A 142,604-nucleotide genomic window follows, 5' to 3' on the forward strand; every position below is an offset into this window, starting at 1 on the left:
ACCCACAAATCTATGTGGTCCCAGATGATATAGAGCAATGGTTAGGTGAGGTTTTCGAAGACCCATCTGCGAGGCCAGTGAAGAATAATAGTAGTGACAGACCATTGAGTCTGATACTGGAGGGGCCAAGCAGAACAGGTAAGACTGCTTGGGCCAGATCATTAGGCGTTCATAATTATATTACTGGTCATTTAGATTTTAATGCAAAATCTTATTCCAATAATGTAACTTATAACGTCATTGATGACATATCCCTAATAAGAGTGAGGTCTCCGAATCAGAGCTAGTTAAGCCCATTGGTATCTTGTACAGAAGAATATATATCACGGAAGGCAGGTAGTGTTCCATTGGGCTTCTGGTTCACTACCATGGCCCAAAACACTCTATAGCTACGGGGGGTCATAGATGCTGCAGTATCTAGTTCCCCCCAAAATCGAAAAAAAATGGACTCAATTAAGTCCACATCATAATCACGCTGATTCTGGGCCAGGCCCAGAGTAAGCCCATTTAATAAATTCACAGACCCCGTATTGGTTATAGGCCCAAGGTATTGGAGCCATAGGTTGCATTAATGCAACCACCCCCCCATGATGTATAATGTGACAAACATGCCCAGCATGTTCTAGGAAAATCACGGCAAGCATGACTTTCTAATCCGGATACATTTAATTTTAAATTTGAATATGCAATGATTACATTCCGACAACATTCAATCATCTACAGTGAATAGTAGAGACATGTGGGCCCCACTTTTAAAAATGCGCGTCCATCCGGTAATATTATAACGGATGGACGCCACGTGTGTGAACTGGATCAATAAGGCTATTAAGGTTCTAGTATATATGGTACTCCAGTATCCAATTCATTTCACCAAGTTGAAGGGAGCTCTGATTCGAAGACCTCACTCTTATTACAAATATGCTACCGTCTAAAAAATTTAGAATTCAAGCCAAGAATTATTTCTTGACTTATCCCCACTGTTCTCTTACAAAAGATGAAGCTCTTACACAGTTACAAAATATTTCTACCCCAGTAAATAAATTATTTATTAGGGTTTCCAGAGAATTACACGAAGGTGGGGAACCTCATCTCCATGTGCTCAAGGAGGTTGCCAATCTGACAATGATTCATACGCAAAGGCCATTAATTCAGGATCCACCATTAATGCCCTTAAAATATTAATGGAGGAACAACCCAGAGATTATATTAGAGATTTAGATAAATTAAGGGCTAATTTAGATAGATATTTCTGCCCTCCTAAACAACTATTTATTTCAAAATGGGACCCACAAAGCTATGTGGTCCCAGATGATATAGAGCAATGGTTAGGTGAGGTTTTCGAAGACCCATCTGCGAGGCCAGTGAAGAATAATAGTAGTGACAGACCATTGAGTCTGATACTGGAGGGGCCAAGCAGAACAGGTAAGACTGCTTGGGCCAGATCATTAGGCGTTCATAATTATATTACTGGTCATTTAGATTTTAATGCAAAATCTTATTCCAATAATGTAACTTATAACGTCATTGATGACATATGCCTAATAAGAGTGAGGTCTCCGAATCAGAGCTAGTTAAGCCCATTGGTATCTTGTACAGAAGAATATATATCACGGAAGGCAGGTAGTGTTCCATTGGGCTTCTGGTTCACTACCATGGCCCAAAACACTCTATAGCTATGGCGGGTCATAGATGCTGCAGTATCTAGCTCCCCCCAAAATCGAAAAAAAATGGACTCAATTAAGTCCACATCAGACTCACGCTGATTTTGGGCCAGGCCCAGAGTAAGCTCATTTAATAAATTCACAGACCCAGCATTGGTTATAGGCCCAAGGTATTGAAGCCATTGGTTGCATTAATGCAACCACCTCCCCATGATATATAATGTGACAAATATGCCCAGCAAGTTCTAGGAATGTCACGGCAAGCATGACTTTCTAATCCGGATACATTTAATTTGAAATTTGAATATGCAATGATTACATTCCGACAACATTCAATAATCTACAGTGAATAGTATAGACATGTAGGGCCCACTTTTAAAAATGCGCGTCCATCCGGTAATATTATAACGGATGGACGCCACGTGTGTCAACTGGATCAATAAGGCTATTAAGGGTTCTAGTATATATGGTACTCCAGTATCCAATTCATTTCACCAAGTTGAAGGGAGATCTGATTCGGATACCTCACTCTTATTACAAATATGCTACCGTCTAAAAAATTTAGAATTCAAGCCAAGAATTATTTCTTGACTTATCCCCACTGTTCTCATACAAAAGACGAAGCTCTTACACAGTTACAAAATATTTCTACCCCAGTAAATAAATTATTTATTAGGGTTTCCAGAGAATTACACGAAGGTGGGGAACCCCATCTCCATGTGCTCAAGGAGGTTGCCAATCTGCCAACGATTCATACGCAAAGGCCATTAACTCAGGATCCACCATTAATGCCCTTAAAATATTAATGGAGGAACAACCCAGAGATTATATTAGAGATTTAGATAAATTAAGGGCTAATTTAGATAGACATTTCTGCCCTCCTAAATAACTATTTATTTTAAAATGGGACCCACAAATCTATGTGGTCCCAGATGATATAGAGCAATGGTTAGGTGAGGTTTTCGAAGACCCATCTGCGAGGCCAGTGAAGAATAATAGTAGTGACAGACCATTGAGTCTGATACTGGAGGGGCCAAGCAGAACAGGTAAGACTGCTTGGGCCAGATCATTAGGCGTTCATAATTATATTAGTGGTCATTTAGATTTTAATGCAAAATCTTATTCCAATAATGTAACTTATAACGTTATTGATGACATATCACTAATAAGAGTGAGCTCTCCGAATAAGAGCTAGTTAAGCCCAGTGGTATCTTGTACAGAAGAATATATATCACGGAAGGCAGGTAGTGTTCCATTGGGCTCCTGGTCCACTACCACGGTCCAAAACACTCTATAGCTACGGGGGGTCATAGATGCTGCAGTATCTAGTTCCCCCCAAAATCGAAAAAAAATGGACTCAATTAAGTCCATATCAGAATCACGCTGATTCTGGGCCAGGCCCAGAGTAAGCCCATTTAATAAATTCACAGACCCCGCATTGGTTATAGGCCCAAGGTATTGGAGCCATAGGTTGCATTAATGCAACCACCCCCCTATGATATATAATGTGACAAACATGCCCAGCAAGTTCTAGGAAAGTCACGGCAAGCATGACTTTCTAATTCGGATACATTTAATTTTAAATTTGAATATGCAATGATTACATTCCGACAACATTCAATCATCTACAGTGAATAGAACAGACATGTGGGCCCCACTTTTAAAAATCAGCGTCCATCCGGTAATATTATAACGGATGGACGCCACGTGTGTGAACTGGATCAATAAGGCTATTAAGGGTTCTAGTATATATGGTACTCCAGTATCCAATTCATTTCACCAAGTTGAAGGGAGCTCTGATTCGGAGACCTCACTCTTATTACAAATATGCCATCGTTTAAAAAATTTGTAATTCAAGCCAAGAATTATTTCTTGACTTATCCCCACTGTTCTCTTACAAAAGATGAAGCTCTTACACAGTTACGATATATTTCTACCCCAGTAAATAAATTATTTATTAGGGTTTCCAGAGAATTACACGAAGGAGGGGAACCTTATCTCCATGTGCTCAAGGAGGTTGCCAATCTGCCAACGATTCATACGCAAAGGCTATTAATTTAGGATCCACCATTAATGCCCTTAAAATATTCTTGGAGGAACAGCCTAGAGATTATATTAGAGATTTAGATAAATTAAGGGCTAATTTAGATAGACATTTCTGCCCTCCTAAACAACTATTTATTTCAAAATGGGACCCACAAAGCTATGTGGTCCCAGATGATATAGAGAAATAATTAGATGAGGTTTTCGAAGACCCATCTGCGAGGCCAGTGTAGAATAATAGTAGTGACAGACCATTGAGTCTGATACTAGAGGGGCCAAGCAGAACATGTAAGATTGCTTGGGCCAGATCATTAGGCGTTCATAATTATATTAGTGGTCATTTAGATTTTAATGCAAAATCTTATTCCAATAATGTAATTTATAACGTCATTCATGACATATCCCTAATAAGAGTGAGGTCTCCGAATAAGAGCTAGTTAAGCCCACTGATATCTTATACAGAAGAAAATATATCACGGAAGGCAGGTAGTGTTCCATTGGGCTCCTGGTCCACTACCACGGCCCAAAACACTCTATAGCTACGGGGGGTCATAGATGCTGCAGTATCTAGTTCCCCCCAAAATCGAAAAAAAAATGGACTCAATTAAGTCCGCATCAGACTCACGCTGATTCTGGGCCAGGCCCAGAGTAAGCCCATTTAATAAATTCACAGACCCAGCATTGTTATAGGCCCAAGATATTGAAGCCATTGGTTGCATTAATGCAACCCCCCCCCCCACCATGATATATAATGTGACAAACATGCCCAGCAAGTTCTAGAAATGTCACGGCAAGCATGACTTTCTAATCCGGATACATTTAATTTGAAATTTGAATATGCAATGATTATATTCCGACAACATTCAATCATCTACAGTGAATAGTATATACATGTGGGACCCACTTTTAAAAATGCACGTCCATCCGGTAATATTATAACGGATGGACGCCACGTGTGTGAACTGGATCAATAAGGCTATTAAGGGTTCTAGTATATATGGTACTCCAGTCTCCAATTCATTTCACCAAGTTGAAGGGAGCTCTGATTTGGAGACCTCACTCTTATTACAAATATGCTACCGTCTAAAAAATTTAGAATTCAAGCCAAGAATTATTTCTTGACTTATCCCCACTGTTCTCTTACAAAAGACGAAGCTCTTCCACAGTTACAAAATATTTCTACCGCAGTAAATAAATTATTTATTAGGGTTTCCAGAGAATTACACGAAGGAGGGGAACCTTATCTCCATGTGCTCAAGGAGGTTGCCAATCTGCCAACGATTCATACGCAAAGGCCATTAATTCAGGATCCACCATTAATGTCCTTAAAATATTAATGGAGGAATAGCCCAGAGATTATATTAGAGATTTAGATAAATTAAGGGCTAATTTAGATAGACATTTCTGCCCTCCTAAACAACTATTTATTTCAAAATGGGACCCACAAAGCTATGCGGTCCCAGATGATATAGAGCAATGGTTAGGTGAGGTTTTCGAAGACCCATCTGCGAGGCCAGTGAAGAATAATAGTAGTGACAGACCATTGAGTCTGATACTGGAGGGGCCAAGCAGAACATGTAAGACTGCTTGGGCCAGATCATTAGGCGTTCATAATTATATTAGTGGTTATTTAGATTTTAATGCTAAATCTTATTCCAATAATGTAACTTATAACGTCATTGATGACATATCCCTAATAAGAGTGAGGTCTCCGAATCAGAGCTAGTTAAGCCCAGTGATATCTTGTACAGAAGAAAATTTATCACGGAAGGCAGGTAGTGTTCCATTAGGCTCCTGGTCCACTACCACGGCCCAAAACACTCTATAGCTACGGGGGGTCATAGATGCTGCAGTATCTAGTTCCCCCCAAAATCGAAAAAAATGGACTCAATTAAATCCGCATCAGACTCACGCTGATTCTGGGCCAGGCCCAGAGTAAGCCCATTTAATAAATTCACAGACCCAATATTGGTTATAGGCCCAAGGTATTGAAGCCATTGGTTGCATTAATGAAACCCCCCCATGATATATAATGTGACAAACATGCCCAGCAAGTTCTAGGAAAGTCACGGCAATCATGACTTTCTAATCCGGATACATTTAATTTGAAATTTGAATATGCAATGATTACATTCCGACAACATTCAATCATCTACAGTGAATAGTACAGTCATGTGGGGCCCACTTTTAAAAATGCGCGTCCATCCGGTAATATTATAACAGATGGACGCCACGTGTGTGAACTGGATCAATAGGGCTATTAAGGGTTCTAGTATATATGGTACTCCAGTCTCCAATTCATTTCACCAAGTTGAAGGGAGCTCTGATTCGGAGACCTCACTCTTTTACAAATATGCCACCGTCTAAAAAATTTAGAATTCAAGCCAAGAATTATTTCTTGACTTATCCCCACTGTTCTCTTACAAAAGACGAAGCTCTTACACTGTTACAAAATATTTCTACCCTAGTAAATAAATTATTTATTAGGGTTTCCAGAGAATTACACGAAGATGGGAAACCTCATCTCCATGTGCTCATCCAATTCGAAGTCAAGTATGTATGCACCAACAATAGAGCATTCGATCTCACTTCCCCAACCAGGTCAGCACATTTCCATCCGAATATTCACGGAGCTAAGTCCTCCTCCGATGTTAAAACATACGTGGAGAAAGATGGAGACTTCATTGATTTTGGAGTTTTCCAAATCGATGGAAGATCAAGTAGAGGAGGTTGCCAATATGCCAATGATTCATACGCAAAGGCCATTAATTAAGGATCTACCATTAATGCCCTTAAAATATAAATGGAGGAACAGCCCAGAGATTATATTAGAGATTTAGATAAATTAAGGGATAATTTAGATAGATATTTCTGCCCTCCTAAACAACTATTTATTTCAAAATGGGACCCACAAAGCTATGAGGTCCCAGATGATATAGAGCAATGGTTAGGTGAGGTTTTCGAAGACCTCTCTGCGAGGCCGTCACATATGACGAAGCCTTGACGTTTCACCTGAAAATGTCTATGCTTATCATCAGGGATATAGTTAAGCCCAGTGATATCTTGTACAGAAGAAAATATATCACGGAAGGCAGGTAGTGTTCCATTGGGCTCCTGGTCCACCACCATGGCCCAAAACACTCTATAGCTACGGGGGGTCATAGATGGTGCAGTATCTAGTTCCCCCCAAAATCGAAAAAACATGGACTCAATTAAGTCCACATTTGACTCATGCTGATTATGGGCCAGCCGAGAGTAAGCCTATTTAATAAATTCACAGACCCAGCATTGGTTATAGGCCCAAAGACAGTACTGGTCAAGTTCTAGGAAAGACACGGCAAGCATGGCTTTCTAATCCGGATATATTTAATTTGAAATTTGAATATGCAATGATTACATTTTGACAATATTCAATCATCTACAGTGAATAGTACAGACATGTGGGGCCCACTTTTAAAAATGCGCGTCCATCCTGTAATATTATAACGGATGGACGCCACGTGTGTGAACTGGATCAATAAGGCTATTAAGGGTTCTAGTATATATGGTACTCCAGTCTCCAATTCATTTCATTAAGTTGAAGGGAGCTCTGATTCGGAGACCTCACTCTTACAAAAGACGAAGCTCTTACACAGTTACAAAATATTTCTACCCCAGTAAATAAATTATTTATTAGGGTTTCCAGAGAATTACACGAAGATGGGGAACCTCATCTCCATGTGCTCATCCAATTCGAAGGCAAGTATGTCTGCACCAACAATAGAGCATTCGACCTCACTTCCCCAACCAGGTCAGCACATTTCCATCCGAACATTCAGGGAGCTATGTCCTCCTCTGATGTTAAAACATTCGTGGAGAAAGACGGAGACTTCATTGATTTTGGAGTTTTCCAAATCGATGGCAGATCAAGTAGAGGAGTTTCCAATCTGCCAACGATTCATACGCAAAGGCCATTAATTCAGGATCCACCATTAATGCCCTTAAAATATTAATGGAGGAACAACCCATTGATTATATTAGAGATTTAGATAAATTAAGGGCTAATTTAGATAGACATTTCTGCCCTCCTAAACAACCATTTATTTCAAAATGGGACCCAAAAAGCTATGTGGTCCCAGATGATATAGAGCAATGGTTAGGTGAGGTTTTCGAAGACCCATCTGCGAGGCCAGTGAAGAATAATAGTAGTGAAAGACCATTGAGTCTGATACTGGAGGGGCCAAGCAGAACATGTAAGACTGCTTGGGCCAGATCATTAGGCGTTCATAATTATATTAGTGGTTATTTAGATTTTAATGCTAAATCTTATTCCAATAATGTAACTTATATTGTCATTGATGACATATCCCTGATAAGAGTGAGGTCTCCGAATCAGAGCTAGTTAAGCCTAGTGGTATCTTGTACAGAAGAAAATATATCACGGAAGGCAGGTAGTGTTCCATTGGGCTCTTGGTCCACTACCACGGCCCAAAACACTCTATAGCTACGGGGGGTCATAGATGTTGCAGTATCTAGTTACCCCCAAAATCGAAAAAACAAGGACTCAATTAAGTCCACATCAGACTCACGCTGATTCTGGGCCAGGCCCAGAGTAAGACCATTTAATAAATTCACAGACCCAGCATTGGTTATAGGCCCAACGTATTGAAGCCATTGGTTGCATTAATGCAACCCCCCCCCCCCCATGATATATAATGTGACAAACATGCCCAGCAAATTCTAGGAAAGTCACGGCAAGCTTGACTTTCTAATCCGGATACATTTAATTTGAAATTTGAATATGCAATGATTACATTCCGACAACATTCAATCATCTACAGTGAATAGTACAGACATGTGGGGCCCACTTTTAAAAATGCGCGTCCATCCGGTAATATTATAACGGATGGACGCCAGGTGTGTGAACTGGATCAATAAGGCTATTAAGGGTTCTAGTATATATGGTACTTCAGTCTCCATTTCATTTCACCAAGTTGAAGGGAGCTCTGATTCGGAGACCTCACTCTTATTACAAATATGCCACCATCTAAAAAATTTAGAATTCAAGCCAAGAATTATTTCTTGACTTATCCCCACTGTTCTCTTACAAAAGACGAACTCTTACACAGTTACAAAATATTTTTACCCCAGTAAATAAATTATTTATTAGGGTTTCCAGAGAATTACACGAAGATGGGGAACCTCATCTCCATGTGCTCATCCAATTCGAAGGCAAGTATGTCTGCACCAACAATAGAGCATTCGACCTCACTTCCCCAACCAGGTCAGCACATTTCCATCCGAACATTCAGGGAGCTAAGTCCTCCTCCGATGTTAAAACATACGTGGAGAAAGACGGAGACTTCATTGATTTTGGAGTTTTCCAAATCGGTGGCAGATCAAGTAGGGGAGGTTGCCAATCTGCCAACGATTCATACGCAAAGGCCATTAATTCAGGATCCACCATTAATGCCCTTAAAATATTAATGGAGGAACAGCCCAGAGATTATATTAGAGATTTAGATAAATTAAGGGCTAATTTAGATAGACATTTCTGCCCTCCTAAACAACTAATATTTCTAAATGGGACACACAAAGCTATGTGGTCCCAGATGATATTGAGCAATGGTTAGGTGAGGTTTTCGAAGACCCCTCTGCGAGTCTGTCACACATGACGAAGCCTTGACGTTTCACCTGAAAACGTCTATGCTTATCATCAGGGATATAGTTAAGCCCAGTGATATCTTGAACAGAAGAAAATATATCACGAAAGGCAGGTAGTGTTCCATTGGGCTCCTGGTCCACTACCACGGCCCAAAACACTCTATAGCAATGGGGGGTCATAGATAGTGCAGTATCTAGTTCCCCCAAAAATCGAAAAAACATGGACTCAATTAAGTCCACATCAGACTCACGCTGATTCTGGGCCAGGCCCAGAGTAAGCCCATTTAATAAATTCACAGACCCAGCATTGGTTATAGGCCCAAAGACAGTACTGGTCAAGTTATAGGAAAGTCACGGCAAGCATGACTTTCTAATACGGATACATTTAATTTGAAATTTGAATATGCAATGATTACATTCCGACAACATTCAATCATCTACAGTGAATAATACAGACATGTGGGGCCCACTTTTAAAAATGCACGTCCATCCAGTAATATTATAACGGATGGACGCCACGTGTGTGAACTGGATCAATAAGGCTATTAAGGGTTCTAGTATATATGGTAATCCAGTCTCCAATTCATTTCACCAAGTTGAAGGGAGCTCTGATTCGGAGACCTCACTCTTATTACAAATATGCCACCGTCTAAAATATTTAGAATTCAAGCCAAGAATTATTTCTTGACTTATCCCCACTGTTCTCTTACAAAAGACGAACTCTGACACAGTTACAGAATATTTCTACCCCAGTAAATAAATTATTTATTAGGGTTTCCAGAGAATTACACGAAGATGGGGAACCTCATCTCCATGTGCTCATCCAATTCGAAGGCAAGTGTGTCTGCACCAACAATAGAGCATTCGACCTCATTTCCCCAACCAGGTCAGCACATTTCCATCCGAACATTCAGGGAGCTAAGTCCTCCTCCGATGTTAAAACATACGTGGAGAAAGACGGAGACTTCATTGATTTTGGAGTTTTCCAAATCGATGGCAGATCAAGTAGGGGAGGTTGACAATCTGCCAACGATTCATACGCAAAGGCCATTAATTCAGGATCCACCATTAATGCCCTTTAAATATTAATGGAGGAACAGCCCAGAGATTATATTAGAATTTTAGATAAATTAAGGGCTAATTTAGATAGACATTTCTGCCCTCCTAAACAACTATTTATTTCTAAGTGGGACACACAAAGCTATGTGGTCCCAGATGATATAGAGCAATGGTTAGGTGAGGTTTTCGAAGACCCCTCTGCGAGTCTGTCACACATGACGAAGCCTTGACGTTTCACCTGAAAACGTCTATGCTTATCATCAGGGATATAGTTAAGCCCAGTGATATCTTGAACAGAAGAAAATATATCACGAAAGGCAGGTAGTGTTCCATTGGGCTCCTGGTCCACTACCACGGCCCAAAACACTCTATAGCTACGGGGGGTCATAGATAGTGCAGTATCTAGTTCCCCCAAAAATCGAAAAAACATGGACTCAATTAAGTCCACATCAGACTCACGCTGATTCTGGGCCAGGCCCAGAGTAAGCCCATTTAATAAATTCACAGACCCAGCATTGGTTATAGGCCCAAAGACAGTACTGGTCAAGTTATAGGAAAGTCACGGCAAGCATGACTTTCTAATACGGATACATTTAATTTGAAATTTGAATATGCAATGATTACATTCCGACAACATTCAATCATCTACAGTGAATAATACAGACATGTGGGGCCCACTTTTAAAAATGCGCGTCCATCCGGTAATATTATAATGGATGGACGCCACGTGTGTGAACTGGATCAATAAGGCTATTAAGGGTTCTAGTATATATGGTACTCCAGTCTCCAATTCATTTCACCAAGTTGAAGGGAGCTCTGATTCGGAGACCTCACTCTTATTACAAATATGCCACCGTCTAAAATATTTAGAATTCAAGCCAAGAATTATTTCTTGACTTATCCCCACTGTTCTCTTACAAAAGACGAACTCTTACACAGTTAAAGAATATTTCTACCCCAGTAAATAAATTATTTATTAGGGTTTCCAGAGAATTACACGAAGATGGGGAACCTCATCTCCATGTGCTCATCCAATTCGAAGGCAAGTGTGTCTGCACCAACAATAGAGCATTCGACCTCACTTTCCCAACCAGGTCAGCACATTTCCATCCGAACATTCAGGGAGCTAAGTCCTCCTCCGATGTTAAAACATACGTGGAGAAAGACGGAGACTTCATTGATTTTGGAGTTTTCCAAATCGATGGCAGATCAAGTAGGGGAGGTTGACAATCTGCCAACGATTCATACGCAAAGGCCATTAATTCAGGATCCACCATTAATGCCCTTTAAATATTAATGGAGGAACAGCCTAGAGATTATATTAGAATTTTAGATAAATTAAGGGCTAATTTAGATAGACATTTCTGCCCTCCTAAACAACTATTTATTTCTAAATGGGACACACAAAGCTATGTGGTCCCAGATGATATAGAGCAATGGTTAGGTGAGGTTTTCGAAGACCCCTCTACGAGTCTGTCACACATGACGAAGCCTTGACGTTTCACCTGAAAACGTCTATGCTTATCATCAGGGATATAGTTAAGCCCAGTGATATCTTGAACAGAAGAAAATATATCACGAAAGGCAGGTAGTGTTCCATTGGGCTCCTGGTCCACTACCACGGCCCAAAACACTCTATAGCTACGGGGGGTCATAGATAGTGCAGTATCTAGTTCCCCCAAAAATCGAAAAAACATGGACTCAATTAAGTCCACATCAGACTCACGCTGATTCTGGGCCAGGCCCAGAGTAAGCCCATTTAATAAATTCACAGACCCAGCATTGGTTATAGGCCCAAAGACAGTACTGGTCAAGTTATAGGAAAGTCACGGCAAGCATGACTTTCTAATACGGATACATTTAATTTGAAATTTGAATATGCAATGATTACATTCCGACAACATTCAATCATCTACAGTGAATAGTACATACATGTGGGGCCCACTTTTAAAAATGTGCGTCCATCCGGTAATATTATAACGGATGGACGCCACGTGTGTGAACTGGATCAATAAGGCTATTAAGGGTTCTAGTATATATGGTATGCCAGTCTCCAATTCATTTCACCAAGTTGAAGGGAGCTCTGATTCAGAGACCTCACTCTTATTACAAATACGCCACAATCTAAAAAATTTAGAATTCAAGCCAAGAATTATTTCTTGACTTATCCCCACCGTTCTCTTACAAAAGACGAACTCTTACACAGTTACAAAATATTTTTACCCCAGTAAATAAATTATTTATTAGGGTTTCCAGAGAATTACACGAAGATGGGGAACCTCATCTCCATGTGCTCATCCAATTCGAAGGCAAGTGTGTCTGCACCAACAATAGAGCATTCGACCTCACTTCCCCAACCAGGTCAGCACATTTCCATCCGAACATTCAGGGAGCTAAGTCCTCCTCCAATGTTAAAACATACGTGGAGAAAGACGGAGACTTCATTGATTTTGGAGTTTTCCAAATCGATGGCAGATCAAGTAGGGGAGGTTGCCAATCTGCCAACGATTCATACGCAAAGGTCATTAATTCAGGATCCACCATTAATGCCCTTAAAATATTAATGGAGGAACAACCCAGAGATTATATTAGAGATTTAGATAAATTAAGGGCTAATTTAGATAGACATTTCTACCCTCCTAAACAACTATTTATTTCTAAATGGGACACACAAAGCTATGTGGTCCCAGATGATATAGAGCAATGGTTAGGTGAGGTTTTCGAAGACCCCTCTGCGAGTCTGTCACACATGATGAAGCCTTGACGTTTCACCTGAAAACGTCTATGCTTATCATCAGGGATATAGTTAAGCCCAGTGATATCTTGAACAGAAGAAAATATATCGCGAAAGGTAGGTAGTGTTCCATTGGGCTCCTGGTCCACTACCACGGCCCAAAACACTCTATAGCTATGGGGGGTCATAGATAGTGCAGTATCTAGTTCCCCCAAAAATCGAAAAAATATGGACTCAATTAAGTCCACATCAGACTCACGCTGATTCTGGGCCAGGCCCAGAGTAAGCCCATTTAATAAATTCACAGACCCAGCATTGGTTATAGGCCCAAAGACAGTACTGGTCAAGTTATAGGAAAGTCACGGCAAGTATGACTTTCTAATACGGATACATTTAATTTGAAATTTGAATATGCAATGATTACATTCCGACAACATTCAATCATCTACAGTGAATAGTACAGACATGTGGGGCCCACTTTTAAAAATGTGCGTCCATCCTGTAATATTATAACGGATGGACGCCACGTGTGTGAACTGGATCAATAAGGCTATTAAGGCTTCTAGTATATATGGTATGCCAGTCTCCAATTCATTTCACCAAGTTGAAGGGAGCTCTAATTCAGAGACCTCACTCTTATTACAAATACGCCACAGTCTAAAAAATTTAGAATTCAAGCCAAGAATTATTTCTTGACTTATCCCCACTGTTCTCTTACAAAAGACGAACTCTTACACAGTTACAAAATATTTCTACCCCAGTAAATAAATTATTTATTAGGGTTTCCAGAGAATTACACGAAGATGGGGAACCTCATCTCCATGTGCTCATCCAATTCGAAGGCAAGTGTGTCTGCACCAACAATAGAGCATTCGACCTCACTTCCCCAACCAGGTCAGCACATTTCCATCCGAACATTCAGGGAGCTAAGTCCTCCTCCAATGTTAAAACATACGTGGAGAAAGACGGAGACTTCATTGATTTTGGAGTTTTCCAAATCGATGGCAGATCAAGTAGGGGAGGTTGCCAATCCGCCAACGATTCATACGCAAAGGCCATTAATTCAGGATCCACCATTAATGCCCTTAAAATATTAATGGAGGAACAGCCCAGAGATTATATTAGAGATTTAGATAAATTAAGGGCTAATTTAGATAGACATTTCTGCCCTCCTAAACAACTATTTATTTCTAAATGGGACACACAAAGCTATGTGGTCCCAGATGATATAGAGCAATAGTTAGGGGAGGTTTTCGAAGACCCCTCTGCGAGTCCGTCACACATGACGAAGCCTTGACATTTCACCTGAAAACGTCTATGCTTATCATCAGGGATATAGTTAAGCCCAGTGATATCTTGAACAGAAGAAAATATATCACGAAAGGCAGGTAGTGTTCCATTGGGCTCCTGGTCCACTACCACGGCCCAAAACACTCTATAGCTACGGGGGGTCATAGATAGTGCAGTATCTAGTTCCCCCAAAAATCGAAAAAACATGGACTCAATTAAGTCCACATCAGACTCACGCTGATTCTGGGCCAGGCCCAGAGTAAGCCCATTTAATAAATTCACAGACCCAGCATTGGTTATAGGCCCAAAGGCAGTATTGGTCAAGTTATAGGAAAGTCACGGCAAGCATGACTTTCTAATACGGATACATTTAATTTGAAATTTGAATATGCAATGATTACATTCCGACAACATTCAATCATCTACAGTGAATAGTACAGACATGTGGGGCCCACTTTTAAAAATGTGCGTCTATCCGGAAATATTATAACGGATGGACGCCACGTGTGTGAACTGGATCAATAAGGCTATTAAGGGTTCTAGTATATATGGTATGCCAGTCTCCAATTTATTTCACCAAGTTGAAGGGAGCTCTGATTCAGAGACCTCACTCTTATTACAAATATGCCACAGTCTAAAAAATTTAGAATTCAAGCCAAGAATTATTTCTTGACTTATCCCCACTGTTCTCTTACAAAAGACAAACTCTTACATAGTTACAAAATATTTCTACCCCAGTAAATAAATTATTTATTAGGGTTTCCAGAGAATTACACGAAGATGGGGAACCTCATCTCCATGTTCTCATCCAATTCGAAGGCAAGTATGTCTGCACCAACAATAGAGCATTCGACCTCACTTCCCCAACGAGGTCAGCACATTTCCCTCCGAACATTCAGGGAGCTAAGTCGTCCTCCGATGTTAACACATACGTGGAGAAAGACGGAGAATTCATTGATTTTGGAGTTTTCCAAATCGATGGAAGATCAAGTTGAGGAGGTTGCCAATCTGCCAACGATTCATACGCAAAGGCCATTAATTCAGGATCCACCATTAATGCCCTTAAAATATTAATGGAGGAACAGCCCAGAGCTTATATTAGAGATTTAGATAAATTAAGGGCTAATTTAGATAGACATTTCTGCCCTCCTAAATAACTATTTATTTCAAAATGGGACCCACAAAGCTATGTGGTCCCAGATGATATAGAGCAATGGTTAGGTGAGGTTTTCGAAGACCCCTCTGCGAGGCCGTCACATATGACGAAGCCTTGACGTTTCACCTGAAAATGTCTATGCTTATCATCAGGGATATAGTTAAGCCCAGTGATATCTTGTACAGAAGAAAATATATCACAGAAGGCAGGTAGTGTTCCATTGGGGTCCTGGTCCACTACCACGGCCCAAAACACTTTATAGCTACGGGGGGTCATAGATGCTGCAGTATATAGTTCCCCCCAAAATCGAAAAAAATGGACTTAATTAAGTCCATATCAGCCTCACGATGATTCTGGGCCAGGCCCAGAGTAAGCCCATTTAATAATTTCACAGATCCAGCATTGGTTATAGGCCCAAGGTATTGAAGCCATTGGTTGCATTAATGCAACCCCCCCCCCCCCAATGATATATAATGTGTCAAACTTGCCCAGCAAGTTCTAGGAAAGTCACGACAAGCATGGCTTTCTAATCCAGATACATTTAATTTGAAATTTGAATATGCGATGATTACATTCCGACAACATTCAATCATCTATAGTGAATAGTATAGACATGTGGGGCCCACTTTTAAAAATGTGCGTCCATCCGGTAATATTATAACGGATGGACGCCACGTGTGTGAACTGGATCAATAAGGCTATTAAGGGTTCTAGTATATATGGTACTCCAGTCTCCAATTCATTTCACCAAGTTGAAGGGAGTTCTGATTCGGAGACCTCACTCTTATTACAAATATGCCACCGTCTAAAAAATTTATAATTCAAGCCAAGAATTATTTCTTGACTTATCCCCACTGTTCTCTTACAAAAGACGAAGCTCTTACACAGTTACCAAATATTTCTACCCAGTAAATAAATTATTTATTAGGGTTTCCAGAGAATTACACGAAGATGGGGAACCTCATCTCCATGTGCTCATCTAATTCGAAGGCAAGTATGTCTGCACCAACAATAGAGCATTCGACCTCACTTCCCCAACCAGGTCAGCATATTTCCATCCGAATATTCAGGGAGCTAAGTCCTCCTCCGATGTTAAAACATACGTTGAGAAAGACGGAGACTTCATTGATTTTGGAGTTTTCCAAATCGATGGCAGATCAAGTAGAGGAGGTTGCCAATCTGCCAACGATTCATACGCAAAGGCCATTAATTCAGGATCCACCATTAATGCCCTTAAAATATTAATGGAGGAACAACCCAGAGATTATATTAGAGATTTAGATAAATTAAGGGCTAATTTAGATAGACATTTCTGCCCTCCTAAACAATTATTTATTTCAAAATGGGACCCACAAAGCTATGTGGTCCCAGATGATATAGAGCAATGGTTAGGTGAGGTTTTCGAAGACCCATCTGCGAGGCCAGTGAAGAATAATAGTAGTGACAGACCATTGAGTCTGATACTGGAGGGGCCAAGCAAAACAGGTAAGACTGCTTGGGCCAGATCATTAGACGTTCATAATTATATTAGTGGCCATTTAGATTTTAAGGCAAAATCTTATTCCAATAATGTAACTTATAACGTCATTGATGACATAACCCTAATAAGAGTGAGGTCTCCGAATCAGAGCTAGTTAAGCCCAGTGATATCTTGTACATAAGAAAATATATCACGGAAGGCAGGTAGTGTTCCATTGGGCTCCTGGTCCACTACCACGGCCCAAAACACTCTATAGCTACGGGGGTCATAGATGCTGCAGTATCTAGTTCCCCCCAAAATCGAAAAAAGATGGACTCAATTAAGTCCACATCAGACTGACGCTGATTCTGGGCCAGGCCTAGAGTAAGCCCATTTAATAAATTCACAGACCCAACATTGGTTATAGGCCCAAGGTATTGAAGCCATTGGTTGCATTAATGCAACCACCTCCCCCCTATGATATATAATGTGACAAGCTTGCCCAGCAAGTTCTAGGAAAGTCACGGCAATCATGACTTTCTAATCCAGATACATTTAATTTGAAATTTGAATATGCAATGATTACATTCCGACAACATTCAATCATCTACAGTGAATAGTACAGATATGTGGGGCCCACTTTTAAAAATGCACGTCCATCCGGTAATATTATAACGGATGGATGCCACGTGTGTGAACTAGATCAATAAGGCTATTAAGGGTTCTAGTACATATGGTACTCCAGTCTCCAATTCATTTCACCAAGTTGAAGGGAGCTCTGATTCGGAGACCTCACTCTTATTACAAATATGCCAACGTCTAAAAAATTTAGAATTCAAGCCAAGAATTATTTCTTGACTTATCCCTACTGTTCTCTTACAAAAGACGAAGCTCTTACACAGTTACAAAATATTTCTACCCCAGTAAATAAATTATTTATTAGGGTTTCCAGAGAATTACACGAAGATGGGGAACCTCATCTCCATGTGCTCATCCAATTCGAAGGCAAGTATGTCTGCACCAACAATAGAGCATTCGACCTTACTTCCCCAGCCAGGTTAGCACATTTCCATCCGAACATTCAGGGAGCTAAGTCCTCCTCCGATGTTAAAACATACGTGGAGAAAGATGGAAACTTCATTGATTTTGGAGTTTTCCAAATCGATGGCAGATCAAGTAGGGGAGGTTGCCAATCTGCCAACGATTCATACGCAAAGGCCATTAATTCAGGATCCACCATTAATGCCCTTAAAATATTAATGGAGGAACAACCTATAGATTATATTAGAGATTTAGATAAATTAAGGGCTAATTTAGATAGACATTTCTGCCCTCCTAAACAACTATTTATTTTAAAATGGGACCCACAAAGCTATGTGGTCCCAGATGATATAGAGCAATGGTTAGGTGAGGTTTTCGAAGACCCATCTGCGAGGCCAGTGAAGAATAATAGTAGTGACAGACCATTGAGTCTGATACTGGAGGGGCCAAGCAAAACAGGTAAGACTTCTTGGGCCAGATCATTAGGCGTTCATAATTATATTAGTGGCCATTTAGATTTTAAGGCAAAATCTTATTCCAATAATGTAACTTATAACGTCATTGATGACATACCCCTAATAAGAGTGAGGTCTCCGAATCAGAGCTAGTTAAGCCCAGTGATATCTTGTACAGAAGAAAATATATCACGGTAGGCAGATAGTGTTCCATTGGGCTCCTGGTCCACTACCACGACCCAAAACACTCTATAGCTACGGGGGGTCATAGATGCTGCAGTATCTAATTCCCCCCAAAATCGAAAAAAAATGGAGTCAATTATGTCCACATCAGACTCACGCTGATTCTGGGCCAGGCCCAGAGTAAGCCCATTTAATAAATTCAGAGACCCAGCATTGGTTATAGGCCCAACGTATTGAAGCCATTGGTTGCATTAATGAAACCCCCCCATGATATATAATGTGACAAACATGCCCAGCAAGTTCTAGGAAAGTCACGGCAATCATGACTTTCTAATCCGGATACATTTAATTTGAAATTTGAATATGCCATGATTACATTCCGACAACATTCAATCATCTACAGTGAATAGTACAGACATGTGGGGCCCACTTTTAAAAATGCACGTCCATCCGGTAATATTATAACGGATGGATGCCACGTGTGTGAACTGGATCAATAAGGCTATTAAGGGTTCTAGTATATATGGTACTCCAGTCTCCAATTCATTTCACCAAGTTGAAGGGAGCTCTGATTCGGAGACCTCACTCTTATTACAAATATGCCAACGTCTAAAAAATTTAGAATTCAAGCCAAGAATTATTTCTTGACTTATCCCTACTGTTCTCTTACAAAAGACAAAGCTCTTACACAGTTACAAAATATTTCTACCCCAGTAAATAAATTATTTATTAGGGTTTCCAGAGAATTACACGAAGATGGGGAACCTCATCTCCATGTGCTCATCCAATTCGAAGGCAAGTATGTCTGCACCAACAATAGAGCATTCGACCTTACTTCCCCAGCCAGGTTAGCACATTTCCATCCGAACATTCAGGGAGCTAAGTCCTCCTCCGATGTTAAAACATACGTGGAGAAAGACGGAAACTTCATTGATTTTGGAGTTTTCCAAATCGATGGCAGATCAAGTAGGGGAGGTTGCCAATCTGCCAACGATTCATACGCAAAGGCCATTAATTCAGGATCCACCATTAATGCCCTTAAAATATTAATGGAGGAACAGCCTATAGATTATATTAGAGATTTAGATAAATTAAGGGCTAATTTAGATAGACATTTCTGCCCTCCTAAACAACTATTTATTTTAAAATGGGACCCACAAAGCTATGTGGTCCCAGATGATATAGAGCAATGGTTAGGTGAGGTTTTCGAAGACCCATCTGCGAGGCCAGTGAAGAATAATAGTAGTGACAGACCATTGAGTCTGATACTGGAGGGGCCAAGCAAAACAGGTAAGACTGCTTGGGCCAGATCATTAGGCGTTCATAATTATATTAGTGGCCATTTAGATTTTAAGGCAAAATCTTATTCCAATAATGTAACTTATAACGTCATTGATGACATACCCCTAATAAGAGTGAGGTCTCCGAATCAGAGCTAGTTAAGCCCAGTGATATCTTGTACAGAAGAAAATATATCACGGTAGGCAGATAGTGTTCCATTGGGCTCCTGGTCCACTACCACGACCCAAAACACTCTATAGCTACGGGGGGTCATAGATGCTGCAGTATCTAATTCCCCCCAAAATCGAAAAAAAATGGAGTCAATTATGTCCACATCAGACTCACGCTGATTCTGGGCCAGGCCCAGAGTAAGCCCATTTAATAAATTCAGAGACCCAGCATTGGTTATAGGCCCAACGTATTGAAGCCATTGGTTGCATTAATGAAACCCCCCCATGATATATAATGTGACAAACATGCCCAGCAAGTTCTAGGAAAGTCACGGCAATCATGACTTTCTAATCCGGATACATTTAATTTGAAATTTGAATATGCAATGATTACATTCCGACAACATTCAATCATCTACAGTGAATAGTACAGACATGTGGGGCCCACTTTTAAAAATGCACGTCCATCCGGTAATATTATAACGGATGGATGCCACGTGTGTGAACTGGATCAATAAGGCTATTAAGGGTTCTAGTATATATGGTACTCCAGTCTCCAATTCATTTCACCAAGTTGAAGGGAGCTCTGATTCGGAGACCTCACTCTTATTACAAATATGCCAACGTCTAAAAAATTTAGAATTCAAGCCAAGAATTATTTCTTGACTTATCCCTACTGTTCTCTTACAAAAGACAAAGCTCTTACACAGTTACAAAATATTTCTACCCCAGTAAATAAATTATTTATTAGGGTTTCCAGAGAATTACACGAAGATGGGGAACCTCATCTCCATGTGCTCATCCAATTCGAAGGCAAGTATGTCTGCACCAACAATAGAGCATTCGACCTTACTTCCCCAGCCAGGTTAGCACATTTCCATCCGAACATTCAGGGAGCTAAGTCCTCCTCCGATGTTAAAACATACGTCGAGAAAGACGGAAACTTCATTGATTTTGGAGTTTTCCAAATCGATGGCAGATCAAGTAGGGGAGGTTGCCAATCTGCCAACGATTCATACGCAAAGGCCATTAATTCAGGATCCACCATTAATGCCCTTAAAATATTAATGGAGGAACAGCCTATAGATTATATTAGAGATTTAGATAAATTAAGGGCTAATTTAGATAGACATTTCTGCCCTCCTAAACAACTATTTATTTTAAAATGGGACCCACAAAGCTATGTGGTCCCAGATGATATAGAGCAATGGTTAGGTGAGGTTTTCGAAGACCCATCTGCGAGGCCAGTGAAGAATAATAGTAGTGACAGACCATTGAGTCTGATACTGGAGGGGCCAAGCAGAACACGTAAGACTGCTTGGGCCAGATCATTAGGCGGTCATAATTATATTAGTGGTCATTTAGATTTTAATGCAAAATCTTATTCCAATAATGTAACTTATAATGTCATTGATGACATATCCCTAATAAGAGTGAGGTCTCCGAATCAGAGCTAGTTAAGCCCAGTGATATCTTGTACATAAGAAAATATATCACGGAAGGCAGGTAGTGTTCCATTGGGCTCCTGGTCCACTACCACGGCCCAAAACACTCTATAGCTACGGGGGTCATAGATGCTGCAGTATCTAGTTCCCCCCAAAAATCGAAAAAAGATGGACTCAATTAAGTCCACATCAGACTGACGCTGATTCTGGGCCAGGCCTAGAGTAAGCCCATTTAATAAATTCACAGACCCAACATTGGTTATAGGCCCAAGGTATTGAAGCCACCGTTTAAAATATTTTGAATTCAAGCCAAGAATTATTTCTTGATTTATCCCCACTGTTCTCTTACAAAAGACGAACTCTTACACAGTTACAAAATATTTCTACCCCAGTAAATAAATTATTTATTAGGGTTTCCAGAGATTTACACGAAGTTGGGGAACCTCATCTCCATGTGCTCATCCAATTCGACGGCAAGTATGTCTGCACCAACAATAGAGCATTCGACCTTACTTCCCCAGCCAGGTTAGCACATTTCCATCCGAACATTCAGGGAGCTAATTCCTCCTCCGATGTTAAAACATACGTCGAGAAAGACGGAAACTTCATTGATTTTGGAGTTTTCCAAATCGATGGCAGATCAAGTAGGGGAGGTTGCCAATCTGCCAACGATTCATACGCAAAGGCCATTAATTCAGGATCCACCATTAATGCCCTTAAAATATTAATGGAGGAACAGCCTATAGATTATATTAGAGATTTAGATAAATTAAGGGCTAATTTATATAGACATTTCTGCCCTCCTAAACAACTATTTATTTCAAAATGGGACCCACAAAGCTATGTGGTCCCATATGATATAGAGCAATGGTTAGGTGAGGTTTTCGAAGACCCATCTGCGAGGCCAGTGAAGAATAATAGTAGTGACAGACCATTGAGTCTGATACTGGAGGGGCCAAGCAGAACACGTAAGACTGCTTGGGCCAGATCATTAGGCGGTCATAATTATATTAGTGGTTATTTAGATTTTAATGCAAAATCTTATTCCAATAATGTAACTTATAATGTCATTGATGACATATCCCTAATAAGAGTGAGGTCTCCGAATCAGAGCTAGTTAAGCCCAGTGATATCTTGTACATAAGAAAATATATCACGGAAGGCAGGTAGTGTTCCATTGGGCTCCTGGTCCACTACCACGGCCCAAAACACTCTATAGCTACGGGGGTCATAGATGCTGCAGTATCTAGTTCCCCCCAAAATCGAAAAAAGATGGACTCAATTAAGTCCACATCAGACTCACGCTGATTCTGGGCCAGGCCTAGAGTAAGCCCATTTAATAAATTCACAGACCCAACATTGGTTATAGGCCCAAGGTATTGAAGCCATTGGTTGCATTAATGCAACCACCTCCCCCCTATGATATATAATGTGACAAGCTTGCCCAGCAAGTTCTAGGAAAGTCACGGCAAGCATGACTTTCTAATCCGGATACATTTAATTTGAAATTTGAAGATGCAATGATTACATTCCGACAACATTCAATCATCTACAGTGAATAGTACAGACATGTGGGGCCCACTTTTAAAAATGAGCGTCCATCCGGTAATATTATAACGGAAGGACGCCAGGTGTGTGAACTGGATCGATAAGGCTATTAAGGGTTCTAGTATATATGGTACTCCAGTCTCCAATTCATTTCACCAAGTTGAAGGGAGCTCTAATTCGGAGACCTCACTCTTATTACAAATATGCCACCGTTTAAAATATTTTGAATTCAAGCCAAGAATTATTTCTTGATTTATCCCCACTGTTCTCTTACAAAAGACGAACTCTTACACAGTTACAAAATATTTCTACCCCAGTAAATAAATTATTTATTAGGGTTTCCAGAGAATTACACGAAGTTGGGGAACCTCATCTCCATGTGCTCATCCAATTCGACGGCAAGTATGTCTGCACCAACAATAGAGCATTCGACCTCACTTTCCCAACCAGGTCAGCACATTTCCATCCGAACATTCAGGGAGCTAATTCCTCCTCCGATGTTAAAACATACGTGGAGAAAGATGGAGACTTCATTGATTTTGGAGTTTTCCAAATCGATGGCAGATCAAGTAGAGGAGGTTGCCAATCTGCCAACGATTCATACGCAAAGGCCATTAATTCAGGATCCACCATTAATGCCCTTAAAATATTAATGGAAGAACAACCTATAGATTATATTAGTGATTTAGATAAATTAAGGGCTAATTTATATAGACATTTCTGCCCTCCTAAACAACTATTTATTTCAAAATGGGACCCACAAAGCTATGTGGTCCCATATGATATAGAGCAATGGTTAGGTGAGGTTTTCGAAGACCCATCTGCGAGGCCAGTGAAGAATAATAGTAGTGATAGACCATTGAGTCTGATACTGGAGGGGCCAAGCAGAACAGGTAAGACTGCTTGGGCCAGATCATTAGGCGTTCATAATTATATTAGTGGTCATTTAGATTTTAATGCAAAATCTTATTCCAATAATGTAACTTATAACTTCATTGATGACATATCCCTAATAAGAGTGAGGTCTCCGAATCAGAGCTAGTTAAGCCCAGTGATATCTTGTACAGAAGAAAATATATCACGGAAGGCAGGTAGTGTTCCATTGGGCTCCTGGTCCACTACCACGGCCCAAAACACTCTATAGCTACAGGGGGTCATAGATGCTGCAGTATCTAGTTCCCCCCAAAATCGAAAAAAATGGACTCAATTAAGTCCACATCAGACTCACGCTGATTCTGGGCCAGGCCCAGAGTAAGCCCATTTAATAAATTCACAGACCCAACATTGGTTATAGGCCCAAGGTATTGAAGCCATTGGTTGCATTAATGCAACCACCTCCCCCATATGATATATAATGTGACAAGCTTGCCCAGCAAGTTCTAGGAAAATCACGGCAAGCATGACTTTCTAATCCGGATACATTTAATTTGAAATTTGAATATGCAATGATTACATTCCGACAACATTCAATCATCTACAGTGAGTAGAATAGACATGTGGGGTCCACTTTCAAAAATGCGCGTCCATCGGGTAATTTTATAACGGATGGACGCAACTTGTGTGAACTGGATCGATAAGGCTATTAAGGGTTCTAGTATATATGGTACTCCAGTCTCCAATTCATTTCACCAAGTTGAAGGGAGCTCTGATTCGGAGACCTCACTCTTATTACAAATATACCACCGTCTAAAAAATTTAGAATTCAAGCCAAGAATTATTTCTTGACTTATCCCCACCGTTCTCTTACAAAAGACGAAGCTCTTACACAGTTACAAAATATTTCTACCCCAGTAAATAAATTATTTATTAGGGTTTCCAGAGAATTACACGAAGATGGGGAACCTCATCTCCATGTGCTCAAGGAGGTTGCCAATCTGCCAACGATTCATACGCAAAGGCCATTAATTCAGGATCCACCATTAATGCCCTTAAAATATTAATGGAGGAATAGCCCAAAGATTATATTAGAGATTTAGATAAATTAAGGGCTAATTTAGATAGATATTTCTGCCCTCCTAAACAACTATTTATTTCAAAATAGGACCCACAAAGCTATGTGGTCCCAGATGATATAGAGCAATGTTTAGGTGAGGTTTTCGAAGACCCATCTGCGAGGCCAGTGAAGAATAATAGTAGTGACTGACCATTGAGTCTGATACTGGAGGGGCCAAGCAGAACATGTAAGACTGCTTGGGCCAGATCATTAGGCGTTCATAATTATATTAGTGGTCATTTAGAATTTAATGCAAAATCTTATTCCAATAATGTAAATTATAACGTCATTGATGACATATCCCTAATAAGAGTGAGCTCTCCGAATCAGAGCTAGTTAAGCCCAGTGATATCTTGTACAGAAGAAAATATATCACGGAAGGCAGGTAGTGTTCCATTGGGCTCCTGGTCCAATACCACGGCCCAAAACACTCTATAGCTACGGGGGGTCATAGATGCTGCAGTATCTAGTTCCCCCGAAAATCAAAAAAACATGGATTCAATTAAATCCACATCAGACTCACGCTGATTCTTGGCTATTCCCAGAGTAAGCCCATTTAATAAATTCAGAGAACCAGCATTGGTTATAGGCCCAAGGTATTGAAGCCATTGGTTACATTAATGCAACCACCCCCCCATGAAATATAATGTGACAAACATGCCCAGCAAGTTCTAGGAAAGTCACGGCAAGCATGACTTTCTAATCCGGATACATTTAATTTGAAATTTGAATATGCAATGATTACATTCCGACAACATTCAATCATCTACAGTTAATAGTACAGACATGTGGGGCCCACTTTTAAAAATGCGCGTCCATCCGGTAATATTATAACGGATGGACGCAACTTGTGTGAACTGGATCGATAAGGCTATTAAGGGTTCTAGTATATATGGTACTCCAGTCTCCAATTCATTTCACCAAGTTGAAAGGAGCTCTGATTCGGAGACCTCACTCTTATTACAAATATGCCACCGTCTAAAAAATTTAGAATTCAAGACAAGAATTATTTCTTGACTTATCCCCACCGTTCTCTTACAAAAGACGAAGCTCTTACACAGTTACAAAATATTTCTACCCCAGTAAATAAATTATTTATTAGGGTTTCCAGAGAATTACACGAAGATGGGGAACATCATCTCCACGTGCTCAAGGAGGTTGCCAATCTGCCAACGATTCGTACGCAAAGGCCATTAATTCAAGATCCACCATTAATGCCCTTTAAATATTAATGGAGGAACAGCCCAGAGATTATATTAGTGATTTAGATAAATTAAGGGCTAATTTATATAGACATTTCTGCCCTCCTAAATAACTATTTATTTCAAAATGGGACCCACAAAGCTATGTGGTCCCATATGATATAGAGCAATGGTTAGGTGAGGTTTTCGAAGACCCATCTGCGAGGCCAGTGAAGAATAATAGTAGTGACAGACCATTGAGCCCGATACTGGAGGGGCCAAGCAGAACAAGTAAGACTGCTTGGGCCAGATCATTAGGCGTTCATAATTATATTAGTGGTCATTTAGATTTTAATGCAAAATCTTATTCCAATAATGTAACTTATAACTTCATTGATGACATATCCCTAATAAGAGTGAGGTCTCCGAATCAGAGCTAGTTAAGCCCAGTGATATCTTGTACAGAAGAAAATATATCACAGAAGGCAGGTAGTGTTCCATTGGGCTCCTAGTCCACTACCACGGCCCAAAACACTCTATAGCTACGGGGGGTCATAGATGCTGCAGTATCTAGTTCCCCCCAAAATCGAAAAAAAATGGACTCAATTAAGTCCACATCAGACTCACGCTGATTCTGGGCCAGGCCCAGAGTAAGCCAATTTAATAAATTCACAGACCCAGCATTGGGTATAGGCCCAAGGTATTGAAGCCATTGGTTGCATTAATGCAACCACCTCCCCCCTATGATATATAATGTGACAAGCTTGCCCAGCAAGTTCTAGGAAAGTCACGGCAAGCATGACTTTCTAATCCGGATACATTTAATTTGAAATTTGAATATGCAATGATTACATTCCGACAACATTCAATCATCTACAGTGAATAGTACAGACATGTGGGGTCCACTTTTAAAAATGCGCGTCCATCGGGTAATATTATAATGGATGGACTCCACGTGTGTGAACTGGATCAATAAGGCTATTAAGGGTTCTAGAATATATGGTACTCCAGTCTCCAATTCATTTCACCAAGTTGAAAGGAGCTCTGATTCGGAGACCTCACTCTTATTACAAATATGCCACCGTCTAAAAAATTTAGAATTCAAGACAAGAATTATTTCTTGACTTATCCCCACCGTTCTCTTACAAAAGATGAAGCTCTTACACAGTTACAAAATATTTCTACCCCAGTAAATAAATTATTTATTAGGGTTTCCAGAGAATTACACGAAGATGGGGAACCTTATCTCCATGTGCTCAAGAAGGTTGCCAATCTGCCAACGATTCATACGCAAAGGCCATTAATTCATGATCCACCATTAATGCCCTTAAAATATTAATGGAGGAACAGCCCAGAGATTATATTAGAGATTTAGATAAATTAAGGGCTAATTTAGATAGACATTTCTGCCCTCCTAAACAACTATTTATTTGAAAATGGGACCCACAAAGCTATGTGGTCCCAGATGATATAGAGCAATGGTTAGGTGAGGTTTTCGAAGACCCATCTGCGAGGCCAGTGAAGAATAATAGTAGTGACAGACCATTAGGTCTGATACTGGAGGGGCCAAGCAGAACAGGTAAGGCTGCTTGGGCCAGATCATTAGGCGTTCATAATTATATTAGTGGTCATTTAGATTTTAATGCAAAATCTTATTCCAATAATGTAACTTATAACGTCATTGATGACATATCCCTAATAAGAGTGAGGTCTCCGAATCAGAGCTAGTTAAGCCCAGTGATATCTTGTACATAAGAAAATATATCACGGAAGGCAGGTAGTGTTCCATTGGGCTCCTGGTCCACTACCACGGCCCAAAACACTCTATAGCTACGGGGGGTCATAGATGCTGCAGTATCTAGTTCCCCCCAAAATAAAAAAAAAAGGGACTCAATTAAGTCCACCTCAGACTCACGCTGATTCTGGGCCAGGCCCAGAGTAAGCCCATTTAATAAATTCACAGACCCAGCATTGGTTATAGGCACAAAGTATTGAAGCCATTGGTTGCATTAATGCAACCACCCCCCTATGATATATAATGTGACAAACATGCCCAGCAAGTTCTAGGAAAGTCACGGCAAGCATGACTTTCTAATCCGGATACATTTAATTTGAAATTTGAATATGCAATGATTACATTCCGACAACATTCAATCATCTACAGTGAATAGTACAGACATGTTGGGCCCACTTTTAAAAATGCGCGTCCATCCGGTAATATTATAACAGATGGACGCCACGTGTGTGAACTGGATCAATAAGGCTATTAAGGGTTCTAGTATATATGGTACTCCAGTCTCCAATTCATTTCACCAAGTTGAAGGGAGCTCTTATTCGGAGACCTCACTCTTATTACAAATATGCCACCGTCTAAAAAATTTAAAATTCAAGCCAAGAATTATTTCTTGACTTATCCCCACCGTTCTCTTACAAAAGACGAAGTTCTTACACAGTAACAAAATATTTCTACCCAAGTAAATAAATTATTTATTAGGGTTTCTTGAGAATTACACGAAAATGGGGAACCTCATCTCCATGTGCTCAAGGAGGTCGCCAATCTGCCAATGATTCATACGCAAAGGCCATTAATTCAGGATCCACCATTAATGCCGTTAAAATATTAATGGAGGAACAGCCCAGAGATTATATTAGAGATTTAGATAAATTAAGGGCTAATTTAGATAGACATTTCTGCCCTCCTAAACAACTACTTATTTCAAAATGGGACCCACAAAGTTATGTGGTCCCAGATGATATAGAGCAATGGTTAGGTGAGGTTTTCGAAGACCCATCTGCGAGGCCAGTGAAGAATAATAGTAGTGACAGACCATTGAGTCTTATACTGGAGGGGCCAAGCAGAACAGGTAAGACTGCTTGGGCCAGATCATTAGGCGTTCATAATTATATTAGTGGTCATTTAGATTTTAATGCTAAATCTTATTCCAATAATGTAACTTATAACGTCATTGATGACATATCCCTAATAAGAGTGAGGTCTCCGAATCAGAGCTAGTTAAGCCCAGTGATATCTTATACAGAAGAAAATATATCACGGAAGATAGGTAGTGTTCCATTGGGCTCCTGGTCCACTACCACGGCCCAAAACACTCTATAGCTACGGGGGGTCATAGATGCTACAGTCTCTAGTTCCCCCCAAAATTGGAAAAAAATGGACTCAATTAAGTCCACATCAGACTCACGCTGATTCTGGGCCAGGCCCAGAGTAAGCCCATTTAATAAATTCACAGACTCAGCATTGGTTATAGGCCCAAGTTATTGAAGCCATTGGTTGCATTAATGCAACCCCCCCCCCCATGATATATAATGTAACAAACATGCCCAGCTAGTTCTAGGAAAGTCACGACAAGCATGACTTTCTAATCCGGTTACATTTAATTTGAAATTTGAATATGCAATGATTACATTCCGACAACATTCAATCATCTACAGTGAATAGTACAGACATGTAGGGCCAACTTTTAAAAATGCGCGTCCATCCGGTAATATTATAACGGATGGACGCCACGTGTGTGAACTGGATCAATAAGGCTATTAAGGGTTCTAGTATGTATGGTACTCCAGTCTCCAATTCATTTCACCAAGTTGAAGGGAGCTCTGATTCGGAGACCTCACTCTTATTACAAATATGCTACCGTCTAAAAAATTTAGAATTCAAGCCAAGAATTATTTCTTGACTTATCACCACTGTTCTCTTACAAAAGACGAAGCTCTTACACAGTTACAAAATATTTCTACCGCAGTAAATAAATTATTTATTAGGGTTTCCAGAGAATTACACGAAGGAGGGGAACCTTATCTCCATGTGCTCAAGGAGGTTGCCAATCTGCCAACGATTCATACGCAACGGCCATTAATTCAGGATCCACCATTAATGCCCTTAAAATATTAATGGAGGAACAGCCCAGAGATTATATTAGAGATTTAGATAAATTAAGGGCTAATTTAGATAGACATTTCTGCCCTCCTAAACAACTATTTATTTCAAAATGGGACCCACAAAGCTATGTGGTCCCAGATGATATAGAGCAATGGTTAGGTGAGGTTTTCGAAGACCCATCTGCGAGGCCAGTGAAGAATAATAGTAGTGACAGACCATTGAGTCTGATACTGGAGGGGCCAAGTAGAACAGATAAGACTGCTTGGGCCAGATCATTAGGCGTTCATAATTATATTTGTTGTCATTTAGATATTAATGCAAAATCTTATTCCAATAATGTAACTTATAACGTCATTGATGACATATCCCTAATAAGAGTGAGGTCTCCGAATCAGAGCTAGTTAAGCCCAGTGATATCTTGTACAAAAAAAATATATCACGGAAGGCATGTAGTGTTCCATTGGGCTCCTGGTCCACTACCACGGCCCAAAACACTCTATAGCTACGGGGGGTCATAGATACTGCAGTATCTAGTTCCCCCCAAAATCAAAAAATATGGACTCAATTAAGTCCACATCAGACTCACGCTGATTCTGGGCCAGGCCCAGAGTAAGCCCATTTAATAAATTCACAGACCCAGCATTGGTTATTGGCCCAAGGTATTGAAGCCATTGGTTGCATTAATGCAACCCCCCCCCCCTCCCATGATATATAATGTGACAAACATACTCAGCAAGTTCTAGGAAAGTCACGGCAAGCATGACTTTCTAATCCGGATACATTTAATTTAAAATTTGAATATGCAATGATTACATTCCGACAACATTCAATCATCTACAGTGAATAGTATAGACATGTGGGGCCCACTTTTAAAAATGCGCGTCCGTCCGGTAATATTATAACAGATGGACGCCACGTGTGTGAACTGGATCAATAAGGCTATTAAGGGGTGTAGTATATATTGTACTACAGTCTCCAATTCATTTCACCAAGTTGAAGGGAGCTCTGATTCGGAGACCTCACTCTTATTACAATTATGCCACCGTCTAAAAAATTAAGAATTCAAGCCAAGAATTATTTCTTGACTTATCCCCACTGTTCTCTTACAAAAGACGAAGCTCTTACACAGTTACAGAATATTTCTACCCCAATAAATAAATTATTTTTTAGGGTTCCCAGAGAATTACACGAATATGGGGAACCTCATCTCCATGTGCTCAAGGAGGTTGCCAATCTGCCAACGATTCATACGCAAAGGCCATTAATTCAGGATCCACCATTAATGCCCTTAAAATATTAATGGAGGAACAGCCCAGAGATTATATTAGAGATTTAGATAAATTAAGGGCTAATTTAGATAGACATTTCTGCCCTTCTAAAAAACTATTTATTTCAAAATGGGACCCACAAAGCTATGTGGTCCCAGATGATATAGAGCAATGATTAGGTGAGGCTTTCGAAGACCCATCTGCGAGGCCAGTGAAGAATAATAGTAGTGACAGACCATTGAGTCTGATACTGGAGGGGCCAAGCAGAACAGGTAAGACTGCTTCGGCCAGATCATTAGGCGTTCATAATTATATTAGTGGTCATTTAGATTTTAATGCAAAATCTTATTCCAATAATGTAACTTATAACGTCATTGATGACATATCCCTAATAAGAGTGAGGTCTCCGAATCAGAGCTAGTTAAGCCCAGTGATATCTTGTACAGAAGAAAATATATCACGGAAGGCAGGTAGTGTTCCATTGGGCTCCTGGTCCACTACCACGGCCCAAAACACTCTATAGCTACGGGGGTCATAGATGCTGCAGTATCTAGTTCCCCCCAAAATCGAAAAAACATGGACTCAATTAAGTCCACATCAGACTCACGCAGATTTTGGGCCAGGCCCAGAGTAAGCCCATTTAATAAATTCACAGACCCAGCATTGGTTATAGGCCCAAGGTATTGAAGCCATTGGTTGCATTAATGCAACCACCCCCCCATAATATATAATGTGACAAACATGCCCAGCAAGTTCTAGGAAAGTCACGGCAAGCATGACTTTCTAATCCGGATACATTTAATTTGAAATTTGAATATGCAATGATTACATTCCGACAACATTCAATCATCTACAGTGAATAGTACAGACATGTGGGGCCCACCTTTAAAAACGCGTCCATCCGGTAATATTATAACGGATGGACACCACGTGTGTGAATTGGATCAATAAGGCTATTAAGGGTTCTAGTATATATGGTACTCCAGTCTCCAATTCATTTCATCAAGTTGAAGGGAGCTCTGATTTGGAGACCTCACTCTTATTAAAAATATGCCACCGTCTAAAAAATTTAGAATTCAAGCCAAGAATTATTTCTTGACTTATCCCCACTGTTCGCTTACAAAAGACGAAGCTCTTACACAGTTACAAAATATTTCTACCCCAGTAAATAAATTATTTATTAGGGTTTCGAGGGAATTACACGAAGATGGGGAACCTCATCTCCATGTGCTCATCCAATTCGAAGGCAAGTATGTCTGCATCAACAATAGAGCATTCGACCTCACTTCCCTAACCAGGTCAGCACATTTCCATCCGAACATTCAGGGAGCTAAGTCCTCCTCCGATGTTAAAACATACATGGAGAAAGACGGAGACTTCATTGATTTTGGAGTTTTCCAAATCGATGGCAGATCAAGTACAGGAGGTTGCCAATCTGCCAACGATTCATACGCAAAGGCCATTAATTCAGGATCCACCATTAATGCCCTTAAAATATTAATGGAGGAACAGCCCAGAGATTATATTAGAGATTTAGATAAATTAAGGGCTAATTTAGATAGACATTTCTGCCCTCCTAAACAACTATTTATTTCAAAATGGGACCCACAAAGCTATGTGGTCCCAGATGATATAGAGCAATGGTTAGGTGAGGCTTTCGAAGACCCATCTGCGAGGCCAGTGAAGAATAATAGTAGTGATAGACCATTGAGTCTGATACTGGAGGGGCCAAGCAGAACAGGTAAGACTGCTTGGGCCAGATCATTAGGCGTTCATAATTATATTAGTGGTCATTTATATTTTAATGCAAAATCTTATTCCAATAATGTAACTTATAACGTCATTGATGACATATCCCTAATAAGAGTGAGGTCTCCGAATCAGAGCAAGTTAAGCCCAGTGATATCTTGTACACAAGAAAATATATCACGGAAGGCAGGTAGTGTTCCATTGGGCTCCTGGTCCACTACCAGGGCCCAAAACACTCTATAGCTACGGGGGGTCATAGATGCTGCAGTATCTAGTTCCCCCCAAAATCGAAAACAAATGGACTCAATTAAGTCCACATCAGACTCACGCTGATTCTGGGCCAGGCCCAGAGTAAGCCCATTTAATAAATTCACAGACCCAGCATTGGTTATAGGCCCAAGATATTGAAGCCATTGGTTGCATTAATGCATCTACCCCCCCATGATATATAATGTGACAAATATGCCCAGCAAGTTCTAGGAAAGTCACGGCAAGCATGGCTTTCTAATCCGGATACATTTAATTTGAAATTTGAATATGCAATGATTACATTCCGACAACATTCAATCATCTACAGTGAGTAGTACAGACATGTGGGGCCCACTTTTAAAAATGCACGTCCATCCGGTAATATTATAACGGATGGACGCCACGTGTGTGAACTGGATCAATAAGGCTATTAAGGGTTCTAGTATATATGGTACTCCAGTCTCCAATTCATTTCACCAAGTTGAAGGGAGCTCTGATTCGGAGACCTCACTCTTATTACAAATATGCCACCGTCTAAAAAATTTAGAATTCAAGCCAAGAATTATTTCTTGACTTATCCCCACCGTTCTCTTACAAAAGACGAAGATCTTGCACAGTTACAAAAAATTTCTACCCCAGTAAATAAATTATTTATTAGGCTTTCCAGAGAATTACACGAAGATGGGGAATCTCATCTCCATGTGCTCATCCAATTCGAAGGCAAGTATGTCTGCATCAACAATAGAGCATTCGACCTCACTTCCCTAACCAGGTCAGCACATTTCCATCCGAACATTCAGGGAGCTAAGTCCTCCTCCGATGTTAAAACATACATGGAGAAAGACGGAGACTTCATTGATTTTGGAGTTTTCCAAATCGATGGCAGATCAAGTACAGGAGGTTGCCAATCTGCCAACGATTCATACGCAAAGGCCATTAATTCAGGATCAACCATTAATGCCCTTAAAATATTAATGGAGGAATAGCCCAGAGATTATATTAGAGATTTAGATAAATTAAGGGCTAATTTAGATAGACATTTCTGCCCTCCTAAACAACTATTTATTTCAAAATGGGACCCACAAAGCTATGTGGTCCCAGATGATATAGAACAATGGTTAGGTGAGGTTTTCGAAGACCCATCTGTGAGGCCAGTGAAGAATAATAGTAGTAACAGACCATTGAGTCTGATACTGGAGGGGCCAAACAGAACAGGTAAGACTGCTTGGGCCAGATCATTAGGCGTTCATAATTATATTAGTGGTCATTAGATTTTAATGCAAAATCTTATTCCAATAATGTAACTTATAACGTCATTCATGACATATCCCTAATAAGAGTGAGGTCTCCGAATCAGAGCTAGTTAAGCCTAGTGATATCTTGTACAGAAGAAAATATATCACGGAAGGCAGGTAGTGTTCCATTGGGCTCCTAGTCCACTACCACGGCCCAAAATACTCTATAGCTACGGGGGGTCATAGATGCTGCAGTATCTAGTTCCCCCCAAAATTGAAAAAACATGGACTCAATTAAGTCCACATCAGACTCACGTTGATTCTGGGTCAGGCCCAGAGTAAGCCCATTTAATAAATTCACAGACCCAGCATTGGTTATAGGCCCAAGGTGTTGAAGCCATTGGTTGCATTAATGCAACCACCCACCCCCCCATGATATATAATGTGACAAACTTGCCCAGCAAGTTCTAGGAAAGTCACGGCAAGCATGACTTTCTAATCCGGATACATTTATTTTGAAATTTGAATATGCAATGATTACATTCCGACAACATTCAATCATCTACAGTGAATAGTATAGACATGTGGGGCCCACAATTAAAAATGCGCGTCCATCCAGTAATATTATAACGGATGGACGCCACGTGTGTGAACTGGATCAATAAGGCTATTAAGGGTTCTAGTATATATGGTACTCCAGTCGCCAATTCATTTAACCAAGTTGAAGGGAGCTCTGATTCGGAGACCTCACTCTCATAACAAATATGCCACCGTCTAAAAAATTTAGAATTCAAGCCAAGAATTATTTCTTGACTTATCCCCACCGTTCTCTTACAAAAGACGAAGCTCTTACACAGTTACAAAATATTTCTACCCTAGTAAATAAATTATTTATTAGGGTTTCCAGAGAATTACACGAAGATGGGGAACCTCTTCTCCATGTGCTCATCCAATTCGAAGGCAAGTATGTCTGCACCAACAATAGAGCATTCGACCTCACTTCCTCAACCAGGTCAGCACATTTCCATCCGAACATTCAGGGAGCTAAGTCCTTCTCCGACATGTTAAAACATACGTGGAGAAAGACGGAGACTTCATTGATTTTGGAGTTTTCCAAATCGATGGCAGATCAAGTAGAGGAGGTTGCCAATCTGCCAACGATTCATACGCAAAGGCCATTAATTCAGGATCCACCATGAATGCCCTTAAAATATTAGTGGAGGAGCAGCCCAGAGATTATACTAGAGATTTAGATAAATTAAGGGCTAATTTAGATAGACATTTCTGCCCTCCTAAACAACTATTTATTTCAAAATGGGACCCACAAAGCTATGTGGTCCCATATGATATAGAGCAATGGTTAGGTGAGGTTTTCGAAGACCCATCTGCGAGGCCAGTGAAGAATAATAGTAGTGACAGACCATTGAGTCTGATACTGGAGGGGCCAAGCAGAACAGGTAAGACTGCTTGGGCCAGATCATTAGGCGTTCATAATTATATTAGTGGTCATTTAGATTTTAATGCAAAATCTTATTCCAATAATGTAACTTATAACGTCATTGATGACATATCCCTAATAAGAGTGAGGTCTCCGAATCAGAGCTAGTTAAGCCCAGTGATATCTTGTACAGAAGAAAATATATCACGGAAGGCAGGTAGTGTTCCATTGGGCTCCTGGTCCACTACCACGGCCCAAAACACTCTATAGCTACGGGGGGTCATAGATGCTGCAGTATCTAGTTCCCCCCAAAATCGAAAAAACATGGACTCAATTAAGTCCACATCAGACTCACGCTGATTCTGGGCCAGGCCCAGAGTAAGCCGATTTAATAAATTCACAGACCCAGCATTGGTTATAGGCCCAAGGTATTGAAGCTATTGGTTGCATTAATGCAGCAACCCCGCCTATGATATATAATGTGACAAACTTGCCTAGCAAGTTCTAGGAAAGTCACGGCAAGCATGACTTTCTAATCCGGATACATTTAATTTGAAATTTGAATATGCAATGATTACATTCCGACAACATTCAATCATCTACAGTGAATAGTACAGACATGTGTGGCCCACTTTTAAAAATGCGCATCCATCCGGTAATATTATAACGGATGGACGCCACGTGTGTGAACTGGATCAATAAGGATATTAAGGGTTCTAGTATATATGGTACTCCAGTCTCCAATTCATTTTACCAAGTTGAAGGGAGCTCTGATTCGGAGACCTCACTCTTATTACAAATATGCCACCGTCTAAAAAATTTAGAATTCAAGCCAAGAATTATTTCTTGACTTATCCTCACTGTTCTCTTACAAAAGACGAAGCTCTTACACAGTTACAAAATATTTCTACCCCAGTAAATAAATTATTTATTAGGGTTTCGAGAGAATTACACGAAGATGGGGAACCTCATCTCCATATGCTCAAGGAGGTTGCCAATCTACCAACGATTCATACACAAAGGCCATTAATTCAGGATCCACCATTAATGCCCTTAAAATATTAATGGAGGAACAGCCCAGAGATTATATTAGAGATTTAGATAAATTAAGGGCTAATTTAGATAGACATTTCTGCCCTCCTAAACAACTATTTATTTCAAAATGGGACCCACAAAGCTATGTGGTCCCAGATGATATAGAGCAATGGTTAGGTGATGTTTTCGAAGACCCATCTGCAAGGCCAGTGAAGAATAATAGTAGTGACAGACCATTGAGTCTGATACTGGAGGGGCCAAGCAGAACAGGTAAGACTGCTTGGGCCAGATCATTAGGCGTTCATAATTATATTAGTGGTCATTTAGATTTTAATGCAAAATCTTATTCCAATAATGTAACTTATAACGTCATTGATGACATATCCCTAATAAGAGTGAGGTCTCCGAATCAGAGCTAGTTAAGCCCAGTGATATCTTGTACAGAAGAAAATATATCACGGAAGGCAGGTAGTGTTCCATTGGGCTCCTGGTCCACTACCACGGCCCAAAACACTCTACAGCTACGGGGGGTCATAGATGCTGCAGTATCTAGTTCCCCCCAAAATCGAAAAAACATGGACTCAATTAAGTCCACACCAGACTCACGCTGATTCTGGGCCAGGCCCAGAGTAAGCCCATTTAATAAATTCACAGACCCAGCATTGGTTATAGGCCCAAGGTATTGAAGCTATTGGTTGCATTAATGCAGTAAACCCCCTATGATATATAATGTGACAAACTTGCCCAGCAAGTTCTAGGAAAGTCACGGCAAGCATGACTTTCTAATCCGGATACATTTAATTTGAAATTTGAATATGCAATGATTACATTCCGACAACATTCAATCATCTACAGTGAATAGTAAAGACATGTGGGGCCCACTTTTAAAAATGCGCGTCCATCCGGTAATATTATAACGGATGGACGCCACGTGTGTAAACTGGATCAATAAGGATATTAAGGGTTCTAGTATATATGGTACTCCACCAATTCATTTTACCAAGTTGAAGGGAGCTCTGATTCGGAGACCTCACTCTTATTACAAATATGCCACCGTCTAAAACATTTAGAATTCAAGCCAAGAATTATTTCTTGACTTATCCCCACTGTTCTCTTACAAAAGGCGAAGCTCTTACACAGTTACAAAATATTTCTACCCCAGTAAATAAATTATTTATTAGGGTTTCTAGAGAATTACACGAAGATGGGGAACCTCATCTCCATGTGCTCAAGGAGGTTGCCAATCTGCCAACGATTCATGCGCAAAGGCCATTAATTCAGGATCCACCATTAATGCCCTTAAATTATTAATGGAGGAACAGCCCAGAGATTATATTAGAGATTTAGATAAATTAAGGGCTAATTTAGATAGACATTTCTGCCCTCCTAAACAACTATTTATTTCAAAATGGGATCCACAAAGCTATAAGGTTCCAGATGATATAGAGCAATGGTTAGGTGAGGTTTTCGAAGACCCATCTGCGAGGCCAGTGAAGAATAATAGTAGTGACAGACCATTGAGTCTGATACTGGAGGGGCCAAGCAGAACAGGTAAGACTGCTTGGGTCAGATCATTAGGCGTTCATAATTATATTAGTGGTCATTTAGCTTTTAATGCAAAATCTTATTCCAATAATGTAACTTATAACGTCATTGATGACATATCCCTAATAAGAGTGAGGTCTCCGAATTAGAGCTAGTTAAGCCCAGTGATATCTTGTACAGAAGAAAATATATCACGGAAGGCAGGTAGTGTTCCATTGGGCTCCTGGTCCACTACCACGGCCCAAAACACTCTTTAGCTACGGGGGGTCATATAGATGCTTCAGTATATAGTTCCCCCCAAAATCGAAAAAAAATGGACTCAATTAAGTCCACATCAGACTCATGCTGATTCTGGGCGAGGCCCAGAGTAAGCCCATTTAATAAATTCACAGACCCAGCATTGGTTATATGCCCAAGGTATTGAAGCCATTGGTTGCATTAATGCAACTACCCCCTATGATATATAATGTGACAAACATGCCCAGCAAGTTCTAGGAAAGTCACGGCAAGCATGACTTTCTAATCCGGATACATTTAATTTGAAATTTGAATATGCAATGATTACATTCCGACAACATTCAATCATCTACAGTGAATAGTACAGCTTTGTGGGGCCCACTTTTAAAAAGGCGCGTCCATCCGATAATATTATAACGGATGGACGCCAAGTGTATGAACTGGATCAATAAGGCTATTAAGGGTTCTAGTATATATGGTACTCCAGTCTCCAATTCATTTCACCAAGTTGAAGGGAGCTCTGATTCGGAGACCTCACTCTTATTACAAATATGCCATCGTCTAAAAAATTTATAATTCAAGCCAAGATTTATTTCTTGACTTATCCCCACTGTTCTTTTACAAAAGACGAAGCTCTTACACAGTTATAAAATATTTTTACCCCAGTAAATTAATTATTTATTAGGGTTTCCAGAGAATTACACGAAGATGGGGAACCTCATCTCTATGTGCTCAAGGAGGTTGCCAATCTGCCAACGATTCATGCGCAAAGGCCATTAATTCAGGATCCACCATTAATGCCCCTAAATTATTAATGGAGGAACAGCCCAGAGATTATATTAGAGATTTAGATAAATTAAGGGCTAATTTAGATAGACATTTCTGCCCTCCTAAACAACTATTTATTTCAAAATGAGATCCACAAAGCTATAAGGTTCCAGATGATATAGAGCAATGGTTAGGTGAGGTTTTTGAAGACCCATCTGCGAGGCCAGTGAAGAATAATAGTAGTGACAGACCATTGAGTCTGATACTGGAGGGGCCAAGCAGAACAGGTAAGACTGCTTGGGCCAGATCATTAGGCGTTCATAATTATATTAGTGGTCATTTAGATTTTAATGCAAAATCTTATTCCAATAATGTAACTTATAACGTCATTGATGACATATCCCTAATAAGAGTGAGGTCTCTGAATCAGAGCTAGTTAAGCCCAGTGATATCTTGTACAGAAGAAAATATATCACGGAAGGCAGGTAGTGTTCCATTGGGCTCCTGGTCCACTACCACGGCCCAAAACACTGTATAGCTACGGGGGGTCATAGATGCTGCAGTATCTAGTTCCCCCAAAAATCGAAAAAACATGGACTCAATTAAGTCCACATCAGACTCACGCTGATTCTGGGCCAGGACCAGAGTAAGCCCATTTAATAAATTCACAGACCCAGCATTGGTTATAGGCCCAAGGTATTGAAGCCATTGGTTGCATTAATGCAACCCCCCCCCCCATGATTTATAATGTGACAAACTTGCCCAGCAAGTTCTAGGAAAGTCACGGCAAGCATGACTTTCTAATCCGGTTACATTTAATTTGAAATTTGAATATGCAATGATTACATTCCGACAACATTCAATCATCTATAGTGAATAGTACAGACATGTGGGGCCCACTTTTAAAAATGCGCGTCCGTCCGATAATATTATAACGGATGGACGCCACGTGTGTGAACTGGATCAATAAGGCTATTAAGGGTTCTAGTATATATGGTACTCCAGTCTCCAATTCATTTCACCAAGTTGAAGGGAGCTCTGATTCGGAGACCTCACTATTATTACAAATATGCCACCGTCTAAAAAATTTAGAATTCAAGCCAAGAATTATTTCTTGACTTATCCCCACCGTTCTCTTACAAAAAACGAAGCTCTTACATAGTTACAAAATATTTCTACCCCAGTAAAAAAAATTATTTATTAGGGTTTCCAGAGAATTACACGAAGATGGGGAACCTCATCTCCATGTGCTCAAGGAGGTTGCCAATCTGCCAACGATTCATACGCAAAGGCCATTAATTCAGGATCCACCATTAATGCCCTTAAAATATTAATGGAGGAACAGCCGAGAGATTATATTAGAGATTTAGATAAATTAAGGGCTAATTTAGATAGACATTTCTGCCCTCCTAAACAACTATTTATTTCAAAATGGGACCCACAAAGCTATGTGGTCCCAGATGATATAGAGCAATGGTTAGGTGAGGTTTTCGAAGACCCATCTGCGAGGCCAGTGAAGAATAATAGTAGTGATAGACCATTGAGTCTGATACTGGAGGGGCCAAGCAGAACAGGTAAGACTGCTTGGGCCAGATCATTAGGCGTTCATAATTATATTAGTGGTCATTTATATTTTAATGCAAAATCTTATTCCAATAATGTAACTTATAACGTCATTGATGACATATCCCTAATAAGAGTGAGGTCTCCGAATCAGAGCAAGTTAAGCCCAGTGATATCTTGTACACAAGAAAATATATCACGGAAGGCAGGTAGTGTTCCATTGGGCTCCTGGTCCACTACCAGGGCCCAAAACACTCTATAGCTACGGGGGGTCATAGATGCTGCAGTATCTAGTTCCCCCCAAAATCGAAAACAAATGGACTCAATTAAGTCCACATCAGACTCACGCTGATTCTGGGCCAGGCCCAGAGTAAGCCCATTTAATAAATTCACAGACCCAGCATTTGTTATAGGCCCAAGATATTGAAGCCATTGGTTGCATTAATGCATCTACCCCCCCATGATATATAATGTGACAAATATGCCCAGCAAGTTCTAGGAAAGTCACGGCAAGCATGGCTTTCTAATCCGGATACATTTAATTTGAAATTTGAATATGCAATGATTACATTCCGACAACATTCAATCATCTACAGTGAGTAGTACAGACATGTGGGGCCCACTTTTAAAAATGCACGTCCATCCGGTAATATTATAACGGATGGACGCCACGTGTGTGAACTGGATCAATAAGGCTATTAAGGGTTCTAGTATATATGGTACTCCAGTCTCCAATTCATTTCACCAAGTTGAAGGGAGCTCTGATTCGGAGACCTCACTCTTATTACAAATATGCCACCGTCTAAAAAATTTAGAATTCAAGCCAAGAATTATTTCTTGACTTATCCTCACTGTTCTCTTACAAAAGACGAAGCTCTTACACAGTTACAAAATATTTCTACCCCAGTAAATAAATTATTCTTCAGGGTTTCCAGAGAATTACACGAAGATGGGGAACCTCATCTCCTTGTGCTCATCCAATTCGAAGGCAAGTATGTTTGCACCAACAATAGAACATTCGATCTCACTTCCCCAACCAGGTCAGCACATTTCCATCCGAACATTCAGGGAGCTAAGTCCTCCTCCGATGTTAAAACATACGTGGAGAAAGACAGAGACTTCATTGATTTTGGAGTTTTCCAAATCGATGGCAGATCAAGTAGAGGAGGTTGCCAATCTGCACACGATTCATACGCAAAGGCCATTAATTCAGGATCCACCCTTAATTCCCTTAAAATATTAATGGAGGAACAGCCCAGAGATTATAGTAGAGATTTAGATAAATTAAGGGCTAATTTAGATAGTCATTTCTGCCCTCCTAAACAACTATTTATTTCAAAATGGGACCCACAAAGCTATGTGGTCCCAGATGATATAGAGCAATGGTTAGGTGAGGTTTCCGAAGACCCATTTGCGAGGCCAGTGAAGAATAATAGTAGTGACAGACCATTGAGTCTGATACTGGAGGGGCCAAGCAGAACAGGTAAGACTGCTTGGGCCAGATCATTAGGCGTTCATAATTATATTAGTGGTCATTTAGATTTTAATGCAAAATCTTATTCCAATAATGTAACTTATAACGTCATTGATGACATATCCCTAATAAGAGTGAGGTCTCCGAATTAGAGCTAGTTAAGCCCAGTGATATCTTGTATAGAAGAAAATATATCACGGAAGGCAGGTAGTGTTCCATTGGGCTCCTGGTTCACTACCACGGCCCAAAACACTCTATAGCTACACGGGGGGTCATAGATGTTGCAGTATATAGTTCCCAAAATCGAAAAAAATGGACTCAATTAAGTCCACATCAGACTCACGCTGATTCTGGGCCAGGCCCAGAGTAAGCCGATTTAATAAATTCACAGACCCAGCATTGGTTATAGGCCCAATGTATTGAAGCCATTGGTTGCATTAATGCAACCCCCCCCCCCCATGATTTATTATGTGACAAACTTGCCCAGCAAGTTCTAGGAAAGTCACGGCAAGCATGTCTTTCTAATCCGGATACATTGAATTTGAAAGTTGAATATGCAATGATTTCATTCCGACAACATTCAATCATCTACAGTGAATAGTACAGACATGTGGGGCCCACTTTTAAAAATGCGCGTCCATCCGGTAATATTGTAACGGATGGACGCCACGTGTGTGAACTGGATCAATAAGGCTATTAAGGGTTCTAGTATATATGGTACTCCAGTCTCCAATTCATTTCACCAAGTTGAAGGGAGCTCTGATTCGGAGACCTCACTCTTATTACAAATATGCCACCGTCTAAAAAATTTAGAATTCAAGCCAAAAATTATTTCTTGACTTATCCCCACCATTCTCTTACAAAAGACGAAGCTCTTAAACAGTTACAAAATATTTCTACCCCAGTAAATAAATTATTTATTAGGGTTTCCAGAGAATTACACGAAGATGGGGAACCTCTTCTCCATGTGCTCATCCAATTCGAAGGCAAGTATATCTGCACCAACAATAGAGCATTCGACCTCACTTCCCCAACCATGTCAGCACATTTCCATCCGAACATTCAGGGAGCTAAGACCTCCTCCGATGTTAAAACATACATGGAGAAAGACAGAGACTTCATTGATTTTGGAGTTTTCCAAATTGATGGCAGATCAAGTAGAGGAGGTTGCCAATCTGCCAACGATTCATACGCAAAGTCCATTAATTCAGGATCCACCATTAATGCCCTTAAAATATTAATAGAGGAACAGCCCAGAGATTATATTAGAGATTTAGATAAATTAAGGGCTAATTTAGATAGACATTTCTGCCCTCCTAAACAACTATTTATTTCAAAATGGGACCGACAAAGCTATGTGGTCCCAGATGATATAGAGCAATGGTTAGGTGAGGTTTTCGAAGACCCATCTGCGAGACCAGTGATGAATAATAGTAGTGACAGACCATTGAGTCTGATACTGGAGGAGCCAAGCAGAACAGGTAAGACTGCTTGGGCCAGATCATTAGGAGTTCATAATTATATTAGTGGTCATTTAGATTTTAATGCAAAATCTTATTCCAATAATGTATCTTATAACGTCATTGATGACATATCCCTAATAAGAGTGAGGTCTCCGAATCAGAGCTAGTTAAGCCCAGTGATATCTTGTACAGAAGAAAATATATCACGGAAGGCAGGTAGTGTTCCATTGGGCTCCTGGTCCACTACCACGGCCCAAAACACTCTATAGCTGCGGGGGGTCATAGATGCTGCAGTATCTAGTTCCCTATTGTGATGCTATCGAACTCCGCTCGTTCAACCCTTGGGTTAAAGCTTGAACAACCTAATCATCTGTGACCGGTGGCAACTCCATACGTTCCATTTGAAATCGGGATACGAATTCCCTCAACATTTCATTATCCCTTTGTCTTACCTTGAAAAGGTCCGATTTCCTCGGTGCGACCTTTATGGCCCCGGCGTGTGCCTTTACGAAAGAATTTGCTAACATGGAAAATAAGTCGATGGAATTTGGTTGCAGGTTGTGATACCAAATCATTTCTCCCTTCGAAAGGGTCTCTCCGAATATTTTCAACAGCACAGATTCAATTTCCTCATCTTCTAAATTGTTACCCTTGATGGGGCATGTATATGAAGTAACATGCTCGTTGGGATCAGTGGTCCCATTATATTTTGGAATAGGTTTCAGAGCCGCACTTGGAGGAAATGACTTTTGTACAAACTTCTTCGAATCCATCCATTTCAAGATTGGCTGTGCCCCCGGTATCTGGTCAACTCGAGAGTTGTATGTCTCCGCTTTTTATTGTTGGCTTCGATTCTCTTCTCCCCCGATTCAATTATTTTGGTGAGCTCCTCGAACATTTTTATTACCATAGGATCAGTCCTCGATTCGTTACCATTCGACCTTTCCGATACTGGATCGGTACGGCGAGTAATTTCCGGCTCGACCCTATTCGGAGCTCTAAAAAAAAAAGTAAGCCCATTTAATAAATTCACAGACCCAGCATTGGTTATAGGCCCAAGGTATTGAAGTCATTGGTTGCATTAATGCAACCACCCCCCTATGATTTATAATGTGACAAACTTGCCCAGCAAGTTCTAGGAAAGTCACGGCAAGCATGACTTTCTAATCCGGATATATTTAATTTGAAATTTGTATATGCAATGATTACATTCCGACAACATTCAATCATCTACAGTGAATAGTACAGACATGTGGGGCCCACTTTTAAAAATGCGCATCCATCCGATAATATTATAACGGATGGATGCCACGTGTGTGAACTGGATCAATAAGGCTATTAAGGGATCTAGTATATATGGTACTCCAGTCTCCAATTCATTTCACCAAGTTGAAGGGAGCTCTGATTCGGAGACCTCACTCTTATTACAAATATGCCACCGTCTACAAAATTTAGAATTCAAGTCAAGAATTATTTCTTGACTTATCCCCACTGTTCTCTTACAAAAGACGAAGCTCTTACACAGTTACAAAATATTTCTACCCCAGTAAATAAATTATTTATAAGGGTTTCCAGAGAATTACACGAAGATAGGGAACCTCATCTCCATGTGCTCAAGGAGGTAGCCAATCTTCCAACGATTCATACGCAAAGGCCATTAATTCAGGATCCACCATTAATGCCCTTAAAATATTAATGGAGGAACAGCCCAGAGATTATATTAGAGATTTAGATAAATTAAGGGCCAATTTAGATAGACATTTCTGCCCTCCTAAACAACAATTTATTTCAAAATGGGACCCACAAAGCTATGTGGTCCCAGATGATATAGAGCAATGGTTAGGTGAGGTTTTCGAAGACCCACCTGCGAGGCCAGTGAAGAATAATAGTAGTGACAGACCATTGAGTCTGATACTGGAGGGGCCAAGCAGAACAGGTAAGACTGCTTGGGCCAGATCATTAGGGGTTCATAATTATATTAGTGGTCATTTAGATTTTATTGCAAAATCTTATTCCAATAATGTAACTTATAACGTCATTAATGACATATCCCTAATAAAAGTGAGGTCTCCGAATTAGAGCTAGTTAAGCCCAGTGATATCTTGTACAGAAGAAAATATATCACGGAAGGCAGGTAGTATTCCATTGGGCTCCTGGTTCACTACCACGGCCCAAAACACTCTATAGCTACGGGGGGTCATAGATGTTGCAGTATATAGTTCCCAAAATCGAAAAAAATGGACTCAATTAAGTCCACATCAGACTCACGTTGATTCTGGGCCAGGCCCAGAGTAAGCCGATTTAATAAATTCACAGACCCGACATTGGTTATAGGCCCAATGTATTGAAGCCATTTGTTGCATTAATGCAACCCCTCCCCCCCCCCCCCCATGATTTATTATGTGACAAACTTGCCCAGCAAATTCTAGGAAAGTCACGGCAAGCATGACTTTCTAATCCGGATGCATTGAATTTGAAATTTGAATATGCAATGATTTCATTCCGACAACATTCAATCATCTACAGTGAATAGTACAGACATGTGGGGCCCACTTTTAAAAATGCGCGTCCATCCGGTAATATTGTAACGGATGGATGCCACGTGTGTGAACTGGATCAATAAGGCTATTAAGGGTTCTAGTATATATGGTACTCCAGTCTCCAATTCATTTCACCAAGTTGAAGGGAGCTCTGATTCGGAGACCTCACTCTTATTACAAATATGCCACCGTCTAAAAAATTTAGAATTCAAGCCAAGAATTATTTCTTGACTTATCCCCACCATTCTCTTACAAAAGACGAAGCTCTTAAGCAGTTACAAAATATTTCTACCCCAGTAAATAAATTATTTATTAGGGTTTCCAGAGAATTACACGAAGATGGGGAACCTCTTCTCCATGTGCTCATCCAATTCAAAGGCAAGTATATCTGCACCAATAATAGAGCATTCGACCTCACTTCCCCAACCAGGTCAGCACATTTCCATCCGAACATTCAGGGAGCTAAGACCTCCTCCGATGTTAAAACATACGTGGAGAAAGACAGATACTTCATTGATTTTGGAGTTTTCCAAATTGATGGCAGATCAAGTAGAGGAGGTTGCCAATCTGCCAACGATTCATACGCAAAGTCTATTAATTCTGGATCCACCATTAATGCCCTTAAAATATTAATAGAGGAACAGCCCAGAGATTATATTAGAGATTTAGATAAATTAAGGGCTAATTTAGATAGACATTTCTGCCCTCCTAAACAACTATTTATTTCAAAATGGGACCCACAAAGCTATGTGGTCCCAGATGATATAGAGCAATGGTTAGGTGAGGTTTTCGAAGACCCATCTGCGAGGCCAGTGAAGAATAATAGTAGTGACAGACCATTGAGTCTGATACTGGAGGGGCCAAGCAGAACAGGTAAGACTGCTTGGGCCAGATCATTAGGAGTTCATAATTATATTAGTGGCCATTTAGATTTTAATGCAAAATCTTATTCCAATAATGTAACTTATAACGTCATTGATGACATATCCCTAATAAGAGTGAGGTCTCCAAATCAGAGCTAGTTAAGCCCAGTGATATCTTGTACAGAAGAAAATATATCACGGAAGGCAGGTAGTGTTCCATTGGGCTCCTGGTCCACTACCATGGCCCAAAATACTCTATAGCTACGGGGGGTCATAGATTCTGCAGTATCTAGTTCCCCTAAAAATCGAAAAAACATGGACTCAATTAAGTCCACATCAGACTCACGCTGATTCTGGGCCAGGCCCAGAGTAAGCCCATTTAATAAATTCGCAGACCCAACATTGGTTATAGGCCCAAGGTATTGAAGTCATTGGTTGCATTAATGCAACCACCCCCCTATGATTTATAATGTGACAAACTTGCCCAGCAAGTTCTAGGAAAGTCACGGCAAGCATGACTTTCTAATCCGGATATATTTAATTTGAATTTTGTATATGCAATGATTACATTCCGACAACATTCAATCATCTACAGTGAATAGTACAGATATGTGGGGCCCACTTTTAAAAATGCCCGACCATCCGATAATATTATAACGGATGGACGCCACGTGTGTGAACTGGATCAATAAGGCTATTAAGGGATTTAGTATATATGGTACTCCAGTCTCCAATTCCTTTCACCAAGTTGAAGGGAGCTCTGATTCGGAGACCTAACTCTTATTACAAATATGCCACCATTTACAAAATTTAGAATTCAAGCCAAGAATTATTTCGTGACTTATCCCCACTGTTCTCTTACAAAAGACGAAGCTCTTACACAGTTACAAAATATTTCTACCCCAGTAAATAAATTATTTATAAGGGTTTCCAGAGAATTACACGAACATGGGGAACCTCATCTCCATGTGCTCAAGGAGGTAGCCAATCTTCCAACGATTCATATGCAAAGGCCATTAATTCAGGATCCACCATTAATGCCCTTAAAATATTAATGGAGGAACAGCCCAGAGATTATATTAGAGATTTAGGTAAATTAAGGGCTAATTTAGATAGATATTTCTGCCCTCCTAAACAACAATTTATTTCAAAATGGGACCCACAAAGCTATGTGGTCCCAGATGATATAGAGCAATGGTTAGGTGAGGTTTTCAAAGACCCATCTGCGAGGCCAGTGAAGAATAATAGTAGTAACAGACCATTGAGTCTGATACTGGAGGGGCCAAGCATAACAGGTAAGACTGCTTGGGCCAGATCATTAGGGGTTCATAATTATATTAGTGGTCATTTAGATTTTATTGCAAAATCTTATTCCAATAATGTAACTTATAACGTCATTGATGACATATCCCTAATAAGAGTGAGGTCTCCGAATCAGAGCTAGTTAATTCCAATGATATCTTGTACAGAAGAAAATATATCACGGAAGGCAGGTAGTGTTCCATTGGGCTCCTGGTCCACTACCACGGCCCAAAACACTATATAGCTACGGGGGGTCATAGATGCTGCAGTATATAGTTCCCCCCAAAATCAAAAAAAAATGGACTCAATTAAGTCCACATCAGACTCACGCTGATTCTGGGCCAGGCCCAGAGTAAGCCCATTTAATAAATTCACACACCCAACATTGGTTATAGGCCCAATGTATTGAAGACATTGGTTGCATTAATGCAACCCCCCCCCCCCCCATGATATATAATGTGACAAACATGCCCAGCAAGTTCTAGGAAAGTCACGGCAAGCATTGACTTTCTAATCCGGATACATTTAATTTGAAATTTGAATACGCAATGATTACATTCCGACAACATTCAATCATCTACAGTGAATAGTACAGACATGTAGGGCCCACTTTTAAAAATGCGCGACCATCCGATAATATTATAATGGATGGACGCCACGTGTGTGAACCGGATCAATAAGGCTATTAAGGGTTCTAGTATATATGGTACTCCAGTCTCAAATTCATTTCACCAAGTTGAAGGGAGCTCTGATTCGGAGACCTCACTCTTATAACAAATATGCCACCGTCTAAAAAATTTACAATTCAAGCCAAGAATTATTTCTTGACTTATCCCTACTGTTCTCTTACAAAAGACGAAGCTCTTACACAGTTACAAAATATTTCTACCCTCATAAATAAATTATTTATTAGGGTTTCCAGAGAATTACATGAACATGGGGAACCTCATCTCCATGTGCTCTAGGAGGTTGCCAATCTGCCAACGATTCATACGCAAAGGCCATTAATTCAGGATCCACCATTAATGCCCTTAAAATATTAATGGAGGAACAGCCCAGAGATTATATTAGATATTTAGATAAATTAAGGGCTAATTTAGATAGATATTTCTTCCCTCCTAAACAACTATTTATTTTAAAATGGGATCCACAAAGCTATGCGGTCCCAGATGATATAGAGCAATGGTTAGATGAGGTTTTCCAAGACCCATCTGCGAGGCCAGTGAAGAATAATAGTAGTGATAGACCATTGAGTCTGATACTGGAGGAGCCAAGCAGAACAGGTAAGAATGCTTGGGCCAGATCATTAGGCATTCATAATTATATTAGTGGTCATTTAGATTTTAATGCAAAATCTTATTCCAATAATGTAACTTATAACATCATTGATGACATATCCCTAATAAGAGTGAGGTCTCCGAATCAGAGCTAGTTATGCCCAGTGATATCTTGTACAGAATAATATATATCACGAAAGGCAGGTAGTGTTCCATTGGGCTCCTGGTCCACTACCACGGCCCAAAACACTCTATAGCTACGGGGGGTCATAAATGCTGCAGTATCTAGTTCCCCCCAAAATCGAAAAAAAATGGACTCAATTAAGTCCACATCAAACTCACGTTGATTCTGGGCCAGGCCCAGAGTAAGCCCATTTAATAAATTCACAGATCCAGCATTGGTTATAGGCCCAATGTATTGAAGCCATTGGTTGCATTAATGCAACCCCCCCCCCCCCCCATGATATATAATGTGACAAACATGCCCAGCAAGTTCTAGGAAAGTCACGGCAAGCATTGACTTTCTAATCCGGATACATTTAATTTGAAATTTGAATATGCAATGATTACACTCCGACAACATTCAATCATCTACAGTGAATAGTACAGATATGTGGGGCCCACTTTTAAAAATACGCGACCATCCGATAATATTATAACGGATGGACGCCACGTGTGTGAACTGGATCAATAAGGCTATTAAGGGTTCTAGTATATATGGTACTCCAGTCTCCAATTCATTTCACCAAGTTGAAGGGAGCTCTGATTCGGAGGCCTCACTCTTATTACAAATATGCCACCGTCTAAAAATTTAGAATTCAAGCCAAGAATTATTTCTTGACTTATCCCCACTGTTCTCTTACAAAAGACGAAGCTCTTACACAGTTACAAAATATTTCTACCCCAGTAAATAAATTATTTATTAGGGTTTCGAGAGAATTACACGAAGATGGGGAACCTCATCTCCATGTGCTCAAGGAGGTTGCCAATCTGCCGACGATTCATACGCAAAGGCCATTAATTCAGGATCCACCATTAATGCCCTTAAAATATTAATGGAGGAACAGCCCAGAGATTATATTAGAGATTTAGATAAATTAAGGGCTAATTTAGATAGACATTTCTGCCCTCCTAAACAACTATTTATTTCAAAATGGGACCCACAAAGCTATGTGGTCCCAGATGATATAGAGCAATGGTTAGGTGAGGCTTTCGAAGACCCATCTGCGAGGCCAGTGAAGAATAATAGTAGTGACAGACCATTGAGTCTGATACTGGAGGGGCCAAGCAGAACAGGTAAGACTGCTTCGGCCAGATCATTAGGCGTTCATAATTATATTAGTGGTCATTTAGATTTTAATGCAAAATCTTATTCCAATAATGTAACTTATAACGTCATTGATGACATATCCCTAATAAGAGTGAGGTCTCCGAATCAGAGCTAGTTAAGCCCAGTGATATCTTGTACAGAAGAAAATATATCACGGAAGGCAGGTAGTGTTCCATTGGGCTCCTAGTCCACTACCACGGCCCAAAACACTCTATAGCTACGGGGGGTCATAGATGTTGCAGTATCTAGTTCCCCCCAAAATCGAAAAAACATGGACTCAATTAGGTCCACATTAGACTCACGCTGATTCTGGGCCAGGCCCAGAGTAAGCCCATTTAATAAATTCACAGACCCAGCATTGGTTATAGGCCCAAGGTATTGAAGCCATTGGTTGCATTAATGCAACCCCCCCCCCCCATGATATATAATGTGACAAACTTGCCTAGCAAGTTCTAGGAAAGTCACGGCAAGCATGACTTTCTAATCCGGATACATTTAATTTGAAATTTGAATATGCAATGATTACATTCCGACAACATTCAATCATCTACAGTGAATAGTACAGACATGTGGGGCCCACTTTTGAAAATGCGCGTCCATTCGATAATATTATAACGGATGGACGCCACGTGTGTGAACTGGATCAATAAGGCTATTAAGGATTCTAGTATATATGGTACTCCAGTCTCCAATTCATTTCACCAAGTTGAAGGGAGCTCTGATTCGGAGGCCTCACTCTTATTACAAATATGCCACTGTCTAAAAAATTTAGAATTCAAGCCAAGAATTATTTCTTGACTTATCCCCACCATTCTCTTACAAAAGACGAAGCTCTTACACAGTTACAAAATAATTCTACCCCAGTAAATAAAGTATTTATTAGGGTTTCCAGAGAATTACACAAAGATGGGGAATCTCATCTCCATGTGCTCATCCAATTCGAAGGCAAGTATGTCTGCACCAACAATAGAAAATTCGACCTCACTTCCCCAACCAGGTCAGCACATTTCCATCCGAACATTCAGGGAGCTAAGTCCTCCTCCGATGTTAAAACATACGTGGAGAAAGATGGAGACTTCATTGATTTTGGCGTTTTCCAAATCGATGGCAGATCAAGTAGAGGAGGTTGCCAATCTGCCAATGATCCATACGCAAAGGCCATTAATTCAGTATCCACCATTAATGCCCTTAAAATATTAATGGAGGAACAGCCCAGAGATTATATTATAGATTTAGATAAATTAAGGGCTAATTTAGATAGACATTTCTGCCCTCCTAAAAAACTATTTATTTCAAAATGGGACCCACAAAGCTATGTGGTCCCAGATGATATAGGGCAATGGTTAGGTGAGGTTTTCGAAGACCCATCTGTGAGGCCAGTGAAGAATAATAGTACTGACAGACCATTGAGTCTGATACTGGAGGGGCCAAGCAGAACAGGTAAGACTGCTTGGGCCAGATCATTAGGCGTTCATAATTATATTAGTGGTCATTTAGATTTTAATGCAAAATCTTATTCCAATAATGTAACTTATATCGTCATTGATGACATATCCCTTATAAGAGTGAGGTCTCCGAATCAGAGCTAGTTAAGCCCAGTGATATCTTGTACAGAAGAAAATATATCACGGAAGGCAGGTAGTGTTCCATTGGGCTCCAGGTCCACTACCATGGCCCAAAACACTCTATAGCTACGGGGGGTCATAGATGCTGCAGTATCTAGTTCCCCCCAAAATCGAAAAAACATGGACTCAATAAGGTCCACATCAGACTCACGCTGATTCTGGGCCAGGCCCAGAGTAAGCCCATTTAATAAATTCACAGACCCAGCATTGGTTATAGGCCCAAGGTATTGAAGCCATTGGTTGCATTAATGCAACCCCCCCCCCCATGATATATAATGTGACAAACTTGCCCAGAAAGTTCTAGGAAAGTCACGGCAAGCATGACTTTCTAATCCAGATACATTTAATTTGAAATTTGAATATGCAATGATTACATTCCGACAACATTCAATCATCTACAGTGAATAGTACAGACATATGGGGCCCACTTTTGAAAATGCGCGTCTATCCGGTAATATTATAAGGGATGGACGCCACGTATGTGAACTGGATCAATAAGGCTATTAAGGGTTCTAGTATATATGGTACTCCAGTCTCCAATTCATTTCACCAAGTTGAAGGGAGCTCTAATTCGGAGACCTCACTCTTATTACAAATATGCCACCGTCTAAAAAATTTAGAATTCAAGCCAAGAATTATTTCTTGACTTATCCCCACCGTTCTCTTACAAAAGACGAAGCTCTTACACAGTTACAAAATATTTCTACCCCAGTAAATAAAGTATTTATTAGGGTTTCCAGATAATTACACGAAGATGGGGAACCTCATCTCCATGTGCTCATCCAATTCAAAGGCAAGTATGTCTGCACCAACAATAGAACATTCGACCTCACTTCCCCAACCAGGTCATCACATTTCCATCCGAACATTCAGGGAGCTAAGTCCTCCTCCGATGTTAAAACATACGTGGAGAAAGACGGAGACTTCATTGATTTTGGAGTTTTCCAAATCGATGGCAGATCAAGTAGAAGAGGTTGCCAATCTGCCAACGATTCATATGCAAAGGCCATTAATTCAGGATCCACCATTAATGCCCTTAAAATATTAATGGAGGAACAACCCAGAGATTATATTAGAGATTTAGATAAATTAAGGGCTAATTTAGATAGACATTTCTGCCTCCTAAACAACTATTTATTTCAAAATGGGACCCACAAAGCTATGTGGTCCCAGATGATATAGAGCAATGGTTAGGTGAAGTTTTCGAAGACCCATCTGCGAGGCCAGTGAAGAATAACAGTAGTGACAGACCATTGAGTCTGATACTGGAGGGGCCAAGCAGAACAGTAAGACTGCTTGGGCCAGATCATTAGGCGTTCATAATTATATTAGTGGTCATTTAGATTTTAATGCAAAATCTTATTCCAATAATGTAACTTATAACGTCATTGATGACATATCCCTAATAAGAGTGAGGTCTCTGAATCAGAGCTAGTTAAGCCCAGTGATATCTTGTACAGAAGAAAATATATCACGGAAGGCAGGTAGTGTTCCATTGGGCTTCTGGTCCACTACCACGGCCCAAAACACTCTATAGCTACGGGGGTCATAGATGCTGCAGTATCTAGTTCCCCCCAAAATCGAAAAAACATGGACTCAATTAAGTCCACATCAGACTCACGCTGATTCTGGACCTGGCCCAGAGTAAGCCCATTTAATAAATTCACAGACCCAGCATTGGTTATAGGCCCAAGGTATTGAAGCTATTGGTTGCATTAATGCAGCAAACCCCCCTATGATATATAATGTGACAAACTTGCCCAGCAAGTCCTAGGAAAGTCACGGCAAGCATGACTTTCTAATCCGGATACATTTAATTTTAAATTTGAATATGCAATGATTACATTCCGACAACATTCAATCATCTACAGTGAATAGTACAGACATGTGGGGGCCACTTTTAAAAATGCGCGTCCATCCGGTAATATTATAACGGATGGACGCCACGTGTGTGAACTGGATCAATAAGGCAATTAAGAATTCTAGTATATATGGTACTCCAGTCTCCAATTCATTTCCCCAAGTTGAAGGAAGCTCTGATTCGGAGACCTCACTCTTATTACAAATATGCCACCGTCTAAAAAATTTAGAATTCAAGCCAAGAATTATTTCTTGACTTATCCCCACCATTCTCTTACAAAAGACGAAGCTCTTACACAGTTACAAAATATTTCTACCCCAGTAAATAAAGTATTTATTAGGGTTTCCAGAAAAATACATGAAGATGGGGAACCTCATCTCCATGTGCTCATCCAATTCGAAGGCAAGTATGTCTGCACCAACAATAGAGCATTCGACCTCACTTCCCCAACCAGGTCAGCACATTTCCATCCGAACATTCAGGGAGCTAAGTCCTCCTCCGATGTTAAAACATACGTGGAGAAAGACGGAGACTTCATTGATTTTGGAGTTTTCCAAATCGATGGCAGATCAAGTAGAGGAGGTTGCCAATCTGCCAACGATTCATACGCAAAGGCCATTAATTCAGGATCAACCATTAATACCCTTAAAATATTAATGGAGGAACAGCCCAGAGATTATATTACAGATTTAGATAAATTAAGGGCTAATTTAGATAGACATTTCTGCCCTCCTAAACAACTATTTATTTCAAAATGGGACCCACAAACCTATGTGGTCCCAGATGATATAGGGCAATGGTTAGGTGAGGTTTTCGAAGACCCATGTGCGAGGCCAGTGAAGAATAATAGTAGTGACAGACCACTGAGTCTGATACTGGAGGGGCCAAGCAAAACAGGTAAGACTACTTGGGCCAGATCATTAGGCGTTCATAATTATATTAGTGGTCATTTAGATTTTAATGCAAAATCTTATTCCAATAATGTAACTTATAACGTCATTGATCACATATCCCTAATAAGAGTGAGGTCTCCGAATCAGAGCTAGTTAAGCCCAGTGATATCTTGTACAGAAGAAAATATATCACGGAAGGCAGGTAGTGTTCCATTGGGCTCGTGGTCCACTACCACGGCCCAAAACACTCTATAGCTACGAGGGTTCATAGATGTTGCAGTATCTAGTTCCCCCCAAAATCGAAAAAACATGGACTCAATTAAGTCCACATCAGACTCACGCTGATTCTGGGCCAGGCCCAGAGTAAGCCCATTTAATAAATTCACAGACCCAGCATTGGTTATAGGCCCAAGGTATTGAAGCCATTGGTTGCAATAATGCAACCACCCCCCCCCCATGATTTATAATGTGACAAACTTGCCCAGCAAGTTCTAGGAAAGTCACAGCAAGCATGACTTTGTAATCCGGATACATTTAATTTGAAATTTGAATATGCAATGATTACATTCCGCCAACATTCAATCATCTACAGTGAATAGTACAGACATGTGGGGCCCACTTTTAAAAATACGCGTCCATCCGGTAATATTATAACGGATGGACGCCACGTGTGTGAACTGGATCAATAAGGCTATTAAGGGTTCTAGTATATATGGTACTCCAGTCTCCAATTCATTTCACCAAGTTGAAGGGAGCTCTGATTCGGAGACTTCACTCTTATTACAAATATGCCACCGTCTAAAAAATTTAGAATTCAAGCCAAGAATTATTTCATGACTTATCCCCACCGTTCTCTTACAAAAGACGAAGCTCTTACACAGTTACAAAATATTTCTACCCCAGTAAATAAAGTATTTATTAGGGTTTCCAGAGAATTACACGAAGATGGGGAACCTCATCTCCATGTGCTCATCCAATTCGAAGGCAAGTATGTCTGCACCAACAATAGAACATTCGACCTCACTTCCCCAACCAGGTCATCACATTTCCATCCGAACATTCAGGGAGCTAAGTCCTCCTCCGATGTTAAAACATACGTGGAGAAAGACGGAGACTTCATTGATTTTGGAGTTTTCCAAATCGATGGCAGATCAAGTAGGGGAGGTTGCCAATCTGCCAACGATTCATATGCAAAGGCCATTAATTCAGGATCCACCATTAATGCCCTTAAAATATTAATGGAGGAACAGCCCAGAGATTATATTAGAGATTTAGATAAATTAAGGGCTAATTTAGATAGACATTTCTGCCCTCCTAAATAACTATTTATTTCAAAATGGGACCCACAAAGCTATGTGGTCCCAGATGTTATAGAGCAATGGTTAGGTGAGGTTTTCGAAGACCCATCTGCGAGGCCAGTGAAGAATAATAGTAGTGACAGACCATTGAGTCTGATACTAGAGGGGCCAAGCAGAACAGGTAAGACTGCTTGGGCCAGATCATTAGGCGTTCATAATTATATTAGTGGTCATTTAGATTTTAATGCAAAATCTTATTCCAATAATGTAACTTATAACGTCATTGATGACATATCCCTAATAAGAGTGAGGTCTCCGAATCAGAGCTAGTTAAGCCCAGTGATATCTTGTACAGAAGAAAATATATCACGGAAGGCAGGTAGTGTTCCATTGGGCTCGTGGTCCACTACCACGGCCCAAAACACTCTATAGCTACGAGGGTTCAAAGATGTTGCAGTATCTAGTTCCCCCCAAAATCGAAAAAATATGGACTCAATTAAGTCCACATCAGACTCACGTTGATTCTGGGCCAGGCCCAGAGTAAGCCCATTTAATAAATTCACATACCCAGCATTGATTATAGGCCCAAGGTATCGAAGCCATTGGTTGCATTAATGCAACCCCCCCCCCACCCCCATGATTATAATGTGACAAACTTGCCCAGCAAGTTATAGGAAAGTCACGGCAAGCATGACTTTCTAATCCGGATAAATTTAATTTGAAATTTGAATATGCAATGATTACATTCCGACAACATTCAATCATCTACAGTGAATAGTATAGACATGTGGGGCCCACTTTTAAAAATGCGCGTCCATCCGGTAATATTATAACGGATGGACGCCACGTGTGTGAACTGGATCAATAAGGCTATTAAGGGTTCTAGTATATATGGTACTCCAGTCTCCAATTCATTTCACCAAGTTGAAGGGAGCTCTGATTCGGAGACCTCACTCTTATTACAAATATGCCGCCGTCTAAAAAATTTAGAATTCAAGCCAAGAATTATTTCTTGACTTGTCCCCATCGTTATTTACCAAAGACGAAGCTCTTACACAGTTACAAAATATTTCTACCCTAGTAAATAAATTATTTATTAGGGTTTCCAGAGAATTACACGAAGATGGGGAACCTCATCTCCATGTGCTCATCTAATTCGAAGGCAAGTATGTCTGCACCAACAATAGAGCGTTCGACCTCACTTCCCCAACCAGGTCAGCACAATTCCATCTGAACATTCAGGGAGCTAAGTCCTCCTCCGATGTTAAAACATACGTGGAGAAAGACGGAGACTTCATTGATTTTGGAGTTTTCCAAATCGATGGCAGATCAAGTAGAGGAGGTTGCCAATCTGCCAACGATTCATATGCAAAGGACATTAATTCAAGATCCACCATTAAAGCCCTTAAAATATTAATGGAGGAACAGCCCAAAGATTATATTAGAGATTTAGATAAATTAAGGGCTAACTTAGATAGACATTTCTGCCCTCCTAAACAACTATTTATTTTAAAATGGGACCAACAAAGCTATGTGGTCCCAAATGATATAGAGCAATGGTTAGGTGAGGTTTTCGAAGACCCACCTGCGAGGCCAGTGATGAATAATAGTAGTGACAGACCATTGAGTCTGATACTGGAGGGGCCAAGCAGAACAGGTAAGACTGCTTGGGCCAAATCATTAGGCGTTCATAATTATATTAGTGGTCATTTAGATTTTAATGCAAAATCTTATTCCAATAATGTAACTTATAACGTCATTGATGACATATCCCTAATAAGAGTGAGGTCTCCGAATCAGAGCTAGTTAAGCCCAGTGATATCTTGTACAGAAGAAAATATATCACGGAAGGCAGGTAGTGTTCCATTGGGCTCCTGGTCCACTGCCACGGCCCAAAACACTCTATAGCTACGGGGGGTCATAGATGCTGCAGTATCTAGTTCCCCCCAAAATCGAAAAAACATGGACTCAATTAAGTCCACATCAGACTCACGCTGATTCTGGGCCAGGCCCAGAGTAAGCCTATTTAATTCATTCACAGACCCAACATTGGTTATAGGCTCAAGGTATTGAAGCCATTGGTTGCATTAATGCAACCCCCCCCCCCCCTTATGATTTATAATGTGACAAACTTGCCCTGCAAGTTCTAGGAAAGTCACGGTAAGCATGACTTTGTAATCCGGATACATTTAATTTGAAATTTGAATATGCAATGATTACATTCCGACAACATTCAATCATGTACAGTGAATAGTACAGACATATGGGGCCCACTTTTAAAAATGCGCGTCCATCCGGTAATATTATAACGGATGGATGCCACGTGTGTGAACTGGATCAATAAGGCAATTAAGGGTTCTAGTATATATGGTACTCCAGTCTCCAATTCATTTCACCAAGTTGAAGGGAGCTCTGATTCGGAGACCTCACTCTTATTACAAATATGCCACCGTCTAAAAAATATAGAATTCAAGCCAAGAATTATTTCTTGACTTATCCCCATCGTTCTCTTACAAAAGACGAAGCTCTTACACAGTTACAAAATATTTCTACCCCAGTAAATAAATTATTTATTAGGGTTTCCAGAGAATTACACGAAGATGGGGAACCTCATCTCCATGTGCTCAAGGAGGTTGCCAATCTGCCAACGATTCATACGCAAAGGCCATTAATTTAGGATCCACCATTAATGCCCTTAAAATATTAATGGAGGAACAGCCGAGAGATTATATTAGAGATTTAGATAAATTAAGGGCTAATTTAGATAGACATTTCTGCCCTCCTAAACAATTATTTATTTTAAAATGGGACCCACAAAGCTATGTGGTCCCAGATGATATAGAGCAATGGTTAGGTGAGGTTTTCGAAGACCTATCTGTGAGGCCAGTGAAGAATAATAGTAGTGACAGACCATTAAATGGTTGGCGACCATTCAACGATTCATACGCAAAGACTAAAGTTACATTATTAGGGATAATGTAATCGTTGCGTATGAATCGTTGAATGGGTCCCATTAAATGGTTGGCGACCATTCAACGATTCATACGCAAAGACTAAAGTTACATTATTAGGGATAATGTAGTCTTTGCGTATAAATCATTGAATGGTCGCCAACCATTTAATGGTCTGTCACTACTATTATTCTTCACTGGCCTCGCAGATGGGTCTTCGAAAACCTCACCTAACCATTGCTCTATATCATCTGGGACCACATAGCTTTGTGGGTCCCATTTTGAAATAAATAGTTATTTAAGAGGGCAGAAATGTCTATCTAAATTAGCCCTTAATTTATCTAAATCTCTAATATAATCTCTGGGCTATTCCTCCATTAATATTTTAAGGGCATTAATGGTGGATCCTGAATTAATGGCCTTTGCGTATGAATCGTTGGCAGATTGGCAACCTCCTCTACTTGATCTGCCATCGATTTGGAAAACTCCAAAATCAATGAAGTCTCCGTCTTTCTCCACGTATGTTTTAACATCGGAGGAGGACTTAGCTGCCTAAATGTTCGGATGGAAATGTGCTAACCTGGTTGGGGAAGTGAGGTCGAATGCTCTATTGTTGGTGCAGACATACTTGCCTTCGAATTGGATGAGCACATGGAGATGAGGTTCCCCATCTTCGTGTAATTCTCTGGAAATCCTAATAAATAATTTATTTACTGGGGTAGAAATATTTTGTAACTGTGTAAGAGCTTCGTCTTTTGTAAGAGAATGGTGGGGATAAGTCAAGAAATAATTCTTGGCTTGAATTCTAAATTTTTTAGACGGTGGCATATTTGTAATAAGAGTGAGGTCTCCGAATCAGAGCTCCCTTCAACTTGGTGAAATGAATTGGAGACTGGAGTACCATATATACTAGAACCCTTAATAGCCTTATTGATCCAGTTCACACACGTGGCGTCCATCCGTTATAATATTACCGGATGGACGCGCATTTTTAAAAGTGGGCCCCACATGTCTGTACTATTCACTGTAGATGATTGAATGTTGTCGGAATGTAATCATTGCATATTCAAATTTCAAATTAAATGTATCCGTATTAGAAAGTCATGCTTGCCGTGACTTTCCTAGAACTTACTGGGCATGTTTGTCACATTATATATCAATGGAGGGGTGGTTGCATTAATGCAACCAATGGCTTCAATACCTTGGGCCTATAACCAATGCTGGGTCTGTGAATTTATTAAATGGGCTTACTCTAGGCCTGGCCCAGAATCAGCGTGAGTCTGAATTGGACTTAATTGAGTCCTTTTTTTTTCTATTTTGGGGGGGGGAACTAGATACTGCAGCATTATGACCCCCCGTAGCTATAGAGGGTAGCTATAGAGTATTTTGGGCCGTGGTAGTGGACCAGGGGCCCAATGGAACACTACCTGCCTTCCGTGATATATTTTCTTCAGTACAAGATATCACTAGGCTTAACTAGCTCTGATTCGGAGACCTCACTCTTATTAGGGATATGTCATCAATGACGTTATAAGTTACATTATTGGAATAAGATTTTGCATTAAAATCTAAATGACCACTAATATAATTATGAACGCCTAATGATCTGGCCCAAGCAGTCTTACCTGTTCTGCTTGGCCCCTCCAGTATCAGACTCAATGGTCTGTCACTACTATTATTCTTCACTGGCCTTGGAGATGGGTTTTCGAAAACCTCACCTAACCATTGCTCTATATCATCTGGGACCACATAGCTTTGTGGGTCCCATTTTGAAATAAATAATTGTTTAGGAGGGCAGAAATGTCTATCTAAATTAGCCCTTAATTTACCTAAATCTCTAATATAATCTCTGGGCTGTTCTTCCATTAATATTTTAAGGGCATCAATGGTGGATCCTGAATTAATGGCCTTTGCGTATGAATTGTTTGCAGATTGGCAACCTCCTCTACTTGATCTGCCATCGATTTGGAAAACTCCAAAATCAATGAAGTCTCCGTCTTTCTCCACGTATGTTTTAACATCGGAGGAGGACTTAGCTCCCTGATTGTTCGGATGGAAATGTGCTGACCTGGTTGGGGAAGTGAGGTCGAATGCTCTATTGTTGGTACAGACATACTTGCCTTCGAATTGGATGAGCACATGGAGATGAGGTTCCCCATCTTCGTGTAATTCTCTGGAAACCCTAATAAATAATTTATTTACTGGGGTAAAAATATTTTGTAACTGTGTAAGAGCTTCGTCTTTTGTAAGAGAACAGTGGGGATAAGTCAAGAAATAATTCTTGGCTTGAATTCTAAATTTTTTAGACGGTGGCATATTTGTAATAAGAGTGAGGTCTCCGAATCAGAGCTCCCTTCAACTTGGTGAAATGAATTGGAGACTGGAGTACCATATATACTAGAACCCTTAATAGCCTTATTGATCCAGTTCACACACGTGGCGTCCATCCGTTATAATATTACCGGATGGACGCGCATTTTTAAAAGTGGGCCCCACATGTCTGTACTATTCACTGTAGATGATTGAATGTTGTCAGAATTTAATCATTGCATATTCAAATTTCAAATTAAATGTATCCGGATTAGAAAGTCATGCTTGCCGTGACTTTCCTAGAACTTGCTGGGCATGTTTGTCACATTATATATCATGGGGGGGTGGTTGCATTATTGGCAACCAATGGCTTCAATACCTTGGGCCTATAACCAATGTTGGGTCTGTGAATTTATTAAATGAGCTTACTCTGGGCCTGGCCCAGAATCAGCGTGAGTCTGATGTGGACTTAATTGAGTCCATTTTTTTTCGATTTTGGGGGGAACTAGATACTGCAGCATCTATGACCCCACGTAGCTATGGAGTGTTTTGGGCCGTGGTAGTGGACCAGGAGCCCAATGGAACACTACCTGCCTTCCATGATATATTTTCTTCTGTACAAGATATTACGGGGCTTAACTAGCTCTAATTCGGAGACCTCACTCTTATTAGGGATATGTCATCAATGACGTTATAAGTTACATTATTGGAATAAGATTTTTCATTAAAAACTAAATGACCACTAATATAATTATGAACGCCTAATGATCTGGCCCAAGCAGTCTTACCTGTTCTGCTTGGCCCCTCTAGTATCAGACTCAATGGTCTGTCACTACTATTATTCTTCACTGGCCTCGCAGATGGGTCTTCGAAAACCTCACCTAACCATTGCTCTATATCATCTGGGACCACATAGCTTTGTGGGTCCCATTTTGAAATAAATAGTTGTTTAGGAGGGAAGAAAATCTATCTAAATTAGCCTTTAATTTATCTAAATCTCTAATATAATCTCTGGGCTGTTCCTCCATTAATATTTTAAGGGCATCAATGGTGGATCCTGAATTAATGGCCTTTGCGTATGAATAGTTGGCAGATTGGCAACCTCCTCTACTTGATCTGCCATCGATTTGGAAAACTCCAAAATCAATGAAGTCTCCGTGTTTCTCCACGTATGTTTTAATATCGGAGGAGGACTTAGCTCCCTGATTGTTCGGATGGAAATGTGCTGACCTGGTTGGGGAAGTGAGGTCGAATGCTCTATTGTTGGTGCAGACATACTTGCCTTCGAATTGGATGAGCACATGGAGATGAGGTTCCCCATCTTCGTGTAATTCTCTGGAAATCCTAATAAATAATTTATTTACTGGGGTAAAAATATTTTGTAACTGTGTAAGAGCTTCGTCTTTTGTAAGACAACGGTGGGGATAAGTCAAGAAATAATTCTTGGCTTGAATTCTAAATTTTTTAGACGGTGGCATATTTTTAATAAGAGTGAGGTCTCCGAATCAGAGCTCCCTTCAACTTGGTAAAATGAATTGGAGACTGGAGTACCATATATACTAGAACCCTTAATAGCCTTATTGATCCAATTCACATACGTGGCGTCCATCCGTTATAATATTACCGGATGGACGCGCATTTTTAAAACTGGGCTCCACATGTCTGTACTATTCACTGTAGATGATTGAATGTTGTCGGAATGTAATCATTGCATATTCAAATTTCAAATTAAATGTATCTGGATTAGAAAGTCATGCTTGCCGTGACTTTCCTAGAACTTGCTGGGCAAGTTTGTCACATTATAAATCATAGGGGTGGGGGGGTTGCATTAATGTAACCAATGGCTTCAATACCTTGGGCCTATAACCAATGCTGGGTCTGTGAATTTATTAAATGGGCTTACTCTGGGCCTGGCCCAGAATCAACATGAGTCTAATGTGGACTTAATTGAGTCCATGTTTTTTCGATTTTGGGGGGAACTAGATACTGCAGCATCTATGACCCCCGTAGCTATAGAGTGTTTTGGGCCGTGGTAGTGGACCAGGAGCCCAATGGAACACTACCTGCCTTCCGTGATATATTTTCTTCTGTACAAGATATCACTGGGCTTAACTAGCTCTGATTCGGAGACCTCACTCTTATTAGGGATATGTCATCAATAACGTTATAAGTTACATAATTGGAATAAGATTTTGCATTAAAATCTAAATGACCAATAATATAATTATGAACGCCTAATGATCTGGCCCAAGCAGTCTTACCTGTTCTGCTTGGCCCCTCCAGTATCAGACTCAATGGTCTGTCACTACTATTATTCTTCACTGGCCTCGCAGATGGTTCTTCAAAAACCTCACCTAACCATTGCTCTATATCATCTGGGACCACATAGCTTTGTGGGTCCCATTTTGAAATTAATAGTTGTTTAGGAGGGGGAATAATGTCTATATAAATTAGCCCTTAATTTATCTAAATCTCTAATATAATCTCTGGGCTGTTCCTCCATTAATATTTTAAGGGCATTAATGGTTGATCCTGAATTAATGGCCTTTGCGTATGAATCGTTGGCAGATTGGCAACCTCCCCTACTTGATCTGCCATCGATTTGGAAAACTCCAAAATCAATGAAGTCTCCGTCTTTCTCCACGTATGTTTTAACATCGGAGGAGGACTTAGCTCCCTGAATGTTCGGATGGAAATGTGATGACCTGGTTGGGGAAGTGAGGTCGAATGTTCTATTGTTGGTGCAGACATACTTGCCTTCGAATTGGATGAGCACATGGAGATGAGGTTCCCCATCTTCGTGTAATTCTCTGGAAACCCTAATAAATACTTTATTTACTGGGGTAGAAATATTTTGTAACTGTGTAAGAGCTTCGTCTTTTGTAAGAGAACGGTGGGGATAAGTCATGAAATAATTCTTAGCTTGAATTCTAAATTTTTTGGACGGTGGCATATTTGTAATAAGAGTGAGGTCTCCGAATCAGAGCTCCCTTCAACTTGGTGAAATGAATTGGAGACTGGAGTACCATATATACTAGAACCCTTAATAGCCTTATTGATCCAGTTCACACACGTGGCGTCCATCCGTTATAATATTACCGGATGGATGCGCATTTTTAAAAATGGGCCCTACATGTATGTACTATTCACTGTAGATGATTGAATGTTGTCGGAATGTAATCATTGCATATTCAAATTTCAAATTAAATGTATCCGGATTAGAAAGTCATGCTTGCCGTGACTTTCCTAGAACTTGCTGGGCAAGTTTGTCACATTATAAATCATGGGGGGGGTGGTTTCATTAATGCAACTAATGGCTTCAATACCTTGGGCCTATAACCAATGCTGGGTCTGTGAATTTATTAAATGGGCTTACTCTGGGCCTGGCCAAGAATCAGCGTGAGTCTGATGTGGACTTAATTGAGTCCATATTTTTTCGATTTTGGGGGGAACTAGATACTGCAGCATCTATGACCCCCCATATAGAGTGTTTTGGGCCGTGGTAGTGGACCAGGAGCCCAATGGAACACTACCTGCCTTCCGTGATATATTTTCTTCTGTACAAGATATCACTGGGCTTAACTAGCTCTGATTCAGAGACCTCACTCTTATTAGGGATATGTCATCAATGACGTTATAAGTTACATTATTTGGAATAAGATTTTGCATTAAAATCTAAATGACCACTAATATAATTATGAACGCCTAATGATCTGGCCCAAGCAGTCTTACCTGTTCTGCTTGGCCCCTCCAGTATCAGACTCAATGGTCTGTCACTACTATTATTCTTCACTGGCCTCGCAGATGGGTCTTCGAAAACCTCACCTAATCATTGCTCTATACCATCTGGGACCACATAGCTTTGTGGGTCCCATTTTGAAATAAGTAGATGTTTAGGAGGGCAGAAATGTCTATCTAAATTAGCCCTTAGTTTATCTAAATTTCTAATATAATCTATAGGCTGTTCCTCCATTAATATTTTAAGGGCGTTAATGGTGGATCCTGAATTAATGGCCTTTGCGTATGAATCGTTGGCAGATTGGCAACCTCCTCTACTTAATCTGCCATCGATTTGGAAAACTCCAAAATCAATGAAGTCTCCGTCTTTCTCCACGTATGTTTTAACATCGGAGGAGGACTTAGCTCCCTGAATGTTCGGATGGAAATGTGCTGACCTGGTTGGGGAAGAGAGGTCGAATGCTCTATTGTTGGTGCAGACATACTTGCCTTCGAATTGGATGAGCACATGGAGATGAGGTTCCCTATCTTCGTGTAATTCTCTGGAAACCCTAATTAATAATTTATTTACTGGGGTAGAAATATTTTGTAACTGTGTAAGAGCTTCGTCTTTTGTAAGAGAACTGTGGCGATAAGTCAAGAAATAATTCTTGGCTTGAATTCTAAATTTTTTAGACGGTGGCATATTTGTAATAAGAGTGAGGTATCCAAATCAGAGCTCCCTTCAACTTGGTGAAATGAATTGGAGACTGGAGTACCATATATACTAGAACCCTTAATAGCCTTATTGATCCAGTTCACACACGTGGCGTCCATTCGTTATAATATTACCGGATGGACAAGCATTTTTAAAAGTGGGCCCCACATGTCTGTACTATTCGCTGTAGATGATTGAATGTTGTCGGAATGTAATCATTACATATTCAAATTTCAAATTAAATGTATCCGGATTAGAAAGTCATGCTTGCCGTGACTTTCCTAGAACTTGACCAGTACTGTCTTTGGGCCTATAACCAATGGTGGGTTTGTGAATTTATTAAATGGGCTTACTCTGGGCCTGGCCCAGAATCAGCGTGAGTCTGATGTGGACTTAATTGAGTCCATGTTTTTTCGATTTTGGTGGGAACTAGATACTGTAGCATCTATGACCCCCCGCAGCTATAGAGTATTTTGGGCCGTGGTAGTAGACCAGGAGCCCAATGGAACACTACCTGCCTTCCGTGATATATTTTCTTCTGTACAAGATATCACTGGGCTTAACTATATCCCTGATGATAAGCATAGACGTTTTCAGGTGAAACGTCAAGGCCTCGTCATGTGTGACGGCCTCGCAGATGGGTCTTCGAAAACCTCACCTAACCATTGCTTTATATCATCTGGGACCACATAGCTTTGTGGGTCCCATTTTGAAATAAATAGTTGTTTAGGAGGGCAGAAATGTCTATCTAAATTAGCCCTTAATTTATCTAAATCTCTAATATAATCTCTGGGCTGTTCCTCCATTAATATTTTATGGGCATTAATGGTGGATCCTGATTTAATGGCCTTTGCGTATGAATCGTTGGCAGATTGGCAACCTACTCTACTTGATCTGCCATCGATTTGGAAAACTCCAAAATCAATGAAGTCTCCGTCTTTCTCCACGTATGTTTTAACATCGGAGGAGGACTTAGCTCCCTGAATGTTCGGATGGAAATGTGCTGACCTGGTTGGGGAAGTGAGGTCGAATGCTCTATTGTTGGTGCAGACTTACTTGCCTTCGAATTGGATGAGCACATGGAGATGAGGTTCCCCATCTTCGTGTAATTCTCTGGAAACCCTAATAAATAATTTTTTTACTGGGGTAGAAATATTTTGTAACTGTGTAAGAGCTTCGTCTTTTGTAAGAGAACTGTGGCGATAAGTCAAGAAATAATTCTTGGCTTGAATTCTAAATTTTTTAGACGGTGGCATATTTGTAATAAGAGTGAGGTATCCAAATCAGAGCTCCCTTCAACTTGGTGAAATGAATTGGAGACTAGAGTACCATATATACTAGAACCCTTAATAGCCTTATTGATCCAGTTCACACACGTGGCGTCCATCCGTTATAATATTACCGGATGGACAAGCATTTTTAAAAGTGGGCCCCACATGTCTGTACTATTCGCTGTAGATGATTGAATGTTGTCGGAATGAAATCATTACATATTTTAAGGGCATTAATGGTGGATCCTAAATTAATGGCCTTTGCGTATGAATCGTTGGCAGATTGGCAACCTCCTTGAGCACATGGAGATGAGGTTCCCCATCTTCGTGTAATTCTCTGGAAACCCTAATAAATAATTTATTTACTGGGGTAGAAATATTTTATAACTGTGTAAGAGCTTCGTCTTTTGTAAGAGAACGGTCGGGATAAGTCAAGAAATAATTCTTGGATTGAATTCTAAATTTTTTAGACGGTGGCATATTTGTAATAAGAGTGAGGTTTCAGAATCAAAGCTCCCTTCAACTTGGTGAAATGAATTGGAGACTGGAGTACCATATATACTAGAACCCTTAATAGCCTTATTGATCCAGTTCACACGCGTGGCGTCCATCCGTTATAATATTACCTGATGGATGCGCATTTTTAAAAGTGGGCCCCACATGTCTGTACTATTCACTGTAGATGATTGAATGTTGAATGTAATCATTGCATATTCAAATTTGAAATTAAATGTATCCGGATTAGAAAGTCATGGTTGCCGTGACTTTCCTAGAACTTGACCAGTACTGTCTTTGGGCCTATAACCAATGCTGGGTCTGTGAATTTATTAGATGGGCTTACTCTGGGCCTGGCCCAGAATCAGCGTGAGTCTGATGTGGACTTAATTGAGTCCATGTTTTTTCGATTTTGGGGGGAAATAGATATTGCAGCATCTATGACCCCCTGTAGCTATAGAGTGTTTTGGGCCGTGGTAGTAGACCAAGAGCCCAATGGAACACTACCTGCCTTCCGTGATATATTTTCTTCTGTACAAGATATCACTAGGCTTAACTATATTCCTGATGATAAGCATTGACGTTTTCAGGTGAAACGTCAAGGCTTCGTCATGTGTGACGGCCTCGCAGAGGGGTCTTCGAAAACCTCACCTAACCATTTCTCTATATCATCTGGGACCACATAGCTTTGTGGGTCCCATTTTGAAATAAATAGTCGTTTAGGAGGGCAGAAATGTCTATCTAAATTAGCCCTTAATTTATCTAAATCTCTAATATAATTTCTGGGATGTTCCTACATTAATATTTTAAGGGCATTAATGGTGGATCCTGAATTAATGGCCTTTGCGTATGAATCTTTGGCAGATTGGAAACCTCCTCTACTTGATCTACCATCGATTTGGAAAACTCCAAAATCAATGAAGTCTCCGTCTTTCTCCACGTATGTTTTAACATCGGAGGAGGACTTAGCTCCCTGAATGTTCGGATGGTAATGTGCTGACCTGGTTGGGGAAGTGAGGTCGAATGCTCTATTGTTGGTGCATACATACTTGCCTTCAAATTGGATGAGCACATGGAGATGAGGTTCCCCATCTTCGTGTAATTCTCTGGAAACCCTAATAAATAATTTATTTACTGGGGTAGAAATATTTTGTCACTGTGTAAGAGCTTCGTCTTTTGTAAGAGAACGGTGGGGCTAAGTCAAGAAATAATTCTTGCCTTGAATTCTAAATTTTTTAGACGGTGGTATATTTGTAATAAGAGTGAGGTCTCCGAATCAGAGCTCCCTTCAACTTGGTTAAATGAATTGGAGACAAGAGTACCATATATACTAGAACCCTTAATAGCCTTATTGATCCAGTTCACACACGTGGCGTCCATCCGTTATAATATTACCGGATGGACGCGCATTTTTAAAAGTGGGCCCCACATGTCTGTACTATTCACTATAGATGATTGAATGTTGTCGAAATATAATCATTGCTTATTCAAATTTCAAATTAAATGTATCCGGATTAGAAAGTCATGCTTGCCGTGACTTTCCTAGAACTTGCTGGGCAAGTTTGTCTCATTATAAATCATAGGGGGGATGGTTGCATTAATGCAACCAATGGCTTTAATACCTTGGGCCTATAACCAATGCTTGGTCAGTGAATTTATTAAATGGGCTTACTCTGGGCCTGGCCCAGAATCAGCGTGAGTCTGATGTGGACTTAATTGAGTCCATGTTTTTTTTATTTTGGGGGGAACTAGATACTGCAGCATCTATGACCCCCCATAGCTATAGAGTGTTTTGGGCCGTGGTAGTGGACCGGGAGCCCAATGGAACACTACCTGCCTTGCGTGATATATTTTCTTCTGTACAAGATATCACTGGGCTTAACTAGCTCTGATTCGGAGACCTCACTCTTATTAGGGATATGTCATCAATGACGTTATAAGTTACATTATTGGAATAAGATTTTGCATTAAAATCTAAATGACCACTAATATAATTATGAACGCCTAATGATCTGGCCCAAGCAGTCTTACCTGTTCTGCTTGGCCCCTCCAGTATTAGACTCAATGGTCTGTCACTACTATTATTCTTCACTGGCCTCGCAGATGGGCCTTCGAAAACCTCACCTAACCATTGCTCTATATCATCTGGGACCACATAGCTTTGTGGGTCCCATTTTGAAATAAATAGTTGTTTAGGAAGGCAGAAATGTCTATCTAAATTTGCCCTTAATTTATCTAAATCTCTAATATAATCTCTGGGTTGTTCCTCCATTAATATTTTAAGGGCATTAATGGTGGATCCTGAATTAATGGCCTTTGCGTATGAATCGTTGGCGGATTGGCAACCTCCTCTACTTGATCTGCCATCGATTTGGAAAACTCCAAAATCAATGAAGTCTCCGTCTTTCTCCACGTATGTTTTAACATCGGAGGAGGACTTAGCTCCCTGAATGTTCGGATGGAAATGTGCTGACCTGGTTGGGGAAGTGAGGTCGAATGCTCTATTGTTGGTGCAGACATACTTGCCTTCGAATTGGATGAGCACATGGAGATGAGGTTCCCCATCTTCGTGTAATTCTCTGGAAACCCTAATAAATAATTTATTTACTGGGGTAGAAATATTTTGTAACTGTGTAAGAGCTTCGTCTTTGGTAAGAGAACGGTGGGGATAAGTCAAGAATTAATTCTTAGCTTGAATTCTAAATTTTTTAGACGGTGGCATATTTGTAATAAGAGTGAGGTCTCCGAATCAGAGCTCCCTTCAACTTGGTGAAATGAATTGGAGACTGGAGTACCATATATACTAGAACCCTTAATAGCCTTATTGATCCAGTTCACACACGTGGCGTCCATCCGTTATAATATTACCGGATGGACGCGCATTTTTAAAAGTGGGCCCCACATGTCTGTACTATTCACTATAGATGATTGAATGTTGTCAGAATGTAATCATTGCATATTCAAATTTCAAATTAAATGTATCCGGATTAGAAAGTCATGCTTGCCGTGACTTTCCTAGAACTTGCTGGGCAAGTTTGTCACATTATAAATCATGGTGGGGGGGGGGGGGTTGCATTAATGCAACCAATGGCTTCAATACCTTGGGCCTATAACTAATGCTGGGTCTGTGAATTTATTAAATGGGCTTACTCCGGGCCTGGCCCAGAATCAGCGTGAGTCTGATGTGGACCTAATTGAGTCCTTGTTTTTTCGATTTTGGGGGGAACTAGATACTGCAGCATCTATGACCCCCTGTAGCTATAGAGTGTTTTGGGCCGTGGTAGTGGACCAGGAGCCCAATGGAACACTACCTGCCTTCCGTGATATATTTTCTTCTGTACATGATATCACTGGGCTTAACTAGCTCTGATTCGGAGACCTCACTCTTATTAGGGATATGTCATCAATGACGTTATAAGTTACATTATTGGAATAAGATTTTGCATTAAAATCTAAATGACCACTAATATAATTATGAACGCCTAATGATCTGGCCCAAGCAGTCTTACATGTTCTGCTTGGCCCCTCCAGTATCAGACTCAATGGTCTGCCACTACTATTATACTTCACTGGCCTCGCAGATGGGTCTTCGAAAACCTCACCTAACCATTGCTCTATATCATCCGGGACCTCATAGCTTTGTGGGTCCCATTTTGAAATAAATAGTTGTTTAGGAGGGCAGAAATGTCTATCTAAATTAGCCCTTAATTTATCTAAATCTCTAATATAATCTCTGGGCTGTTCCTCCATTAATATTTTAAGGGCATTAATGGTGGATCCTGAATTAATGGCCTTTGCATATGAATCGTTGGCGGATTGGCAACCTCCTCTACTTGATCTGCCATCGATTTGGAAAACTCCAAAATCAATGAAGTCTCCGTCTTTCTCCACGTATGTTTTAACATCGGAGGAGGACTTAGCTCCCTGAATGTTCGGATGGAAATGTGCTGACCTGGTTGGGGAAGTGAGGTCGAATGCTCTATTGTTGGTGCAGACATACTTGCCTTCGAATTGGATGAGCACATGGATATGAGGTTCCCCGTCTTCGTGTAATTCTCTGGAAACCCTAATAAATAATTTATTTACTGGGATAGAAATATATTGTAACTGTGTAAGAGCTTCGTCTTTTGTAAGAGAACGGTGGGGATAAGTCAAGAAATAATTCTTGGCTTGAATTCTAAATTTTTTAGACGGTGGCATATTTGTAATAAGAGTGAGGTCTCCGAATCAGAGCTCCCTTCAACTTGGTGAAATGAATTGGAGACTGGAGTACCATATATACTAGAACCCTTAATAGCCTTATTGATCCAGTTCACACACGTGGCGTCCATCCGTTATAATATTACCAGATGGACGCGCATTTTTAAAAGTGGGCCCCACATGTCTGTACTATTCACTGTAGATGATTGAATGTTGTCGGAATGTAATCATTGCATATTCAAATTTCAAATTAAATGTATCCGGATTAGAAAGTCATGCTTGCCGTGACTTTCCTAGAACTTGATGGGCATGTTTGTCACATTATAAATCATAGTGGGGTGGTTGCATTAATGCAACCAATAGCTTCAATACCTTGGGCCTATAACCAATGCTGGGTCTGTGAATTTATTAAATGGGCTTACTCTGGGCCTGGCCCAGAATCAGCGTGAGTCTGATGTGGACTTAATTGAGTCCATGTTTTTTCGATTTTGGGGGGAACTAGATACTGCAGCATCTATGACCCCCTGTAGCTATAGAGTGTTTTGGGCCGTGGTAGTGGACCAGGAGCCCAATGGAACACTACCTGCCTTCCGTGATATATTTTCTTCTGTACAAGATATCACTGGGCTTAACTAGCTCTGATTCGGAGACCTCACTCTTATTAGGGATATGTCATCAATGACGTTATAGGTTACATTATTGGAATAAGATTTTGCATTAAAATCTAAATGACTACTAATATAATTATGATCGCCTAATGATCTGGCCCAAGCAGTCTTACCTGTTCTGCTTGGCCCCTCCAGTATCAGACTCAATGGTCTGTCACTACTATTATTCTTCACTGGCCTCGCAGATGGGTCTTCGAAAACCTCACCTAACCATTGCTCTATATCATCTGGGACCTCATAGCTTTGTGGGTCCCATTTTGAAATAAATAGTTGTTTAGGAGGGCAAAAATGTCTATCTAAATTAGTCCTTAATTTATCTAAATCTCTAATATAATCTCTGGGCTGTTCCTCTATTAATATTTTAAGGGCATTAATGGTGGATCCTGAATTAATGGCCTTTGCGTATGAATCGTTGGCGGATTGGCAACCTCCTCTACTTGATCTGCCATCGATTTGGAAAACTCCAAAATCAATGAAGTCTCCGTCTTTCTCCACGTATGTTTTAACATCGGAGGAGGACTTAGCTTCCTGAATGTTCGGATGGAAATGTGCTGACCTGGTTGGGGAAGTGAGGTCGAATGCTCTATTGTTGGTGCAGACATACTTGCCTTCGAATTGGATGAGCACATGGAGATGAGGTTCCCCATCTTCGTGTAATTCTATGGAAACCCTAATAAATAATTTATTTACTGGGATAGAAATATATTGTAACTGTGTAAGAGCTTCGTCTTTTGTAAGAGAACGGTGGGGATAAGTCAAGAAATAATTCTTGGCTTGAATTCTAAATTTTTTAGACAGTGGCATATTTGTAATAAGAGTGAGGTCTCCGAATCAGAGCTCCCTTCAACTTGGTGAAATGAATTGGAGACTGGAGTACCATATATACTAGAACCCTTAATAGCCTTATTGATCCAGTTCACACACGTGGCGTCCATCCGTTATAATATTACCGGATGGACGCGCATTTTTAAAAGTGGGCCCCCACATGTCTGTACTATTCACTGTAGATGATTGAATGTTGTCGGAATGTAATCATTGCATATTCAAATTTCAAATTAAATGTATCCGGATTGGAAAGTCATGCTTGCCGTGACTTTCCTAGAACTTGCTGGGCAAGTTTGTCACATTATAAATCATGGGGGGGGAGGGGTTGCATTAATGCAACCAATGGCTTCAATACCTTGGACCTATAACCAATGTTGGGTCTGTGAATTTATTAAATGGGCTTACTCTGGGCCTGGCCCAGAATCAGCGTGAGTCTGATGTGGACCTAATTGAGTCCTTGTTTTTTTGATTTTGGGGGGAACTAGATACTGCAGCATCTATGACCCCCTGTAGCTATAGAGTGTTTTGGGCCGTGGTAGTGGACCAGGAGCCCAATGGAACACTACCTGCCTTCCGTGATATATTTTCTTCTGTACATGATATCACTGGGCTTAACTAGCTCTGATTCGGAGACCTCACTCTTATTAGGGATATGTCATCAATGACGTTATAAGTTACATTATTGGAATAAGATTTTGCATTAAAATCTAAATGACCACTAATATAATTATGAACGCCTAATGATCTGGCCCAAGCAGTCTTACATGTTCTGCTTGGCCCCTCCAGTATCAGACTCAATGGTCTGCCACTACTATTATACTTCACTGGCCTCGCAGATGGGTCTTCGAAAACCTCACCTAACCATTGCTCTATATCATCCGGGACCACATAGCTTTGCGGGTCCCATTTTGAAATAAATAGTTGTTTAGGAGGGCAGAAATGTCTATCTAAATTAGCCCTTAATTAATCTAAATCTCTAATATAATCTCTGGGTTGTTCCTCCATTAATATTTTAAGGGCATTAATGGTGGATCCTGAATTAATGGCCTTTGCGTATGAATCGTTGGCGGATTGGCAACCTCCTCTACTTGATCTGCCATCGATTTGGAAAACTTCAAAATCAATGATGTCTCCGTCTTTCTCCACGTATGTTTTAACATCGGAGGAGGACTTAGCTCCCTGAATGTTCGGATGGAAATGTGCTGACATGGTTGGGGAAGTGAGGTCGAATGCTCTATTGTTGGTGCAGACATACTTGCCTTCGAATTGGATGAGCACATGGAGATGAGGTTCCCCATCTTCGTGTAATTCTCTGGAAACCCTAATAAATAATTTATTTACTGGGGTAGAATTATTTTGTAACTGTGTAAGAGCTTCGTCTTTTGTAAGAGAACGGTGGGGATAAGTCAAGAAATAATTCTTGTCTTGAATTCTAAATTTTTTAGACGGTGGCATATTTGTAATAAGAGTGAGGTCTCCGAATCAGAGCTCCCTTCAACATGGTGAAATGAATTGGAGACTGGAGTACCATATATACTAGAACCCTTAATAGCCTTATTGATCCAGTTCACAAACGTGGCGTCCATCCGTTATAATATTACCGGATGGACGCGCATTTTTAAAAGTGGGCCCCCACATGTCTGTACTATTCATTGTAGATGATTGAATGTTGTCCGAATGTAATCATTGCATATTCAAATTTCAAATTAAATGTATCCGGATTAGAAAGTCATGCTTGCCGTGACTTTCCTAGAACTTGCTGGGCAAGTTTGTCACATTATAAATCATGGGGGGGGGGGGGGGGGCATTAATGCAACCAATGGCTTCAATACCTTGGGCCTATAGCCAATGTTGGGTCTGTGAATTTATTAAATGGGCTTACTCTGGGCCTGGCCCAGAATCAGCGTGGGTCTGATGTGGACTTAATTGAGTCCATGTTTTTTGATTTTGGGGGGAACTAGATACTGCAGCATCTATGACCCCCCGTTGCTACAGAGTGTTTTGGGCCGTGGTAATGGACCGGGAGCCCAATGGAATACTACCTGCCTTCCGTGATATATTTTCTTCTGTACAAGATATCACTGGGCTTAACTAGCTCTGATTCGGAGACCTCACTCTTATTAGGGATATGTCATCAATGAGGTTATAAGTTACATTATTGGAATAAGATTTTGCATTAAAATCTAAATGACCACTAATATAATTATGAACGCCTAATGATCTGGCCCAAGCAGTCTTACCTGTTCTACTTGACCCCTCTAATATCAGACTCAATGGTCTGTCACTACTATTATTCTTCGCTGGCCTCGCAGATGGGTCTTCGAAAACCTCACCTAACCATTGCTCTATATCATCTGGGACCTCATAGCTTTGTGGGTCCCATTTTGAAATAAATAGTTGTTTAGGAGGGCAAAAATGTCTATCTAAATTAGTCCTTAATTTATCTAAATCTCTAATATAATCTCTGGGCTGTTCCTCTATTAATATTTTAAGGGCATTAATGGTGGATCCTGAATTAATGGCCTTTGCGTATGAATCGTTGGCGGATTGGCAACCTCCTTGAGCACATGGAGATGAGGTTCCCCATCTTCGTGTAATTCTCTGGAAACCCTAATAAATAATTTATTTACTGGGGTAGAAATATTTTGTAACTGTGTAAGAGCTTCGTCTTTTGTAAGAGAACAGTGGGAATAAGTCAAGAAATAATTCTTGGCTTGAATTCTAAATTTTTTAGACGGTGGCATATTTGTAATAAGAGTGAGGTCTCCGAATCAGAGCTCCCTTCAACTTGGTGAAATGAATTGGAGACTGGAGTACCATATATACTAGAATCTTTAATAGCCTTATTGATCCAGTTCACACACGTGGCGTCCATCGTGTCAAGGTTTCATATGGAACAGATGGATTTGCCTCCGGTCGCGGACGATTGGGACGTTCAGGCATTCACCCAAGGACTCAACCCCCAAAGCTCATTGGCTTCGTAGCAGTTGAAACAAAATTTGATAGAATACTGATGTCGCCCAAACGCACACCACAAATATAGGTAGTGAGGCGGTCGAAGCAATAATAAAACCCAACGCAAGTCGGGGTCGAATCCTCAGGGAGTTAGAATTGGGATTAGGTATATATTTAGTGTAATTGTACAATATGCCTTAGATTACACTTCCACATTCTTGTTTGTTGTTTCTACTTCTACTTTAAACTATTGATTGCAATTATAAAACTAGAATACAATATTTTTGGTTTTGGTTGTTTTCCAAATGATAAAAGATCTAGGGTCATGACGTTCACCTAGATGGTTACCTAATGGGTTGAAACCTCTAGGACAAGCCTGATTGGTCGGGGTTGTAATATAGCAATCACACGCAATTATCCACTTTATACCTCTCGGTAGCTTGAGTGGTTTTGCCCAATTTGACTTTCTCAAGTCCAAATGGGTATTGCACAAAACAAGTGATAACTGCTCAAGTCGAGTCTTACTTTCTCTAGATTCAACCCTTTAATTGGGGCTATCAATTTCTTGAGTTCACCCCAATTTCTTGTTAGCCAAGTTTTTCTAGACTTAGTCTCTCTTTCTCAAGTAGATACTAATTCAATTAGGCATGAATCAATGTTTGAAACCATTAATTCTTGAATTCAAGCAAGAACTAGGCTAAATATCACTACTCAATCAAAAACAAGTCCTAAATCCAACACCCATTAAGTACCCACACTAGGGTTGGGCCACAACCCTAGCTAGAAATTTAGCAACTCATGAAAAATGAAGAAATATAAGAAGAAATTAAGATAGAATGCATAATAATTGATTAGAGAAAGAAAATATAATGTTTAGAAGCTAATCTAGTACAATATTACTCAAAATAGTAAAGGAAAACGGCTCAGGTGCTCTCCCAAGACAAAACCTACCCTAAAATGACATAAAGTTCTATTTATACTAAGCTGAAAATATCTAACAAAAATGCCCCTGCGGAGGTTGTGCGGCCACATAATTATGTGTGTGGTCCGCACAACGAGACTTGGCTTGACAGGTTCCAGTTCTGCTTCCGCACAATTCTTGATTGCGGCCGCACTCCTTCAACTACTGCGAACCGCACATTTGTGAGTGCGACCACACTCTTGCTTCTGCGGCCGCACAATTATAGTGCCGTCTGCACTCTTTGATCTTAAGCTCTGGCTGTGTGAGACTTATGCGGACCTCATAAAAATGAGTGCGGCCGTGCTCTTGATTATGCGGACACACAAAAATGGTGCGGTCCGCATTTCTTCTTGAACTTGAAATTCCATCTCTCTGATCTTTGACTTCTGCGGGCCGCATATTATTGAGTGCGGCCGCACTTGTCATTTTGTGGCCGCCCAATTATGGTGCGGTCCGCTCTCCTTCAACTTGCCCAAAACAAAATCTCTGAATCTCCTCTTCTGCGGCCGCACAATATTTGTGCGGTTCACATACTCTGAAGAAACACTGACATGGCTCTTTCTTTGTTTTGCGGCTACACACAGAATTGTGCGGTCCGCACTGTGAGCCTTTTGCCTTATTTTGGTCCTTATCCACTTTTGACTCCTTTATGAGTTGATTTTGGCTTCTTTAGCTCATTTTCCAATGTTCTTGTACAAAAGCACATTTCATTAGTTTTCAGGAATACTTTTAAGCATTTTTGAGCTAAAACACAAGTAAAAGAGAGCAAATAAACGGTCACAATCCCTACTTATCAACTCCCCCAAACTTAAGCTCTTGCTTGTCCTCAAGCAATTAAGGCAATTCCCACCTCCACTAGAAAAAGGGATATTTTAGATGGCCTAAGGTAAATCAATTACACATCAATTGGGACCAACAATTACCCATAACATTTATGAATTATCAACAACGCAATAATTTGACTTTTTGAGTACCATAGTTCTAATGCGACACTAGAGCATTAAGAGTTGACTCTATTCATCGAGGACGCTCGCTCTTTCACGTAGGTCATTTTGGATCCCAAACTCCTCCTCCTCTACTCTCCATTAGCAAATCTCACTTTATAATGTAACACCTGAATCAAGGATTGCGAAAAGTGCGCTTGTCTCTCTCAAAAGAATGTCACAAGTCCGGCTTTAAGTACCATACGCTTGCCCCTCATGTAAATCACCACTAATGTAAGCTCACCCAACCTGAGATCATGTAGGACTTTTGCGGGATGTAATGAAGGCTTTAGGACCAAGGTAGGATTTTATTGGAATAGAATGGTTTCATCTTTCCTCAAGCACTCCATTTTCTCTTTTCAGCTCATACCTTTTTGACTCTTTGAGTCATTTTCTTTTTTCTCGGGGGAACTAGAGAGACGTAACGTCACTCTTTCTTGATCATGACATTCATTTTTCTCCTTTTCTATTTACTCCATGCCTATCATCATTGTTTTCTTTGAATCCCTTCAACTTTCTACCTTATTCACTTTCGTTTTGGTATTTTTCTTTTGTTCTTTCTTTCTTTTCTTTGCCTTCCCTTTTCTTCATTTCTTTCTTTTCTTTGTACCTTTTATCACTTCCAAACTCCTCGTCTCTCCCGCAAACTTATGTTTTTGCCAATTGTTTCTCAAGAATGCTAAGGAAATATTGGGTGCCAAGAGAGGGTCATTACCAAACGGATAAAGGCTCGTAACATGGTTATTGAAAGAAAGAGGACTTAGGCTCAAATGGGTTGACTAGGGATATCACATTGGTAGGATATGGAAGAATTCAAATTTCAAATTGGACCAAGGATAGCCTACAATCATTTGTCAAGCCAAGCTACACTTAGAATTTCGCCTAGAAAAACATTCGGGGCAAGTTCTAGACTATTAGCACAGGTACTTGGACTTGCAATTCAATACCTCACCTCTCATGCTGCTGGATTGCTAAAGAGAATGGAGTCGAGGGCCCACAATAACCCTAGTTGAGATTGAGAATCACAAAAGGCTCGACTGAACCACTCGATGACTGCTTAAGTCAACACAAGAGTCAAAAGGTCACAACTAGAGCTAATTTCTGCCAACAATTTGTTTTTAACCATAAGGTCGTGGGTAAATATGTTGGTACCAAGTGAAGCATGTTAGAGGCTTTTTTTATTCATTACTACTATATTTGCCTAAACATAAAAGAAAACGGACTCAATCCCTTAAGAAGGTTGTCACGCCATCCATCATTGGGAAGAGCCACCCGGTTCACACAAAATCCACCTTTGGAAAGAACCGTGGCATTAAGAATACCAAAGGCTTATTGATCACTCAGACATAAAAAGAATCTAATAAATCAAAAAGAAACTACTAAAGTAAATAAGAAGTTCTACTACTATGAAAGACAAAGTAAAGAAGCTACGAAATAAACTACGGAAAGCAAGATAAATGAATATACAAACCGAAGTAAAATGAATATATACAAACCGAAGTAAAATGAATATATACATCAAACGAAGGGGGAGAATATATACATACCAAAGAGAAAATAAAGATAAAGGAAAAAAATAGTATAAGAGTTATTAGAGGCCACATGTCAATGTCAATCAATCAAAATAGACCAATCCCCGAATAAAAATAAGCATTGTCCTCAATGCTTAACAAAAATAAGAACAGGGAAGGGTAGAGAGTTAAGAGAACTCCCTATGTGGTCTCAGTCTGCATGGGATCCTCAGAACCCTCGGTCTCCTCTAGTTGTATCTCATCATCACCTGGCTGAGGGACAACAGGGTTGCTGAGCATCTGTATTATCTCCTCAGCGGTGTGGGCAGTCACAACCGGCTCCTCAGACTGGCCGGCTGCTATATATGATGCCTCTCGTACTACTGGTGCTGAAGCTGCTCCCTCCATGAGTAGGTCCAGTGGTAGATCTCCGGCCGATGCAAGCTTGGTAACTGTTGTTGTCAAATTATCCACCGACTTCTTCGATGCTTGAGACTTCCGCATTTTCTTTACCTGTTTGCCCAAATCCTCAATGACATCCCCATGTGCCACCAAAGTCTCCATAATGGTCTTCTGGTTGTCCAAAATCTTCTTCAATATTTCCTCCACTGACGGAGGTACCTGTGGTGCAGCCTGGGCAGAAGACTGTGTTGAAACAGCACTGGATATGTAAGACAGCTTTGAAGTAGCTGCCTGCATCCAGTTGTTGAGACTCGCCAATGTCTGGGAGACTCGTAGCATAGTAAGTGGATAAGTAGATGAAGCTGGCACTGATAATGGAGCTGATGGTCTGGAAGAAGAAGATGGTGGCATGTCTGCTGTCCCGGTGGAAGGTCCGGTTGTTGTGGAAGGCATAGCATATGCGGAAGGCTCAGCAGCTGAATCAGTAACTACTATCGTTGGCTCCTCAGACTAGCCAACGGAGTTAGTTGCCTTACCCTTGAACTTCGGGTTGTCAGAACCCTGTAGGTGGTACCATGAGAAAGGCTTCTTGGCCTTTACTTTAGTATCATACTGCCTTGGCTCCACCTTTTGATCATTGAAGTACTCTATGAGGAAGTTCAGGTAGGGGTAGGATCTCTCATCCTTCTGGATAGCGAAAGTGATATTGGTTGACATTATAGCAAACACATTGATCGAGTACCCATCCATAATTGAATCCACCAGGACTGCTCGGGGAAGTGGGAGGTTGTTCTCATTTAAGCACGGGTCAATGCGGTTGCACACGAAAGTCTGCCACCCTTTAGCTTCAAAGTGTAGGGTGGCCCGAACTATTGGAACCCCTGCTGTGAGCCACAGAGGTGTTGATCCTCGAATAGCCAAAATCTCAGCTAGCCACGGGCGAGCTGCACAACCCATAGCCAGCTTTTCCAAGTATTGGGCTGCCTCCAATTCTTCAAATCCCATGTAAGAGTTCAAAGCACAGGAGTCGAATTGGATTTTCAGATTTCGCACTTTTGTCACCTTGGTACCCTTCTTAATGTGAGCCACATTGGAATAAAATTCTTTAACCAAGTGCTCATTTGCATCGAGGGCGCTTTGGGTGAACCATTTCCATCATTTTCTCTCCTGGAACTGTCTGAGGACATTTGGGTTATGCTTGTCCAAATCCTTCATCAAGAATTCTAGCTCAAGAGTGAGCGGTATCTGGGGCCACCACTCTCTAAATCTGTTGAAGGCAGTCAAGCTAACAAATCTGTCTTCCCACATCTCCCTTTTCTTTGTCCTCTCAAGACCACCTACTTGTATGATACTTTAGTATCATACTGCGTCGGCTCCACCTTTTGATCATTGAAGTACTCTGTGAGGAAGTTCGGGTAGGGGTAGGATCTCTCATCCTTCTAGACAGCCAAAATGATATTGGTTGACATTATAGCACCCACATTTATCGGGTACCCAGCCATAATTGAAGCCACTGAGACTGCTCAGGGAAGTGGGAGGTTGTTCTCATAATTGAAGCACGGGTCAATGCAGCTGCACACAAAAGTCTGCCACCCTTTAGCTTCAAAGTTTAGGGTGGCCCGGACTATTGGAACCCCTGCTGTGAGGCACAGAGTTGTTTATCCTCGAATAACCAAAATCTCAGCTAGCCACGGGCAAGCTACATTACCCATAGCCAACTTTTCCAAGTATTGGGCTGCCTCCACTTCTTCAAATCCCACGTAAGAGTTCAAAGCACAGGAGTCGAATCGGATTTTTAGATTTTGCACTTTTGTCACCTTGGTACCCTTCTTAATGTGAGCCACATTGGAATAAAATTCTTTAACCAAGTGCTCATTTGCACCGAGGGTGCTTTGGGTAAACCATTTCCATCATTTTATCTCCTAGAACTGTCTGAGGACATTTGGGTTATGCTTGTCCAAATCCTTCATCAAGAATTTTCGCTCAAGAGTGAGCGATCTCTGGGGCCACCACTCTCTAAATCTGTTGAACGCAGTCAAGCTGACAAATCTGTCTTCCCACATCTCCCTTTTCTTTGTCCTCTCAATACCACCCACTTGAGTGTCTCCCCCTCTACCGTCATCTGGTACGTCATCGTCATCATCGACATTGATTGGTGCAGCCAAGGCATGTGAGGAAGAGGGCTTAGAATCATGGCTACCCTCTTCCGAACCTTTAGAAGAACTAGCAGCGAAAGATGATTCATCAACTAAGTGGAATATACCTGAGACTTGTTGAGGTTGGGTGTTAGGTGGGGCTTGGTCAGAGTTTCCCTCAGAAACTTCCCTAGACGGGAGATACTCACTGGTGTCTGATGATTCAGGGACTCCGTTAGTCGTAGCCTTCTTGCTTAACACTCTCTGGATGGCTAGTGGTAGGTTACTCTTGCTTCGTCCTCGGCCTCGGGAGGGTTCTGCCCTCCCTTTTGATGTATCTCCTCCACCTCATGATCTAACCATCGTCTGCAATTCATAACAATAAGAATCAGTTAGAGTTCAGGTACATAGGACATAGATATATGCATGATAGTTGCAGGTCAGTTATGAAAAAATAGAAGAGGCAGTGCGGATCGCACAAAAGTGAGTGCGGACGCAGACTGCCCAGTGCGGACCGCACAAAAGTGAGTGAGGTCGCACAATCAAAAGTGCGGACCGCACAATTTTGAGTGCGGCCGCACAGCCCCAGGTTCAAACTACTAGGTCTCTGATCATTTAATAGTGCAGACCGCAAAATTTTACTGCGGACTGCATATTTTTAAGTGCGGTCCACACAATTCAAGCATACAGATGCCCTAACTTAGAGACTGCGAACCGCGCGAAAGTGTGTGCGGCCGCACAATTTGGATTAACACGGCACTGCTTTACGATTCATACAAGTTTTGCAAGAATTACACATGGCCCTAATAATCAAGCATGATTAGCTATTTACCCAGGCCCAAATTAACAATTATGAAGCTACCCACATGATTTTGAGAAAATATGACTAACTATTGACATTTTTAGGCATGAAATTAACCCTAGACAAAAGAACAAAACTAAGAGAAGATGAAAAATCTAAAGATGAAATGAACATAACAGTGATGGAGGATGCAGGTGAGAATCTAAGAGATAAAATGCTTGAAGTTTGAGAATTAGTGGGGGATGCACTGTGTTTGCTTAGGGCTTGAAGTTTCAGAGAATGTAAAGTGTAAAAAGTTGAGAAAATCCCTATTTATACTTTGACCCGTCGGGCCCAGAATTTACCTAAATGCGGCCGTACAATTTTGAGTGTGGTCCGCACTCATTACCTGTTCCTTCGAAGATGTTCTGCGGACCGCACAAAAGTGAGTGCGACCGCAGAATTTGTGCGGATCGCACAATTTTGTGTGCGGCCGCACTTTGTTAAGGATATTTGATAGACCAACTTCAGAGAGCATATGATTTTGATCTTCTGGTTGTGCGACCGCACACAGAATTGTGCGGCCGCAGAGTGGTTGTGCGGTCCGCACTTTTTGTGACACTTAGCCAATTTTTCTTGCACAATCCCTACAATGCACACCCATTCCTTAATACACTTCAAAACTAGTTAGCACAAAACAACACCTATCTAACAAAGAATAAAAGAAAAAGAAAAAGACACATTGGTTGCCTCCCAAGAAGCGCCTGATTTAACGTCGCGGCACGATGCAGATTACTAATCATTTGAAATGAAGAACTGCCACAATGTGGCCATCATCAACCTTGCCAAGATAATGTTTAACCTGGTGCCCATTGACTCTAAACACCTCATCATTCTTATTTTTCAATTCTAGAGCACCAAAGGGGGTTACATTCACCACTTCAAAGGGGCCACTCCATTTTGACTTCAACTTGCCCGGAAACATCCGTAACCGGGAATTGAACAATAGCACAAGATCACCCTTTTTAAATTCCTTATTGTGGATGTACTTGTCATAGAGGTACTTCATCTTCTCCTTGTAAAGGGACGAGCTTGTGTAGGCATGATACCGGAATTCATCAAGCTCATTCAATTGTGACACCCTTAGATTTGCCGCGACATCCCATTCAAGGTTCAACTTCTTCAAAGCCCACATGGCCTTATGCTCAAGTTCTATCGGAAGATGGGATGCCTTACCGAACACCAACCGGTATGGATACATCCCGATCGGTATTTTGTAGGCCGTTCTATAAGCCCAAAGAGCATCATCAAGTTTTCTTGACCAATCCGTCCGGTTGGCATTGACTGTCTTTGACAAAATACTCTTTATATCCCGGTTGGAGACTTCAACTTGTCCGCTTGCTTGAGGATGGTAGGGGGTTGATACTTTGTGAGTGACACCATACTTTGTGAGTAAGATATCAAAAACCTTGTTGCAAAAATGCAAACCCCCATCACTAATAATGGCTCTTGGGGTACCAAACCTCGTGAAGATATTCTTTTTCAAGAATGCCACCACATTCCTTGCTTCATTGTTGGGCAAAGAAATGGCCTCAACCCATTCAGATACATAATCCACTGCAACTAGAATGTAGGTATTTCCACAAGAGCTAACAAACGGGCCCATAAAATCAATACCCCACACATCGAAAATATCTATCTCCAAAATAGTGGTAAGAGGAATTTCATTCTTCTTTGAGATCCCACATGCCCTTTAGCATTCATCACACCGCTTGACAAGCTCACTAGCATCCTTGTAGAGAGTAGGCCAATAGAATCTACAACTCAAAACTTTTGCTGTCGTTCTTGCTCCACCATGGTGACCACCATACGGTGAAGAGTGGCAAGCCTAAAGAATACACATTTGTTCTTCCTCCGTCACACATCCTCGGATCACACCATCGGTACATATCTGGAAAAATATAGCTCATCCCAATAATAGTCAAGGCAATCCCGTTTGAGCTTCTTTCTTTGGTTTGAAGAGAACTCATTTGGTACAATGCCACTCACAAGATAATTGGCCAAGTCGGTGAACCATGGCATCCCGGTCATAGAAATGGCTAGGAGTTGCTCGTCGGGAAATGAATCATTTATCTCAAGGCCATCATGTGGCCTCCCCTCCTCCTCCAATCGGGATAAGTGATCCACCACTTGATTTTCACTATCCTTATGGCCTTGAATATCTAGATCAAACTCTTGCAATAGAAGTACCTATCGCATCAACATTGCCTTAGAATCCTTCTTGCTCATAAAATACCGAAGCGCCGCATGGTCGGTGTGAACAATCACCTTTATACCCATCAAGTACGGGCGAAACTTCTCCATAGCAAAGACAATAGCAAGGAGCTCTTTTCGGTCACTGTGTAGTTGACTTGGGCATCATTCATTGTCTTGCTTGCATAATAGACCGGATGGAAGATTTTGTTGATATGTTGGCCCAACTTCGCTCCAACCGCCACATCACTTGCGTCGCACATGAGCTCAAAAGGCAAGCTCCAATCCGTTGCGGTAATAATAGAAGTAGTAGTCAACTTGAACTTAAGCAACTCGAATGCCTTCATTGAAATGGAACTTGGCATCCTTCTCCAAAAGTTTGCACAAAGGGCTCACCACCTTAGAAAAATCCTTGATGAATCGGCGATAGAACCCCGTATGACCCAAAAAGCTCCTCACTCCCTTCACGGATGTAGGGGGAGGGAGTTTGGAGATCACTTCAACTTTGGCCTTATCAACCTCAATACCATACTTTGAAATCTTGTGACCGAGGATAATGCCTTCCTCGACCATGAAGTGACATTTCTCCCAATTCAAAACCAAGTTAGTTTCCTCACATCTTGTCAATACCTTGTCCAAGTTGTTCAAGCAATCATAAAAATCATTCCCAATGACAGAGAAAACGTCCATGAAGACCTCAAGAATATCTTCCACCATATCAGTGAAAATAGCCACCATACACCGTTAAATAGTCGCCGATGCATTACATAACCCAAACGGCATCCTCGAGAATGCAAAGCTACCATATGGACAAGTGAAAGTGGTCTTCTCTTGGTCCTCAAGATCAATAAGAATCTGATTGTAGCTGGAGTATCCATCCGGGAAGCAATAAAAAGCACGTCCGGCCAACCTATCCAACATTTGATCAAGAAATGGAAGCGGAAAATGATCTTTCCGAGTGACTTTGTTGAGCTTCCTATAGTCCATGCACACTCTCCACCTGGTGACAGTTCTTGTGGGGATCAATTCATTCTTGTCATTAGTTATCACGGTCATGCCCCCTTTCTTTGGGACACATTGCACTAGAGAAGTCCATGAGCTATCGAAAATGGGGTAAACAACCCCAGCATCCAACCACTTTATGATCTCCTTCTTCACTACCTCTTGCATTGCTTCATTCAATCTTCTTTGATGCTCCACAGAGGGTTTGGCATCCTCCTCCAAAATAATCTTGTGCATACAAAAGGCGGGGCTTATACCCCGAATATCCGCCAATATCCAATCTATCGCTTTCTTCCTCTTTTTGAGCACCGCCAAAGTAGAATCTACCTGCACGTTAGTCAACCAAGAGGAAAGAATAACAGGTAAAGTGGAACAAGGGCCAAGAAACTCATACCTTTGATGTGAAGGCAAAGGCTTTAACTCCAAAGTAGGAGGCTCCTCGATTGAGGGCTTTGTTGGAGGAGTCTTCCGGTTCTCAAGATCTAAGGACAATTTTCGGGGTTCATAAGTATATGACCCAATTCCTTGCAAAGCATTGACACATTACACAAAGCCTTCCTTCTCAACATCATCATGATTGAGCAACACAGCTTCCAAGGTATCCTCAACATTCATCAGAGAACTAGCATCATCAAGAATACTTCGGTCACTAAATCCACCAATGAACAAACTTCGTTGCTATTTGGTTGCCTCATCGATTTGCATACATGGAAAATCACCTTTTTGTCACCCACCCGAAAAGTGAGATCACCGGCTTCCACATCAACAAGAGCCTTCCCCGTAGCAAGGAATGGTCTACCTAATATAATAGGCACCTCGTAGTCAGCCTCACAATCAAGGATCACAAAGTCCGCTGGAAGGATGAACTTATCAACATGGACTAACACATCATCAATAATTCCCAATGGCCTCTTCATAGTCTGATCCGTCATTTGCAACCTCATAGATGTGGGTTTTGGTTGCCTAATTCCCAAAGTTTTGAACACAGAGTAGGGCATCAAGTTCATACTTGCCCCCAAATCACATAAAGCTTTGGCAAAGTCGGCGCTCCCAATAGTGCAAGGGATTGTGAAAGCACTCGGATCTTCCAATTTCGGAGTCATTGAGTGCACAATAGCACTAACTTGATGTGTCATCTCGATAGTTTCACAATTCATCGACCTCTTCTTGGTGACCAAGTCCTTCATGAACTTTGCATAACCCGACATTTGTTTCAACGCCTCAACCAATGGTACATTGATAGACAAACTCTTCATTATGTAAATAAACTTTTTGAATTGGTTCTCACTATTTTCTTTGCAAGACTTTGAGGGTATGGAGGGGGAGGCCTTGGTATTGGTACCTTAGCCTTTGGCACTACCGGTTCCGGTATGTCAATCATGTGCTCCCTAGATGGGTTCACCTCTTCTTGCATCTCCTCCATATTTTCATCAATATCAATTCTCACTTCGTCATTAGCTTGAACCACATTGCTTGGAATTTCATCTTCTTGAAGTACAACATCATCATCCACAATTCTTCTTTGATTTGAGGTGGTTGCATCTCCACCTTTTCCACTTTTCGTAATCACTGCCATAGCATGTCCCGTATTATTTCCCATTTTTGGTTCACCACCGTATCACTTGGTAGTGCCCCCTTAGGACGAGTGTTCAATGCTCGTGAGATTTGACTAAGTTGAACCTCCAAATTGCGGATTGAAGTGTTGTGGGAGGCTAATTGAGCATCAGAATCGGCATTTTTCTCCATCATTTGTTTGAACATACTTTCAATCCGTCCTATCTCATTGTTAGAAGAGCTCGGGCTCGGGCCTTGAGAAGGATAGGGGTGGATTGCTCGGTTTTTGGAACATTGGGGGCCTTTAAAAACCCTACTCCCGGTTGTTGTTGTTGTTCCACCCTCCTTGATTACATCCCCAATTACTTTGATTGTTGCCACCCCAATTGCCTTGGTTTCCTTGATTATTCCAATTGCTTTGATTGTTGTTGCCACCACTCCAATTGCCTTGGTGGCCTTGGTTGTTCCAATTTCCTTGATTTCCTTGTGATCTCTGTTGTTGTTGATTTTGAGCATTGTTTCTTTGACCTTGATAATTGTTGACGTATTGCACTTCTTCTTCTAGATCATTATATGAATCACCTTGGTCATACCTACTATCATTTTGCATAAATTTTTCTGGATGGTTTTGCCCTTGTTGACCTTTTTGCCGTCTCTTGTTCATCATCATATTTACACCTTTCATCGCATTCACTTGTTTCGACCCTTGAATTTGTTGCAGTTGAGCTTTGGCCAATTAGTTCATTATGGTTGTTAACTCTGCGATAGCTTGCCCATGATCATGTAGTTCCTTGTGTAGGTGAATGATATTGGGATCACCTTGCGGAACATTGGCCCTACTTTGCCATGCCGATGAGGTATCCGCCATCTCATCCAAAATTTCACAAGCTTCGGCATAAGGTATGTTCATGAAGTTCCCGCCGGCGAGTTGATTTACCACACAATGATTTGTTGTGTTGATCCCCCTGTAGAAGGTTTGTTGGATCATGGCTTCGGTCATATCATTATTTGGGCACTCTTTAACCATGGTACAATATCTTTCCCAAATCTCATGCAATGGCTCATTGGGCTCTTGCTTGAACGCTAGAATTTCATCCCGTAGTGCAGCCATGTGCCCCAGAGAGAAGAATTTGGCAATGAATCTTTCGGCCAACTCATCCCATATATGGATGGAATGATTGGCCAATCTCTCTAGCTAGTACACTTCTTTTCCCCGTAAAGAGAAAGGAAATAGCCTCAACCTCAGCGCGTCCTCAGAAATATTGGTTTGCTTGCCCCCCCTCCCCAACAAGTATCGACGAACCCCTTGAGATGCTTGTAAGCATTTTGATTTGGAGCCCCGTTGAAGAATCCTTGTTTCTCAAGTAGTGTAAGCATCACGTTGGTGCTTTGGAAGTTGCCCGCCTTAATGTGGGGCAGGACTATAGCACTTGCATAACCCTCGTTCGGCAACACCCGGTACGTTGCCGCCTTGGTGGAGATGGGGGAGGAACGAGAACATTATCATTAGGTGGTTGGCCTCGCCTATTTGCTTGAGGTTCGGGAAGAACCTCATCTCCTTGATCACCGTCCACTTCCTCCCCCAGTGGCAAATTACCAATGGGCTCATTATTGAGAGCAATTATCGTACCTATAAGCAATTCAAAAATAAAATTAGTGACTCGGAAGGAAAAGAAGACAAATCCCACAAAAACATAGATATATAGCTAAATCCGTTTAACTCCCCGGCAACGGCGCCAAAAATTGATGTCGCCCAAACTCACACCACAAATATAGGTAGTGAGGCGGTCGAAGCAATAATAAAACCCAACACAAGTCGGGGTCGAATCCTCAGGGAGTTAGAATTGGGATTAGGTATATATTTAATGTAATTGTACAATATGCCTTAGATTACACTTCCACATTCTTGTTTGTTGTTTCTACTTCTACTTTAAACTATTGATTGCAATTATTAAACTAGAAGAAAATATTTTTGGTTTTGGTTGTTTTCCAAATGATAAAAGATCTAGGGTCGTGACTTTCACCTAGGTGGTTACCTAATTGGTTGAAAACTCTAGGACAAGCCTGATTAGTCGGGGTTGTAATATAGCAATCACATGCAATTACCCACTCTATATCTCTTGTTAGTTTGAGTGGTTTTGCCCAATTTGACTTTCTCAAGTCCAAATGGGTATTGCACAAAACAAGTGATAACTGCTCAAGTCAGGTCTTACTATCTCTAGATTCAACCCTTTAATTGGAGCTATCAATTTCTTGAGTTCACCCTAATTTCTTGTTAGCCAAGTTTTCCTAGACTTAGTCTCTCTTTCTCAAGTAGAGACTAAGTCAATTAGGCATGAATCAATGTTTGCAACCATTAATTCTTGAATTCAAGCAAGAACTAGGCTAAATATCACTAACCCAATCACAAACAAGTCCTAAATCAAACACCCATTAAGTACCCACACTAGGGTTGGGACACAACCCTAACTAGAAATTTAGCTACTCATGAAAAATGAAGAAATACAAGAAGAAATTAAGATAGAATGCATAATAATTGATTAGGGAAAGAAAATCTAATGTTCAGAAGCTAATCTAGTACAATATTACTCAAAACAGTAAAGGAAAACGGCTCAGGTGCTCTCCCAAGACAACCTACCCTAAAAATGACAAAAGGTTATATTTATACTAAGCTGAAAATATCTGACAAAAATACCCCTGCGGAGGTTGTGCGGTCGAATAATTATGTGTGCGGTCCGCACAACGAGACTTGGCTTGACAGGTTCCAGTTTTGCGGCCGCACAATTCTGGATTGGGGCCGCACTCTTTCAACTACTGGAGACCGCACATTTGTGAGTGCGACCGCACTCTTGCTTCTGCGGCCGCACAATAATAGTGCGGTCCGCACTCTTTGATCTTAAGCTCTGGTTGTGTGAGACTTCTGCGGACCGCATAAATATGAGTGCGTCCGCGATCTTGATTATGCGACCGCACAAAAATGGTGCGGTCCGCATTTTTTCTTGAACTTGAAATCCCATCTCTCTGATCTTTAACTTCTGCGGGCCGCATATTATTGAGTGTGGCCGCACTTGTCATTTTGCGGCCGCACAATTATGGTGCAGTCTGCACTCCTTCAACGTACCCAAAACCAGCTCTCTGAATCTCCTCTTCTGCGGCCGCACAATATTTGTGCGGTTTGCATACTCTGAAGAAAAACAGACATGGCTCTTTCTTTGTTTTTGCGGCCACGCACAGAATTGTGCGGTCCACACTATGGGCCTTTTGCCTTGTTTTGGTCCTTGTCCACTTTTGACTCCTTTATGAGTTGGTTTTGACTTCTTTGGCTCATTTCCCAATATTCCTGTACAAAAGCACATTTCATTAGTTTTCGGGAATTCCTTTAAGCATTTTTGAGCTAAATCGCAAGTGAAAGAGAGCAAATAAATGGTCAAAATCCCTACTTATCAAATACCCAGCGATAACTTGGGTCGACGTCCATAACAGGTACCAATAAAAAATTAGAGTCGAAGACGACTAGCTCGGGGCCCCTTCCGGGTCCGTTTATCACATCAGAACTAGTGACAAACCCAAAAGAACCATCGATCATGAACCAAGATCAAACAGAGATTGGTATAAACCTTTTAACGGAGATCGAAGGAGTAATGGGTCCGGACGCAATCCTGCGAGGAATAAAAAAAAAGGACTGATCGAGGCCAGAATAGTCGGGGGCTCATGAGCAAGAGCGGTTTTAACAGGTCACTCGGGGCCCGGGAGGCACCGATATTATCGGAATATAACTTTAGTATCGATGTTGCTAGTATTGTACATCGGACACATCAAAGATACCAAATGGCCTCGACCATTGCAGTCTGATCCTGCCCAAAGGGCCCCTAACCTAATGTGCAAGTATCATGGCACTCACGACCATAGAACCGAGGATTGTCGACAACTAAAGGAAGAAGTAGCCCGGTTATTCAATAACGAACACCTCCGAGAATTTCTGAGTGATCGAGCCAAAATTCACTTTAGGAATAGGGACTCCAACAAACAGATCGAGAAAGAGGAACCCCAGCACATCATTATCATGATAATGGGCGGAGTTGACATCCCTCGCAGACCGATGTCAAAACTCACTAAGGTGTCTATTACAAGGGAAAACGGACTCGAGATTACGTACCGGAGGTAACCGTATCTTTCAATGACGGGGACGCTGAAAGAATCATACAACCACATAATGATGCACTGGTAATATCTGTACTCATGAATAAATCTCAAATTAAGTGTGTGTTAATTGATCCAGGTAGCTCGGCCAATATCATCAGATCGATGGTCGTGGAACAATTGGGTCTACAAGACCAAATAGTACATGCGGTCCGAATTCTAAACAGATTCAACATGGCATGCAAAACTACTAAATGGGAGATAACCATGCCGGTAAACACCATCGGGACCATCCAAGAAACAAATTTCTATATGATTGAAGGAGATATGAGATATAACGCTCTATTCGGAAGGCCATAGATTCATAACATGAGGGCAATACCCTCAACACTTCACCAAGCATTAGAATTCCCCACACCGGAAGGAATCAAGACAGTTTACGGAGAGAAACCGGCCGCAAGAGAAATGTTCGCGGTCGATGAGGTGATCTCGGTGTCTGCACTCTCGACATCAAAGAATTCGGAGTCAGAAACTAAATAGAAATCACCGATACCTGCTCCGACCAAACCGGAGAAGGAAGAGATAGGCGACGATGATGATTATTGAGTTCCTAGATCATTCATAGCCCCTGATGATTCTGATGCCACCAAGTTACCGGTCGATGAGGTAGAATGAATCGTATTGATCGAGCATCTGCCTGGTTGGAAGGTATATCTGGGCACAGGGTTGACCCCTGAGCTTAGGGAAAAACTCATTCAATTACTTATAGCTAACGTTGATTGTTTCGCCTAGTCCTATTTAGATATGACAGGAATCCCGCTAGAAGTAACCACTCATGAGCTAAGCTTGGACCCGAAGTTCCACCCGGTTAAGCAGAAAATGAGGCCTCAGTTCGAAGTCAAGCATGCATTTATCAAAGACTAGGTATCCAAACACCTTAAAATAGGTTGCATCCGGGAAGTTAAGTACCTGGATTGGTTGGCTAACGTAGTAGTCGTACCTAAAAGAGGAATTAAGTTAAGAATGTGCGTAGATTACAAAGACTTAAACAAGGCGTGCCCCAAGGACTCTTTTCCTTTGCCTAACATCGATCGAATGATCGATGCAATGACTGGGCATGAGGTACTCAATTTTTTCGACGCTTATTCTGGGGTACAACCAAATCCGGATGGACCCGGGCGATCAAGTAAAAACTTCCTTCATCATTAAGTTCGGCACCTACTATTATAACGTAATGTCGTTCGGACTAAAAAATGTTGGTGCTACCTATCAACGCTTAGTAAACCGAATGTTCAAAGAATGAATAGGAAAATCAATGAAGATTTACATTGACGACATGGGGGTTAAGTCCCTACGAGCAGATGACCACTTGAAACATTTATAGGAAACCTTCGATATATTGAAGAAATACAATATGAAGCTGAACCAGGAGAAATGCGCATTTGGGGTCGGATCCGGAAAGTTCCTTGGGTTCATGGTGTCCAATCGTGGAATTGAGATCAACCCGGACAAAATCAAAGCTATAGAAGATATCACTGTGGTGGATAATGTTAAGGTCGTCCATAGGCTAACCGAACGCATATCCGCCCTCGGCCGATTTATATCTAGATCCTCCGATAAGAGTCATTGGTTCTTCTCGTTATTGAAGAAGAAGAATTACTTCTAATGGACCCCGGAGTGCCAACAATCCTTGGAAGAACTCAAGCGGTACCTTTCGAGCCTGCCTTTGCTTCATACTCTAAGGCATACGAGCAGTTATACCTGTACTTAGCGGTATCCAAGATAGTGGTAAATGGAGTCCTAGTCCGGGAAGAGGAAGGTACGCAATTTACTATCTATTATGTTAGCAGGACTCTAGGTGAGGCCGAAACTATGTATCCTCACCTGGAAAAATTGACGCTCGCTTTGCTAAGCGCCTCCAGGAAGTTAAAGTCCTCTTTTCAATGCCATCCCATATGTGTCGTAACTACTTACCCGTTGATAAAGATAATGCATAAACCTGAGCTATCGGGACGATTGACCAAATGGGCCGTGAAAATCAACGGGTACGATATCAAATATCGACCCCGAACCACCATCAAATCCCAAATTTTGGCAGACTTCGTGGTCGACTTCACGCCGGCCCTAATACCCGAAATTGAAAGGGAATTGTTGTTAAACTCGGGGACTTCCTCGGGGATCTGGACCCTCTTTACGGAAGGTGACTTGAACGCAAAAAAGTCCGGACTTGGCATCGTATTAAAGCCATCGACGGGTAATGTAGTTAGGAAATCTATTAGAACTATAAAATTGACTAACAATGAAGCCGAGTATGAAGCCATGATTGTAGGTCTCGAACTGGCAAAACTCCTGGGGGCCGAGATGATCGAAGCTAAGTGTGATTCCCTCCTTGTGGTGAATCAAGTCAATGGGACGTTCGAACTAAAAGAGGACCGAATGCGAAGATACCTGGACAAATTACAGGTAACACTACATCGATTCAAAAAGTGGACTTTGCAACATGTACCCCGGGATCAAAACAGCGAAGCCGATGCTCTAGCTAGCTTGGGATCTTCGGTTAATGGTGATGAATTCAGCTTGGGAATGGTCGTACAGCTCATGAAATCGGTAGTGGAGGAAGGCCACGCCGAGATAAACTCGACAAGTCTAACCTGGGACTGGATAAACAAATACATAGATTATCTGAAGTCCGGGAAGTTGCCCTCGGATCCTAAAGAATCAAGAGCTCTACGCACGAAGACGGACGGGTTCAGCCTGTCCGAAGATAACACCCTATTCAGGAGAACATACGATGGCCCGCTCGCCATATGTCTGGGACCGGGAGATATCAAATATATCTTGAGGGAATTTTACAAAGGCACCTGCGGGAACCATTCAGGTGCCGAATCGTTGGTTCGTAAGATAATCAGAGTCGATTATTACTGGATCGACATGGAGAAAGATGCGAAGGAGTTTGTATGAAAACGTGACGGATTTCAGAGGCACGCACCGATGATCCATTAGCCGGGAGCTACTACATTTGGTCTTGTCACCTTGGCCATTCATGAAATGGGGAATGGACATCGTCGGTCTCCTGCCATGGGCACCCGGTAACTGACTATTTTTCTAAATGGGTTGAAGCTCAGGCATTTGGGAAAGTAAAGGAAAAAGAAGTTATTGATTTTATTTGGGATTACATAATATGTCGATTCGAAATACTGGTCGAGATCGTATGTGATAATGGGAAGCAGTTCATCGACACTAAGGTGAGAAAAATTTTCGAAGACTATAAGATCAAAAGAGTCATATCAACACCCTATTGCCCTAGTGGGAATGGGCAGGTGGAGTCTACAAACAAGACCATACTCCAAAACCTTAAGAAGAGATTGACCAACGCCAAAGAAAAATGGAAGGAAATTTTGCCCAAAGTCTTATGGGCATATCGTATGACCTCAAAATCCAGTATCAGGGCCACCCTGTTCTCGTTGGTCTATAGTGCCGAAGCGCTAATACCGGTCGAGGTAGGAGAACCGAGTTTCAGGTTTTGATATGGACCAAAGATTCAAACGAGGAGGCCATGAGCACGAGCCTGGAACTATTAGACGAGAGGTGCGAGGCCGCCCTCGTTCGGTTGCGCCCAAAAACAATGGATCAAAAGGTGTTACAACCGAAGAGCTATCCTCCAAAACTTCAATATCGGGGACTTGGTATTAAGAAAGGTGACACTGAACACCCAAAACCTGAACGAAGGGAAGCCGGGACCGAATAGGGAAGGTATATATAGAATTATCGAGATTACGGGTAAAAGTTCATACAAACTCAAATCAGGGAACGGTGAGAAACTACCAAACACCTGGAACATAACCCACTTAAAACGATACTACAGCTAAGGTACAACCCCATTCATTCTTTCCTTTACATATATTGTGAATTGGACTAACACTTGCAGTCAACAACCAAAGAATGGTGCAGCTATTAGGACTAAAAGCACACGTTGCACTCTTTTTCCCTTGAACCAGTTTTGTTCCAAATGGGTTTTTCGGTAAGGTTTTTAATGAGGAAATAGTGGATCGTGCTAACTTAGAATCAAAGACCGATTATGAACAGGAATCGATGGTCATGTCAACAGTATCTGAGCCCTCTCGACGATCAACCTCGAATATTAGGGGTCATCACCCTCTGGTAATGATTTTAGCAAGGAAGGAAACTTTATGTTTGAACGGTTTGGACTCGGCAGATAGGATTTATTGTAAGGTTCAAACGGTCAAATGAACCATGCTCGCATAGACCATCTAAGCCATAACTCGAAGCTTGTACACACTTGCAATCTTGTATATTGCACACAAGAATGAAAGAAAGTTTCTACCTTGCAGATACATATTTTGCCCCTTAAGACTATTATATTTTGTTCCTTAAGGATATCGAGCCCAAGGGCCACCTCTATCCGGATCTAAGAGATCTCCCCCACTCGGGGACTGTCTTCCAAGGCAAACTCGGACGACTCGGGCTATTGAAACCCGGGGGCACAGAAGCCTATTAGGCAGTGCCTAAACTTAAAAGGCTACGGACACCCCCACTCGGGGACTGTCAGCCAAGGCAAGTTTGGACAGCTCGAGTATCAAAGCCCGGAGGTATAAAGCCTATTAGGCAATACCTGAACTTAAAAGGCTATGGCCACCCTAGAAATGGCTCGTAGACGTCCGAAGCCCGTAATCAAAACATAAGGCCTTCAAAAATTTGAAACCGGTTCAAGGGCTACCCTCGGTAAAACTATAATCTAAAAACATCTAAACAAGCACTTCGGGGAAAGATTTCGGTCATACCGAGCCCCGCACAAGTTTCAAACAAAATTACATCGAGAATGAGCCTTGTTCGAACCTCTGAACAAGACCTTATTACATACGTTTTATTCCGTCCTAAGGCATTTGAAATTTTTGCAATCATAAAGAGGAAGCCAAAAGAAACGAACTCGAAAATTTCCAAAGGGAAAAAAGTCGTATATACATTCCAATAAAAGTCTTTACGAAGGCCAATGATAACGGCCCCAACAAAATGAACAAAATGCAAAAACAAAGAAAAATCCCTAAGGCACCTAAGCCCGATCTTTACCAGAACCTGCCTCGTCACCGGGGCCGCCGGGGTCTTCTCCATCCTCGAGTTTGCCGGAGCTCTCAAAGCCTTCCTCGTCCTCGGGGTTAGCCAGCTTCTTGGACTCGGCCTCGAGCCTTTTCGCATCAATCTTGGCCGACATGTCAAAACCCCGGGCATGGACCTCCTCGAGAGTCTCCCTTCGGGACAGCCACTTCACGTACTCAAAAGTAACTTTCAGATGGTCTGGGGCTGCCTCGGCGCCAGCCCTATACTAGGCCACCATCTCCTCATGATCGACCCTGGTTGTTTCCGACACAGACCTCGCTGTTTTGAGCTCATTGCCAAGGGTATCCCGTTCAGCAATGGCCAACCCAGTTGAGACTGAAGGCCTTTGATTCGTTGAGCCCGTGCTTCCGCTTTCTCTCTCGCCACTCGGAGTTGGACCTCCAATGATGCCAGTTGCTCCTGGACAGTCTCTTTCTCCGAATCCAATCAGTCCATTTTTCCTTTCCACAAAAATCGACCATGGCCTTGACCTCGTTCATCTCGGCTCGAAGTTGGTCAATCCTGTCAACTTTCTGTTGGACCTGTGAGGTTTGGCCGTTAGTCTCCATGTCTAACTCATCATCACTAACTTCAAAGATCTTTACCTGTTCCACCAGACATGCTCCTTTTGAGCCGCATCTAACACCTTTCGTTGAGATGATAGCCTACTAGGAGGACTCTCAACCTGTCTATCGGGACTGGCGGGCATGAAACGCAGCGTCCCCACCCAAAAGGGATGTCAGTACAAATAAAGTACCGAGTATGTAAGGCATGATAGCAGTATATAAAAGACATGAAAGAAACATGGAGTAAAGAACACAACCTGTAATTTTGAATAGCTCTGTGAATCATGAAAATTTTATAATGTCATGCATGTGCGTATAAATACCATACCATGCATAGGTATATGCGCACATAATATCATCAAGCCTCTAAGGGCATCCCATCATATCATCTAAATCACTGTGGGAGAAATCATCAACGTATACCAGCTGATCAGGTGGTGGTGCGTATATAACGCCATAACCTTTTCCCATACCCCATATATATAGACTATACGCGTATATAACGCTATATGGTCAAAGGTCAATATACATGTATAAATGAATGCAATGCATGATGAAGTAAGTCAATAAGATCTCTCAGAATGTCATGAGACCCATGAACAGACGATATGATAGTAGGACACATGTAGAATCAAGAACATAGGAATCCCTAGTACTTCTATGAATAGAATCATTTATGAAAGTTCCGCGTTTGCACGTTTCATTTATATCATATGGATCATGCCAAAAGGAAATAATGGATAGCCTTAACATACCTTAACTCCATTTAGTCCTTAATAGCTTCCAAGCAATTCTTCAAACAACTCAACTCAATCTACCATAGCATAAGGAGATTCAAAATCAATGTTGAGTAAAGGCTAAGTCCGCAAATTAAATTAGTAGCCCGTTTATGTAAAGTTGGGAAGCATCTCCCCTGTAACAAGAGTGTCCTCCAATACAATATACCAATAACAATGACCAGAGAAATCCAACAATACATAATTATCAATAACAAGACACCATATAACAACAACAAGTCACAACTACTTCACGACGAGCTACAAGCCCAATTGGAATCCGTATACCCCATATCACCCCTTATAGACTTCTTACTTTAACTTACTAGTATCATTAACATGATAATGAAGTAATTCACCAATGATTCCAGCCTTATACCATATATTTATAACAAAGAAAATAATACACAACTCCAATTATCCTCAATTAACAACTTTATTTACTAGTTCATGTCTAGTCTATCCATTTAACTTAATCTATATTAATAAAACCTTAAGCACATGCAATAACACAATATACATACCTCCTACAGTAGCTTCAAGTCAAAATCCAAGTTATATTTAGCTTACAATAGCCCTCGATGGAAATACAACACCATAGAAGTGACTTAAGCTAATCTTCACTTCCAATCTCAAGTTTTGTATGCTTCTTTCACCAATTCACTTGATAAACATATAGACATGCATAAAAACAGAAACAATATCATAATAAAGTTATTTTCCCCATTTTCCAGCCATTTATAGTTCATGGAAATAACCTTTCCAAAACAGTCCATTAAAACCCATAACATCTCAAACTATTTCAAGTCTCCTCTTGTAGTATTTTGCTCAACCAACACACAAACAACTTCAAGTACATGTAGTAGGATTTTATACTCACATTAAACAGTAGAAACAACACGAAATTTCAGCGAAGCACAGCCCACGACTAACCTCAATAACACCACATCATTATAGGTGTTGTATTCTCTTCTTGAATCAACTTTTGGTATTCAAGTTGGTGTGTAAACACTTGTAGTTCGCCTTGAAAATATAATATATATGAAAGAGTGACTGATTATTACCTTAATAAATAAGAACAACACGAAATCTGAGGTTACTTACCTTTGAAGAACCCTCCAAAACAGCCACAAGACGAAGAACTACGTTCTAGCAAGCACCATATGATTTCTAGCGTGGGATTCATGTTTTCATCTTAGGTTCTCACCCTAGAATCATGGAGAAACCATTGGAGAGCATTTAGTAGGATTTAGATACTGTTTTGGACCAGAAAAATGAGTTAAAACGAATGTAAATTGACTTAAATACAAGCTAGAACTTTTCCCCGACTTTGTAGGTCCCAGGGGTGCTGCTTGCGCAGTCTCGCAAAAATGGGAATATCTCTCTACTCCGATATCGTATCGATGAACGGTTAAATGAGTTAGAAACTAGACTCAAAGACCTTAAATTTTGTATATAATATGTCCCAAAAAGACATTAAAAACTTACAAAATGTATTGCTCAAAAAGCTTCATTACAAGGCAAATCCTTAGTCGGTTTTTCCGCAACTTAAATCCGATTTTTCCAAACTTTATATTTCATATCCAAACATCATATATAGTCATATCATGACTTTAAACCTATTTAAAACATGATTAATAAGTCTCATATTCATCTTAAATTACTTAAGACTTCGGTAAACCTTTCTTCTCCTTGTAGAAGGATTTCGTCCTTTTTGAGCTTACATTAGATAATCCTATAATGACAGTGACGTCTGAAGTACGGGGTGTAATAACATGTCCCCTTAGAAACATTATTCCCTGAATGATAACTCTTAAAGGCTTGCAAAAATGGGACGTAACATCATTAAATCACTTTATATACTTTCAAAGAAGATCTCATTTTCAAGCTTACATCAATTGACTTACGACATACTTTCACGTACAAAAACATGGGGTGTAACATCATTCCCCCCTTTGGAACATTCATCCTCGAATGTTGATTGATGCGCTTATCATTCTCATAACCTATGGCTCTTATGAATACTTTAATATTGTCCTTTGCCATCTTGGCAACTGTTCTATGAATAAATCCAGAGGCTAGGGCATTCCCCACTTTAGGCCTCTTTCTCACGCCACGACTCGTGGTCAGAATGTTTCCAATCTTGTAACTAATGCTACCTTCTATCATGCAGTCTGTACACTACTAAAAATCTAGTTTTAGCGACGGACAAATTCTGTAGCTAAATAGAAAAATCCGTCGCTAATCTCATTTAGCAACGGATTAGCGATAAACTATCAAGAAATTCTACTAGCTACGGGTGATTTAGTGACATATTAGCGACGACGTTCGTAGCTAATTCCAGTTTTTTTGTAGTGGTACGACCTTGTCCTTGTATGTGCGCCTATGCGACTCTTCTCTCATTTTTCTCCAGCTTTTAGCCAATCTCTACGCCTCACTTTATGAACATATACAGGACTACGACAAGCTGTCCCTCTGGGCATTTATAGGTATACTGAAGTTCTTCGCTTGGTACTTTGTTGAATGTACCACTATTGTTATATTTTGTTTCCTAGCCTTGGTTATCTATCCTTATGGCTTTAGTGCATCTAGGTAGGTCATACCGTACTATAACACTTACTTCGGTTTATTATTACTGAGGTATGCTACCCAACTCCAGGTTACTCTCTCACTACTTATCCCATATGTATAAATCTAAGTCCTTTAATGCTTCCTTACTGTTATATTTTGGAATTTTTATCCATCTATTGTTGATTCACCTTAATGTTGATCTATATCTACCACTGATAACTTGAGACATCTTACGTAATACATTGTCACTAGGGCTCACGTCTCATCGGAGAACATCTTAAGTGATTTTCCTGATCCACCTAGGGGTGATACTATACTTCAATAATCGTATTTCATAGCATCCCGGCGTGATTCATCTTATATGGGTATTCTAATCCCATGCAATTCATGAAATCCCTTTTCTTAAAATCATTACTCATTCAAAAGCCTAAACGTCATCCTCTTATCTATCACCATTACACCCTTATTCTACTACCAGGGCAGCATTTCATCTCTTCTAATTGCTCATATTCTTAGACTCCTCTTAGTTCCTTTAGACCGTATCGAGCTTTCTATAACTTATGGAAACCATCAGCTCTCTTGTTTTGATAGGCTTAATCTCGAGGCCTTACCTATTCTCTTCACCTTCTCACTCACCTTTTCATAACCTTACTCTTTTCTACCTAAAACCTTGTTGCTCTATCATACTTTATCTTGCGACCTACACATATCTATTTATATTAGTCACAATCTTCCTTTAAATTGCTAGCACCATAGCTTTCCTTTCGTTCCTTCTCAGTTGTCTTTAAATGTAAGCAATTACTTTTCCTGGTCGCCTGCCACTTGTTGCCCACGAATACTGGAATATCCTGTAACTCATATGATCTCAAATATCACCTTTGATTTTTACTTCCCGTTCATTATGGTGCCACTTTCTTATGAAGTGTATACAATATTGTAGTGAGACTATTGTTACAAGACTATTTCGTCTTTATATCACTATGCTTAGGTTGAAGACTTCTTTCTTATTTCCTCAGCTAGTCTTTCGGGGTAGTACATAGTGGAGACCCTCTGACTCCTGTAAAGCTACGAGCTTATTATATCGCATACCCGAAGGAATCTTTGATGTTCTTACTCGCCTATAATTATCCTTAGTTACATACCTCCGTGCCCTTGTGCTCGTAGGGTTGCTTCTGAATTGAAATTTTGAATGTCTCCCCAGTGGCACTCTCTTTTATTTCTGGAACACTTATACAATACCTTTAACTACCCCAACTCTTATCTGAAAATGTTTCAACAATTGCGATCTCGTATCTGTGAGACTGGATTCCCTATGTTGGGGTTCACTATGTTTATCTTGCACCATCTTTTGATTTATTTGTATCCTCTTGTCTAGCCATAACTAGACTCTTCCTGAATACACTACAGACTACTCGTTGGTCCATTCTCATATCTATATTCTGCGTAACCACTCTCGAGTTATGCCCTTTATTTTAACTGACCTCTTATACTGGCTCATTATGTATCGAGTGATCATTCCCACGTGTTTATCAGTATCATCTGGTGCAGAACCCTTATTGCCTCTCCCCAACGTCATGCTTGCATAATGTTCTGGAGTCATATCATATATGTAGGATCTGAATAAATGCATTCTCATTCCTTTCACCTTTTTACCGCATTCTTCCTTTACTATTCCATATTTACCTCTTCATCTTTGGAGTTTTTTTTTCACATCTTCACTGGCATATTACTCGCCTTGCGGTAACCCTTTTATACCAGGTATAATTGAATTTCTTACGCACAAGGGTGACACTTAGTGTAACTAAGTGCAACTGGCACACTTAGTCCCTTAAGCTTAACTCTGCTCACCATGCTTGCTTTTGGGAAGCGTCTTCCTGAATGAACTTTAAAGGTTACTTCTGTTGTCCATTTTATTATCGCCGGAACATGATCTCTAAAATTCTTATGATGCCGGCTATTGTCAAATCATTCGGTCCCTAATTCATATTCATTTTATCTTGTTCACCAGCTCATACTAATTTCTATTACTCTGGGGTCTAACGTTTTCTTCTGGTAATCACATTGGAGTCACCAACTTATTTCTCGAAAGAAGGATATCACTTTATGGCTTATACTCTTCTATTGTTTCAAGTCATGTCTCCTCTTGTCTTTTCCTTCACTTGACTATAGACTCTGTCATCGTGTCATATTTTGATTTACCGTTATCACTCATATATCACATCTTACTCATGATGCTTCATTTACTCTCTTCTTATTCTCCGGATAATATTTTTGTCTATAACTTTATTCTGAAAACTTCAACAAAACGTTATTTCACTTTTAGCTCCCCTTGCTTCATCTTATTGGCTCTTCGGAATGCCTAACATTCTCTTTTTTTTTTTACTCGGGGCTGGAGTCATACTAAGGTAAATATTTATTCCTTGTAGGATTCCACTGCCTATCTTCTGAAATTTCTAAACATTCTAGTATTCATATCTGACTGTACTATTCTAGAGTTCACCATCTGGGTGTCTCACAAGGAGATCTATTACCACATTTGCACTATCTTCAGAAATGTTAGCTAATGATAACAATCCATCCACCATTTTTGGGTTACTCTAACCCCAGCTGGATCCTTATATACTATCATTCTCTTAAACTATATTTGTTGGCTCCCATATGGCATAATTGAGATGATGTGGTCAATTGTATACACCTCTATTCCTATTGAAGGTAACTGAAAATGCTTATATTTCTCTGCCTGAATTGTAAATACTGATAATCTTCATTAATTAGGTACCTCGTACCCTTCTTCATCTTGCTTATTTTACTTGCTGAAACTTGCATCTACCTTCCGATTCTCTTATTCTTTTTTACCATATGAGTGGATAAATATTCTTGCCTTAGGGCTCCTTATCAAGAAGCTTACACATCTTAGTACACACATGATCTTCTCAAGACCTCACATTTACTCATCATAAGCATGATGCAAAATCGAGTTCCTTTGACTTAACTCTTCCACAACCACATTCAATCTCTTACCAACTGTCTTTCTGGATGTAAGTATCGTTGTATTACAAATAAAATAAAATTTAGGAGCTTGAATTCTTATAACTGAGCTCTACCACACGATCTAGAGTAAGAAGAAAGAGTGACAATCCTAAATGCCCTGTAGCCTCCTTCTTATAAGTGTGGTGCACAACACACTCATAAACAAGACTCTACTAGACACGGCTTGTAGAATCCCTAGGACAGAAATGCTCTGATACTACTTTTGTCACAACCCAAACCGTAGGGACACGACGGACACCCGGTGCCTAACTCAACCGAGTAACAACGTAACGTATCCTTCTTATCATACTATCATGGGTAAATGAACCGGAAAGGCAGTCATGAGATAACTAGAATTAAACATAAGAGAATACTCGACATGTGATGACCCAACATGATATAGAAACTTATGCATACGACATACGGCCTATAAGGCCGACATGATCATTTGTATACTCAAAACATAGGCCAACAAGGCCATACAGGTATCCATATACATGACATCTATCTACAAGCCTCTACGAGTACATAAATATCATAAAGTTCGAGATATGGTCCCGCCATACCAATCAATACATGTCCAAATCATACTGACTAGATAGGCAACTCTGGAGCAAGTGGAGTGCACCAACACCTTCTGCTGAGCTGGTAGCCTACTAGGAGGATTCTCAACCTGTCTATCGGGACCTGTGGGCATGAAACGCAGCGTCTCCAGGCAAAAGGGACGTCAGTACAAATAAAGTACCGAGTATGTAAGGCATGACAGTAGTATATAAAAGACATGAAAGAAACATGGAGTACAGAACTCAACCTATAATTTTGAATAGCTCTGTGAATCATGAAAAAATTATAATATCATGCATGTGCGTATAAATGTCATACCATGCATAGGTATATGCGTACATAACATCATCAAGCCTCTGAGGGCATTCCATCATATCATCTCAACCACTATGGGCGAAATTATCAATGTATACCATCTTATCAGGTGGTGGTGCATATATAACGCCATAACCTTCACATATATATATATATATATATATATATATATATATATATATATATGCGTATATAACGCAATCTGGTCATAGGTCAGTATACATGTATAAATGAATGCAATGCATAATGAAGTAACTTAATAAGATCTCTTGGAATGTCATAAGACCCATGAACAGACGATATGATAGTAGGACACATGGGGAATCAAGAACATAGGAACCCTTAGTACTTCTATGAATAGATTCATTTATGAAAGTTTCGCGTTGCACGTTTCGTTTGTAACATATGGATCATGCCAAAAGGAAAGAATGGATAGCCTTAACATACCTTAACTCCATTGAGTCCTTAATACCTTCCAAGCAATTCTTCAAACAACTCAACTCAATCTACCATAGCATAAGGAGATTCAAAATCAGTGTTGAGTAAAGACTAAGTCCGTAACTTAAACTAGTAGCTCGTTTATGTAAATTTGGAAAATATCTCCCCTGTAACAAGAGACTTCTCCAATACCATATACCAACAACAATGATCAGAGAAATCCAGCAATACATAATTATTAATAACAAGACACCATATAACAAAAATAAGTCACAACTACTTCACGCCGAGTTACAAGCCCAATTGGAATCTGTATACCCCATATCACCCCTTATACACTTATTACTTTAACTTACTAGTATCATTAACATGATAATGAAGTCATTCATCAATGATTTCTGCCTTATACCATATATTTATAACAAAGAAAATAATCCACAACTCCAATTATCCTCAATTAGCAACTTTATTTACTAGTTCATGTCTAGTCCATCCATTTAACTTAATGAATGTCAAGATAACATTAAGCACATGCAAGAACACAATATACATACCTCCTACAGTAGCCTCAAGTCAAAATCCAAGTTATATTTAGCTTACAACAGCCCTCAATGGCAATACAACACCATAGAAGTGACTTAAGCTAATATTCACGTCCAATCTCATGTTTTGTATGCTTCTTTCACCAATTCACTTGATAAACATATAGACATGCATAACAACAGAAACCATATCATAATCGAGTTGTTTTCCCCCATTTTCCAGACATTTATAGTTCATGAAAATAACCTTTTCAAAACAATCCATTAAAACCCATAACATCTCAAACTATTTCAAGTCTCTTTTTGTAGTATTTTGCTCAACCAACACACAAACAACTTCAAGTACATGTAGTAGGATTTTATACTCATCTTAAACAGTAGAAACAACACGAAATGTCAGCCAAGCACAACCCACAACTATCCTCAATAACACCACAACACTATAGGTGTTGTATTCTCTTCTTGAATCAACTTTTGGTGTTCAAGTTGGTGTGTAAACACTTGTAGTTCGCCTTGAAAATCTAATATATATGAAAGAGTGACTGATTATTACCTTAATCAACAAGAACAACACGAAATCTGAGGTTACTTACCTTTGAAGAACCCTCCAAAACAGCCACAAGACGAAGAACTACGATCTATCAAGCACCACGGGATTTCTAGCGTTGGATTCATGTTTTCATCTTAGGTTCTCACCCTAGAATCATGGAGGAACCATTGGAGAGAATTTAGTAGGATTTAGGAACTTTTTTGGACCAGAAGAATGAGTTAAAACGACGGAGAATTGACTTAAATACAAGCTGGAATTTTTTCCTTCCTTTGTGGGTCCCATGGGTGTCGCTTGCGCAGTCTCGCGAAAATGCGAATATCTCTCTACTCCGATATCGTATCGACAAACGGTTAAATGCGTTAGAAACTAGACTCAAAGAACTTCAATTTTGTATATAATATGTCCCAAAAAGACATTATAAAGCTTACGACATGTATTGCTCAAAAAGCTTCATTACAAGGCAAATACTTAGTCGGTTTTTCCGCAACTTAAATCCGATTTTCCCAAACTTTATATTTCATATCCAAACATCATATATAGTCATATCATGACTTTAAACTTATTTAAAACATGATTAACAAGTCTTATATTTATCTTAACTTAATTAAAACTTCGGTAAACCTTTCTTATCCTTGTAGAAGGATTTCGGCCTTTTTGAGTTGTAATCCTATGACAATGACGTCTGAAGTACGGGGTGTAACAATATGTCCCCTTAGAAATATTTGTCCCCAAATGATAACTCTTAAAGGCTTGTGAAAATGGGACGTAACATCATTAAATCACTTTATATACTTTCAAAGAGGATCTCATTTTCAAGCTTACATCAATTGACTTACGACGTACTTTCACGTACAAAAACATGGGGTGTAATAATTACTATGTCCTTATCCGCCCAACCACAGTCCTTTCGAATCACAGGAAGGACAACCTCGTTGATGGAGCAGATATACCTAGATACGGCCTCGCATAGGCCTTGCACCGATGAGGGCATTTCGACCTTAAAATCGTCCGCGGCCGAACACCCCCAGGGGGCTCGGCTGCCGGTTCATTGGCAGTCACGCCCGGAGCGGACCTCTCAAGGACAACCACGTCGGGGGTGGTCTCCTCGACTTCGGTGGACAGCTGCGTAGAAGAAGAAGCAACCTTTTGAGGAACGGTTTTGGAAGTTTTCGCCATTGTTATTTGGAAAAGTCTTGAAAAAGTATGAAGGAAGGTTGGGAGACGAAGGGTAAAAGCTTACTGAGTAAATCAAGCGTGCTGGTTTGGGTAGAAGATGAATAAAGACTTATAATTTGTTGAGAAATCTTGAAGAACGAAGGTAAAAATGTTGGGGTATGAAGAAAAACAATAATATCCTCAAGATTCGAAGGTAGAAGCTTGGCCAAAAGTAAGAATGAATGAAGGAGGGGAGTATTTATAGGGGCTTCACGCCGTTTCGCGTCCAAGGACGGCAGGATGGCTGACACGCATTTGAAGTCATTATGACGCGATTGACAGAACGTTTCGGATCTTTTTTCGTTTCTATTACGGCGTATTGAAGAAGGAATCGAAGTGCTCATGTCGTTTCTCGTCGTAAACTTACTCTCCGAGAAACGAGGGGACTATCTGTATACGGGTAAAACCGAGCCCTTGAGACGCCTCGATTTCCGATGAAATAAACGGAGCAACAAACGTGACGACAAAGAATCGGAATCGAGGCGAGGAACCTCTCGAGCCGGGGTCCGGGGCAAAACGCCTGCCTTCGAAAATATCGGAGCCATGACCCCGGGATCGATTCGAATCCTAAAGGCTTCGGAGAACACAAACAAGCAATCGAGCATGACCAACAAAAGGCCGTAACATCCGTAATCAACCGGATATCACGGCATAAATCTCGGCATGTAACGGCAGTAATCCGGTAATTAGTTAAACGAAAGATTTTTACCTTATATGAAATTGTACTTAGAGTAGAACTCCCCTATTATATAAAAAATTGTACTTAGAGTAGAACTCCTCTATTATATAAAAGGGATCTGATTATTCATTAAACACAAGCAATATACCCTTATTTTCTTTGCTATTCCAAGTTCTTCATTATCGTGAGCCCGAGAACAATTTATTACGTTCTTTATCCGCCTCATCTATCACGATTTATCATTTGTATTAATCCGCATATCCTTAAAATCACATTTAAATACAATTATTATCCGTTTTTCCGGGTAAAAAAGCACAATTTAAAATTTACATTTTCTTGCGCAATATTTTAAAATACAGGCTCATGTCGTCTCTTATTAATTGATCTAGAGGAGTGGGAATACAAACTTAAAGCTACTAACAAGTCCTACTGTGCTTTATTTTTATTCTTAAAAAAGACAGCAAAAAAGATGGTTTTCAAGAAGCTTGTGGTTTCTTCTCAACAATGGGTCTCCAATTCAAATCAACGCCTTTATCTTCATCAACAGGCTTTCCTCCTGGTTCTTTAGCCAACTTCTTCCTAAGTTCTTTTTCATCTTCCACCATAATTTCATCTTGAACATTCTCTGGATCTACATCTCCCACTACCTTTCCTTTCATCTCTTCAGCAGTATCCTCAATTGCCTTCCAAGCATCTTGAGCTGTTTCCTTTGCTTTATCCTTCACTTCTTTCGCCTTATCAGCCATTTCAGATACCTTACCACCCGTTTCACTGCTCCCGTAGTTCCTCTCGTGCCTGCGCTGTGGTGGTTCCGACGACTCCTCTGTTGCAACATATCCTCCCTTTTAATATATTTCCATATGCATGCATAGATCACAACATAAATAAGCATGTGCCTTTGTTTGAAAATCTAAAGAATTAAGTACTAGTAATGATGTAGAGTTAATTTCATAAATAGCGATCCAACTTTCGATTTTTGTCAAATTTAATATATTTTGATGCTTTTACTTTCTATTCTCTACAATATATAAAGAAGGATAGTCGACTTACTTTTCTGTTAAATTAAAGAATGCAACTTTTATAGCTAAGGTACGTACACCATATCAAAAGTTGAAAGTTGTATGATCATCCCTAAGATTAACGCTACTAAACATCTCTCTAATTAAGCCTTGTAAATAAGCCGGATCAAGAGTTTAACATATCAATGGACACACGAAAAATGTATATTTTTGGAAAGTGCTAATTATACTATTATATTATAGTCTGAACCACAAGATGCACGTGTACTCATTATAAATCTGTATATGCTACATCCTCCAACTTGGTTTAGTAACCTTTAATTGTACTAAATCAAGCTAGTATAAAAAGACGTACCTTCCAGATTTGACGACCGATAAAGACAGAGGAGGCTCGATTTGGGAAGGCCTTGGAGAGGTTGAAGATGGATTTTTTGGTTAAGGACGCCATTTGTGCTTCTCCTTCCTTTACTTTTTTGGTTAATTGAATGTACTTGAGATGATTCTGAGGTCTTTTAGCTCCTTTTCTTCACGGTATTCTCGAGAATTACTGCATGAAGGAAGGGGTTGGTGTCTCTTGAAATTGCCACGTTTAGAGGTGTATGTGCCACATACTTGCTATCTTTTGACACGTGTACAGTTCCCACGTCAATTTTTGGCACTAGTACCACAACTAAAAACGGACACCATTTTGCAACAAGATTGCACTTCTGCTTCTTCTATCCCGTTAGATCTATATAATGTTATTTTTAATCCTATTCAAAAAAAAAATCTCTTAATATTAAAATGCTTACAGTAATTTTTACAAACATATGTTTATCGAATCTTATTATCTTAAATTAAATTTATACTATCTTGACGTGAATTAATTTTTTTTACTTTTAAGCAACTACATAATTTTAACCTACGTCACTGACTTTTATTTAGAAAATACTCACTAAAATTTTCTTCTACTCCAACAAGTCCAACGAATAGTTTTGTGATCTCGAGGTTTTAATTTCTGTACAATGTTCAACTTTTACATAAAATTGCTCAAGTCATATTCTACATTTTAAAAAAAAAAGAAAAAATGGAACAGAATGTAAGTGGTGAAAATTGTCTTAGGTACTATAGACAATATTTCAGAAACTAAATACCAAATCGACGCATAGTACTAATATTCAACACTATATTTAGGCCCCCTACCAATGACATTTGTTCAGGAGAGATTTAGGGGGTTGGCCAGAACTATGACAGTCCAACGGGATGGGACGAGATAAAATTAACGGGACGGGATGGAACGATATTTAGTCGGGACGGTGGCAGGACGGGACGAAACGGTAGGCCCATCCCGTCCCGCTAACAAACGGGATGGGACAGGACGGGACGGGACGGGACGGGTTTGCGGGCCTTAAGTGCCGTTTTTAAAAAAATAATTATTTAAGCATTGAGTTTGGCAACGGCTATTCTTTTGACAATGACTAAGTTTTTAAAGTTTGCAACGGCTAGTTTTTTGACTTATTTAATAAACTTAAAAATTAAACGAAAATTAGAAAACTAAGTAAAGAATTATAAAATATTAAAACAAAAGACTTGTAATGAAATATTCTAATAATTATAAATTTATAATAGAGTTATAATTTATTTAATATAATTTCAAGCCATTAAGTAACTAAGTAAGAGTGTAAGACAATTCATAAAAAAATTCAACGCTTAGAGCCTTTTATTTTATTAATAGAACTTTCAAATCTCACATACAAATATAATTCTTTTGAAGAGCACCTAATCTACGCAACCACCTTCTAGGAAGGGTTCTGTTTGAACTAGGCCTCTTAGTAGCCAATTACAAATTATCATACTAATATTTGTAAGCTCATATATAACTTCGTTATAACTTATGTATAATTTCTCTCTGACACTGTTCTGGAATTGGCAATGTTGATTGATGTTCCATGAGTTTCATGCCGTCATCGCTCCCAGTGCTAAGTATCTCATTGTATTCTTCTTCTTCCCAAGTGGTTAATTTTTCAAAATCAAGATTTCTTCTTTCTGAATTAATCCAATCTCTGAATAATACGGAAATCTCTAGGTTGTCCTCCGCTAATGAATGTCTATGATCTCCGATTTGAAATCTTGCCGCGCTAAAAGCACTCTCTGATGCTACTGATGATGCTTGAATAGCAAGGATATCTCAGGCCATTATTGAAAATGTTGGAATAGCAAGGATTTTCATACAAGTGATGTTTTGGGACGTTCACCCTTAGGCTTACTCCTTACAGGAGATACAGGGAGTAAAGCTCCAGACCGAGATTCAGTCTGAGTTGGAGCTTGTGTTGCGGGACTAGTGGGTGTTTCATCTAAATCTTCTTCCTCATTTTCTTCATCCTCATTCTCTTCGTCCTCAATAAAAATATCATTGCCAAATTGTCTTTGTAAAGTTTCATGATCTAGTTGTTCTCCGAAATTAATATTATAACATGCGGGAGGTTGAAAAAATAAAGTTTCATCAACATGAGTCATTTCATCTATATGTTTTCTAATTCTAGGAGACGGGTTAGGATTAGGACTAGGATTAGGATTACAACTACTTTCACCTTTACTACTTTTTTTTACTAGTTTTTTTAAAGCTAAATACATTTGTAGGTGCCATAATTTAAATATGAAATTAAATTAAAAAAGTTAACACAAAAATTAAACACACAAATGAAATACGAAAATAGAACACGTAAAGTAAACACAAAAATTAAGCACTAAAATGATACGCAAAAATTATATATTAAAATTAGAAAATGGAACGAGTGCACCGTGATTAAAAATTATATATTAAGAAATTGTCCAAAATATTGCTCCAAATACTTGACGAATTAATTTGAAACTTGAAAGTTGCTCTAAAAATTTGCACAAATACTTGAAACTTATCACTTGATAGTGAGAAAATTGAGAGAATAATATAGATAGAATGCAAGAGATTTGAGAGGGAATGATTGATTTTTGTGGGAAAAAATGAAGAAGGATGGGGTATTTATAGTAAAAAAAATAGGGCCAAAATATAATTTAATAAACTTAGGGGTTATATTAAAAGTTTGGGGGAGGTAGGGGTGTTTTTTTTTTTTTGAGGGGAGGGAGGGTGGAGGCCAATTATAGACGTTTTTGGCCGTTGGGAATAACTATTTTTGCAATTGGAGCACAGGACGGGACGAAATGGGACGGAACAAACGGGACGAAATGGCCATCCCGTGTCCCATTTAACATGGGCTCATCCCGTTTAGAATTAAGTGGGACGGGACGCGGGACGGGACGGGACGGCCCGTCCCGTTGGACAGCCTTAGCCAGAACTACTGTGAAATTTTATATACATCGTGTTCGAGAAGGCTGCATTTTGAAATTTACATCAAAATTAACAAATAACACTTGCAGAAAAATTAAAAGGTACACTGCAGCTATCCCAGTTGAAATCTACAAAAATCTTGTAAGATACAAATCAAAGCAACAGAAACTCTTCATTTCCATAGTTCTTCCATAGGAATCCCACGGTCTTGAGCAACTTCACTAAATTGCCTCATTTGCTGAACAGCTACAACAGTGGCTCTTGCATTGTTGAGGGCATTGTTACTCCCAAGTTGCTTACCCAAGGCATTCTCAACGCCAGCCATTTCGAGAACAATCCGCACAACACCACCAGCAATAACTCCAGTACCAGGGGCTACTGGTCTAAGCATCACCCTTGCTGCTCCAAAGTCTCCCTCAGATCTGCAATTAAGTTGGTCAGCAATGTTATCCCTATGTTATTAACAATAACAAGATGATTCTTTCTCTTTTTGGATAATGGTGGTGTCCAAGCTAACTTGCTTGCATCTCGACGGATACATGTTACCTCCAATTAGTACATGCATTGGGTAACTGTACCACGAAAATTTATGCAAATAGAAAGAAATCATCTAGCGTTTTTTTCTCTTTGTCTCTGTTGGAATTTGAATCTTATTCTTCCATGGTTTCCCCCACTTCTTTGACTACTAAATCACACTCGGATTCCCATCGCGAGATAATTCTTTCACGAAATGAGGTGCATAATTCTATTAACGTTTTCGGAACTACATACATGTCAAGGCAAATACTACCATAAGATATTCCTCAAGGCAAGATGTGGTGGAACCTTTAGACAAATCAGTTTTTTCTCATTAGGATGACAATCAATTAAAGAGGAACAGAAAATAAAAGACTTAATTATCTATCGTATTCAATCCTCTCAAGGCCTACCATTTCATTCCTCCAGATTTAGCGACAGATGTGCTGGGATAATCACGACAAGAAATCACAGCTCTACAGTCAGTACACATCCTAACATATATAGCCAGTCTTCAAAAGTATTAAACATAGCAGTACTGCTAACTGCTAAGTCATTAACATGTTTCTTAATAAAAGTGAGGACAGATCAGATTAATCTCTTTCAGATGCATAGGCTAGAATCACTGATGACCAATTTATATACTTATCAGACTGATCGACGAGCTAGCTAAAATCTAGAGAATCTCACACATTTTAGACACATGAAATATTGGGGTACATGTAGATTTCTTGTTATCTATTAAATCAACGAAAAGAAATAGACACAAAAACACAAATTTGTGCATATCTCAATTTGACATATATAGTCAACAAAATAAGAGGTTCCTTATGACAAAAATAAACTAGATTATGTTCAGATGCTTAAGTAGAACATATTTAGTATGCCATTCTACAAGCCACGATGTTGCCCGGTGAAAATCACGAGAGACCAGGGTTCAAAATGCTAGATACCAATTTTAGTTGTGCCCCTTGACGTTAAACATAACCAATAACTGGAATTATGCCTACGTTGAATTACTTTAGGAGCTTAATAGGATCACTCATAATCAAATATCAGATCATCATGTCCTGTGTACCATAATTGTATTACATCCGCACGCTTTACCTTTCGTGCTAAAATTCTCGGTAATCAAGTATATCCATGACAAGCACCACCTACTACTGATCTAGAAAATCCTTCATAATTCCAGTAATTGGTTATGTGTAAGGTCAAGGGGCACAAGTAAAATTGGTGACTTTATCTTAGTAAAAGCATGTGACCATGTCAAGTTATGATTACACAGGTTTATGGCGCAATGACCAACAACAACAACAACAAAAAACCCAGTATAATTTCACATGTGGGGTCTAGGGAGGGTAGTGTGTATGCAGACCTTATCCCTACCTGGAAAGGTAGAGAGGCTGTTTCCGATAGACCCTTGGCTCAAGAAAAGGTGGCAAGTAATATAAGAGAAGAAGAAGAAGAAGAAGAAAGAGGGGGAAGAAAGAAAGGGGGAAGAAAGAAAGAGGGGGAAGAGGGAGACAAAAGACAATAAGGAAAAAGGGGGGGGAAAGTAGCATCAAATAGTAACAATCAGGGAGCAACAATTTCCAGTACAAGAGGAGAAAAAGTAGCATCAAATAGTAACAGTTAGGAAGTAACAATTTCCAGTAGCAGTTTTAAAAAAACAACAGTGTGACGTGGTAGCTAAGTACCAGATACACTAACAATCTAAAAGAAAGTATCTCTCAACCAACAACAAGGATACTACTAGTACTACTGGTAAACCTAGGAGGAAGTCACAACTACCTATCAACTCACCACCTTAATCCTCGACCTCCACACCTTCTTATCGCTAGTCATGTCCTCGGTTAGGTGAAGCACTGACATGTCCTGCCTAATCACCTCTTCCCAATATTTCTTTGGCCTACCCCTACCTTTCCTTAAGCCCGCCATGTTCAACCTCTCACATCTCCTGACCGGGGCATCTATGTCTCTCCTCCTCACATGCCCAAACCATTGCAGCGTCGATTCCCGCAACTTGTCTTTCACGGATACCATTCTCACTCTGTCCCTAATAGCTTCATTCTTAATCTTATCTTTCCTGGTATGTCCACACATCCATTTCAACATCCTCATTTCAGCTTCGCTCATCTTCTGGACATGTGACTTCTTGACGGGCCAACACTCAACCCCATACAACATAGCCGGTTTAACCACCACCCTGTAGAACTTGCCCTTAAGTCTAGGCGGCACATTCTTGTCGCATAAAACCCCCGAAGCTAGCCTCCATCTCATCCAACCCGCTCCAATGCGGTGAGTAACATCCTCGTCAATCTTCCAGTCGCCTTGGATTATAGACCCAAGATACTTAAAACTATCTCTTTTGGGAATGACTTGAGAATCAATCTTTACTTTCAATTCTTCTTCATACCTCTCGTCGCTGAACTTGCACTCTAAGTATTCAGTTTTTGACCTACTCAACCTAAAACCTTTGGACTCCAGCGTCTGTCGCCACACTTCTAACCTAGCGTTAACACCCTCTCGTGTCTCGTCAATCAGTGTTGTCAAAGGCGCGCTTAAACCCTAAAGCGAGGCTCAAAACATGTTGAGCGCTTTGCTTCGCTTTACGGGTGCTTCAGTGTCGCATCAAGGCTCTAAGGCATACTTTTTCTTGCCAATGAATGTAATCCTGAAAAGGTAACACTAAATAATTGATATTTTACTTTATCGTAATTTTCTTGTTATTTCTTATTCATACTTATAATTATTAGTCTTAAACTACATATACATATTTTTACTTTTTCTCCAGTTGCGCATTTTTTCATTAAAGCCCACGCTTTATTTGTGCTTTGCGCTTAAAGCTCCAATGGGCCTTAGAGCTTTTTTGCGCTTTACGCCTTTGATAACACTATCGTCAATCAGTACTATGTCATCAGCAAATAACATACACCATAGCACCCTCCCTTGTATGTGTCGCGTCAGCACATCCAACGCTAGGGCAAACAAAAACGGGCTAAGGGCAGATCCCTGATGCAACCCCATCTCCATAGCGCAATGACCAATCTATGCAAAAATCATTTCTCATATATTACTGCAGATCCAGTACCGAGAAATCTGTTGCCTCCAGCTATGAAACTCAATATAATGTCCCCTCCCTACTCCCTCTACCCCTCTATCCTTCTCCACCTAAATACCAGACATGGTTCACTTTTGCATTACAAATACCAGACTTGATTACCAGCACAATTCGGATTCGTCCTGCACTATACTACCTAAGCCCTGAGGCTGGAAGCAGAACTATTAGCAACAATTTGACCCTCAGAAGGAACTCAAATGGCAAGGGAAGCAGATAAGAAGCTGATACGCCACACCCCCAACCTTATAAGGGTGAGAAGTTGCTTATATTCTATCATAGCAAAGTAGGACTTCAGTAGCTCTCTGCCCTTCTTGAATTGCAGAAATGCATAAAATAGACCTCAAATATTTTTTTAAAGACAGTGGGACTTAGGTATGCAATTCCTGCACCGCAACTAATTCATTGGCACCCGCTACAGCCCATAAACACAAGTTCCAGTAATTATGCCTACGAAGGCTAGAGAAGATGGGCTCACGCTGAGTGTTATAAATGGTATGCAAACATGAGATCTCTATGTTATTAGTCTATGTCTCAACCATCCACTCATCATCTTGGAGAACCCAAACGTCATGATTTTATCCATAGGAAGTTTCGGAGAACCCAGTCCCACTATTGCTTCAAAAATAACCATTAACCATCTCAACCAATATCCTCAAGGTGCCAGAACTAAAACACATTTTGTTTAGGTTAACAATTAAGTATTACTTAGGGGAAAAAAAAAAAGGACAATCAAAATCGAACTCATTCCTATTGTATAAAACCCTCCTGCCAATACCACTAGACTATAAGATTTGGTGGTAAAATGCATTGAATAGACACTTGTGGAATTTCTGTTTCTACAGTAATAACTCGAAGCTACAAACCCAAAAATTGCACCATCTAGCTCAATTTAGGATTGGAATTCCAAGCCTCCAAACTAGCTGAAAACTACAGAAGATTCTATATTTATGTCAAAACCCAACATTTACTAGCGAAAGAACATACATATTTAAAAGTTAGCAAAATTTACCTGTGGGGGAAAGTCAAGTACTTAGTCATAGGGACAGTAATGATATTCCTCCTAGCATTAACAGCGGACGTTTGGACAGCAGCAATCACCTCTTTAGCCTTACCAACTCCAACACCCACTTGCCCTTTCTTATCACCCACAACCACAATTGCTCTAAAATGCAATTGCTTCCCACCTTTAACAACCTTAGTAACTCTCTTCACTTGCACCACTCTATCATCAAAACCATCTTTGGCCTTCTCTTTCTTAGTTTTCCCAAACCCAGTTGTCTTTTTCACCTTAGAGTCCATTGTATAAATATCATTCCCAAGGAAAGTCTCTCCACTGTAAGCTGGCCCATACAACTCTTCATAAGCTTTTGCAATGTCGTCTTCAGATTCTAAGGGGCCATCGTCGAAAAAGGGTGGTTCTATGAAGTCTTCAGGGCGTTCTGGAGGGTCAAAAGTGGAAATTTCTTCTGGGTCTGTGTTGTCAAAGAAAGTGGTTTCGACGGTTGTGGAACTGGCTGTTATGGGCTTGAGTTTTAATAGGTGGATGGGTTTAGGGAGGAAGAATGATTGGGATTGAAAGGGTGAAAAGCGAGAAGGGGTTGTATAGAGAGAGGGAAAAGAAGGTGGAGAGCGAAGCAGATACTGTTGTCATTATCTCGTCTTGTGTTAATGGCGAAGTACAGTGGAAGAAATGTAATCTTCTTATCCTTAACTTCCAAGTGGTAAGATGGGCTGAGTTGAGATAGGATTAGTTGACGGGCGATGTGCACATATAGCCAGTAATAACACATGTATTTACTTTTAAGCCACTGTTTTAAATATATTTAGTCTTTAGCCACTGCTTTAATAAACTTTTACCCACCCGGACAAAAATACCTTTCTGTTATATAGGATTTCGCTGATATATACGGTCCTTATTCACGATCAGCAGCAGCTCAAACTTACGTGCAAACTTACGTACAGAGAATTGTTGTGATCGTCCAAAATTGCAGAAGTTTCTCTTCCGATTTCAAACTTTTTGTCTAAGTTCAGAATTCAACTTTCTCGTCCAAAATTCACCATAAAATTACAGTAAGTTCTAAATTTTCAGATATCTCTATATGCTTTTGTGTGTTTTTGTGGATTTTTATTTCGTTACTGAAGAATAAGATGCTAGGAATTTGATTTTTTTTCTTTTCTGTATTGATAACGTTAAGGACATCGCGTCCTTAACTCTATGATTGTTCTGTAAATATTGAGGACATAATGTTAAGGATTTGGTGTCCTTAACATGACTGTTGTTCTAAAAAAATATTAAGGATAAAGTGTCCTGTATTTTGCAACTTGTATTAATAAATTTAAGGACATGATGTCCTTAACTTCATGACTGTTGTTCTAAATATTAAGGACATAGTGTCATGTATTTGCAAATTGTATTAATAAAGTTAAGGACACGATGTCCTTAACTTCATGGTTGTTGTTCTAAATATTAAGGACACCATGTCCTTAACATTTTTACTGCACACATCAAAGTGAAGGACACCATGTACTTAACATTTTCACTGCACACATCAAAGTTAAGGATAGCTTGTCCTTAATATTTATACTGCACACATCAAAGTTAAGGACAACTTGTCCTTAACTTTAACAATGCACACATCAAAGTTAAGGACATCATGTCCTTAACTTTTACAATGCACACATCCAAGTTAAGGACACCATGTCCTTAACATTTTGACTGCACACATCAAAGTTAAGGACATAGTGTCCTGTTTTTGCAACTTGTACTGATAAAGTTTAGGACATGATGTCCTTAACTTCATGACTACTGTTTTTGCAACCTATACTAATAAAGTTTAGGACATGATGTCCTTAACTTCATGGCTACTGTGTAAATATTAAGGACATAGTGTCCTGTATTTGCAACTTGTATTGATAAAGTTTAGGACATGATATCCTTAACTTCATGACTATTTTTCTAAATATTAAGGACATAGTGTCCTGTGTTTTGCAACTTGTATTGATAAAGTGTAGGACATCTTGTCCTTAACTTCACGATTGTTGTATAAATATGTCCTGAATTTCCCATTTTCTTGACTTGCAGGATGGATACAATATGTATTAAAGTTGCTTTTAATGGTAGATGGACTGCAGACTATAAGTATCTTGATCATCAAACAAAGCTTGTTCTAGTACCTGAGGCAATTCGATTTGAAGATTTCATTAACCAGGTCTTTGAAGTTATTGAATTGGATAGAGACAAGTTTGAAGCAATGATATGGTTTGATATCAATCTGGGAACAAGCAAGGGAATGCTTGTATCCAAAGATATAGATCTTCACACATGTATAGAGTTACTAAAAAGTCATTCACTCTTCAAGGGCTGTCGTTTCATTGTTGATATTTTGGAAAAAGTTTTTGATTCTACAAGCACCTTTGAACATGTCAATACAGAAACTCAACAAGACAATCAAGACAAATGCCAACAGATAATGGAAATAGATGTGGTTGAAGCTCAACCAATAACTAAAGAGGTGCTTCAAACATTTGATTCTATTCAAGTAGAAGGACAAAGCATTATAGAGATTGACAACGAACAAGATTTGGGTATTCAAGTCTTAGAGAGTGCACCGGTGATAGAAAAAGTTGCTTAAAAAACCTTTACTCAACTAACTAGACAAAGCTCAAATTCGAAACAAAAAGAATCCCCAACTACGAGATTAAGAGAAAATGCTTCGTTGGATGAAATAAAAGTGAGATCAATATTTGACAAAAAGAAGAGTATAATTAACTGTTTTTCTAATATAGCAATTAAAGGACATTTTGAATTCAAGGTTGTTAGATCAAGCTCAACAAGATATTCGTTGAAATGCAACGGTGATAGGTGTGGGTGGTGTGTGCGTGCTTTCAGAATTAAAGATTCAACACTATTAAAGATAGTAAAGATTGAGAAAAATCATGACTGCTCAGTTAACACTATGAAAGCTGATCAAAGGCATGCAACTTCAAAGTTGATTAGTGGTTACATTATCGACAATCTTCGAGACCCAAGGTTTGAAGTTACACCAGCCTTTGTCATGGCAGAAATGCAAAAATTGCATGGACTAGACATTGGTTATCACAAGGCGTGGCGTGCTATTCAACGTGCTTCAGCTTTAATAAGAGGAACTCCTAAAGAGAATTATGAATTATTGTCTTCATACTTGTATATGATGAAAAGTAAAAATCCAGGAACATACACTAACATAAAGATAGACGACAACAACAAGTAAACAATCAAAAAGAGTTTATTAGTCTGTTTTATAGACTTTAGGATATGGTGTCCTTAACTTGGATATGTGCAATGAAAATATTAAGGACATGGTGTCCTTAACTTTGATGTGTGCAGTGAAAAAGCTAAGGACATGGTGTCCTTAGCTTGGATGTGTGCAATGAAAAAGTTAAGGACATGGTGTCCTTAACTTTGATGTGTGCATTGTAAAAGTTAAGGACATGGTGTCCTTAACTTTGATGTGTACAGTGAAAAAGTTAAGGACATTGTGTCCTTAACTTTGCTATGTGCAGTAAAAATGTTAACGACATGGTGTCCTCAACTTTGATGTGTGCAGTAAAAAAGTTAACGAGATGGTGTCCTTAACTTTGATGTGTGCTGTGAAAATGTTAAGGACGTGGTGTCCTTAACTTTGATGTGTACAGTGAAAATGTTAAGGACATGGTGTCCTTAACTTTGATGTGTGCAGTGAAAATGTTAAGGACATGGCGTCCTTAACTTTGATGTATGCATTGTAAAAGTTAAGGACATGGTGTCCTTAACTTTGATGTGTGCATTGTAAAAGTTAAGGATATGGTGTCCTTAACTTTGATGTGTGCATAAAAGTTAAGGACAAGTTCTCCTTAACTTTGATGTGTACACTGAAAATGTTAAGGACATTGTGTCCTTAACTTTGATGTGTGCACTGAAAATATTAAGGACAAGATGTCTTTAACTTTGATGTGTGCAGTGTAAATGTTAAGGATTTGGTGTCCTGTATTTTTAACCTTCTGTTAAACTGTATTTTCGGGTTTCTTTATATGTTTTTTGCATATGGATCATCAATAGCTGGTTGAAATCATTGTAGATCAGTGACTGCTGTTGATGCAACTTTTTTGAAGTCAAAATATCATGGTGTTTAAATGATTTCAGTTATAAAGGATGCAAATAACCAAATATTCCCACTAGCCTTTGGAATTGCAGAATCTGAAAATAACAATTCCTATGAGTGGTACTTTAGTGAGCTTCGCAATGCAATTGGGAGCCGTGACAATTTAATTTTTTTGTCGGACAGGCATCAATCTATTGCACATGGCATTGCAAAGGTATATCCTAAAAGCCACCATGGGATTTGTATCTATCATTTGGAGCAGAACCTAAAGCGAAGGAAAGTGAAAAGTGAGGTCATAAAAATTTTTCAAAGTGCTGCAAGAGTATACAGGCGCAAAAAATTTGATCTATACATGTCAGATATAGCAAAAGTTGATAAGAAGACTTTTGACTACTTGATGGAAGAACCACCGGAAAGGTGGGTATATTCTTGTAGTCCACGACGAAGATATGACATGCTCACAACAAACATAGTTGAGTTAATAAATTATGTGCTATTAGCTACAACGTTGGCTTTATGAAAGAAGAAATGAAGCAGAAGGAACTTTTTATGACGTTTCTTGTTGGGTAGAAGAGGAATTGAAGAAAAATATAGATTTAACTTTTACTTTAAATGTAAGTATTATGTTCTTACTTAAGCTTATTATTTTAATGATAATTTAACATAATGTACTAACTTATAGTTTTTCAACTTTGAAGGTCTTCCCTGTTGATTCATGGCGTTCTAGAGTTGAGGAAGAAGGAATTACTTTCTTGGTGGACTTAAACAAAAGAACATGTGATTGTTTTCAGTTTTAATTTGATGAATTACCATGTATACATGCAATTGCAGCTATCGAGAAGAGAAACATCAAGAAGTCCAATTTCTGCTCGGACTGGTACTTAAAGGAATCTTGGCTGAAAACATATGAAAGACAAATACATCCTGTAGGACATACGGATTCTTGGATTGTACCAGAGAGTGTTAAGTCATAAATTATTAAACCTTCAGATTTCAAAGTCCCGCCAGGTAGAAGGCAGAAGAAAAGGCATATTCCAGCTACTGAATCATCAAAAATAACATTCAAATGTGGTCGTTGCAGAAGAATTGGTCATAATAGAACATCTTGTATATATTCTTCGGCAGTCCATCCATTTTCAAGGAAGCATAGAGAATAATAGATATATCAACTTATGTTTATCTACTCTTTTAAGTTTTTGCTATAAATTGGATTCATTTAGATTGTTTTTATTTGAGCAAGTAAACATTAGCAGATGGTTATATAAAAGATGTCCTGAATTTTTAAAGTTTCTTTGCAATTACATGCTCTTTGTTTCTTTTTCTTTTTCTGGGAGTTCAATTTACCTTTGTCGGACCAATTATTATTTATGGGATTTTATTCTTGCCCTAAGTAAACAAGAAAGTCCTTTTCTTTATATAATTTGATGCCTGCAACTTGCTATATCTTTATTTTTAAAATGAGATTGGTACAAGTAAAACTTAACGACATAATCTTTTACAAGTCCTGAAAATTTCAAGTATGAATCTAATATTAAGGACATAAATTTCTAAAATGTCCTTAACTTCTGGAAATCTCAGATTATTATCTAGATTTCCAGAAGTTCAGGACATTTCATAAAAATATGTCCTGAATATTATTTTCATCCTTCAACAAATCAGTCATTTTCACTATCATAGTCGTCGCCGACACTTTCTGGTAATGTATCAAAATCAGAATTTCTTTTCCACTCTCCATGTGCCCAAAGATTTGCTGCAAGTCTGAAGTTTGATATGTCCTCAGGTTGGAATTTCTCCACATCCTTTCCCATCATCAACAACTCCACATACTTGATTAGGAATGCACCACAATCAGTCCTAAGAAAAATATGGAGTCAATTAAACAATATCTTTAATAAAATAAATCTAAAGTACATATAAATTATATAGCAAATGACAACACGTACGATCCAGTTTGGTGTGGTGATATTTGCCACTGAATATCAAATTTGTTGAATGCATTTCCAAAAGACTTGTGATTTTTCTCAAACTGTAAGAACTTTAGCAAGTGGGGGATCATGCGTGCATACATTTCAATGTGTTTCATTCCTTGATCATATGGCTCACTATATATGGAATCGTACACATCAATCTTTCTCTCATTCAAGTCCAATACCCCCAAAAGAAAATGTGTTACAAGATCATTATCTTCTAAAGGAAGCCGACATGGAAAAAATATTTTGTCAACCTCTGCCCAAGCAATTCCACATCTACGATTGTCACCCCACACATATGGTGTGAGAACCAACTGATTATCATCACACCAAAACAAATCTGAAGCATCTTTATTAAAATCCTTATACACAATTAGCATATAGTTATCAAAAAGTATATCTGTAGTTGTGCAATGAAAAGGATGGGCGCAAGGGTGGTAGCATTCCTTCTTCTCAAATAATACAGGGCATTGTCAATATGCTTCATAAAAAGGCAAAAAAAGAAAAAAAATCCATCAGTCAAAAATAATTAAAAAACAATAAATTAAGAAGAAAGAAAACAAATGCCTTGTGAATTATCAAAGCTTATCATCAAATACAAAGCTACTATCTGCAGGCTCAACGAAGAATATTTTTTTACTGATTTTTTGATGGTACAATTTATATGGATTCTTTCTCACACCATTATCCTCAGCATATATATTAGTTTGTCCCCTGAAAATTTTGAAAATATCAAAGTAAGAAAGTTTATAAGTTAGTCCTCAATTCCTAATTAAGGACACTTGATCCTGAACTTACAGTAACAAGGTCATAAGTTAAGGACACTTGGTCCTGAAGTTAGAGTTGCAAATTCAAAATTCAAGGACAGGTAGTCCTTAACTTACAGTTACAAGTTCAAAAGTTAAGGACACTTGGTCCTGAAATTGGACTTACAAGCTCATAAATTAAAGTCCTGAACTTAGAGTAACAAGCTCATAAGTTAAGGACAATTGATCCTGAACTTAGAGTGGAAGTGCAAAAATTAAGGACACTTGGTCCTGAAGTTAAAGTTGCAAATTCAAAAATTAAGGACAGGATGTCTTTATATAATTAGTCATGAACTTAGAGTAACAAGCTCATAAGTTAAGGACAATTGGTCCTGAACTTAGAATGGAAGTTCAAAAATTAAGGACACTCGGTCCTGAAGTTAGAGTTGCAAATTCAAAATTTAAGGACAGGTAGTCCTTAACTTACAGTTACAAGTTCAAAAGTTAAGGACACTTGGTCCTGAACTTGGACTTACAAGCTCATAAATTAAAGTCCTGAACTTAGAGTAACAAGCTCATAAGTTAAGGACAATTGATCCTGAACTTAGAGTGGAAGTGCAAAAATTAAGGACACTTGGTCCTGAAGTTAGAGTTGTAAATTCAAAAATTAAGGACAGGATGTCCTTAACTTACAGTTACAAGTTCAAAAGTTAAGGACACTTGGTCCTGAACTTAGACTTACGAGCTCATAAATTAAAGGACAATTAGTCATGAACTTAGAGTAACAAGCTCATAAGTTAAGGACAATTGGTCCTGAACTTAGAGTGGAAGTTCAAAAATTAAGGACACTTGGTCCTGAAGTTAGAATTGCAAATTCAAAAATTAAGGACATGTAGTCATTAACTTACAGTTACAAGTTCAAAAGTTAAGGACACTTGGTCCTGAACTTAGACTTACTAGCTCATAAATTAAAGGACAATTAGTCATGAACTTAGAGTAACAAGCTCATAAGTTAAGGACAATTGGTCCTGAACTTAGAGTGGAAGTTCAAAAATTAAGGACACTTGGTCCTGAAGTTAGAATTGCAAATTCAAAAATTAAGGACATGTAGTCATTAACTTACAGTTACAAGTTCAAAAGTTAAGGACACTTGGTCCTGAACTTAGACTTACTAGCTCATAAATTAAAGGACAATTAGTCATGAACTTAGAGTAACAAGCTCATAAGTTAAGGACAATTGGTCCTGAACTTAGAGTGGAAGTTCAAAAATTAAGGACACTTGGTCCTGAAGTTAGAGTTGCAAATTCAAAAATTAAGGACATGTAGTCCTTAACTTACAGTTGCAAGTTCAAAAGTTAAGGACACTTGGTCCTGAACTTAGACTTACTAGCTCATAAATTAAAGGACAATTAGTCATGAACTTAGAGTAGCAGGCTCATAAGTTAAGGACAATTGGTCCTGAACTTAGAGTGGAAGTTCAAAAATTAAGGACACTTGGTCTTGAAGTTAGATTTGCAAATTCAAAATTTAAGGACAGGTAGTCCTTAACTTACAGTTACAACTTTAAAAGTTAAGGACACTTGGTCCTGAACTTGGACTTACAAGCTCATAAATTAAAGTCCTGAACTTAGAGTAACAAGCTCATAAGTTAAGGACAATTGATCCTGAACTTAGAGTGGAAGTGCAAAAATTAAGGACACTTGGTCCTAAAGTTAGAGTTGCAAATTCAAAAATTAAGGACAGGGTGTCCTTAACTTACAGTTACAAGTTCAAAAGTTAAGGACACTTGGTCCTGAACTTAGACTTACTAACTCATAAATTAAAGGACAATTAGTCATGAACTTAGAGTAACAAGCTCAAAAGTTAAGGACAATTGGTCCTGAACTTAGAGTGGAAGTTCAAAAATTAAGGATACTTGGTCGTGAAGTTAGAGTTGCAAATTCAAAAATTAAGGACATGTAGTCCTTAACTTACAGTTACAAGTTCCAAAGTTATGGACACTTGGTCCTGAACTTAGACTTACTAGCTCATAAATTAAAGGATAATTAGTCATGAACTTAGAGTAACAAGCTCATAAGTTAAGGACAATTAGTCCTGAACTTAGAGTGAAAGTTCAAAAATTAAGGACACTTAGTCCTGAAGTTAGAGTTGCAAATTCAAAAATTAGGGACATGTAGTCCTTAACTTACAGTTACAAGTTCAAAAGTTAAGGACACTTGGTCCTGAACTTAGACTTACTAGCTCATAGATTAAAGGACAATTAGTCATGAACTTAGAGTAACAAGCTCATAAGTTAAGGACAATTGTTCCTGAACTTAGAGTGGAAGTTCAAAAACTAAGAACACTTGGTCCTAAAGTTAGAGTTGCAAATTCAAAAACTAAGGACAGGTAGTCCTTAACTTACAGTTACAAGTTCAAAAGTTAAGGACACTTGGTCCTGAACTTAGACTTACAAGCTCATAAATTAAAGTCCTGAACTTAAAGTAACAAGCTCATAAGTTAAGGACAATTGGTCTTGAACTTAGAGTGGGAGTTCAAAAATTAAGGACACTTGGTCCTGAAGTTAGAGTTGCAAATTCAAAAATTAAGGACAGGTAGTCCTTAACTTACAGTTACAAGTTAAAAAGTTAAGGGCACTTAGTCCTGAATTTAGACTTAAAATCTCAAAAGTTAAGGAGACTTAATCCTTAACTTAGAGTTACAAGCTCAAAAATTTAGGACATTTAGTCATGAAGTTAGAGTTGGAAGCTCAATACACTTAGTCCTGAATTTAAAATTATAAGTTCAAGACACAAATGTAAGCAATTAAGAAATAATGAATACATTTAGGGACTTACACTTTTTTGCGACCTTTCCTTTTCTCCTTGCCCAACCACCCAATGAATTTCTTCAATAAGTTTTAATTATCTTTGGCATAATGAAAAATACATGTACGAGTATATTTTGATTTTATCCAGCTTGTATACTTAGGAGTATTTTTATTGTGCGCCATCGATGTTCCTCTTTTTCTTTTCTATTCAAAAGGAGATTTCAATTGCCAACTAAGCTTCTTAATCCTTTTCCCTCGACCAAGCTCTTCTTCAACATTTCCTTCAACCTCCATAGACAAACCCTCATCAATGCTCATTTGTGTAGTCGGAGGAGTAGGAGTAAGAATAGCAAATGATGGACCATCAAAACCAATACTATCTCTCTTCCTTTTCCTAGTATATTGGTTAGCGGCTTCATTTTTTATTTGCTCTGCAAGCAACACTACATATATATTAGTTTGCTGCAAGTCGTCAATTCTATGAATTGTCAAATGAAGAGACAAAAACTAAGGACATAATTTTTGAAATGTCCTGACAATTTGAATTATGAATATAATATTAAGAACACAATCAATACATGTGTTTGGCCACGCTGCCTTCTTGTATTTCTTTAACAGACAATGGTGCTGACATATTGCTTGCATTTTCTTTATCTTGCAACTGTTCTCCATGTTTTTCGATTGCAAGTTCACAAGATTCTGAAAAATATTTATAGGAGCTAACACAATTAGTACTTGTTACTAATCTTTGATTAAAACAAACATGTATAATATGAAAAAAAAAATTCGTCTAACCTTTTGCAACTGTCAAGATCATGCCAGTTAAATCATTATCTTGACTAGCATTTCTTTGGCTTCCAATATTGTCTGTAAGAGAGAGAGGTGTAGAGATATCATACGTTCCTTCTATACATTTGCAAACAATCTCACTTATGCTTGTTCCTTGGGTATTTTCTATGTCTTGAGATTGTTCTCCACTTCTCTCTTTTGAAATTTCATCATCTTGATAGTCCACTCCATCTTCTTTCCTTGCAGTTTCAAAAGATTCTGTAATATTTACAATTAATACTTGTTACTAATAGTTTACTAAAACTAACATTCAACATGTCATGAAAATTCCATCTAACCTTGATTGGCATCATTTGGATTTCCAAATTTCTCTTTAAGTGAGAGAGGTGTAGATAGATCATATATTTTTTCAACACATTTGCATACAATCTTACTTATACTTGTTCCCAATGGATTTTCTAAATCCTGAGATTGCACTCCAGATTTACAAATTATGTATGTTACACTTGTCTCTTTTGGATTTTTCTGGTCTTGACATTCCATTCCATCTTAAACTTGCACTCCATCAAAAGATTCTACACACATTTGTAATCACAAAAAAGTTTATATGTATTATGCTATTGAATATAAATTTCAATGATAACAAATTCAAAAACTGTATCTAACCTTTCCCAATTTCGATGCCAATATCAGTTTCATCCTCTAGATGCGCATCTCTATAATCGCTTTCATAATGATCTTCTACGTGCACATCTATATCATCACATTGATCATCAACTGCATCTTTGCTAATTGGAACACTAGGTTCTCACTCTATGGTCCTTTCATGAGGTTTATCAAGAAGCTTCATAAAAGTATCAATCTTTGATCCTAGGTTTTTCTTTAAAGCCTGTGAGATAGTATTTAAAATAAGAATCAGAATGTTAGCTGCTTATAAGTTATGGACATTGGTCATTAACATAGAGGTACAAGCTCAAAATTAAGGACAAGTGTTCCTTAACTTAGAGTTACAAGAACAGAAATTAAGGACATATAGTCCTGAACTTAGAGTTCCAAGTTCAAAAAATAAGGACATGTAGTCCTGAACTTAGAGTTACAAGTTAAAAAGTTAAGGACAAATAGTCCTAAACTTCAAGTTACAAGCACAGAAATTAAGGACAGGTAGTCCTGAACTTAGAGTTCCAACTTAAAAAACATAAAGACATGTAGTCCTGAACTTAGAGTTAGAAGTTATAAAGTTAAGGACATGTAGTCCTGAACTTAGAGTTACAAGTTAAAAAGTTAACGATAGGTAGTCCTGAACTTAGAGTTACAAGTTAAAAAGTTAAGGACATGTAGTCCTGAACTTAGAGTTATAAGTTAAAAAGTTAAGGACAGGTAGTCCTAAGCTTCAAGTTACAAGCTCACAAATTAAGGATACTTGGTCTTTAACTTAGAGTTACAAGCACAGAAATTAAGGACATGTAGTCCTGAACTTAGAGTTACAAGTTAAAAAGTTAAGGACAAATAGTCCTAAACTTCAAGTTACAAGCACAGAAATTAAGGACAGGTAGTCATGAACTTAAAGTTCCAAGTTAAAAAAAATAAGGACATGTAGTCCTGAATTTAGAGTTACAAGTTAAAAAGTTAAGGACAGGTAGTCCTGAACTTAGAGTTACAAGCTAAAAAGTTAAGGACATGTAGTCCTGAACTTAGAGCTACAAGTTAAAAAGTTAAGGACATGTAGTCCTGAACTTAGAGTTACAAGTTAAGAAGTTAAGGACAGGTAGTCCTAAACTTCAAGTTACAAGCTCACAAATTAAGGACACTTGGTCCTTAACTTAGAGTTACAAACACAGAAATTAAGGACATGTAGTCCTGAACTTAGAGTTACAAGTTAAAAAGTAAAGGACATGTAGTCCTGAACTTAGAGTTACAAGTTAAAAAGTTAAGGACAGGTAGTCCTAAACTTCAAGTTACAAGATCACAAATTAAGGACACTTGGTCCTTAACTTAGAGTTACAAGCACAGAAATTAAGGACATGCAGTCCTTAACTTAGAGTTCCAAGTTCAAAAAATAAGGACATGTAGTCCTGAACTTAGAGTTACAAGTTAAAAAGTTAAGGACATGTAGTCCTAAACTGAGAGTTACAAGCTCAAAAATTAAGGACATGGTGTCCTTAACTTAGAGTTACAAGCACAGAAATTAAGGATACTACCTTGATGTCATTTTGAATCCTTTTTTCTAATAAAGCTATTTTTTGATGTATTCTAGTACATTCTATCTCCATATCCTTTTTGAACTTCTCTGGTAATCTCTGAATCAAAAACCATAAAAACAAAAAAGTCTCTTAAGCAAAAATAAGCAAATAAAAAACTAATGGTATTCAAAGACAGAAACCCTACGTTAACAATTTCCTTAAGCAAGACTTCATCAAATTGTGTTGAAGGCATTGAACTTTGATCTTGAGACAATGGCACATGACACTAGTGGGCTTCGCATCTACTTCAGAAGAAAGAAATGGTACCATCTCGAGCAACTGATACAACTATTATATAAGGAAAAAAACGTAAGTATTCAGAACTAAAATACATAAACAAAAAAATAGCAAGTAATCCTGTTAACTTACTTTTTCATTATGGAAGTACTTTTTACATAGGGTGTCATAATGTGGAGATTTCATATATGAATAACATAGCATCCGGGGAAACCCACATTCTCTGAAGTTAACAAATTATTTTTCCTGAAAAATTGGGAATACTTCCATAATCCAAACACAGAAGGCGAAAGGGAAGCCAAGTATAGTATAATTGTCCTTCTCTTTATCTTTCTCTTTCTCTTTCTCATTCTCATTGTCTGAAGTATTTTGTTTGGACTTCAAGCAGCTCTTCAATGATTTTAGTAACTTTTTATAACAAAGAGAGCCCCAATTGAAAGAAGAGCAGAGTTCATCGTCATCTACGATTTTCATTACCCGCTCAGACACATTCCAATTCTTGCGCTTCCCCATCAACACAGATTCAACAAAATAAATTGTTGCCAACTTCACCGTATCGTCATGGCTGCCTACAAATGATGCAGTTGTACCCTATGGGTGACTGGTAATAAAGTGCCACAAATCGCCTAACTCGATTCTATCCTTTCCAGGGAAGTAGACTTTCGAAAGCCTATTCTCTCTTTCACGTAAAACTTTGAAGTCCACTGAAGAAGAACATTTCAACCCAGTAATTATCTGGAATGCTTCACGTGTAAACTTTACTTCATGATCAAAAACCTTGAATGTCATTGAATGCGAGTCATTGCTTATAATTTCTGAAAGCAACACACAATGAATAAGTCTACCACATAACTTCACACCTTGTAATCGGAAAAAGTTTCCGAAAACACCATCCCTCAACTTCTTCTATTGCGTGTTCGACAAGAAACTTTTTATTGTTTCCTTATACTGAAAATCTCTTTTCCAATAGCTCATCGAATTACGCCAATCATCAAACTTGAAAACACGATCTCCTTCCATTAGCACACTACAAAGATGGAAATAGAACGTAAATATTAGGACTATTTTTCTGAAATGTCCTTAATATTTAAACTACAAAACTAAAATTCGGGACCTAAGTAGATGCATCTTTAATAGAAGAACAATAAACTAAAATTAGCTTACAAATTCTTAGGACTATTTTTCTGAAATGTCCTTAATAATTAAACTACAAAACTAAAATCCGGGACCTAAGTAGATGCATCTTTAATAGAAGAACAATAAACTAAAATTAGCTTACAAATTCTTAGGACTATTTTTCTAAAATGTCCTTAATATTTAAACTAAAAAACTAAAATCCGGGACCTAATTAGATGCATCTTTAATAGAAGAACAATTAACTAAAATTAGCTTACAAATTCTTAGGACTATTTTTCTGAAATGTCCTTAATATTTAAACTAAAAAACTAAAATCCAGGACCTAATTAGATGCATCTTCTAAATCCAGGACCTAATTAGATGCATCTTTAATAGAAGCACAATTAACTAAAATTACTTACAAATTCGTAGGACTATTTTTCTGAAATGTCCTTAATATTTAAACTAAAAAACTAAAATCCAGGACCTAATTAGATGCATCTTTAATAGAAGCACAGTTAACTAAAATTCCTAAACACAGTTAGCTTACAAATCCTTAGGACTATTTTTCTGAAATGTCCTTACATAATCAACATACTGATTGAACCACAAACAAATTTCAATACCAAAAAGTTCTCAATAACTTTCTCACAAAAATCTGCACCTTATTCCTCAGCGAATCAAGTTATAATCATTATTTTGGATATTTCACACATACTTGATGACAAATACAGCATTGATCACGATTAGAGATATACAAAAAGAAAAATGCATAAAAGCAAAATCGAAAACATACCAGTACGCTGGTTCGTTGCAGAGAAGATGACAAAGGAGAAGAGATTAAGTTGGACAAAGTATACGCAGAGAATTGTTGTGGGCTGGGCAGGAACGATATTGAGGGAGCGAAATTTTGCTTATGAAATTTTGGCTCTGAACTTCAATCGAGAGAAGAGAGTTGCATGCAGGAACGATATTGAGGGAGCAAAATTTTGCCTATGAAATTTTGGCTTTGAACTTAAATGAGAGAAGCATATAAAGGAAGGGTTTGGGAATAAAAAAAATAGAAGAAAGGGTAAAAATATCTTTTCATATTAATTTTAATAGAGTAGTGGCTATTTTTGCTCAACATTAGAATTGGTGGATAAAAAATAAACACCACCTTATTTAGTGGCTACCACACGCCATTTTTAGGGGGAAGTGCACAGATAGCCACTGATTAGAGATATCTTTACTTTTTAGCCACTGTTTTAAATGTATTTACTCTTTAGCCAGTGCTTAATAAATTTTTACCCGCCGGACAAAAATACCCCATGTGCTAGACATATGTGTTGTGTAAATATTAAGGACACGGTGTCCTTAACATCATGAATGTTGTTTAAATATTTAGGACAAAATGTCTTGTATTTGCACCTTCTGCTGTTAAACTTTAGGACATGGTGTCCTTAACTTCATATGTGCAGTGTAAATGTTAAGGACACCATGTCCTTAACTTCATGTTTGCAATGTAAATGTTAAGGACATAATATCATTAACTTGTATTTGCAACTTCGGTTGTTAAACTTTAGAACATCATGTCCTTAGCTTCATATGTATAGTGTAAATGTTAAGGACATGTTGTCCTTAACTTCATGTATGCAATGTAAATGTTAAAGACATAATGTCCTTAACTTGTATTTGCACATCCTGTTGTTAAACTTTAGGACATCATGTCCTTAACTTCAAATGTGCAGTGTAAATGTTAAGGACGTGGTGTCCTTAACTTCATATGTGCAGTGTAAATGTTAAGGACATGATGTCCTTAACTTCATATGTGCAGTGTAAATGTTAAGGACATGGTGTCCTTAACTTCATGTGTGCAATGTAAATGTTAAGGACATAATGTCCTTAACTTCACGAATGATGTGTAAATATTAAGGACATGGTGTCCTTAGCTTCATACGTGTTGTGTAATTGTAAATGTTAAGGACATGGTGTCATTAACTTCATGTGTGCAATGTAAATGTTAAGGACATAGTGTCCTTAATATTTACACATCACTCATGAAGAAAGGGTAAAAAAGACTTTTCGTATCAATTTTAATAGAGTAGTGGCTATTTTTGCTCAACATTAAAAACACTGGCTAAAAAGTAAATACCACTTTAAAAAGTGGCTATACCACGCTATTTCTACCCATTTTTACTTAGTTTACTACGCTTTGGGCCTCTTGTAATCAGTGTATGTAGTCTTAGAAGAAATGAGGGGGAAGTGCACATATAGCCACTGATTAGAGATGTCTTTACTTTTTAGCAACTGTTTTAAATGTATTTACTCTTTAGCCAGTGCTTAATAATTTTTTACCCGCCGGACAAAAATACCCCTGTGCTAGACATAGGTATTGTGTAAATATTAAGGACATGGTGTCATTAACTTCATGAATATTGTGTAAATATTTAGGACAAAGTGTCATGTATTTGCACCTTCTGCTGCTAAACTTTAGGATATCATGTCCTTAACTTCATATGTGCAGTGTAAATGTTAAGGACATGGTGTCATTAACTTCATGCGTGCAATGTAAATGTTAAAGACATAATGTCCTTAACTTGTATTTGCACCTCCTGTTGTTAAACTTTAGGACATCATGTCCGTAACTTCATATGTGCAGTGTAAATATTAAGGACGTAGTGTCCTTAACTTCATGTGTTCATTGCAAATATTAAGGACATAGTGTCCTTAACTTCATGAGTGATGTATAAATATTAAGGACAAAGTATCTTATATTTGCACCTTCTACTGATAAAATTTAGGACATCATGTCCTTAACTTCATATGTGCAGTGTAAATGTTAAGGACATGATGTCCTTAACTTCATGTGTGTAATGTAAATGTTAAGGACATAATATCATTAACTTGTATTTGCAACTTATGTTGTTAAACTTTAGGACATCATGTCCTTAACTTCATATGTACAGTGTAAATGTTAAGGGCATGGTGTCCTTAACTTCATATGTGCAATGTAAATGCTAAAGACATAGTATCCTTAACTTCATGAGTGATGTATAAATATTAAGGACATGGTGTCCTTAACTTCATATGTACAGTGTAAATGTTAAGGACATGGTGTCCTTAACTTCATGTGTGCAATGTAAATATTAAGGACATAGTGTCCTTAACTTCATGAGTGATGTGTAAATATTAAGGACATGGTGTCCTTAACTTTATATGTGCAGTGTAAATGTTAAGGACATGGTGTCCTTAACTTCATGTGTGCAATGTAAATATTAAGGACATAATATCATTAACTTGTATTTGCAACTTCTGTTGTTAAACTTTAGGACATCATCTCATTAACTTCATATGTGCATTATAAATGTTAAGGACATGGTGTCCTTAACTTCATGTGTGCAGTGTAAATGTTAAGGACATAGTGTCCTTAATATTTTTCATATCACTCATGAAGTTAAGGACACCATGTCCTTAATATTTACACATCACTCATGAAAAAAGGGTAAAAAAAGACTTTTCGTATCAATTTTAATAGACTAGTGGCTATTTTTGCTCAACATTAAAAACACTGGCTAAAAAGTAAATGCCACTTAAAAAAGTGGCTATATCACGCCGTTTCGATAAGAAATGACACCAAGTAGCAACTCTAAAAGGTTGCTATTTAGTAAGAAAATTTTACCTCCTATAGCAAAGGTATACACTCTATTTATTATAAATCAAAATTATTTTAAAATATTATTTTTTATAGTTACCTTTTATATTTTATAGAAAAATAGGTATTTATGGTATATACTACCATTGAGGCATGAGATACGTTATTTATGTTTTTCCTCTCTTTCTATCAATTAACAAAAGATTCTCTCTCAATTATAAAAAAAATAATTTTCTACATCATAAAAAGAAAGTACTCATTTTATTGGGAAAAAAATACTTTTTCTATTTCAGAAAAAGAAAATTCTTAGTTTGTTGAAATGAAATAAAATATTTTTTCCACATCATAAAAAAGTAGTCGGTGTGTTGAAATGAAAGAAAATATTTTTTCCACATCATGAAAAAAGTACTCATTTTATTGAAATGAAAGAAAATATTTTTCTACATCATGAAAAGAATATACTCATTTTGTTGAAATAAGAAAAAAAAAGTACTCTATTGACAACATGAAAAGAAAGTACTCTTAATAATATTTCTATTTATGGTGGTTCATGGTCGAGGTTGGGGTGGGTAGGGGTACGGGGTTGTTGGGGGTGGGTGGGGTAGGGTGGGATGGATGGGGTGGGTGGGGGTGAGTTGGTGGGGTTGGAAAATAGGGGTGGAGAAGGTTGAAAAAGAATTTTCGAAAATGTTTTCCCTTCTTTTGATAGAGAAAACATTTTCCTTCAATGATGTGAGAAGGAAAATATTTTTCAAAACATTTAAGTCAACCAAACATGGGAAAATTAGAAAATATTTTCCAAAAAATATTTTCCTTCATACCAAACATACCCTTAGTCCTGAATTTCAAATTAGCAACTCAAAAATTCAGGACACTAAGTCCTGAATTTCCAAATCTAGGATACTTAGTTGGAAAGTTTGGGCGATTTGATTAATCTTTAAATACATTATAAATTGTGGATATATTTTAAATAGTGGGCTTAAAAGTAGCAATTGCTGCACTTCTCCCTAATTTTGGGGTCACTAGTCCATTAGCTTTCAAGGACATCCTACTTGAATTTTGTTGTTGCGATGAACTTGTATAGTGTCTCCTGAAATATGGGTGTCTCATCCTGGTAAAAACTTACTCACATCCTGTGTTTACATTAAATTATAATAATTTATTGTGAAAAAGTTACACACTTGGCCGTTCGACCAAAAATATTTATTACTAGTAGCCAGTATACATGAATCATACACTAATTTTACATATATTATACATCCGTCAACTACTTTTTTGGGTGGGTGGCTATATTATAGTTAAGCCATCAATTGAGGTAAGAAGACTGATAAATAAAAATAGGTGTCATGTGTTCATTGAATTGGCCTAAATATCACTCTTGACACAATAATAATTTAAATCAATTTTGCTTTATGTTGAGTTCTTGGCTCTTTGGTGTGTTATTCAACTTATATAACATGCAAAAGAGATGCCATGGGCTGCTTTCCATCATCGACCCATGACCCCTTGGACGCGTCCCGTGGCATCCTGGCAAGCCTCCCAACGCCTAGCGCCACGGTCGGCCCCATAGTCTTGGCAGCCCCAAGTGACAAGCGTGCATGCGCCTCTGTCGCCCCATCGATAATCAGTGCCAACGCCCAGCGGCTGGCGAATGCCAACAGTGTCGCGCGCACCAACAATGCCGCACGCACAACCCATCATGTATCCAAATAGTATCGCGCGCACCAACAGCAATGCACGCGCAGACCCTGATGCTCAAGACAAAGTTGTTGTCATCAGACTAGCTTCCACTTTGTAGAAGACTAAGTCCTTTTCATTGTAATTGTAGAGTAGTTTTACTTCATTCATTTTCAGTGTGCTTCTACAGCTTTCATAGGTCAACTCATGTAACTTTAGTTTATTTGTTTTAAGCATTATTAAGGGGGGCCAAAGCATTCAAACATTCAAGCAAACAATCATTTCTCTGTACTGGTGTCTCTCCCCCCCGACACCGCATTGCATCTTGTAATAGCTTTCATCATCAATTGCTCATTTTTCGCTGCTCAATTGCTCACGACATTAGTTTTCCCGTACGGCACTGGCAATCTAGTCTAAGCGTACGGAGGAGACCTCAGTTGGCGCATAGCAACCGCACTGACATCGGTTGCTTAGCCTTATGTCGCCCTTCCAAGGAACTTCAGGAAGGCGCCGCGTAACAGTTGGTATCAGAGCCTAGGCTCGACATCGGACGAGGGAACTCATTGCCATCATCATCACCATTTTTGACCATGGTGAATTATGGGGATCGAATCGCGACCCTTCAAGAGATGGTTGACGTATTACGGCCCATCGTGGATATGGTGCCTAATCTAAAAACCAGCCTAGTGCAAAGGTTGGACGACCTGGACCGCAGAATGTGGCAGGCCGAAGTTGACATAGCTAACATCAGTCGCGACTCTGAGGAAGACCGGCAAACGGCAGTCGTCGAGGCTACCGGAATTCATGGCAAATTCGAGGACCTCCAACAGGAGCGTGCCGAGGATTTAGCCCATCGGGAACTAGAGGCAGACAGACTGACCGTCATGCAGCAAACCATAGACAACTTGACAGGCCAGCTCAATGTTGTCAATGCTGCCCTTCAAAGCCTGCTCAAAGGAGGCGAAAACCAAATCAGGGGTGCCATGAACATTGCCCCAATGCCACAAAAGCTGAAAATCCCGGAGCCAAAGCCATACAACGGAGCTCGGGATGCTAAAGAAGTGGAAAATTTCATCTTCGACATCGAACAATACTTCGATGCCGTAGGACAGTTGGAAGAATCCAAAAAGGTAGCAATTGTTGCCATGTATCTTCAGGGCGATGCAAATCTCTGGTGACGAGTGAAATACGAAGCCATCAGGGCCGGTGAAGATACTCTCCAGACATGGGCAGAACTGAAGGCAGCCATACACCTGCAGTTCTTCCCCGAAAATATGAAATACAATGCACGGAGAAAGTTGCGTGAACTCCGCCACACCGGGTCGGTGCGGGAATACGTGTGTGAATTCTCTGCACTCATGTTAAACATACGGGATATGGGGGACAAAGACAAATTGTTCGCATTCATAGAAGGTTTGAAACCTCATGCTCGTATGGAGCTGCAAAGATAAAGGGTGGATACCCTGCCCAAGGCCATTCAAGCTGCAGAGTGCCTTGGGGATTATCAGTTGAAAATTCAGAAGGATAGGCCCCAGCCGCCTATCCGAGGGAAATACAATGGGAGCCAACCTAGCAATGGTGGTCCTAACAGAAGCGGAGGAGATTGAAGTGCATCCAAATCTAAGACTCCTTCCTCAAGCAGCAACAGTGTTGCATCAGTCAACAACAATCAGGGGACAAAACCCCCTTCAGAATGCCGTCATTGCGGCGGGGAACATTGGAACAATCAATGTCCCAATACACAGAACAATGCTCAACAGACTGTTGAAGATGAGTCAGATCCTGACGACTCAGACGGCCCTGAACAAGTAGGTGCCTTCAACGCATTTGTTGGCTCCATTCATAATACCTTGGCGGGAACCAGTCCTGGTAACCCCAAGAAGAACGCATGCCCAATCGTCAAGAAAGGGAAAGAAAAGGCGGATGAGAGGCCTCCCACCACACAAAAGAGGACCTTAATGTTCGTCGACATGAAAGTGAACGGCAAACCTATTCGGGCATTGATAGACACGGGTGCTACCCACAATTACTTGGCCTTAACTCAGGTGCAACGCCTCGGTCTAGCGGTGAAAAAGAGTAGGGGTCGTGTTAAGGCTATCGACTCTCCATCTCAGCCAGTGAGTGGAATAGCCAAAGAAGTGCCAATGAAGCTTGGCCCATACAAGGGAATATTCGACCTACGCATAGCTATCATCGATGACTTCGAACTGATAGTAGGATTGGAATTCCTCAGGCAAACCAACACCATCCCGATACCATATGCCAACATGCTCCTAATGATGGGAGACAACGGGGCCAAACCCCGCACCATACCATGCATACCCATAAAGATGGCCGCTGAAAATATCTCGGCCATGCAGTTAGAGAAGCGAATCAAAAGACCTGAACCTACGGTTCCGGTTGCCCTAACATCATCAATCAAACATCAGATCCTCGGCGTCCAACAACTCATGGCGCCCCTCATTGTGTGAAGACTTGTCAAGCATTCCAAAAGGACAAGTCGGATCACTCAATACAAGCAGGACTCTTGGAGCCGCTACCTATCCCATAAAGACCTTGGGAAAGCATTTCCCTGAATTTCATCACAGGATAACCCAAGGTCGGAAATCTTGCAACCATCATGGTGGTAGTAGACCGATTTTCCAAGTATGCTACCTTCATAGCATCCCCACAGAACATATCGGCAGAAGATACATCTCGACTTTTCTTCTCTCATATTGTCAAATAATGGGGCATGCCCAAAGACATCATTAGTGACTGCGACCCACGCTTCACTAGCAAGTTTTGGACCCATCTCTTCAGGTGTCTCGGATCCAAATTGAGTCATAACTCAAACTTTCATCAACAAACAGATGGCCAGCTAGACTGATTCAATGACATGCTGGAGGAATATCTCCGCCAATTTGCAACCGGGTCACAAACACATTAGGTGAAGCTTTTGGATGCTGCTCAGCTGTGTTTCAATTCACAAAAGTGTGCCCATACAAATAAAAGCATTTTTGAAATTGTTACCGGACAGCAACCGCTACTCCCACAGATAGTGAATGCACCAAACATGCCAACATCTCCTCGAGCTGCCAGTTTCTCGACAGAATGGGAGCAAAATTTGAAGATAGTGCAGAGCTATCTTGTCAAAGCCCAAGAGAGGGCAACGAGGTATGCCGAACAAAACCTTCGCTCTGCCCAATATCAAGCAGGAGACAAAGTGATGGTAAGAACTCCGGGGCGGAACTTGTTTGCAAAGAGGACCCATGACCCTCGCCTATTGCAAAGATACATCGGACCCTTTTCCATTGAAAGGCGCATCGAGAAATCCACATACCAGCTGAACACACCAGCCTGGTGGAAAATTCATCCAGTCTTCCATGTCAGCCGCCTCAGGTCATTTCAGAAATACATGGAACGTCATTCAGAAAGCCACCTCACAACACCGAGGGGAACAGACCTCCTAGCCAACAAGAGCCTGACCAATCATCATCATCCTGTAGGTAAGGCTCCGAGGACGTCGCCAACTCAGGTGAGGGAGAATGTCATGGGCTGCTTTCCATCATCGACCTATGACCCCTTGGACGCTCCCCGTGGCATCCTGGCAAGCCTACCAACGCCTAGCGCCACGGTCGACCCCGTGGTCTCGGCAGCGCCAAGTGACAAGCCCGCATGCGCCTCTGTCGCCCCACCGATAATCAGTGCCAGCGCCCAGCGGCTGGCGAATGCCAACAGTGTCGCGCGCACACACCATCATGTTGCCAACAGCGCCACATGCACAGATAGTGCCCCGCGCGCAGATCCAATGCCAAGCACCAGCGCGCAACCGTTGGCGGATCCAAATAGTGTCGCGCGCACCAGGAATGCGCGCGCAGACCCTGATGCTCAAGACAAAGTTGCTGCCATCGGACTAGCTTCCACCTTGTAGAAGACTAAGTCCTTTTCATTGTAATTATAGAGTAGTTTTACTTCATTCATTTTCAGTGTGCTTCTACAGCTTTCATAGGTCAACTCATGTAACTTTGGTTTAGTTTTTTAAAGCATTATTAAGGGGGACCAAAGCATTCAAACATTCAAGCAAACAATCATTTCTCTGTACTGGTCTCTCCCCCTCTCCCCCCCGACACCGCATTGCATCTTGTAATAGCTTTCATCATCATCAATACAATCATCAGCTTTCATCATCAATTGCTCATTTTTCGCTGCTCAATTGCTCACGACATTGGTTTTCCCGTACGACACTGACAATCTAGTCTAGCGTACGGAGGAGACCTCAGTTGGAGCATTGCAACCGCACTGACATCGGTTGCTTAGCCTTACGTCGCCCTTCCAAGGAATTTCAGGAAGGCGCCGTGTAACAGAGTGTATGCAGCTCTAGTTTTACTATGATTGATGTAATTTCCAGCATTTTATGGATAGGATAAGTTTAAATCGAGGCATCCAAAGTGAATAGCAATGCATTGAAAATACCTTTCTAATATAGCATAAAAAGATCTTTGGGAGTATTGCCACTGTATAACAATTAATGACAAATAAACTGATTCCTATAAAATATCATAGGAATATCAAACGAATCTAGGATCATCTAAAAATATTATCTGAAACAAGTTTTGAGATGGTTACATGTGATTCATGTGAATAATCCTAGGTTACATGTGTTGTTGTGCAACTATATAAAGGCATTAATCAAGCCAAGTTTACAGAGAACCTATCTATGAGCTCAAAGCTTCAGCAGAAATTCTGTTAAGCATACCTCATAAGAACCAATCGCCAAGATTTGAGCGCGGTCAGGGTGGAAAGTGCATGACTGGAACTGATTGCCACTGGAACGCAATTCATGTAAACACTTTCTTCCGCTAACACACCATATCCGTG

The 142,604-nt window shown here is 39.7% G+C and overlaps 16 protein-coding genes and 5 pseudogenes across 16 annotated transcripts; 11 read left to right on the plus strand and 10 right to left on the minus strand.

Moving 5' to 3' along the window:
- Nucleotides 1-16,537: 16,537 nt before the first annotated feature.
- LOC138905044 (uncharacterized) lies at nt 16,538-17,220 on the plus strand. Its single transcript, XM_070193549.1, has 2 exons — nt 16,538-16,576; nt 16,657-17,220. The coding sequence occupies exons 1-2, from the start codon at nt 16,538-16,540 to the stop codon at nt 17,218-17,220; spliced, it is 603 nt and encodes a 200-aa protein (XP_070049650.1).
- A 634-nt stretch (nt 17,221-17,854) lies between these two features.
- On the plus strand, nt 17,855-18,694 carry LOC138905045 (uncharacterized). Its single transcript, XM_070193550.1, has one exon. It carries the CDS (start codon nt 17,855-17,857, stop codon nt 18,692-18,694), a length of 840 nt encoding a protein of 279 aa, XP_070049651.1.
- A 629-nt stretch (nt 18,695-19,323) lies between these two features.
- LOC138905046 (uncharacterized) lies at nt 19,324-20,163 on the plus strand. Its single transcript, XM_070193551.1, has one exon. The coding sequence runs from the start codon at nt 19,324-19,326 to the stop codon at nt 20,161-20,163; it is 840 nt and encodes a 279-aa protein (XP_070049652.1).
- A 12,395-nt stretch (nt 20,164-32,558) lies between these two features.
- LOC104092753 (uncharacterized) lies at nt 32,559-34,492 on the plus strand. Its single transcript, XM_070193552.1, has 2 exons — nt 32,559-33,374; nt 34,307-34,492. The coding sequence occupies exons 1-2, from the start codon at nt 32,559-32,561 to the stop codon at nt 34,490-34,492; spliced, it is 1,002 nt and encodes a 333-aa protein (XP_070049653.1).
- Nucleotides 34,493-35,505: 1,013 nt separating this feature from the next.
- On the plus strand, nt 35,506-36,347 carry LOC138905048 (uncharacterized; annotated as a pseudogene).
- Nucleotides 36,348-37,243: 896 nt separating this feature from the next.
- LOC138905049 (uncharacterized) lies at nt 37,244-38,908 on the plus strand. Its single transcript, XM_070193553.1, has 2 exons — nt 37,244-37,484; nt 38,496-38,908. The coding sequence occupies exons 1-2, from the start codon at nt 37,244-37,246 to the stop codon at nt 38,906-38,908; spliced, it is 654 nt and encodes a 217-aa protein (XP_070049654.1).
- Nucleotides 38,909-41,097: 2,189 nt separating this feature from the next.
- LOC117274183 (uncharacterized) lies at nt 41,098-42,953 on the plus strand. Its single transcript, XM_070193555.1, has 2 exons — nt 41,098-41,338; nt 42,196-42,953. The coding sequence occupies exons 1-2, from the start codon at nt 41,098-41,100 to the stop codon at nt 42,951-42,953; spliced, it is 999 nt and encodes a 332-aa protein (XP_070049656.1).
- An 884-nt stretch (nt 42,954-43,837) lies between these two features.
- LOC104086178 (uncharacterized) lies at nt 43,838-44,431 on the plus strand. The gene has a single exon (XM_009590374.2). The coding sequence runs from the start codon at nt 43,838-43,840 to the stop codon at nt 44,429-44,431; it is 594 nt and encodes a 197-aa protein (XP_009588669.2).
- A 2,555-nt stretch (nt 44,432-46,986) lies between these two features.
- LOC138905050 (uncharacterized) lies at nt 46,987-47,826 on the plus strand. Its single transcript, XM_070193556.1, has one exon. The coding sequence runs from the start codon at nt 46,987-46,989 to the stop codon at nt 47,824-47,826; it is 840 nt and encodes a 279-aa protein (XP_070049657.1).
- Nucleotides 47,827-55,268: 7,442 nt separating this feature from the next.
- LOC138905051 (uncharacterized) lies at nt 55,269-56,108 on the plus strand. The gene has a single exon (XM_070193557.1). It carries the CDS (start codon nt 55,269-55,271, stop codon nt 56,106-56,108), a length of 840 nt encoding a protein of 279 aa, XP_070049658.1.
- A 635-nt stretch (nt 56,109-56,743) lies between these two features.
- On the plus strand, nt 56,744-59,059 carry LOC138905052 (uncharacterized; annotated as a pseudogene).
- A 2,621-nt stretch (nt 59,060-61,680) lies between these two features.
- LOC138905053 (uncharacterized) lies at nt 61,681-62,520 on the minus strand. The gene has a single exon (XM_070193558.1). The coding sequence runs from the start codon at nt 62,518-62,520 to the stop codon at nt 61,681-61,683; it is 840 nt and encodes a 279-aa protein (XP_070049659.1).
- Nucleotides 62,521-64,626: 2,106 nt separating this feature from the next.
- On the minus strand, nt 64,627-65,467 carry LOC138905054 (uncharacterized; annotated as a pseudogene).
- Nucleotides 65,468-66,096: 629 nt separating this feature from the next.
- LOC138905055 (uncharacterized) lies at nt 66,097-66,937 on the minus strand (annotated as a pseudogene).
- Nucleotides 66,938-70,597: 3,660 nt separating this feature from the next.
- Nucleotides 70,598-71,437, minus strand: LOC138905056 (uncharacterized; annotated as a pseudogene).
- Nucleotides 71,438-72,075: 638 nt separating this feature from the next.
- Nucleotides 72,076-72,915, minus strand: LOC138905057 (uncharacterized). The gene has a single exon (XM_070193559.1). It carries the CDS (start codon nt 72,913-72,915, stop codon nt 72,076-72,078), a length of 840 nt encoding a protein of 279 aa, XP_070049660.1.
- A 632-nt stretch (nt 72,916-73,547) lies between these two features.
- LOC104099148 (uncharacterized) lies at nt 73,548-74,387 on the minus strand. The gene has a single exon (XM_009606057.2). The coding sequence runs from the start codon at nt 74,385-74,387 to the stop codon at nt 73,548-73,550; it is 840 nt and encodes a 279-aa protein (XP_009604352.2).
- Nucleotides 74,388-75,371: 984 nt separating this feature from the next.
- Nucleotides 75,372-75,863, minus strand: LOC138905058 (uncharacterized). The gene has a single exon (XM_070193560.1). It carries the CDS (start codon nt 75,861-75,863, stop codon nt 75,372-75,374), a length of 492 nt encoding a protein of 163 aa, XP_070049661.1.
- A 33,843-nt stretch (nt 75,864-109,706) lies between these two features.
- LOC104099145 (uncharacterized) lies at nt 109,707-110,987 on the minus strand. Its single transcript, XM_009606053.4, has 2 exons — nt 110,821-110,987; nt 109,707-110,288 (listed from the first exon to the last, which is right to left on the minus strand). The coding sequence occupies exons 1-2, from the start codon at nt 110,911-110,913 to the stop codon at nt 109,923-109,925; spliced, it is 459 nt and encodes a 152-aa protein (XP_009604348.1). The 5' UTR covers nt 110,914-110,987; the 3' UTR covers nt 109,707-109,922.
- A 2,814-nt stretch (nt 110,988-113,801) lies between these two features.
- Nucleotides 113,802-118,813, minus strand: LOC104099146 (small ribosomal subunit protein uS5c-like). Its single transcript, XM_009606055.2, has 2 exons — nt 118,416-118,813; nt 113,802-114,191 (listed from the first exon to the last, which is right to left on the minus strand). The coding sequence occupies exons 1-2, from the start codon at nt 118,703-118,705 to the stop codon at nt 113,942-113,944; spliced, it is 540 nt and encodes a 179-aa protein (XP_009604350.2). The 5' UTR covers nt 118,706-118,813; the 3' UTR covers nt 113,802-113,941.
- A 5,345-nt stretch (nt 118,814-124,158) lies between these two features.
- LOC104099144 (putative ubiquitin-like-specific protease 1B) lies at nt 124,159-125,034 on the minus strand. The gene is made up of 2 exons (XM_009606052.4): nt 124,470-125,034; nt 124,159-124,380 (listed from the first exon to the last, which is right to left on the minus strand). Exons 1-2 carry the CDS (start codon nt 124,874-124,876, stop codon nt 124,182-124,184), a joined length of 606 nt encoding a protein of 201 aa, XP_009604347.2. The 5' UTR covers nt 124,877-125,034; the 3' UTR covers nt 124,159-124,181.
- Between the last annotated feature and the right edge of the window lie 17,570 nt (nt 125,035-142,604).

Source organism: Nicotiana tomentosiformis, chromosome 2, assembly GCF_000390325.3.
Source record: "Nicotiana tomentosiformis chromosome 2, ASM39032v3, whole genome shotgun sequence".
In the NCBI taxonomy this organism is placed as follows: Eukaryota; Viridiplantae; Streptophyta; class Magnoliopsida; order Solanales; family Solanaceae; genus Nicotiana; species Nicotiana tomentosiformis.

Bases quoted from the DNA above. Each gene is read 5' to 3' on its own strand.
- LOC138905049 (XM_070193553.1), top strand. From the start codon at position 37,244: ATGGAGGAACAGCCCAGAGATTATATTAGAGATTTAGATAAATTAAGG. The intron at 37,485-38,495 runs GTAAGACTGCTT...CCATTAATTCAG, and splicing joins GGAGGGGCCAAGCAGAACAG to GATCCACCATTAATGCCCTT.
- LOC104099144 (XM_009606052.4), bottom strand. From the start codon at position 124,876: ATGCTAATTGTGTATAAGGATTTTAATAAAGATGCTTCAGATTTGTTT. The intron at 124,381-124,469 runs GTACGTGTTGTC...TATTTTTCTTAG, and splicing joins TCACCACACCAAACTGGATC to GACTGATTGTGGTGCATTCC.
- LOC117274183 (XM_070193555.1), top strand. From the start codon at position 41,098: ATGGAGGAACAGCCGAGAGATTATATTAGAGATTTAGATAAATTAAGG. The intron at 41,339-42,195 runs GTAAGACTGCTT...CTCTTACAAAAG, and splicing joins GGAGGGGCCAAGCAGAACAG to ACGAAGCTCTTACACAGTTA.
- LOC138905044 (XM_070193549.1), top strand. From the start codon at position 16,538: ATGGGGAACCTCATCTCCATGTGCTCATCTAATTCGAAG. The intron at 16,577-16,656 runs GCAAGTATGTCT...CCGAATATTCAG, and splicing joins TGTGCTCATCTAATTCGAAG to GGAGCTAAGTCCTCCTCCGA.
- LOC104099148 (XM_009606057.2), bottom strand. From the start codon at position 74,387: ATGCCACTGTCTAAAAAATTTAGAATTCAAGCCAAGAATTATTTCTTG.
- LOC138905057 (XM_070193559.1), bottom strand. From the start codon at position 72,915: ATGCCACCGTCTAAAAAATTTAGAATTCAAGCCAAGAATTATTTCTTG.
- LOC138905051 (XM_070193557.1), top strand. From the start codon at position 55,269: ATGCCACCGTCTAAAAAATTTAGAATTCAAGCCAAGAATTATTTCTTG.
- LOC138905053 (XM_070193558.1), bottom strand. From the start codon at position 62,520: ATGCCACCGTCTAAAAAATTTAGAATTCAAGCCAAGAATTATTTCTTG.
- LOC104099146 (XM_009606055.2), bottom strand. From the start codon at position 118,705: ATGGACTCTAAGGTGAAAAAGACAACTGGGTTTGGGAAAACTAAGAAA. The intron at 114,192-118,415 runs GTAAATTTTGCT...ACTTAATTGCAG, and splicing joins TACTTGACTTTCCCCCACAG to ATCTGAGGGAGACTTTGGAG.
- LOC138905058 (XM_070193560.1), bottom strand. From the start codon at position 75,863: ATGCCACCGTCTAAAAAATTTAGAATTCAAGACAAGAATTATTTCTTG.
- LOC138905050 (XM_070193556.1), top strand. From the start codon at position 46,987: ATGCCACCGTCTAAAAAATTTAGAATTCAAGCCAAGAATTATTTCTTG.
- LOC104092753 (XM_070193552.1), top strand. From the start codon at position 32,559: ATGCCACCGTCTAAAAAATTTAGAATTCAAGCCAAGAATTATTTCTTG. The intron at 33,375-34,306 runs GTGAGGTCTCCG...CCGAACATTCAG, and splicing joins ATGACATATCCCTAATAAGA to GGAGCTAAGTCCTCCTCCGA.
- LOC138905046 (XM_070193551.1), top strand. From the start codon at position 19,324: ATGCCAACGTCTAAAAAATTTAGAATTCAAGCCAAGAATTATTTCTTG.
- LOC138905045 (XM_070193550.1), top strand. From the start codon at position 17,855: ATGCCAACGTCTAAAAAATTTAGAATTCAAGCCAAGAATTATTTCTTG.
- LOC104099145 (XM_009606053.4), bottom strand. From the start codon at position 110,913: ATGGCGTCCTTAACCAAAAAATCCATCTTCAACCTCTCCAAGGCCTTC. The intron at 110,289-110,820 runs GTACGTCTTTTT...ATATATTAAAAG, and splicing joins TCGGTCGTCAAATCTGGAAG to GGAGGATATGTTGCAACAGA.
- LOC104086178 (XM_009590374.2), top strand. From the start codon at position 43,838: ATGTCAGCACATTTCCATCCGAACATTCAGGGAGCTAAGACCTCCTCC.